Source organism: Protopterus annectens, chromosome 8.part0, assembly GCF_019279795.1.
Source record: "Protopterus annectens isolate FY-2018-M chromosome 8.part0, PAN1.0, whole genome shotgun sequence".
In the NCBI taxonomy this organism is placed as follows: Eukaryota; Metazoa; Chordata; order Ceratodontiformes; family Protopteridae; genus Protopterus; species Protopterus annectens.
The window spans coordinates 1996338270-1996482448 of record NC_056741.1 but is presented as its reverse complement, the minus strand read 5'-3'; positions in this window follow the sequence as shown (position 1 = coordinate 1996482448).

Genomic DNA, 144179 nt, shown 5'->3' with positions numbered 1-144179 from the left:
TTGAGCTGCTTTGAATAGATTGCAGCATGAATTTTGTAGGTGATGCACATGATCAGGTGATGGCCTCTGCACCAGTCAACATCTACTACTTGCTACCTGCATGCAGCCAGCTGTGTAGTACTTCAACTGTCATGGCAACCCATTACTATAACTTACTAAATCATGTGGGCGCTGTCCCTTTAACTTTCCTGTATGGAGGGCATCCTTCCTGTGTGTGGGCAGCAGTGGTACAGACAGCAGGTAGCAATACCTCTTACAACAGGACTTGCAGACACAGGACAGGTATATATTTGTATAAGGTTCCAGACCTACAGACAGTGTGAGTAGTGTTGTTGTATGCATTGGATACCACTAGTTTTACAGGGTTTGTGTGTACATACTTGTTTAGCATGGAAAGTAGTCTGTCTGCATAGCTCTCAACTGTGGGCCTATCCACATGATGGCCAGAGAATTGGCTATGTTTTGTCTGTTCACCATGCAGGTCTTGTCTCTGATATATCAGTGGCATTCTGTTAGCTGAGTGCTATCACTACATGGCTACATCTATTTGTGCTCCTGACTTCATATTCCTTAATAAAGGTATGTTGCAACCAATCCTCTATCACCATCAACTTTCTCAGTGTACAACAACAATATTGCAAATATGGCCCTGTGTTCCAGCCTCTGTCCTCCACCTATATACTAGGCGTTGCTCATATGTCATGCAGTAAGAGATTGTTAAGTAGTGGCCTATCATTATGTTTTCCTAGCATTCCTGCCATCATTCCAGTGATGTTGTGGACCCCCACACATATTGTGGGGTAGGTCCATATATATGTGGGCTACAGCTGGACAAAACATGTGTGTCCTTGTACAGTCCAGAGGCCAGTGTATGTAACACTGTTATATGCCCTTGTAAGTCATTCTATGAGGGAGGGGTATGCACCATATATAACCTAGGCTGTTACAACAGGTGAGGGGTATCAGTAGTAAGACACCTTAAGGTATATGGCTGTACATTTTCATATATTTCACCTTGGGAAGATTGGTGGGCAAGTGCTTACTGTCTTACAGACAGTTTTGGTTGTCTGTGTGATAGTGATTTTTTTTAAGTTAAGCATTATGTAACAGATACATCTTCATTGTGACAACTTAATTCTTTTCCCCCTACGGTTGAGTACAGAGTGCAATTGGAAGCTGCTGAACTACATCTGCCTTACTTAATGCAGATTGATTCTTATCTTCTGGGACAGTGTTTCTTCACTGTTGTACTATTTGAAGGCCTTGACCTGGACAACTATTTGAAGACCTTGGCCTGGACAACAGCATATGTTATGCTTTCAGATTACTGTATAAAATGTTGTTTTACTTGACAGTTGCATTACTCAGTTAGTATGTATTTCAAACACCTAACAGCTATATGAAATGGCATATACAAATGAAACAGTACACGGATAAGCATTTCTTATGTATGCAAACCTGTGTCTGGTGTCATATCCTTTGACTTCTTTGTGGGTATATGCTTCATGCAATAATTGTATTTCCTATGAGAGAATCAAAGTGGTGTGCAGGGTCCTGGATTCGAGACTTGCAAAGGCTGTGTATTTTGTTGCTGGGCAGAACAAGGGCTGTTGGATACAGAGTGATTAAGGCCCTTTTAAGCAGTTGTAAGCAGTTTTGCCTAGGTTTGCATGACGGTAAGCAATGCTAACTTCCGGTTAAATTTTCTTACACTCATTTAGCCTCTAAATTGCTCATCCTGTGTAGGCATTGCTTACCCCCACTCAAACAGAATTAAACCCACTTACTGCTGCTTAAAAGTGCTTACTCTTGCTTACCCCTATGCTAATTTCTTTAAAAGAAAAGAAAAAATGGGTGATAGGAAAGTGGTGAAAAATGGGCACATAGAGGGAAAGACAGTAAGGAAATTAGCTAAGGATGTGCAGGATGGGTGTAGGGAACGTCCATAGCTGTCCGTTTCTTCTACAGCAATAGCTGTGCATATACACTGATTTGGAGGTAAATTTGGACACTCAAACCCCTGAGAGAGGGGTGAGGACAACAATAATATGTTGTGAAGCCAATTAGACAACATTTATATCCAGTGGACATGTGTGCAAAATGGACAGCTATGTATGGGGCGAGATTTTTTTTTTTTGGGAACAGACTGCCCTTTTTTTCTTTTTTTTAAGATGAGAGTGGGATGTTGGGGAAGGATAGTAGGTATATTTGGGTATGTAGGTTGGGTAGGATGACAGACAAGACAGACATGACAGTATACAGGGGCAGTATATGACACATGTCAGGGGTAAACTCCTTGGATGGGGAGGGATGTTTGGAAGTCGGAAGCCCATGAGCTCCCAGATGGAAACAGTGGGACTGAGGTCCCTACCCATGGGCCGTCACCACTGCAGCTTCACGGCCCCAAATGTGGCTGTGCTGGGGGCTGGGTAGGAGGGGCAGGCTGACCCTCTAAATGCACCATACAGCCCTCAAGCTGGTGTAGCTGATCTCCAAACTCCCTCCAGAGCTTGCTATGCACCTGACCTCAGACTTTATGATGAGTGACAGTTTCTTGTCCATGCCTGCTCCTGGGGGGGGGCAAGCCCCATCCCCTGAGGTGGTTCCACCTGAAGGTGGTGCAGGACCAGCAGATAAGGAGGTCCTGGGGTGGGCTCCATATGTGCTGGTGCCCAGTGCCACGGCCAGATGAGGTGGGAGAGGTGGGTCTACTGGGACCGGCCTTCCCAAATGTGCTATGGTGTTGAAATTTTAAAACATATGTGGGTTAGTAATAGTCAACACATTCCAGGATAAGGTATAACAGCATGCATAGATATTCCCATTAACCCAATACACCAGATATGGAACAGTTGCATAGCAAAGAGAGCACATGCATATATGGAACCACAGTGGCCATTACAAGTGCATGCAGGTTACATTGATGACATCATGCCACCAATGTGGGAGTATTTCAACATGGCACATGCATAGAAACACATTTCAATATTTATCAAACAATAGGACATATGTCCCAACAGTAGATTTAATTGTACACATACCCACTGAGTTGTGTATTTAGATTATTGTTGCAAATATGCTGGGGGAGAGAGAGATATCATTTAATAACTTGTATATCCCTGTAGTTCTCACTACTTTCTTTCACTGCTGTAATCTGTACCTTACCGGTATTATTGCACTACCCTGTGGCCTTAGTTTGGACAGTGGTATGTTTGTAGACAACTATATACTTGAACTGTGTTTTACCTACAGTATACACCTCTTACCTGGAATGCCTGTGGAGGTATTGTTTGTTAACACTATCTGACTATTTCTACGCATATTCCCAGATTCCAGGTTGATGTTATGCACATACCTCTCAATATCTTATTGCACACACTCTGGTCAAGTCTTGACAACATGCAGGTGGAACTGGGACATATTTTGACAATTGCCCTCATAAACTTTTGGTGAGTTGCTACGACGAGTTTGTTTTCATATACATTTTCTGAATATTTACAGGTCTGATAGTCAGTTATATGTCATTAAAAGTTACCTAAGTTTCAGAGATCATCACACTGATTTGCCATTGGGACAGGGTAACAGGCAGCAGTCATGGGCCAGTTATCTGGACATTCTGATCAAATCTGTACAGTTGAGGGGTATGATTCTGCATACAGCTTACTACCACTCCCAGGATTTCAACCATGCCTGTGTCTGCTAAAAATAAAACAGTGCACATCACAGTTGAGTGTGCTATTTAGACATTGCTGCGTATCTCTTCACTGATTTCTGTCTATAAGTTTCCCATGGTTTTACAATATGACCTTGTACAGTCAGGGATTCCTAGACAGTTTTATTATGTAGCACAGTATGGGTGACAGTGATGAGTAATACATTATTAAGAGAAACTGCAACAGTAACAATGCCATACAATACCAGACTAAACAGTACCAGTCCAGGATTTCATCCTTTTGTTTCCAGGCACAGTTTTATTATCTGACTGTTAACATTACCTGAATGTTGCCACATATATTACCAGATTCCACATTATTATTATGCACATACGTCTGACTCTGTTACTGCACACACTCTAGTCATAGCTTCATAACATGGGGATACTTTGCATATTATTCTCATAACATTTTGGTGAGTTGCTAGAGTGACAGGTTTGTTCTTATAGATATATTTCTGACAGTTATGATGTCTGACAATCAGTTGTATGTCATTATTTGCTGCCTAAACTTCTGGGATAATCCCACTGATTTGTCAGGGGGACAGGGTGACAGGCAGAAAAATTAAGCCAATTATCTGAACTTTCTGACAAAATCTGTACAGTTGAGGGGTATGATTATGCACACAGCTGACTACCACTCCCAGGATTCAAACCATGGCTGTGTGTGCTAAAAATACAACAATTTACATCTCAATTGAGTGTGCTATTTGGATTATGTTGCATATCTTTTCACTGTTTTCTATCTAAGTCTCCCTCAGTTGTACAATATGACCTTGTGATTACAGCAGTTGTATACAGACATTCCTATACATTTTATTTATGTAGCACAGTGTGGGTAACAGTGCTTAATATAACAGTACTATTAAGACAATTCAACACTACATTACCATATGATACCAGAGTAAACACAAGCAGTTCAGGAGTTAGACCTTTATTGCCAGGCTGTTACCCTTTTATTTACATACAACCTATATGAGCCTCTTCCTGCCATACTGTCTGGTTTATTCAGTACATCTCATACACAATACAGGTTTTATACTGGCAATTAACTTTCTACTACTTTTAGATTTATTTCTTATGACAGTACATGCAAGATTATTACTAACCTGCCTCATGAAGCAGCCTTTGCAGCCTACACACATTGGCTTCCTGATTCACAGCCTGCTCCACTGCAGCTGTCAGAGACATAAGAGGAATATTTAGCCATGCCTATCCATAATATACATGAGCTAGACAATTATTAAACAGTTAGTAGAATGAGTACTTACTGCTGGGACATCACCCTGCCTAGCTTCTTGAATCCACTGATCCAAGAGCTCCCTCTTCCTCAGTTTCAGGTTAGCATAGTGTTGCCTGATCTGCTCACCAGTTTGAGGGATGCCAGTGGCACTGGTGAGGTCACGGGTGAGATGGTCCCAGTCTTCTGCTATATATTGGAAACCCTGGTACTGGCCCTGCAGCAGTCTCTTTTCATGGTCTTTTACCAGGAGTCCTGCCATGACCTTAGACTCCTGGATGCTCCAGCACTGTGCTCAGAAGAGCAATCCTTCCCTATCACCAACCATTGTGTCTACAGGAGGAAGCTGCAACCAGTTATGGGATGTATTCCAACCTGTGCTGTTTAAATAGGGCCAATTTCCTGCACTTTGCCATGACTGGACGGTTTTGAAAATGCCACGCTATGGACAAACCTGCTTACCTAAGATTGGTAGTGCTTAAAGGGGCATACCAATGGGCAAATCTATTTAGCTGGGCTATGCATTGCTTACACCTGGTGTGCAATGCTTAGCATTGCTTATTTTTAAATTGCACACTATTTACTGTTTGGCATTGATTTATCATTCATTACATGTTATATATTTGTTTAGTATCCCTGATTCATGTGTATGTTCACTGTATGGGGTACTTGTGTTTATCAGGGGATTTCACCACTTTATTACAAAGACACCTCACATCTAGACTTAATGTAGTACTCCAGTTCACAAATATATGTTATTTAGTAGGTTATACAACAAACAAATTGTTTATAAATTCCTTTCACATGTAAATTGTGATTTTGCTATAGTGAGGATCTGTTTGGGTATACCTCAGTTTTATGTACAGCTGTGATGGCTTACTGGTTAACTACTGTGGTTAGAGTGTACAGGGTCCTGGGTTCAAGACCTGCAAGGGCAGTTTAATTTTTTGCTGGGCAGAACAAGGGCTGTTGGATACAGAGTGATTAAGACACTTTTAAGCAATTGTAAGTGGGTTTGCATGGGTTTGCGCAACAGTAAGCAATGCTAACTTCCTGTTAAATTTTCTTACACTCAGCCTCTAAATTGCTTATCCTGTGTAGGCATTGCTTACCCCATGCAAATAGGATTAAACTCACTTACTACTGCTTAAAAGTGCTTACTCCCGCTTACCCCCAACACTAATTTAGAAAGAAAAGAACCATGGGTCTTGGGAAAGTAGTAGATTTTGACACTTTATACATTTTTTATACTATTTGCTATATGGCATGAATTTATCATTCATTACATATTATAACGTTGTTTAGTATCCCTAATCATGTGTATTTATACTCTATGGAACATGTGTGTTTACCTGTGGATTTTTCCACATTATTACAATGACACCTCACATCTGCAATTAATGCAGTACTCCAGTTCAAAAATATATGTTATTTAGTAGGTTATACAGCAAAACAAAATTGTTCATGAATTGCTTTCGCACAGAAAATGGAATTTACTGCAGTGAGGATCGAACCAGGGATGACTGCTAGCTAAGCTATGGGCAAACCCATGCAGCTATGGTTAAATTTAATCGGTTTGATAAAAAAATATTCCTAGTGTTATTTTCTCTAAGAAGGACAAGTTTCACTTATTGTTGTGGATTTCTGCATGCATCTGCACATTTGACAGAAATCCTAGCATGTTTTTTTGTGATTATTGTCGTAGCTCTCTACCAATCAGGGACAGATTTCAACAGAATCAGGGACAACTCCAGAATAAATTGGGGATGATCAGGAACACTTTTCAAATATTAGTTCTATTAACTTGAGAGATTACCAGAATTAGAGAATCAAAATGTAAATTAATATACATTTCTTGACATGAAACTAACTACTCAGCTTTTCATTATTGTCAAATTTATTTATTAAGTATAATTCACCGCCTTTTGTTCAAAAGGCATCAGTGTTACCAGGGATTCAGAGGGACAAAGCAGAACTTTGAGTCAATTTCAGGGACATCCCTGAGAAGCAGGGACAGTTGAGACTGTTGTACTATGAGTGTTCTCACTCATTTTGATTGCCGAACAGCAATTCTTAATTGCAGGGGCATGTATACTGTAAGAGCTCTGCTCTCAGATATGATGTGAATTGTCTTATGTTTATGGGTAAACCTTTGATTGGTTAATTACCCTTTATAATGATCTAATTGGTTCATTATATATTTTTGTACTGTCAGCAATATCACCAGTATATAAGCTTGTTTATTCCTTTGTTCTGGGAGTCTCCCTGGTACTTTCCATGAGGCTCCCGCACATGTGTCTCTGTAGTTAATAAAAACCACTGAAAGAGAAAAAATTGTATTTGTCTTCATTCTTAAAGTAATGTACGACTTAACACCTGAATACTCCATAAACAAAAATGTTATAGTAATCAGTGGCTCCATAGTGAAACATATTACTTCTCCACTCTCTGTGTTAACAAAAAGAAATGGTGACAATGAGTTGTATTTTGGGTGCCAGGACATCAGATGTATCTGAAGCCTTTTCAACAAACAAATATGACTACAACATGGTAGATGGACATATGGAGTAGAATGGGGGCACAGCATCCTGAGAGATATGAAGAGAGACATTTCAGTGCTGTCCATGCATATCACAAGAACAGACAAAACTCTGATCTTGAATGGAATCCTTCTATCTTCAATAATGATATCTAGGCAAAACTAAAAATAATGGGCTTCAGTGATTGGCTAAATATATGGTGTCATTCTAAGGAGATCCAATATGTATCAACAAGGATCAGGATACTTGACAGTCCTTTGCTTTGCAAAGGATAGTCTGCACCTGTCATTGAAAAGGCGTCCACATACTGGCTAGAGTCTTTGCTGCCCTCATAGTGCCTATTGTAGCAGAGTACATCTAATGAACATTCCAAAATAGCCAACACATCAAAACTTAGACAGAATTACATTAATGTGGCTCAGCTCAATGCCAAAAGTCTTAGTAACAGGCTGCCAGACATTGATCATCTCCTGCAATTGGAGTGAATCCATGTCTCTGTAATCAGTGAAACTTGGTTTACATTTATAAAATGTTCTCCCTCCATGTCTAGGTTTTGCATCTACCACATTTTAAGACCCAATGACAACTGTAATAATGTATCCATATTTGCTAGGGACCATATCATCTATAAACAAATCCTTGGAGACCCACAATCTGAACTTATTGAACTCTAAATCACACTAAACTGGACCAGCTATCAGTTTATTACGTGTTACAGAACACCATCCATATCCCCTGAAGTTCATGTAAAGTTCCTAAATGTAGCTGATGAACTCCTCTTAAGAACATCATCATTCTGGAATACTTTAATTACCCCACAATAAACTGGAATATCTATACCTCCAGTGTAAGATTTACTCAAAAGTTCTTTAATGTAATAAATTACTCCATGGATTAATCACCCCCGCATGCACTAGAGGACACGGCATTCTTGACCCAGTACTTATAAAACAGCAAAATTGTGCACAAATCCCCTGATTTCTCCTTCCCCTCTTAAGTCAGATTATGAGACAGTAAGATTCTCCCTCAAAATCTCTAAAACCACTGGAACCAATAGGCTCAAACCTAAAAATCTTTATTTAGTATTTTTTTCTTGAAATTAATTTATAGCAGCATCACCACATATATTGCCTGTGCAGGTAGCTTTACAAAAGACATGTATACCAACTTAGATAAAACTATAGAACTGACAGTCCCATCCAGATTTAAATATAATAGGGAGTTTAAAAGCAAACCGCTCTTGTAGTCCACCAACATAAATACAACCTACAATAAGAGAAAAACAGCTTATTAAAGTATATAACAAATCAAAAGATCCTCAGATCAAGGAAAATATCAAAACTTTTGCTAAATCTTTGACAAATTCTATTAGGTCTACTACAGCAGTCCATAAACTTAAATTAGAAGTTATGTACCTACCATAACGTTCCATGTTAGTTGTCTTCTCTCGCCTTCTTTCTTGCTGGATGGGTTCGGAGCCGATCCTCGGCTCCGACTCGGCACTTGCTTTAGCTCGAGAACTCCTTTTACCAGCTCGAGGCAACCCTATATCCCATGATGCAAGGCGGAACTACCTCAGATCTCGTTTGGCAGCTAACTGACCCTGCTAAAGACTATCCTAACATAATTAGGAACCATGGTTCCTAAAAGAAGTCCTCATAACAATGCTCCAGAGGAAGCAATCTAATAGGAACTCTCCAAGATCTGTCCAGGCCAGGGGGAAGGAGGGAGGGACACAAGAAAGAAGGCGAGAGAAGACAACTAACATGGAACGTTATGGTAGGTACATAACTTCTAAATGTTAAGTTGTCAATCTCGCCTTCATTCTTGCTGGATGGGACCGCATCCCAAGCACCTGTATCCCGGGTGGCTCAATGGAACAGACTCTTGAGAACTGTGGAACCAAAACTGGCCCTATCTCTGGAGGCCAAATCCAACTTGTAATGAGACACAAAGGTATGGGGCGTGGCCCAAGTAGCTGCTGCACAAATAGTGTCAATGGGAAGTCTATCCTGAAAGGCTATAGAAGTGGATAGACTCCTGGTCGAATGTGCTTTTGGCTTAGAAGATAGTTGTTTGCCCCTTAGAGAGTACACATAGGAAATGGTGGAAGTCAACCATCTAGATAAGGTCACTTTAGAAACTGGAAGACCTAACCTGTTTTCTGCATAGGAGACAAACAATTGGTCTGATTCTCTAATTTGTTTAGTCCTATGCAAGTAGTACCTGAGCTGACGATGAACATCCAAAAAATGCAGCTTCTGTTCAGCTCTGTCAGAATAGTTAGGAAAGAAAACTGGTAGATCAATAGATTGGTTAATATTGGTTTGAGATACAACCTTGGGAAGAAAGGAAGGGTTAGTTCTAAGCGAAACCCTATCCTTATGAAAAACCAGATAAGGAGAACGAATACAGAGGGCCTGAATCTCAGAAACTCTTCTTGCAGAAGTAATAGCCAGCAAAAATATAGTTTTCCACGTCAATAACTTTAAAGAACACGTAGCAGACGGTTCGAAAGGAGGTAGAATTAGGGATGCCAACATTAAGTTTAGATCCCATTGCGGAGGAGGATGTTTCACAGGCGGTTTTAGGAGAAAAACTCCTCTTAAAAAGGCCTTGCATAACCTATGAGACATGATGTTATTGTCATGCAAGCCAACATGATACTTGGAAATAGCAGCCAGTTGTACTTTGACTGTAGATGACGAAGAACCTGAATGAAAAACCTCCGCCAGGAAATCCAAAACAGAATGTACAGGAGCGGTAAAAGGATCAATATTTCTGGCGTTTGCCCAAAAAAGCCGCCACTTGCTAGCATAAATAGTTCTAGTGGACGACTTTAAAGAAGACACTAAAATGTCTCTGACTGAGTCAGAAATCATTGGTAGCCTGGCTAGGAAGGAAGTGGAGCAACCAAGCAGTGAGGTTGAGAGAATGAATGGCCCGGTGCTGCTGACCCGACTGGTGGATCAAAAGATCCGAACTGGGTCCAGATGCCAGGGCTGCACCAGAAGATAATGATGTAGAGACGGAAACCAAATTTGTCGAGGCCAATATGGAGCAATGAGGATCAACTTGGCTCTCAAAACGGTGGCTTTCTGAATGACTTGTGGAATCAATGGAAAGGGAGGAAAAGCATAAAGAAGTCCCTGAGGCCAATCCTGGGTTAGAGAGTCTCTCAAGGGTTGGCCTGGAAGGGGAAAAAGTGTGAAGTAATCTGGGCACTTGCTGTTTTGAGGGGTAGCGAAAAGATCGCAACAAGGGGTGCCCCACTTCAGAAAAATCTGATCCACTACAGATTGATTGAGAGACCACTCGTGAGGCATCAGAATAGATCTGCTTAGCCTGTCCGCCAATAGGTTGGACCTGCCGGGGATGTGCGTTGCTATCAGAAACCGCTGAGAAGAGATCGCCCATTGCCAAAGTCTGAGAGCTTCTCGACATAAGGGATAGGACCTGGTTCCGCCCTGTTTGTTGATGTACCAGACCACGGACATGTTGTCCGTCTGTACTGCAATAGTCCCCGTGGGAAGAAAGTCGTCGAGGGCTTGCAACGTTAAAAGCACTGCTCTCATCTCCAGGACATTTATGTGCAGGTGGTATTCTATGGGTTGCCACGTCCCGTGGACCATCCTGCCCTGATAATGCCCCCCCCACCCGATCAGAGAGGCATCCGTGGTGACTGTGGCAACTGGAGGAGGGGGAACAAAGGGTCGGCCCTGATGAAGAAGAGGGGAAGATATCCACCATCGTAGATGAGCCCTGCACGACTGTGTTACCAAGATTTCGTGTCTCATGGGCAGAACGCATGTGGAAGCGAGCCAGTGGAAGAAGAACAATGGCCGCAGCCATTAGGCCTAGAACTTTCAAGACAAACCTGGCTTTGATCTTGTTGCTTAGTAACAGAAGCTGAACAAATTTCTGGATGTCCAGAATCCTTTGATCTGTTAGCCTGGCTAACATTTTGATGGTATTTAACTCTGCGCCTATAAAGGTGATAGATTGGCAAGGCAGCAGAGAGGATTTTTCGAAATTTACCGAAATTCCTAGTCTCTTGCAAAGCTGTAGGGTGTAGTCTCTGGACCGAAGAAGCTGATGCTTGGAGGTGGCGGAGAGGAGCCAGTCGTCCAAATAAGGAAACACCTGGAATCCTCGACGTCTCAGGTGAGCTGTGACCACTGCCATGCATTTGGTGAACACTCTGGGGCTGAAGTGAGGCCAAAGGGCAGTGCCCTGAATTGGTAATGACTGGCTCCCAGCGAAAGCGGAGAAACCTTCTGGAGCGTCTGTGAATCTTTATGTGATAGTACGCATCCTGAAGGTCTATAGAGCACATCCAGTTGTCCTTGCCCAGAAAGGGCAGAATGGATTGCAGCGTGACCATCCGAATCTTGCCTTTTGACAGACTTGTTTAGTCTGCTTAGGTCTAGTATTGGTCTCCAATCTCCCGTCCTTTTGGGGACCAAAAGAATCTTGAGTAGAAACCGGATCCTACTTGGTCTGCCGGCACTGCCTGGATGGCTCTTTTTCCAGGAGTTTTGAAACTTCCTGTCTTGCCAAATCCCTTTGACCGGGTGAGATGTCTGGAAGGGATTGTAGAGGTACGGGAAACCTTTCGAAGGGGATTTTGTAACCCTCGGATATGATCGACTGTACCCACTTCTCTTGGGATAGGGATTGCCAGGCTACTGGGTACAGCGAAATTCTTCCCCCAACTGCCTCCAAGGGTGGACAGTCGGGCAACACCTCAGGGATGCTGAAAGGGCTTCTCAGGAAGAGACTCCCTGTTGCCCTGGTTCTGAGGACCCCCCCCTGCCTCTAGGGCAGCGTCTATTATTGTTACCCCCTCTGCCTCTGGGGGTAAACTGACCACGAGTGTCCGGTGTAGCTCCTTGGGCTTTACGGAACCACATCTTCCCCCCCTTCTGACCTTTGGGATATGGTCTAGAAGGAGTGGAAAACTGGACTCCAACGGCAGAAAGAGTTTTACCGTCCTGCTCACATCTGGTCAAAGTATCCTTCACCTGAGGTCCGAACAAAGCCAAACCGTCAAAGGGGGTGTTGGTGAAGGACGCCTTAAAGGGGTCCGCAAAATTACACAGCCGCATCCAGGCTTGGCGTCTAAGAGCAACCCCTGTGCCTGCGGCCCTGCTCGCTCCATCGGCCGCATAAGATATGAGCCGCATGGAGGAGTTAGATATGGAATTCAGGATAGCAAGCTGTGAGGCCATCTTTTCCTGAGCCCCAGCAGCAGAAGGATCCTGGACAACTTCTCCCAGTTCCTTGAGAATATCTCGTTGAAGCCTGGTGAAGTGACAAAGGTAATTCAGCGACGCATAGCAAAGGTCGCTGAAGAAAACATCCGCTTTCCATACCTGTCCATGGTCCTAGAATCCTTATTAGGAGGATGGACAGGCACTGAAGGATCCGCCAGTTCCTTCTTAGTGGCCGCCACCACCATAGCATCCACAGAGACACCTTTGGACAGGAACTGTTTATCCGAAGGGGCCGTGATGAACTTGGATGGTCTCCTGGGGACAGGTTCCACAGAATCTGGAGCCACGCCTTCCGAGCCACTACCTGCATGAGTGGGTCGAAAGGCGGAGACACCCAGGAGGTGGAGGGTCGGGATCCAAAAGCCTTCAGGTATACCGACTCATCCTCGGAGGGGTCAATGGAGGGCCAATTCCCCCTCTGTTTGAGGAGCTCAAGGATGTCTGAAAAGGAGACATCCTCAGAGGGGACGGTGGGAACCCTCCGACTCATCTAAGTCGGTATCAGATGTAGTAGACTCAGGGGAGTCTGTGTGTTTCCTCTTACCGTCCTCTTCCGAGGGGTTCCCCTGCAGGATCAGGAGAAACCTCGGAAGAGGAGGAAATTCCCAGTGGGGAAACCTGGGGCGATGGATCCCTGGGCCTGAGAGCAAGAGGCTGGCAAGAGGCATCTGCAGGCACTGATGAGGGAGGAGCTAGAGGGATAGACCGTTGACCAGGCTCAGAGGCCAGGACACTCCTCATCACCTCAAAGGCTCCTCTCCCCGGGAGACCGGAACACACCCGCTCGAAGAAACAGGAATGGTCGGCTCCAAGGAGAGAGAAGGCTCCGAGGCCGATGTCGGCGCCGAGCTTACCAAAGCCGAAGCCCCGAGAGGGAGAGCGGGGTCGGACAAGGGTCCGATGCCACTAGCCCCCTCGGAGCCGACAGTGGAAACCCGACGACCGGACCCCTCCAAGGAAGGTCTCAAGGAGGAGATCAGAGCCGAAGATGACGGAGCTGAAGGATGTATCGGCTCCGGCATCGAAACGGTCGCTGTCCCAAGAAGCTCCGGCTCCGAACTCTGGTGTGGAGTCGGAGGAGGAATCTCAAGAATCGGGGCTATAGCCGAAGTCTGTTGAGACGGGCTATGGAGCATTTGGGCCAGTGCCTGAGACTTCAACAGCCTGCTTACCACCCTCTCCAAATCATGGTCAGACAGCCTGGAAGATCTCGAAGATCGGCTCCGATGGCTCCACTCTGACAAAAGAGGAGACCCCGGAGCTGAGTGAATACTTAGTATCGAAGGGGACCGGGATCTCTTACGGGTCGAAGCCATCGGAGCCGAAGTCCCTTGAACCCCAGATGGAGCCGAGGATATCTCGGCTCCGATGCTGGATAAAGTGTCGGCTCCAGCCGGAGCCGACAAGGCCACAGTAGTCAGGGTATCGGAGCCGGTCGGCACCGAACCCACTACTCTAACAGAAGAAGTATCGACTCCAGCCGGAGCCGATATCGGCTCCGACGGAGCCGGAGCCACCGGAGGAGGCTTGGACACTGTAGCCTGAACCTTCTGTGGCTTAAGAGGTTTTCCTGCCCCTGACTTAGGAGGAGAACCTTCAGGTTTAAGTAAACCTCGGAGGATTAATTTGTTCCTCCTTTCCTGCAGGACTCTCTGGCTAAAAGCATGACACAACGCACAGGAGTCCTGCAGGTGCAAAGGCCCCAGGCAATAAACACAAGAAGTGTGACCGTCTGTCAGAGACATTTTCTGACAGCACTGGTCACACTTCTTGAAGCCTGAGACCTTGCCTTCTTTTGACATCCTAGAAGGGAAACACAAACAGTCCCAACAAACACACCAATTAATCCCTTACACAGACACACAGGAAGGGAATAACTTGGGGAACTAGGCCTGACTAAAACTTTAAACTGAAAACTATTATAAAAGTTTAAAAGGAAGGGAATAGGGTGGGCTGTAACTAAATACAGGCTAATCTAACACTAAAGGGAAAAAATAACCCCCTAACTGAACTTTTTCTTCTTTAACAAGAAAAAACTTACCTCAGCTGGCAAAGGAGACCTCTTTCGCTAAGCAGCAAACGAGATCTGAGGTAGTTCCGCCTTGCATCATGGGATATAGGGTTGCCTCGAGCTGGTAAAAGGAGTTCTCGAGCTAAAGCAAGTGCCGAGTCGGAGCCGAGGATCGGCTCCGAACCCATCCAGCAAGAATGAAGGCGAGATTGACAACTTAACATCTTAATTTAGCATCTAAAGCCAAGGGCAACTACAAGTCCTTTTTTACCTACGCTGGAAAACTAAGAAACAGCATCCAGCAATGCACCAAAATCAAACAAAATAGCACCACCTTCTCTGACCCAATGGAGATTGCCAATATACACGTGCATATTTTAATCCAGAGATGACTATCAAAAGTCCTCTTAAACTGAATCTCTCAAACATCCAATCATCTCAAAAGAATAGTTACAGAAAATACTGTTCTCCACAGCCAGGGAATTTTAGGTCTGTCAGTCTGATGAGTGTCATTTAAAGGCCATTGGGCATATTATAACTTAGCTGATGAACACTGACATCAAAAATCTCAACAGGCAATACCTGCTTTAGTTTTGCTTTGTAATGTGTTGAACATATCAACTGAATCTGGGGACTTTCTTTGAGATGGTAACAGAAGCTGTTGACAAAGTTCATACTGCCAACATGGCAAACCTTTATCTAGATAAAGCATCTGGCACCATCTCCCATGCTGTTATAGTTAGTAAACTAACTGCATTTCATATGGATTTCTGTGTGGTAAGATAGATAGCCAATTGGCTAAAGAAAGAACATACACAGGGCAGCATCATAGTGCTAAGTACAGGATCACAGAATATGACAGTAACAAGTGGTGTTCCACAGGGTTCAGTGCTGGGGCAGTTTTTATTTGTCATTTACTTTTCCAACCTACACACCAAGAACCAAGACCTCTGGCTAACTAAGGATGCAGATGATGGCAAACTGGAAGTCATTGTCAAACCTCACTGTGATGTGCAAGCTCCTTCACAAGACGTTCCACTCATAAACATAGCCAGCTTTTGGCTCCAGTAAACCTTGCAGCTGCTGTGGGCTCCCACCACACAAGCTACCTTTTCTGATATTTTGTAAAATGACTGTCAAACTATGAAAAGCTGGTATAGCAATTCCATGTACTTAATAAACTAGATAGGTAATAATAACTCTTATTTACATCTCCTTTAAAATTTAGAGATATCCCTGGTTATAGTAGCAATCTGTTTACAAATAACAGGCTTCACAATTCCATTAAATATCTTATCACTGACATTGTGGCCCTGGGCTAGTTAAATCCTTCTGGTGATCGATCCGAAAATCAGCAACATCTGGTGGACACTATCTCCACTAAAAGTAACAGCATAGCCAACTTTAAGAACCTACAATACCCATGGCTACAGCAAGGGCCCCCTTAATCATCCCTGACTCTGTGTGATAGCCCCCACACAAGCTGCTCCTAGTTGTGGATTAATAAGGTGAAAATGTTTATTAATTTTCTGATTACACATATAACCTGAACAGGACTGTGATATGACCCTGTTAGGCTAAAGCTGATAATGAACATGAGCATGGTAAACACTGGAGATCAACAGCCCAGAATGACTGATCTCAGTGCTTATCTTGGATTTTAAGAAGACCTAATGTTTCCGATCTTCAGGAATTGTTCTCTGTCAGCAGATTTTTAAATACTAGCAGAACACCAAATACTGTAACTCTCAACTTCCTTGCTAAAAAAAAACTGAGCAAAGCCAAAACTAGTAGCAGAACAAAGGCTCAAAATCAGGAGCATGTTTCAAATATTACTCTAATTCACTTAAAAAGTTAACAGAATAGCACATTTTGCATCAATATGCATTTTTTGCACAGTAAGACACATGAAACTCTGATGTCTGGATTTATTGACTGTCTGTAATCCTAAATGATTTACCAGCAAATCAAACTTTTTATAAGAGACAGAGCAAAATTATGAGGCAAAACCAGGGAAAGTCTGTGAAATCGGGAACAGTGACAGGTACGCATTACCCCTCAATGAGGTGAATAAAAGTGATTTTCCCCTGCTGCTGTTTGACAACTGTTACACAACAGTCACTGATTTGGTGTGGCAGTACCAGTATTGTACAATGTATCGCTATTAGTGTTGCTATGACTTATGCTTGTGTGTGTGTGCATGTGTGTGCATGTGTGTGTATGTGTGTGTGTATGTGTGTGTGTGTGTGTGTGTGTGTGTGTGTGTGTGTGTGTGTTTGTGTGTGTGTGAAAATATCACTAATTTTTATCTATGCACACATCCAATAATGCCAGAACACATACATTTTACTTCTGGGTAATAAAAAAAAAATGCAAATAACAAGTAATTATATCTCAAAACTAAGGCATAAAATACATCACAGAAGATCCAGACACTTAGATCTTCTAGGAGTCTGGTGCCCCTACACCCCAGACTGTATAAATAGATTTTGACATGGTTGCCTTTGCCCTCAACTACATTCATTCTAAAAACCACACACCTTGTTCAGATATGTGTGTGTGTATAGAAGGTTGTTGTTGGTTATGTGGGGGACTGGGGATTGTGTGGTCAATACTTCTTTTGTATTCATCACAGTCAAACCTTAGAGGTATGCACAGGTGGTCATTATATCTTATGGTTGTGCTGGAGACAGTGTAGTCATTGCTTCTTTTACTTTTCTCACAGACCTCAGAGGTGTACAAAGAAGGTTACTGTAGCTTGTGTAGGGGAAGTCCACTGGCTAGGAGCAACAAAGTGTAGTGTGTTACTGCAATTATTATTTTTTCACTTTCCACACAATCACACATCAGGCCAACATACAGTTGGCTGCCATTTGGGGGTTAGGGGTGAGGAAACTTAGTATGTGTATGCATGACAGCCATCACTTGAAATACATGACTGTGGCCATTAGAACCTCTGCTTTCATCCCATTTGAACACTCAGAGGGATGCACATATCTGTAGAACAAAAACTGCAAAATTAGTAATACAGAAGATGCACTTCCACAACAAAAACAATATAAATTTTGTCACTGTGACACTGTAACATCTTCTGATTAGTTCTGAATGCACTTTGCAATATGTTTTTAATACAGAAATAAAAAAAAATAGCTAAACATCTTATTATTTATTTATTAACATTTGTTTACCGGGAAAGTCCGACTTGGAATGAAGCCAATTGTCAGTGGCGGCCTGGGGAGAAATGCTCCAGATGTACATCTTTGTATTTTTGGTGATAAAGACAAACCCTGGACCAAAATAAGGTTTTTTCATGACTGGTGAAGTACTACGGCAGAAGCCTAGTTGCACATTTGCGCGCTGCTGTCATAACATTTTAAATCAGAAGCACAAAGACACTTATTTCAGTCCATTTACATTAAAGCTGACAGTTTGTAGCACTTTAAACAAATAAATAATGTGGCAGCTTATATCCTCACCCTCAAAAAATATCCTTATTTTATTACTGTGATAACTCGTGACTAGATTAGTGACAACTAGTTATTTGTTATTAACATTTTTAACTTATAAACATCAACAATATAACTTACACATACATGTTAGCCATAAACCACCCTGTTCACATGGTGAAACAAGCCACATTCGCCCACTACATTCATGGAAGCTACTCACACATTTAAGGTGTTTGGGCTTTTACAAAAAAAAAAAAAAAAAATCCCTCGCACATATGTTAACAAAATAACACACTCAAACTAATTTGGACTTGTGTATTCTTCACCTTCTAACAAAACATGGAATAAAATACCTGCCTACTTAAGAGAAGCAAGATCACATCCATAATGGACTACCATCTGTGCAAACAGGAAGAAGAGATCCCTTAACAGCTCATTACTTTCAGACACATCTTAACCCCTGAATCTGAATAATCCATAACATACATGTACTGTTCTACTAAACCAGTCGATGTCCCATAAAATCTCTTATATCACAGAAAACATTAAAGGTCAAGGCAATAATGGAGAAAACTGGACTGATCACAACTCATGTTAATTTTCATAGACACAAATTATGTTCAGTATGGTGTTCTCCATTATAACCAACATTACCACCTACGCCTGGAAACTGCTTCCACAGAATTCTTCAATATTCTCATGTTCTCTACTAATAAAACACAGAATTTCCCCTGAGCATATACCTATATAAAGGCTTACTAAACCAAGACCACACTCTTGTATAACACAATCATTACTGAATTAAATCAGAAATGATGTATTGCAAATGCAACTTCTAAATATTCACATAACCAAGCAATACAAATTTGACCAAATTTAATAAAATAAAAAGACCACAGGAAACTAAAATACTTAGCAGAGAAAGACTAAATCCTAAACTACATCCCCAGTATAGAATAGTGTACGCAACGCATGCAGACTGTACCAGTATTGTTCAGCCAATTTCCTGTCTCACATTACCATTTAAAAGCACTATAGGGAATTCAACAACAGTAGTACTGCAAATTAAAGAGATAACGTCTCAGCTGAAAAAACTGCTCAATAAAAATGTTACAGAAAGCAATCTGTAAACAAACCATTTTAATGCTATAGAGGTACAAATTCATTACCATGTGTAAAGAAAAGAAAAGAAAATAGATACAGTCAAAGAAATGACACTTATACTGCTTTATGTCTAACACAGGTTGTATCTTTTTAACCACATAATTCACAAATACTGAGAAAACAAATGCCCATCTCTTTTGAAAATATACCCACATAATCTGAGAGAGAAGTGATAGAGACAGTAGACTGTATACCTCACCCAAAACAGCATATGAATATAATCATCAGAAGAAAATGACATAAAAATTAGCTAAATCTTAAAAAAAAAAAAAAAAGAAATACAAACTGCAAAACAGAAACAAAGAAATTAATCAAATAATTAAAAAGATGAAAAAAAATGGTATTTTATGACTTTGTGCATCTCTGTATGTAATACACTGTGATCACTGGGTCTAGTAATGTCAATGATCAATGCTACTTTTGTCTTCTTTTCATGGGCTACTATATCTTGTTTTCTCGCATCTATTTTTTGAACTTTTGGTAGTGGGTGATCCCATGTGATATAAACTTCATCATTCTATATAATGCTTTGTGGCTCATGCTTCCAGTGCTTCTCAGCTACTTCAATATTGTAATGTTTGCACAATCCACAATGTAACAGTCTTGAAACTCCAGTATGCCTTTTAATATACAGGCCCTCTACTGTTAGTGTATCACACCCAGTAACAAGATGTGCAAACGTCTCCAGTTCTGTTTAACAAAACCTGCATTTGGCTGTTTCGCCCACATGTTAAATGGACTTTGTAAACCAATGTGTATGTAATCTACTCTGCTGGACTGCCAATATTAAACTTTCATCTTTTGGTTTAAATTCACTTCTCCTTAATCATTCCTGCATCAAATCCTGATTGACATGAGGTTATTCCAGGAGTTTTCTGTACTTGCTACTATATTTATGCCTTTTCCACATTTCTTGCCTTCTCATCTGATCCTTCTCCTTACATTCTTTCTTTTGTTTTTTAGCACATTCAGTTGCTGCCTGGCTTTCATCTACTTCTGGTTTGATTTCTATTCCCACTTTACACCAATACACTTCTGCTAAACTAAGCAAGGAAATTATCCTAGACTTCTTCTCCTTGTGTTTTAAAACTTTCACTATGTTTGGATCTGGTGAAGTCAACAAGTATGCAAACAGTGCCACAATTGCAGATCTATATGTAATCAGCTGGTAAGGCTCATATGTCCTTGGTAAACACTGACTTTTATATATCACTTGATAAGTGTAAAGCATTTGTCTTGTTTTCCTGTCCAGCTGATCCAATATTTTTTGAGTCCAATCAGTCACCCTAAAACTCTAAGAACAGGAAGAGCAAATTAGTTTATAGCTTGGACGTTGCTCCTAGATTTCAGCATTAGTTAAAATCTTCTAAAATATCCCTAACCGAGTTTTGTTCACATATGTTCATGTTTTATTGTTTAATCTTCATTTCCCAAATATTTACACATTCCCTCATGGTCAAGTTCCTTTTATCACATTCTTGTCCCAGACTGATATTTTCTTGGTTCTGCAGCTTTCCTGCTTTAAATGTTGCCTTTGCAAAATTTATCAAGACCAAATGACATTCTTATATCATCTGAGAAAGTTTAACCACTTGCAGTTGTGCTTTCGGTTCCTCATCTGATGAACTATACGGTTTTAAATCATCCACACATAGAAGATGACAAAACATTACACTTTGTTGTTTTCTGTGTGTCAGCTGGTAAGCATGATCTACTCTGATGAGTAGACAACTTAATGGGTTAAGGGCAAGACAAAAGAGCAGTGGTGACAAAGGCTCACCCTGGAATATCCCCCTTTGAATGTCTATCCCTGGGATAATAATTTGTTCTTTATCATGACTTAGCTGCAAAGTGGATAGCCACTATTTCATGGTCACTGTAATCTAATTGATTAATGTATGGTGTATCTTATACATCCGCAAGCTCTCCTTTATCCATGAATGTAGGCTGCTGTCAAATGCTTTTTTGTAACCTATCCATGCCATACTTAGATTCTTCCTATTTTTGCAATTCTCCATTATTACTTAATTTAGCAACAAATTATCCTTTGTTCTATATGCCTTTCTTTTGTTACCCTTTTGTTCTAAGACATGTTTTCTTATACATGACTATAAACAACATAAATTCCAATATATAGTTTGTACATTGTTGGAAAGCAGATTAGAATATAGTTGTTATGATAGCTTACAGATTCACTCTTAAGGATGAGTTTTATTCTTCTGTTCTGAACCAGGTTAGTGTCTGTTCAGGATGAACATATAAGCAGTTCTTATGCAGGGCTAAATCTTCATGTAAAGATGTTAGTAATTTTAGCCAAAAGTTAGATACTGTATCTGGGTTTTGGTTTTCAATACATTTGAACTTCTTAATGTTGCTTTTACTTCTTCGATCCATTTATTTTATTATTTATTTATTTATTTATTTTACATTTGTTGTCCGGGCTAGTCTAGCTGGATATATGTCCATTTTCAGTAGAGGCCCGGGGAGGAAAGCTCCACATAGAAAACTAACAGATACAGTACATTAAAACATTAATTACAAGAATATTATGAGACGATTACATGTGTTCCAAGGTAACAAAACATATAAAAAAAAACTTTTTTTTTTTTTTGCTATGAGAAGAGGGAGAAGGATTTAGAAGTAGGTGGAAGACACACAAAGCAAAGTGATGAGCAGGAATAAGAGAACAGAGTAGTTAAAATTGGGATTGGAAGAATTAGGTGTAGGGTAGTAAGTTGTTGATGAGACAGTAAGATGGCCAATTCAGTTGTTCCTGGTTACAGTAAGTCAGCCTAAATGGTAGTAGATTTAAAGTAACAGAAAGGTGGATTTAAAGTAACAGAAAGAGAGAGATGCAAAAAAAAAGATGTTGGGCAAGACTAACAGAGGGAGATGATTAGTCAGGGCTAGTACAGGGACATAGCCAGTGAGTTGTAAGATATTATTTAAGTTTCTTTTTAAATAGTGAAGTTGAAGAAAGAGATGTAAGTTCAACAGGAAGTAGGTTCCAGCTTTTGCCTACAGTGTTAGTGAAGAGGGATTCTCCTGCTTTGTTGTTAGATTTATGAGTAGAGATGAGTAATTTGTTTGCAGAGCATAGGTTTGTAAGATTTTTATATGGGCAGATTAGACTTTTGAGGATTGGTGTGTTGCTTGGATGATACAGGGTTTTGTGGGTAATAGTTAGCTGGTGAAGTAGAATATGGTTTTGTAGTTCCAGCCAACCCAGATGTTTCAGATTTTGGCAGTGGTGGGATCTAGCAGGAGAGCCTGTAGCAAATCTAGCAATGTTGTTGTAGACTATTGGCAGCTTGTTAAGGTTGCTTTTTGATAGGTTAGTATATATAGGAGATGCATAAAAGAGTGTTGAGATGAGATGGGTGTGGGCAATAGAAGTTCTTGCTATGGGAGTAAGGAAAGGTTTAATTCTATAGAGGGAGCCTAGTTTTTGGTTAACTGATTTTATTGTGGTGTTAATATGAGTATCAAAGTTAAGGCTGTGGTCAATTGTCACTCCCAAGAGCTTAGTGGAAGTGTCAGGGGATATAACTGTATTATTTTTATATTTAATAGTGAAGTAAAGTGGGGGTGACTTGAGTGTGGGAGTAAACAGTAGAAGTTTAGTCTTTTTAGGGTTAAGGAGGAGGCAACTCTGTAAAAAACAATCTTCGACAAATTCAAAGACCTTTTGGGTGAGTGACTGTAGTTCAGATGATTCAGTAGCTGAGGAAATTAAGGTAGAGTAATCTGCGTATTGAATGGATACAGCATGTAGGATGCTAGTAGACAGATCATTTATAAAGATAGAGAATAGAAGAGGGCCCAGAATAGAACCTTGGGGTACACCAAGAGAGACAGGAAGGTGGGAAGATAGAGTATTGTTCCAGAGTACTGCCTGTTGCCTATTGTGTAAGTAGGACTTGAACCACTGTATAGCTTGACTATCAAGTGAAAGGGACTTAAGTATATTCAGTAGAAGGTGATGGTTAACCATATCAAATGCTTTTGAAAGATCTACGAAGATAGCAGAGGACAGGGTGTTATGGTTACGGTTCTTGTTAATAAGGTCAGTGAATGATAGGAGGGCTGTAGTGGTGCTGTGGTAAGGTCGAAAGCCATGTTGCAAGTTAGCTAAAAGGTTATTTTGGAGGAGATGGTCTAGCAGTTGATGATGGATGCACTTTTCCAAGATTTTAGCTATGGGAGAGAGTAGGGCAATTGGACGGTAGTTAGAAAGTTCTGTTGAGTTACCACCTTTGTGTAGGGGAATTATATGTGAGATTTTCCAGATGGATGGGATGGTGCCTTCAGTGATGGTTTTATTAATTAGGATAGAGATAGGGTAAGCAATAGAGTTTGCTGCTATTTGAAGATACTTAGCAGGTAAGAGTTCGGCAGAGGGGGTAGAGGGTTTAAGCTTTTGAAGGAGAGTACAGATAAAGGATGTAGGCACAGGTTGGAGTTGGAAAGTGGGTGGTGGGTTCTTTAAGGTTGAAGAAAGATTAGAGGATACAGGAGGTAGAGAGTTAGCAAGTGACTGGATAGCTTCAGTGAAGAAGGTATTGAAGGAATCAGCAATTAGTTTTGGAGTATTGGTGCTGATTCCAGAGGCGGGTGGTGTTTTAGAGTTGTTGGGATGTAGTAATTTATTGATTCCTGACCAGAATTTTTGTGGACTTTGTTGGTTGAAGTGTTGAAGCTGAAAGAAGAAGTTTTTTTGTCCAGTAGAATAGATGTTTTAGTTAAGTTTCTAAGTTGTTTAAATTTTAGGTGATCTGCTGGGGTTTTAGAGGAACGCCATTTGGCCCAAAATTTGTTTCTTAGTAGAATCTTTTGCTTCGTTTCCTTTGTAAGCCAAGGTGCAGTTTTGGTAGTGCTCCTTCTAGTACGAAAGGGGGCATGGAAATCCAAGATTTCAAGGAACTTGGAGTTGAAGTGTGCCACTGCTTCATCTAGTTGCAGGTGTTTTAAAGATGACCAGTTGCATACACTCAGTTCATTCTGGAAGTGTTCTGGGTTAAAATGTTTATTACAATGCGATGTTTTAAATGTTGAGGGACTGTTAATATTGGTCTTATGTCGAATTATGTACATTAGTGAGTGATCACTAATGTCTGCTGGTAGGATACCTGTCATATATGATGTCGATAGAGTATTTATAAGAATCCAATCTAGGGTGGATTCTTTGTTATTAGGTTTATGGATATGAGTAGGTGAAGTGATAGTTTGGGAGAAGCCAAAAAGGTTTATATGGTTAGATGGGTTATTGGAATTACAGGTATTCCAGTCTATATTAAAGTCGCCTAGGAGAATGGTTTCTTGTGGGTAGTTAGTGGATATCCAGCTAAGGATATATTCAAGGGAGGTGATGTTATTACCTGGAGGTATATATGAGGATATAATGTAGATGACCTTACTAATATTAAGCTGAAGCTTAGTAATAAGAACTTCAGCATTGCCATCAAAAGGTGGGTGTGAATCAAGTGGTGTAACTTGGATGCCTGCTTTGTATAATATGGCTACTCCCCCACCCTTCTTGTTAGGGCGATCCATTCTTATAATGTTATACCCAGGAGGGGTGATTTCATAGTCCTGGGTTGTAGGTTTTAGCCAAGTTTCGGATAGGCAGAGAATGTCAAAGTTATATACATCTAGTAGGGCATGAAGGTGAGTCACTTTGGTATTCACACTTTGTATGTTTAGATGAGATATGAAGAGGGAGTTAGGAGGCTTTGTAGGGGTATGAAAGGGAGAGGAAGCGGGTTCCTCTGGGTTAGCTGGTGTAAAAGAGGATGGGCCAGGATTGAGATGAATGTCACCATCAAGTAGGAGGTGAAGGTGTAGTCTTGGTTTGTGAATTAGAGTAAGAGTCAATATGTTATTTTTTTTTTACTTGGTGTAGTTTATAACTAATGTGGATAACACTATGATACTTTGGGAGGAGGTAATTAGTTACAGAAGTAATGTTGATATGTTTAAGAGCAGGTGATGAGGATAATGGGTTAGTATCCTTTGTGTATAGCTGGAAGTTAGAGAAGTTAAGATGTTCATAGGCAGTTAGGATATAAGGAAGGAAAAGGAAAGGCAGAAGTAAGAGTAGTGATAGGGGTTTAAGGTGAGTTGATATAGGATAAGAAGGCATAGTGCTGAAGAAGTAAAAGGTGAAGAGGAAGTAGGCAAGAGTATGAAGGCAATTAGGAAGAGTATTATAAGATAGTAGATAATTAACGAAATGTGTGATGGGATTGGACCTTAGGGAGGTGGGAGAGGTTAGAGAGGTATAAGTCTAGATGCACTGGGGGTGGGTGGAATTTGGGGGTAGGGTAGGGGAGCGGAGTGAGCCCGCAGGGCGAACGGAGCGGGAAGAACCAGGCAAAGGATGAAAAACAGAGAATGCAGTGAAAACAATCAGTGAAATACTGACTACTGAGGTAAGTTAAGATAGAGGTGAGTAAAGGTGGGAGTATACTTATGTGGAAGTGTGAGGAGGAGGGTAGCTAAGTGAATTATGATGGTGAGTTAGAACGGGTAAAGTGGGGCTACAAAAAAGAAGTAAGGAAACACTATTCACTGAGAGTGTCTAATATGAAGCAGTAGGTGAATGTTCAAGGAAAGTAACCAGAGAAGGGTACCATCTAGTAGATAAAAACTATACTGCTACAGTAGCTCCTGGAGGGCGATAGGAGGGCAAGGAGTAAAGGCAGGAAATAGTGCAGTCAAGTACAGAGGCTACCAGAGGGAGGGAATGGAGGTACAAAAGTGGAGAGGAGTAGGCTGCTGGTATCCTGGCAGGGAACGGTACATATACTCCTATTATGTACAACAGATAGATTAGCAAACAGTAAATAACATACTTTCTTGTATCCTTGAGGGGAAGAGTTCAGGGAGAAGTTAGCCTCTATTCCTTTCTTAGGAAGAGACAGCAGGAGTTTTAATTTAGACTACTGTTTTGAGGTCTTCAGGTAGGGCAGGTTCCCAAACCCTAATTCAGGACAGGTAGGTTGATTTAGTTTCTTGTATCCTTGAGGGGAAGAGTTCAGGGAGAAGTTAGCCTCTATTCCTTTCTTAGGAAGAGACAGCAGGAGTTTTAATTTAAACTACTGTTTTGAGGTCTTCAGGTAGGGCAGGTTCCGAAACCCTAATTCGGGACAGGTAGGTTGACTTAGTTTCTAAGTATCCTTGAGGGGAAGAGTTCAGGGAGAAGTTAGCCTCTATTCCTTTCTTAGGAAGAGACAGCAGGAGTTTTAATTTAAACTACTGTTTTAAGGTCTTCAGGTAGGGCAAGTTCCCAAACCCTATTTCGGGACAGGTAGGTTGACTTAGTTTCTTGTAGCCTTGAGGGGAAGAGTTCAAGGAGAAGTTAGCCTCTAATCCTTTCTTAGGAAGAGACAGCAGGAGTTTTAATTTAAACTACTGTTTTGAGGTATTCAGGTAGGGCAGGTTCCCAAACCCTAATTCGGGACAGGTAGGTTGACTTAGTTTCTTGTATCCTTGAGGGGAAGAGTTCAGGGAGAAGTTAGCCTCTATTCCTTTCTTAGGAAGAGCCAGCAGGAGTTTTAATTTAAACTACAGTTTTGAGGTCTTCAGGTAGGGCAGGTTCCCAAACTCTAATTCGGGACAGGTAGGTTGACTTAGTTTCTTGTATCCTTGAGGGGAAGAGTTCAGGGAGAAGTTAGCCTCTATTCCTTTCTTAGGAAGAGACAGCAGGAGTTTTAATTTAAACTACTGTTTTGAGGTCTTCAGGTAGGGCAGGTTCCCAAACCCTAATTCGGGACAGGTAGGTTGTCTTAGTTTCTTGTATCCTTGAGGGAAGAGTTCAGGGAGAAGTTAGCCTCTATTCCTTTCTTAGGAAGAGCCAGCAGGAGTTTTAATTTAAACTACTGTTTTGATGTCTTCAGGTAGGGCAGGTTCCCAAACCCTAAATCGGGACAGGTAGGTTGACTTAGTTTCTTGTATCCTTGAGGGGAAGAGTTCAGGGAGAAGTTAGCCTCTATTCCTTTCTTAGGAAGAGACAGCAGGGGTTTTAATTTAAACTACTGTTTTGAGGTCTTCAGGTAGGGCAGGTTCCCAAACCCTAATTCGGGACAGGTAGGTTGACTTAGTTTCTTGTATCCTTGAGGGAAGAGTTCAGGGAGAAGTTAGCCTCTATTCCTTTCTTAGGAAGAGCCAGCAGGAGTTTTAATTTAAACTACTGTTTTGATGTCTTCAGGTAGGGAAGGTTCCCAAACCCTAATTCGGGACAGGTAGGTTGACTTAGTTTCTTGTATCCTTGAGGGGAAGAGTTCAAGGAGAAGTTAGCCTCTATTCCTTTCTTAGGAAGAGACAGCAGGAATTTTAATTTAAACTACTGTTTTGAGGTCTTCAGGTAGGGCAGGTTCCCAACCCTAATTCGGGACAGGTAGGTTGACTTAGTTTCTTGTATCCTTGAGGGGAAGAGTTCAGGGAGAAGTTAGCCTCTATTCCTTTCTTAGGAAGAGACAGCAGGAGTTTTAATTTAAACTACTGTTTTGAGGTCTTCAGGTAGGGCAGGTTCCCAAACCCTAATTCGGGACAGGTAGGTTGACTTAGTTTCTTGTATCCTTGAGGGGAAGAGTTCAGGGAGAAGTTAGCCTATATTCCTTTCTTAGGAAGAGACAGCAGGAGTTTTAATGTAAACTACTGTTTTGAGGTCTTCAGGTAGGGCAGGTTCCCAAACCCTAATTCAGAACAGGTAGGTTGACTTAGTTTCTTGTAGCCTTGAGGGGAAGAGTTCAGGGAGAAGTTAGCCTCTATTCCTGTCTTAGGAAGAGACAGCAGGAGTTTTAATTTAAACTACTGTTTTGAGGTCTTCATGTAGGGCAGGTTCCCAAACCCTAATTCGGGACAGATAGGTTGACTTAGTTTCTTGTATCCTTGAGGGGAAGAGTTCAGGGAGAAGTTAGCCTCTATTCCTTTCTTAGGAAAAGACAGCAGGAATTTTAATTTAAACTACTGTTTTGAGGTCTTCAGGTAGGGCAGGTTCCCAAACCCTAATTCGGGACAGGTAGGTTGACTTAGAGTATGTAAGAACACCGAGCTCAGAACACACAGTAGCCAAGAGCTCCAATTGAACTTTTGTGCTGGTTTCCTACTGAAGCCTCCAGTGCTGGATTTTCTAGATTAAATCCTTCACTTTTCAGGTAATCCGTATCTTCAGTTTCTGTTTCTTTACAGTATCTTTGTTATGTTCCACAGGGTCTTCATAGATATTTCTCCAAAATGTGTCAGTTTCTTTTTTTGGTGTTGTTTCTATTCCTTTTGCTTTGTTTCCCAATTCTCTATAAAACTTTTTTGGGTCATCAATGACTTTCTTATTTTGTACTTTTCCTTTATATTTATCTGCATATATCTTATGTTTTTCTACCTGTGCTGATATCTGTAGTGTATTATTTGCAAAATGTTATGATAGAGCCTGCTTTTTTTCTGGCACTGTGTGTTGCTTTTATCATGTCTATCCTTCTCAGTATTTTTGTGATCTGTTCCCTCTCTTTGGCTGCATCTTGTGACACCCATTGCTTTCCCATATGGAAACTCATTGGCCTATCACTATAAAACACTGACTGCATCAGAGTTGCCACTATTTCCTGCCCCTTCCCATGCTGTAAAACTCCAACTGAACTTTTGTGCTGGTTTCCTACTGAAGGCTCCAGAGCTGGATTTTCTAGATTAAATCCTTCACTTTTCAGGTAATCCATAACTTCAGTTTGTATTTCTTTAACTTCTCAATTATTAATCCTCTTATCAATTTTTCTCCTTTCTTTTCTTATTTTTTGTATTGTGAAATTTCCCATATCCAGATGCCTTTGCCTGTATCTCTCTACAAATATCTTTGGTGCTACTTTTTTGTGTTATTAAGTTTCACTTTCTCCTTTGCATAAATATTGCACCATATTAAATCTCTTTTCTTTCTGATGTCCATATTTCTTCTTCTGATGTCTCCTGCTCCAAAGTTTCTCCTTAATTTCAGGACTCTTTGTTCCATCATGCTGTGACATAACCTGCATTAGACCTTTTACACTAAATCCTTCACTTTGCAGGCATTCCATAACATCAGCTTCTATTTGTTTAACTTCTACATTATTAATATTTTGTTCTTCACCCCCCCCCCATAACCTAATTTTTTGTATTGTGAAATTTTCATATCTGTATGCCTTTGCCTGCTTTCTCCTCAAACATCTTTGGAGCTGTTTTTTTTTTTTTTTTTGTATTGATTAGTCAAGTTTTCTTCTTTACATAAATATTGCACCATATCAGACCTCTTTTTCTTACCTGTGCCCATGTTTTTTATAAGAAAAAATAAATAAAAAAATCTAGGTTTTATTGCTTATATTTTCTCACTTCGTCTGCTGCTTTTATTTCCCATGTGGCCCAAAGTTTGTGCATGTGATATTTTTCATGGATCTGTTGTATTAATCAGCAAACATTTGCATCTGAAGCTTTTGGCAGGTTTTTTGTGCAAGTATTTTTCTTTCCTGTAATTCCTGTAATTCCTCTCCTAATATTTTTGAATATGCTCTGTCTGGAAATTCGTGGCTAATTGAATGATATTAACAATACATAATTTCTTTATTATCGTCAATAGTCCACTATGTTGTCTTTCTGGCTATGTTTGGCCTGTCAGTTTTTGTGTTTTCTTTTTGTGGATTGCTACTTTCTTATATAACAGGAGGCCATTCTCCCCCTGAGCCTGGCCTAACCCCATTGTAGGAATGTTTCCGTATCTTGATGATTCTGCACTATCAATATTTTTAGTCCTGGCACCAGTGTGCATACCAGGATTAGGCACTTTATTCTGGGACTCATGCAACCACCTGTCTTTATTTATTTTTAACCAACTTCTCTTCATGTTATATGCTATGAAAAGTAAGTCTATATGTTGTATAGCATGAATTGTGTGAAAGAACTATTAAATGTGCTGATTTTGATATGTTGCACAATGAAACCTGTCAATTTATCAGGCGAGCAGCAGTGTAAAACTCACATGAATATGTTGTATAAAATGAATTGTTCAAAGAACTATGAATCTTGATAATTTACCGAGGAGGAGGACTCCTTGAAGGGTACGGCCGAGACGTTAGAGAGAAAGAGCTTATTTTATTAAAGTTTTTGGATTACTGACCAGTTGCATTTTATTATAATTTACAGTATCTGTCATTCTTGCAGACGTTTTGGCTCATGTCACACCATAAGCAGCACTTGCTACTACCCATTCTGGTGAGCCCTAATGTAAACAACAGAAGATTTCAGAACACATTTTATCCCATATATAACCCAACCCAACACAAAATGAAGATGTCACCAAATTGTATAATACTGAAGTGAAAGCCATGAAGCCCATATACACAAACATTCTGAGTGAAACACATCAGGACACAGCGAGAAACCAATCACTGTGAAGATTTTGCAAAAAAGGGACAAACTTCAGAAAGTAAACATTACAAGTGTGTATTCACACAACATTTGACACTGTGGTGTATACAACCTTCACAAAACTTGGGATGCACTTGTCCGACCAATAATGTGTAATGGTGGGTGGGTCCAAAGAAAACAAAGGATACGTTTTATAAGAAATCAGAGTGAAGTAACCAGCTTGTCTTCTATAACTGTGATGTTCTTAATGGTACAAGTAAAACATAAAGAGATCAGCAGAAACTGGGCATCACTGACTATTTATATAACTCACAGAAGCAGAAAAACTATAGAAAGTACTGGTGCAATACATATAAATGATCCCAGAAATGCAGAAATTCTGGGGTACCTTTCTTACCAGAACATGAAGTACATTGAATGAAATTGTCACTCACATGTGCATCTTTCTATACAGTCCTGATTCTGTCACCCCACAAATGCTGAAGTGTATAAATGACAACAGGTACTTTTAGCCCTCTGTGTGCCGAGTCTACATTTGTTATTGTGTATTCCCCTAATGCATGTCAGTAGTCCAGTATTCATGTAGAAAAATCATATGCTCAGAGGTAATTTCTTAGCACTCAGAGGTATACAATATTCTTACTTAAAAATTAATTATGTAAAGGTTTTCAAGCATATATTTACATAAAACATGGTCAGTCTGATATAGTATAAGGTAAATAATATGTACCGGTATGAAAGGTATAAGACTAAGTCTGTTAATATGCATAATTATGGATTCCATATCAAACGTGCTTGGAAATGAATGCCTTAGATAAGCCCTATGAAGTGTGACCAAGTCCACTATTGGTGTCCTGGTAAGGCTGCACGAAAATCATACATTTCTAAAGGAAAATCTCTAGTGTGATCTTTTATGGGGTGGTTACACTTTTTCTTGGACTCATTTGCTTGCCGTCCTACTGACAAACAGCATTCTTTTTTCCCTTTGTGCACCTTGTATTACTCTCCGCCACTGTGGGATGGGAATTATCCATAAGCAGGTTGAGAAGGCAGAATTGCGCAAGGCATCCATGTGCCTCATATATGCAATTCTACATGACAGGAGATTTTTCCTTTGTAAGCCTTGCCTGGATGATGGGACCAATGCCATATATATCACCTCATATGAGCCAATTAGCTCTAGCCCCCACATCCATGCCAATTTATTTAATGGCAATCTGCTACAAAATTATGGCAATTATTACATCACCAGATATGTTTCCGATTGCTAGAAAAGTCCCCTGTTACCTTATGGAAAAGGCAGTTCCTTCTGCACCCAAACTGGCATATGAACTTGGGTTGTTTGGACTTTATTCTACTAACCACAGGTGCAAGGTGGGCATATACTTTTGATTTAGATTTGCTGTGACAAGAACAGTGGTTGAAGGAATAGAGGTAGTTTTAAAATGATAACATAAGCAATATAATCTACACAAGAAGCAAAAGTTGCAGCCGCAGCAGCAGCAAACAACCCCAAATAGTTACAAAGCTAAAGCATTTCTACCCAGACTTTCCCAATAAACAAATGTTAAAATAAAAATAAAAAATAAATAAATAAATAAAATAGAATAGGCGTACTGTTATCCCATTCATCTGCCACATTGAGAAACAGTACCTGAGGAAGTCATTACATATTCTGTGGTCATGTAAGGTATTCTGGCATATTCTCCTTTTACCTTTCCAAGACAAAATTATGTTAAAGTAAAATGAAGTTGTAACAAGCCCATGAATAGTGCTACTGAATGCCAAATAAAAGCAGCTATTGGACGAGGTAAAAATTCATATTTTGTCCAAGACTTATAACTCTGTTTTTTTACCCCCAGGTGGTCATGACATGCTATAAATAAATCATTACTCCTTTTACAACAGTCTGCACATTTCAACAAAACAGTGTAAGCATTAATGGCTGTTATGTGCTTCAGGGTCCCATCTGTTTCATCCATCTGACCTGGAGATATCAGCCCCACTGTGAATAACACTGTAGTTCGTTAGACATATTTTATGGTGATAAAATATATTCAATGCACTTGCAATACACCGACAAACTATTTTTGGGTAAGCATTAACTTCTTTGTAATAGAATGATGTCTGGAAAAATGAAAAACAAAATAATTATTACCAAGATATATGCCTCTTCTCAGGCCATTTCAATTGGTAGATAAATAACCACAATGCTTGCATTTTATCTATGGAATTTCGCCTCCATAACAGATGGAATAAAAAAACATAGCTTAAACAAATTAATAGAAAATGCACATAAAATTTCTCCATGCCCCACAGAATATTAGCTGGGGTATTAATCGATGTGAGTGAGTTTTAAGATGTGTTCATTTGAAAACAATAGTATTTTATCTGCAATTCCCATATGAATAATGTCATGTACTGCTCTATGGTATGTCCCATTATGGAAAAAGGAAACATTGCTGGTAGTTGTTTTTTATTTGTTGAATTTGCATGCCAGATAGGCTAGTCTTCTGTTTACACAAATCTGAAATCATATAGCAGGCAATGTTTTTTATCTGGTGGATAGTGGCAAAGTGGTCAGTAAATGTTGTCTGTCTGTGCATCTGTGTTTATTTTTGAAGTTGCCTGTTACAGAGAATATACAGTTTGTACATGCGTGCAAGACTCATAAGTAAAATAACACTAAAGATAACCAGATAGTGAATAACATCAGAAAATATAGAAGGCAACCATGCAGAAAACTGAGATAGCAAAGTGCATACCAAAGAACAGCTATAATACAGTATAATGACTAAAACCTTATTTACATAAATTACTGAGTAGAAAACAGTGTCAATAAAGTTATATCAAGAATTTACAAGACAGATGGAATCTGACTAGATAGCTGTCAACTACTTTTTAATACTGCTATTTTTTTTTATTAACCAGACTTTGTTACATTCAAACCAAGCCATATAACAGATTTAGTGTCAAATCAGTTACTATGAATGCATAAAGGAAAACTCTAATCCCACTGTGTATCTATATACCTTTTTATTAATGGGCAGGTGATAACTAACACTCAAATCATATTAATTATCTATTTATTACTCATGATACAACTATTTTGACCTTTATTCATGAAATGGATTAATTTCACTTCACCCATTCATGCATACATTTCCATTACCTGCTTTATCACCTCAGACTCAAAGACTCAAAAAGCAATGAATTCCAAAATAACTACATAAACATAATAGAAAGCTCTAACAGTGGTTCCAAGTTAAAAAAAAAATCATCAGCAAACCATGACTGTAGCAACAGCACAGAAAAACAAACTAAAGAAAGTTCATAATGTACTTTTTGGGGGGTATATCCCCTGTCCCATTACTTTGATACAATGTCTCCATAGTCACATAGCCAATGGATAAGGGCAAACACCCTGAAAGGGAGAAAGTGCTACACAGTGGCTGCAGAGCTACACATTAACTAACATGAGCAATGATTTTCCAGTACCCGCTTTATCCTGTTCTGAGTTACAAAGAAACCAGATCCAGTCCAATAAGGGCAAAGGCATAAATGGCTTCCATTCAAATAATTACCACAATAAAAGTGGCATTTAAATGTAGTGCACATTATACTTAGTGCAGTTATATTATTAGCTGCGAAGTTGCAGTCCTTAAATAAATATTGCTATCCTCACAAAACAGTAGGATGTATGTAAACCAGTACATATAATTATTTGTAATGGGAGCTAGTCCATACATAAAAGGAAAAATTGTGAACAATTAAAGTTGATTGAAGCATGAGGTCTGGCAGGACTAACTCCAGATTTTTAAAACAAATTAAATAATAGAACTAATGTCACAGCTGATGATTCTGTTTTTTTTTTTAATTATCAGATATTGGGGTAGTATCTGAGAGTTGCAGAAAAGTAGGCATGCATATACATAGGGAGCTAGAAGCAATGCAGAAAAAGTTAAAGAGCAGTTTGTTTCATCTTAGTGTCTGAAAACCTGGTGGACCCATTTCTGAAGGAAATTATTATTGATTGCTTTGAGGCCAGAGGCATATAAGAACAAAGCAGTCTACATTCATTGCAGAACAACATGCCTGGAAAACGTAATAGATTTTTGAATTTCTTTGACAATAAGTAAAAAAGTATACTATGGGTGCTCCTAACAAGAATGGTCTATACAACTATATATGTGACTAAATTGATGTTTTTGGAATTTATAGGCACAAAACTTGCATGTCAAAAGGGGACACTGTCAAGGGAGATATTCCTGTACCCTCAGTGTGCTGAAATTATATGGTTACTTCTATTAGTAGCTGGTGTGATGAGGGCACAGTTTCCTGCATAGAAGAGGTGTGTGTGTGTGTGTGTGTGTGTGTGTGTGTGTGTGTGTGTGTGTGTGTGTTGCAGAGAGGTATTTCTCTTCACAAAAACAGTTCATTAATTTATCAAAATATATAGAATATTCTTTCAAATGTTTTTTTTTCTGCAGAATGCTCTAGATTAATCTAAATTTTGTTAAATTATCTATGTATGCATGCTTCCACCCATTTATGCATACATTTCCAGTACCTGCTTTATCACTTCAGACTCAAAGTATTTGCCAGTTCTACCAAAAAACAAGTATAAGGCATGAATAATTCCTCTGCAAGATACCAGTTCACTGCATCATACATGCACAATTGCTCATAGACACACATGGACAGATACATGCACGTACACGTGCGCACACACACACACACACACACACACACACACACACACACACACACACACACACACACACACACACACACTCACACACACACTCACGCACACACACACACACACACACACACACACACACACACACACACACACACAAGCTCTCTGTCACTTAAGAGCAATTTTTAATATTCATTTCATTCTTCCATGTGTTTCAGATGAAGGGATAAATCAGGGACCTCAGAAAACCCACAGAGCTACCATCTAGGAAAGGAACATTAGAGCTGAGTGTTGTAAAGAAATGGCACATCATTTGTCCATGTTCCTATAAAATAATATCTGCTATCTGCTCACTTCTGCAGTATTAAAAAATATAATCTAAGTAAAATGGAAACAGAAGAGTTAATCTAATAACCTATTAGAATATTAGCTCAGAGAAATCTATGACTTCATATTCAGTTCAGATAAGTCTTCCCTTACAGTTGATGATGTCAGTTATAAGAGGAGAGAACATTGTTACAATGGGTCTGATTTTTATTCCAAGTTGTTTTCTCTTATGATGAATTATATGTGAGAGGAAGTAGCAAGCTCTGAGTCTTTACAGATGACATAGCTGTGTATTTATCTTAATATACTGAACTTTGGATGATCGTTTTGCATGATTACAACTAGCTGGCCAGAGATACTTTTTTCCTGGCTATTTTTAAAGAATATCAAAAAACTGCCCATTTTCCCATAAGGTACCCTGCATTTGTGGTATAGGGTTACTGACCAGACCATTTTCTGTTTTACAGATATTTTTTAAGCCTGGTCAAGTTCTTGTTGGCCATCCTATACTATAAATTTTATGGATGTACTTCAAAACTTTGGCAACACTAAAGTTGAGGATATTGATTTATTAGTATCTGTAAATATACTTTTTTCTACATTAATGCTCCCCATGTGTGGTATGTAGCTTGTTTTTGAAGTCTTGTATTTTAAAAGTGCAGTACTAGTAACTATGTTCATATGCTAGCTATATTAATGGGCTTTCTAATTGTATTTGACATTTTCTTGTTTGACAGAAAATATTGACAACAGGTTAGTGGTAGAGTTATCCCAGCCACATGTCATCCAGTTATAGATGTTTCCACTTAAGTAACAATGCAAGCATATTTTAATATGTTAAGCCTTATCTGTGCTTAAATGTTAGAAATACATCAGCAATCCCCTGCAATGTTAACTGTCACAAGAGAGAAGTTTTGCAGTCTTAAAGAGACACAAGTCCATTCTGGATAACATCCTATCTTTTAAAATAGTGTATAGACATAGTTCATCTCAGACTGCATGACAAAACAGATTTATATTTCTAGTATTTACCACTGAGGTTACTTGCATTAAAGCCAAATTGTTGCTCATAGTTCATGCATATAGGGGATTTCCCAAGTAAAATGACTGATATAATGCCTAAGGTCTTTGCCTTGCAGTCCCAAGTTACAAGGTTTTAACCTGGCATCCAGTCACCATCTGTGTGGAGTTTGTATGTTCTAAACATGTCTATGCAAAGTTCCTTCCACCTCCCAAAAATATGCTGGGGATTTCCATCTCAAAGATGTAAGGTACTGGGTTCTAATCTAAATCTGAACTACGTGTACTAGCGTGGCCTTACACGTGTATACTGGACTGGGATCCTACAGTTAAAGGCTTCCCCTAACTATACCTGGCTTAACCCTCCCAATTGTTTGCATTAGCTACAGTTTCTACTGTGGTTGTGAACTTACTTAGCTTGAAGTAACCTTTATGCAGTCTTTCTACTGTTTATACTATGCCTAGTCGCTCTATTGTTGATGTAAATGATTTGCCTTGCCTAACTGTTAATGTGATTTATTGTGTTTATTACTAAGCTCCTTACCTGATAACCTGTCTATTTTTGCACTGTATTATAATGTTGTATTTTTACACTTTTAACGTTATCTAATCTTTTTCTTCTGCTTTTCCTCTTGCATAGCTATCCCTTGATTCACCCTGAGTTGTTTGTCTTGATTGGAAATCTCAACTACCCTTACTAGGATACTCTCTGACTGCTATCCCTGGAAAGTACAGGACAGTGCCTTTCTGTTATCCCACTACCGCAAGCTTCCACGAAAGTATGTCTACCAATACCATCATGTATAGCTTATAACCTAGTTACCCTGCTAAGCTTTATTGTTTGCCCCAGCTTGCCTGCCAGCAGCAGCTCTCCCCTTCCACTCCTTATTACCTTTCTCCCTCTCCCTTTACACTGCTACCTAGCCTGCACTCTCTCAGCCATTGTTCTGGTTCTACCTTGAAAGCCCCTGTGTATGCTCACTGCACTTTTGACTCTTACCCACTATATTCATTTTACCTGGATTCCTTTCTAACTACTTCCCCTATCGCACCTTACTTATTTCTATCCCTGTCCCCCTTTTGAGGTACTCTCCTATCCCCTCCTCCCAGGTTACTTTCTCTTACCCTGACTTACCTAGCTTTCTCTGATACTTTTTCCTTCTTCCTTGGACTACTCTGTGTATCCGCTCCGTTCGCCCTCTTGGCTCACTCCGCTCCCCTCCCTACCCCCAATTCCCACCCACCCCCAGGGGTCCTAACCTTATACTTCTCTAAACCCTCCCCTAGACCTACCATCCAATCTTTTGTCTTTACCACCACACTAATCTCCTCCCCTCCACACTCTCCATATCCTCCTCCCTCATTTCTCTTTTACATACTAGCCCTCCTTACACTACTCACACCTACTCTCTTCTACCACTATTACCTCTCTTTCTATATCTCCCCATTCATTTCACCCCTCTCTCTACCTCACATTTCATACCACTGCCATACCTCCTGTTACACTTGTATATATTCCTTCTTTGCATCATACACCCACACTTCCTCTAGACTACCCCTAATCTGTGACTTTTTCCCTACAACCTCCTCTAACTTACTTGCTCTCTAACATGAGTCTCAATCTATCCACACTGTTTTTACTCTTGATTCTACTCTTAACTACTCTTTACTCAACCTACCTCCTTACCTTTTTCGAGTATCCACTTCTCCTTCAGCCAACAAACTCACAGACACATACATCTTCCTTCTACACTTCTCTCAATTCTTTCTCCAATACCAATACCACCCCAAGCTACCTCCTACCCAAATACCATAGGTACTCCCATCTGTCCTACACCCTACACTCAAACAAAAAAATAAGACCTCTAACCCTTCTTAGTATCAAAATCACATCTAAACCTATCAATCCTACCTTACAAGACGGTGACATTCATCCCAACCCTGGCCCCATGCATCCTTCTACACAAGCACCCAAACATGGCACCTATAATACACTCCTCATAGGACACCTTAACATACGAAGCATAAACAACAAAGTACCCTACCTTCACACCCTCCTAGATATACACTGCTTTGACATTCTCTGTCTCTCTGAAACCTGGCTAAAGCCAGCCACTAAGGATACTGAGATTATACCACAAGGCTATAATATACTCAGGCTTGACCATAACAAACGAAAGGGTGGTGGTGTAGCAATACTGTTTAAGAACCATCTTAATATCTCTACCCTACCAGCCTGTCCAACCCAAGATAGTAAGGTGGAAGCCATCATCTCGAAACTTTAACTTAATGCTAAAAAAGCCCTTTACATCATCTGCATATACATACCTCCAGGAAACAATATACCAATTGTAGAAGACTTTCTCAATTGGGTTCCCAACTACTACCCCCAAGAAACTATCATTCTTGGCGACTTAAATATTGACTGGAATGCTATTAATACCGATAATCCCATCTCTCACATTAACCTAAATGGTTTCACCCAAGCCATTACATCTACAACAAGAGTTAATAAGTTAAACAGGAAACAGACTATATTAGACTGGATTCTTATAAACAAAATTAATATCACTTATAATGTTGGGACCCTGCCTGATGACCTCAGTGATCACTGTTTAACTTACATTGCAAGAGAGAAGACTGATTATCTTCACCCCCTTAATATAAGAAAAATACGTTCTACTAAACACTTTAAAACCGACCTATTTCAGAATGAACTCAGAACTTGCAACTGGAACCCATTAAAGACTCTTCCACTTAATGAAGCAGTATTATTCTTTAATTCTACTTTCCTTTCTATTCTAGACAAACATGCTCCTGAGCGCACTATTAGAATGAAATCTAATACAGCCCCTTGGCTCTCAAATGAAACTAAAAAACTAATTCTCTCCAAAAATAAGATCTGGAACAAATGGAGGTCCCATAGAATCAGCTCTGATTTTCATCACTTTCGCCAACTTAGAAATCTTACCAAAAAAGCCATCCTCACTGATAAAAGAAAGTTCTACTGCAACCTACAAGAAACTAACCTAAATAAACCCAAACAATTTTGGTCTTCTATCAATAGACTCCTTTCTCCAGGTACTGCTAAAACTCCCTCCCCACTAAATGCCAACCCTGACACCCCTCTTCAAACTGCAAATACTTTTAACTCATTCTTCTCTGATACTATTCAATTTCTCGCTAGATAATTAAATACTAATAACTTTTATCCTCCTAACAATCACTTAAACTCTACCTGTAGCTTCTCTTTACAACCCATCTCTACCTCTTCCATCTTCAAACTACTTCTCAAACTCAAACCTTGTACTCCCTCTGCTGACAAGCTCCCTTCCCTATTTTTACAAAAAGCAGCCAAAGAAATTGCTTACCCAATTACTTTACTCATAAATAGAACCATCCAAGAAGGAACCATCCCTCATATCTGGAAAATCTCTCATATTATCCCACTACATAAAGGCGGTAACTCTATTGACTATTCCAACTTCAGACCTATTGCTCTTCTCTCTCCATTAGCAAAAATTATGGAAAAATGTATACATCAGCAACTGGTACAGTACCTATCTCTTCACAATATTTTAGCTAACTGTCAACATGGCTTTAGACCTCACCATAATACCACCACTGCCCTCCTTTCCTTTGCAGATACCATTAACAGCAATCGCAACAAGAACCTACTCTCTTCTGCCCTATTCATTGACCTCTCTAAAGCTTTTGACATGGTCAACCACTCTTCTCTAATTAGCATTCTCAAATCCCTCTCATTTGATAGCCATGCCATCAAATGGTTTACATCATACCTCAGTAACAGACAACAAGCCGTTCTTTGGGAAAACCATATCTCCTCCTTACTACCCATTGCAATTGGTGTCCCTCAGGGCTCCATCCTTGGTCCTCTCCTCTTCTCCCTCTATATTAATGATCTCCACTCTGTAATTCCTCAAGCTACCTGCATTCAATATGCAGACGACTCTACTATCATTTGTTCAACATCCACCTCTTCTGATCTAACCACTCTAACTCAAACTACATTCAACACTGTAGAAACATGGTTTACTAGATGGTATCTACTTCTCAATGCCAAAAAAAACAAACTTCTCCTCTTCACCCCCACCACTCGTACCTCTCCACTTAACTTCTCTATCTACTCAAACAACAACACTATCATCTCTCCTGACTCCACAACAAAACTACTAGGAATTACCATCGATAACAATCTCTCTTTTGACCAACACATCAACAACACCATCAAAACTGTTAACAGAAAAATTGGATCATTATACCGTATAAAACCATTTCTTACCCCATCTACTAGAGCTACTATTGCTCACTCCCATCTTATATCTACTCTCTTCTATGCCTCTCCTATCTTCACCAACCTTAAAAAAACTAACCTAAACAAACTAGCAACTTGCTATAATAACATTGCCCGCTTCGCCACTGGTAACCCTTTTAGAACACATCACTGCCTCAATTTGAAACAGTTAGGCTGGCTGGAACTACAAAACTATCTTAATATTTCACAACTTACGATTGCCCACAAATTACTGTACCAACCTAGTAACACCCCTATACTTTCACAACTTCTACTCCATTATAACAATCTCACCTCTCTTCGTTCCTCCTGCAAACTTATGACCAAACCCATAAAGGCCCACAACTTAGCTGGTGACTCTCTTTTCACCAATACTGTAGGCAGAGTATGGAATTTTCTGCCTAAAGAGTTAACACTAATCTCATCCCTACCTCTCTTCAAACAACAAATCAAACTACATTTCCAAAACCACTGGCTCTGTTCTTGTAGTACTCCAGGCTAACTTCCCTCTCCCTACTCTCTCCTTACCTTTAACCCTTCATTTTGCCTGAAAACTAACTTCTACCCTGCTTCTTTTCCTTGCTGTCCTGTTATGCTCTGACCTACTTCTACTATCTCTCCCACCTCGTCTTGACTGTCTTTTTTCTTCTCCTCTCTTACTTACTGACTCTTGCCTTGTGCCATTATTTTCTTTCCTTCATACTCCTTCTACTTCTCTTCCCTTCCGAGCTTTAACTGTTATCTACATGGCTGATGCCTTACTGCATAACCGTATGCATTAGGTAAACTTGCTTTGAAATCGACAGAACATTGTGTATGAGTTTAAACTTTTGAGTTCCTTTAATGTATGCTGATTTTATTAACAAGTTGATTTAAATTTCTATTTTTATGTGTAAGTCTTTATTAACAATTTGTCTATCTGTCTTGATTATGTTATGTGTGGAGCTTTTCTCCCCGGGCCTCTACTGAAAATGGACATATATCCAGCTAGACTAGCCCGGTCAACAAATGTAAAAGAAAATAAAAATAAAATAAAATAAAATAAAAGGTGAGCAAAGTGGTAAAGTGAAGTGAAGCAAAAGCAGTCCAAATGTAAAAAAGCACACTTCACAACGTTGAATAATTTAATAAAAAGCAGATACAAAAACAAAGTTTTCAGACAATGGGTCTATCATCAGTGTTACAAGAACTAGAAAAAAAAAAACATCTTTTAAATAATTGCATTAATAAAGTAAAAAAAATACATCACATTACAAACTACTACTACTAGTATATTCTAACCAAATTATGTTCAAGCATAAAATCTTCTATTTTACTTCCTGCTGTTTAAGTTTTAATATTGGCTTCGGTGTTACTTTTTTGTTTAGACCAGGGTACATATCTGCCTGCATACGGATAATCCATTCATACTCCTTAGTGTCTAGTTTGTCAATAACATCACCATGTCTAATATTCAGAGTTAAAACATCCATAACCCTAAAGACAAATTGGTGAGAATCACCATAGTCCTGAACATGTTACGCTAAGGAATTGGTTTCTATTCCTCTACGTATATCAGACTTATGCTCTATTTTCCTGTCACGCAATCTTCTAGCTGACTTACCTACATAAAATCCTGAGCATTGTTGACAAGTAGCTAAATTTACAACAAAAGTGGTATTATAGGTTGCAGTACAATTAAAGGTAAATTTCTTCCTACTAACAGGATGTATAAACTCATTAGATTGACAAATATTTAAACAGCAGGAGCAATTATAACATGGTTCATAGATTAGTACTAAGCTAACTGCCCTTGCGAGACATTTTAAGCCTAGCCAATTATTTCCTGTGAGACTCAAACCCTGCACCTTGTGTTTGTAAGGCAAACACCTTAACCATTAGGCCACCCTCCCAACCTCCCTCTCTTATTATAACTAATAGGATTCTTTTTATTTAAAGCAAAATCTTTATAAAGCAAGCATTGTTTCAAACTCTCACAATTCCTATATGTAAATAATGGCTTATCAGTAAGCCATTTTTCATGACCAGGTATAGTTTTTAAAATGTCCCAATTGTTTCTAATAATCCCCCTACTGATTGCCTTGCTCTGCTATATGTCATTAAATATTTTAAAGGTTGAATGCCATCCTCCTGTTGCACTTTTTCATTATTATTTTCATGATTCGAGAAATATGGTTTAGCTTCCCCATCCCTCAAACTCATCACTTTATTCCTAGTTAAATCCAATTTTCTAGGGTTATAACCTCTTACTAAAAAATCCCTTGTCATTTCTTCCATCTGTTCTACACAAGTATCAGATCTAGTATTAAACCTACTAGCCCACAAATTGGCTCCTAGTAATACCCTTAAAATATGGTGAGCACACATACTGTTTTTATGTAGATATTTATTTACATATACATCTTTTTTGTGTATGCAAGTGTCCAAACTATTCTCATTCAATTGTAGTTTAACATCCAAGAAATGTATTTCATTCTCTGAGAAATTCATTTAAAATTTTAAGAACTCAGTGGTCTGATTCAAATATATAAAGAAATCATTTAACTCATCCTGGTCACCTTGCCAAATTAAAAAGATGTCCACAGAACATTTATAAAACAAAATTTTAGATGAATACATATTATCCTCACCATATACTCTTTTGGGTTGTGTCATGTGATTCATTTTAAATTATTTAAAAGATGTTTTTTTTTCTAGTTCTTGTAACACTGAGGAAGGACCTGTTGTCCAAAAGCTTTATTTTTTGCATGTGCTTTTTATTAAATTATTCAATGTTGTGAGGTGTGCTTTTTGACATTCTAATCTAACCTTCCAAGTTCCCAAATGATTATGAGATGTATGCAACAGAGTGCACACAAAAATTAAATGGAGTTGTGGGAAGCAGCACACACAGACTCTATGTGGTGCTGATCGGGGTAAGTGTTATGTAGGCCAACCACTTTAGGCATGAATAATCATGTTCAGTATCTCCTAAAGAGGAGAACATGGACTGCTTGTCATGTCAGGGCTAACTATTTGCTGGTGTAAAATTGACTATAGCTGATTTGAACCAAAAAAAGAAAAAAGAGCCAGCACAAATCCTGATGGAAAATAAGTGTATTAAAAATACACATGATATATACCATAATAACAGACTGCATATACATATGCAAAAAAAAAACAAATTCCACAGACCGGTTTCGGCTAAACAGACTTCCTCAATGTAACAAAAATAATAAAGACCATTGCATTCAGAAGCAGCCCATAAATATATAGGCGTACAATTAGGACAGAGACCAATGAAAACAATACACAAATTAGATAATCAAAACTGTTCATTTAAACCTGGAGGAAAAAGCCCACCCAGTTTAACAATCCACTTTTTTCTTTGATGTCTAAAACTTGATGTAAACCAGCTAGATCATTGTTTTTTATGCACAATACAATCAATAATAGTAAATTTAAACAAACCAGTCTGATGATTAGAAATATGCTTATATAGTGCACTAGTTTGCTTATGTATCCTAATATCACTCAAGTGTTCACTAATTCTAAGTCTGAAAGGCGTAGACGTTTGTCCCACATAAAAAGCTTGACAAGAGCAACTAGCCAAGTAACTAATCCAAGTTGAGCTGCAATTGCCAAACAAATCTATGTCATAAACCTTTGAAATGTTTTTACTAGAAAAACAAGTGGTTTTATATATGTGTGAACAACTTGAGCAATGACCACATGGATGACAACCTACTAACTTCTGCCCAGTGATGGTCTTTGTGTCATTGTTGATCTCGCCGAGCCCTTTTATAGTGGCTGAACAAAGACCCCAAGGATCTGCCCCTATGAAAAGAAAAAGCACATTTATCATCCAAAATGTCCATAAAAGGACCCCCCCCAAAATGTTCCAGTGTCTGGAAATAATATCCATAAAGGATTTGGTATTTTTGCCATAAGTAGTAACTAGCCTAGTCTGTAACCGCTGAGCAGAAACCCATTCCTTATATCTTAATAATTCAGATCTATCCTGTGATTCCACATACTGTCTAGCCACATGGATGTCACCAACCCTGTATCCTCAGGCTCTAAATGTGCCACAAAAATCCGATTTAAAGAGCTCATGAGTGGCAGTACTAGAATATATTCTTTTGACCCTGAGAAATTGAGACTTTGAGATATTCCTGATGACATGTTGGGGGTGGAAACTAGATGCATGTAGTAGAGTGTTATATTGAGGAAATTTGCAGAACACCTGTGTTTCTAAAGTATTAGAAGTAGTACGTGTGACAAAAACATCCAGAAATGTAATCTCTTGTTGATGCCAAGTTAATGTAGATTGGGTTGTCTCGTGTTTCATTTTAAATTATTTAAAATATGGTTGTTTTTTCTAGTTCTTGTAACACTGAGGAAGGACCTGTTGTCCAAAAGCTTTATTTTTTGCATGTGCTTTTTATTAAATTATTCAATGTTGTGAAGTGTGCTTTTTGACATTCTAATTTAACCTTCCAAGTTCCCAGATGATTATGAGATGTATGCAACAGAGTGCACACAAAAATTAAATGGAGTTGTGGGAAGCAGCACACACAGACTTTATGTGGTGCTGATCGGGGTAAGTGTTATGTAGGCCAACCACTTTAGGCATGAATAATCATGTTCAGTATCTCCTAAAGAGGAGAACATGGACTGCTTGTCATGTCAGGGCTAGCTACTCGCTGGTGTAAAATTGACTATAGGTGATTTGCTCAAGACAACAGTTTCTAGCATTTAGAAAGTTGCAGACCTTATTAGATAATATGGGAAAAATAAGTTGGTACTGATAATAGGAGACTTAAATGCGTATATTAGGACAAACAGAAGTTGATATGAGGACTACTTGGGTCCACAAAAGTGAAGCTACAGAAATGAAGATGGAGAGCCATTCTAGGTATTTTTGTGGCAAATGTCTTGATAGTAACTAGTACATAGCTCACAAAGAGAACATTCACAATGTGACGCACAAGAGAGGTCAACATGCAACTCAGGGAGACTTCCTCCTAGTGAGAAAAGGACACTGTTTTAGAATCACAATTTGCAGTCATTGTAACTTAAACAGTCTGCCCAAACATAAACTGCTGGTGGCCACAGTAAATTTCAGGCAGTGGTCAGAGATGGCACTAAAGTCAACAGTGACTAAGCTGAAGACATGAATGTCGACTGGAGTGAAAGTGCAGGAGTTCACAGAAATATTCAGGGCTCTAGCAACTGAGGAAGAAGAGGAACAAGGCAGAGTTGAAGAAGAATGGCAGCATCTTATCTGTCAAGACTATAGAACAAATATGCATCTGAGACACTTACGAACAAAGGCTCATAAGAAAAGATGGTAGTGGAGTGTAGATGTCCAAAAGGTTATAAAAATGAAGTGCAGGAAGAAGTTGGAGATAGAAAGGATGGACCAGACTAAAACCGAAAATTGGTTGGCTAACAAAGACTGTAAGAAAACCATCATAATGGCAAAGATAAAGGCATCAGAAAATCTCTACCAGTCTTTGATAAGTGACTCAACAAAGAGGAACAAATAAAATCTATCAGGCTGTAAGGCAAACTCAGGAAGATAATGCAAAAAGTGCTCCCTGTCCCCTGTACTTATGGACAGAGACAGCTCCTAAATGCTTTATCTCATGCATGGGTCCCCTCAAATTATTTATGGTATGATCCCATTTATTCTTTTTAGGGGTAATATATAATTATTGACCATGGGATGGGTAAGGCCAATCTCTAACCAAATGGGATAGGTTCATTTGAGCACAAAAGATAAACTGGCTAGGCTTAAAATGTCCCTCAGGGGCAGCTAGCCTAGTACTTACCTATGAGCGTATGATCCTATGAACCTATAAATTTGTCATCAGACTTTATTCACAAGGGATGCCTTCAGCAATTTGTTTACCATTTCAGAAGACATCAGAGATAGATGGAAGGAGTCCTTCTGAATGACTAAATCCCCACAGAAGTTGTATTGCCCCATACATAGCCTGTAATGCAAGAGGAAGAAAACACCTTAGAAAAAATAAAAACACTAGAAACACTAAAAACAGCACTAAGGAAAATGAAGTCAGGGAAAGTAGCAGGCTTAGAAGAAGTCAGAGAAAATATAATTAAGATGTTGGGTGAGTTAAGGGAGGAATGGCTTATTAGGGTATGGTGAGAAAGACATATCCTGGATGATTGATGAAGAAGCATTCTTAGTATCATTGTACAAAATCAATGGGTACTTTCACTACTGCGGGAGTAGAAAGATACCAAACTCCTTTCAAATTGTATGAAAGTGTCACCCATGGTGATGGATGAGTGCAACTGTAGAATAGTAAAATGTAAGATGGGTTATGAGCAGTTTAGATTTGGGTTATGATGTGACACAACTTACCTGATGTTTGCAATGAGAGAGAACATTGGAAAGGAGAGGAAGCTGAAGATGAAGAAAGAGTCCAATAGGGCATTCCTAGACATGGAAAAGCATAACACAAGGTCCCAAACATGCTAATTTGAGCAGTGCTGCAATGATCTGAAGTACCAGAAACACCAGTACAATTGGTACAGGATGTGTACAAAGACACAATGACACAAGTACAAATAATGTTCTAACAAACAAAGGGGTTCCCTTTGGGAGTGTGTGTATGTGTGTATATCAGGGTTCAGCCCTGAGCCTATTGCTGTTCATACTGGCAATAGCCTATGTTAATAAATAGGTTGGATAGGACTGATCAACATAGCTGCTGTATATAGACACTGTGGCCCTACAAGCATACACTGAACAAGAACCTCAGTAAAATGATCCACAACTCCGGTGTACAGCTTCCAAAATTCACTGAAACTTTAATAATCGATAAATATGGTTAAGTGCTTTCATTTACACCTGTAGACATTATCAGAACTGTTGTTAAAAGAAAAAAAAAGCATGTTAAAAACATTCAGGAAGTGACACACCTCCAAAGTGTTCCAATCGGCATTTCATGTTACAAAGGCTGGGAAGCCTTGTAAAATAACTTTAAAGGGCCATAAATGGCACTCAATATTGTCAAGTAAAACTGAAACACAGTTGAAGCATAAAATAAAATGAAAGAAAAATACAATGCAATCCATTTAGAAACAGAAGACAATAATTTATTAGCACGTCTTTTCAACTCACTGGTGATAGATATATTTTCATTAATACCGGGTGTGTTAGTGGCATCTAGTTTAAGTTGCCCAAATAATTCCCAGTTCAAAAGTTTATTTTTCCAGTCACCAGAGAGTGGAGAAGCCCTCACTTGCTCAGTCACTGAGAAGGTAAAGTGTTTGAAACCAGCACATAGCATGAAATGCTTGGCAAGGGCATTCTTGTTGTCAGCATGTTTATTTTTATTTTATTTTATATTTGTTTACTGGGAAAGTCTGACTGAACACAGGTCCATTTTCAATGGAAGCCCGGGGAGAAAATCTCCAGTTACAGACATATCAGTGTTTACAGACATTTCAACATTTGCAAAAGATAAAGTTACAATGATTACATAAAAACAAAGTAACAATGATTGCAGGAATAGCAAATAAACAATTAGTAACAAATATGATTGCTTGAGAATAGCAGTTAAGTAATAGTGGAGAGTAAAATTCTATCGAAGGAGAAGTTCAATGAGTAAATACACTCCGAGATGTGAACAAGCTAATTATATAGAGCTGATGATATCTGCTACTGTGAAATGGCATATTCCTATACAATGAATTGCAGTGTTTTTAGGGAGGTCCTTATCCAGGAGAATTGCAAGAACATAACCAGGTGTACATGAAGTGTGACGTAAGGAGCTTTTTAAATTGTGTGGTAGAGCATTTGTAGGTCATTGAGGTTGGTAGCTTATTCCATATTTTAGATATAGTATTAGAGAAGAGAGCGACTCCCCAGCATCATTATTAGCTTTGGTGTTATTTAGAATGTATTGATTACTGGAGTGTAGAGCTCTATTGGTGGCATATGGTCGTAGTAGATTTTGTAGATCAGAGATCTTCTTGGGGTGATGGAATATTTTGTGTGCAAAGGTTAGTTGATTAAGTTGTAGCAAATGAGAAAGTTTGAGCCAGTTCAACTCTTTTAGAGATGTACAGTGACGAGTCCTATATGCGGCCTCTGTCGTAAAGCTGGTAGTTTTATTGTAACAAGATTCCAGTTTGCTTAGTCTGACTTGAGGAGAGTGGTTAGAACTGGGAAGGTGTAGAGAAGGGTAGATAAGACGTATGTTCAAGCTGTAGTGGTTTTTTTGTGTTTTGTAAGAAATTGCTTGTTCCGATACATGAGACCTAGTTTTTTGTGAACCTTGTTGATGGTTTGGGCTATACAAATATCACATTTCAAGTTACTGTCAATTTTGACTCCAAGTGGTTTAGTGTGGATTGTTGGGATGATGATTGTTTTATTTTTGGGCAAGATATTAAAAGAATGGTACAGTGGGAAGACTCTTGGGCTGAAGAGAAGTAGGTTTGCTTTGTCTGGATTAAGAATGAGTTGGGAATTAGTGAACCATGTTTTGACAGATAGAAGGGAGTCTTGGGTTATGGTGTGGAGGTCTTTTAGTGTAGAAGCTGCACATATTAGGGTGGAGTCATCAGCATATTATACAACTGAGGTATTTGGTATGGAGGCAGAGAGCTGGTTAGTGAATAGAGGGAATAGGAATGCCCCAAGGATGGAGTCTTGAGGCGCCCCTAAGGCAACTATAAGAAAAGGAGAACATTGGTGTTGTCATTGGACTGCCTGCTGTTGACCCAATAGGTAGCGTTAGAACCATGTGACAGTGGAAGAACTAAAGTTCAGAGTGGAGAGAATTTTGATAAGTTTATTGTTGTTTACCATATCAAAGGCTTTGGATAAGTCCAAAAATATAGTAAATACAAATTGCCCACTGTTTCTGTAGTGGTTAACTGTGTTAGTAAAAGGCCATTAATGCTGTGGTGGTGCTGTGGAAGGGACAGAAACCATATTGGGTGTTTGATAGTAGTTTGTTTTTTAGAAGGTAGTCCATTAGTTGGGTACGGACAACTCTCTCTATGATTTTAGATAGGGGGAATAAGATGGCAACTGGGCAGTAATTAGTGCGTTCAGTGGAGTTGCCTCCCTTATGTAGTGGTAGAATATGGGTGATTTTCCAAATAACAGGTACCTTGCTTTCTGATATTGATCTGTTTATGAGTATGGCTACAGGATAGGCAATTGCTTCAGCTGCTAACTGTAGAAATTCTGAGGATAAGCATTCAGCAGCCAGGGTGGTTGGTTTGCGTTTTTGAAGAAGTTTTGAAATAGATTTGATAGATACTGGGTTTAAGGTAAAGTGCATGGTGTTATTTTGGTAGTTGATGGTATGTTGGGTTGCTGATGTGGTACAGTTGCTGACACTACTTTGGGAGTCTACAAGTACTTAAATCGATTCTGTGAAATATTTATTGAATTGGGTGGCAATATTATCAGAATTGCTTGCTGTTGTTGGTGAGAGGGTAGCTAATGTACCTGGCTGAAGAATGCTATTAAATGCAGCCCAGAATTTTTGAGGGTTTTTAGCATGTTTATTCCGGATATTATGATAGTAGTTTATTTTGTCTAATTTTACTAGTTTCTTAGCTTTGTTTTACAGTTCTAGGAATTTCTGCCTTGTGATTTGGGTTTTGCATTTGTGAAATTGTTCCCAAGCTTACACATTAATGTCTTATTAATATAGTAATAGTGCTGGTGAATTCTACAGTTTAAAGCATTTCCAACATAAAATGCCAAACACTGGGAGAATGTAGCCAGGTAAACCACTCTCTCAGAGGTGCAAGAAGATTTCCCACCCCTAGTACCTCTCTTAATTTTATCAAAAATTTCCCCTTCATATTTGGTTTCAATGTGGCAACACTGAGGACCGCAACCACATTTAACTATTAAGGGAAAGTCCCCATCTTCAGTATTTGATTCTGTTTCTAAAATACTTCTGTGTGGAGTCTGCATGTCCTCCCTGCGGTTGGGTGAGCGTTCAAAAGACATGCATAAATGGGCGTGCCTTCGTTGAAGGTTGAACGTCGAGCTGGCACCTCGGCGTTCATGAAAATCTACTGCCAATCATTAGCGGACCGGAGTTCCACTGTGGCGACCCCTAACTGGGAAAAGCCAAAAGACAACAACAACATGAAATAAAAGGTTGTGGTTCAATATTAATATCCATAAAGTTGTAAATTTTAAAGTCATAAAATGATGTAATAATCACTGTGTGACAAAGGGAAGTACTGCCAGCCCAACTAGCTGGAATTTTGCAAATACTTCTATGTCATTTGTGATTATTAATATGATTTATATAGAAGTGTGGCAAAAGGAGATACTGCCAGCCCAGCTATCTGGAATTTTGTAAGTGGTTATGTGTCATTTGTGAATGCCAACATGCTTCATGTAAGATGCTTGTGTGACAATTGAGTTAGAACTGTATGTTATGTACTGAGCTAAAATGTCATTACAACATGCCCTGCTGGTTTAGAACAGAAATGTATATAAACTATTGTAAATGTGTAAATGTATATGTTTTAACAGTGGGAATGAGAATGTAGAGGGTTAACTTGCAAAACTTCAAGAAAATAGTTGAAATTAAATTGTTTCATAATTGTGCTATAAAAGGTATCTTTCAGTTTCAGTCAACAGGAAACAGGATATTTATACTAGGGGACTCTGCGTTGTACTGCAAGTGTTTTATTGTTTTATGTCTTCTAGCAGTTGCAAACATCTGAAGACTATGTATTTCCACAGAGAGATGTTAAATGCTGATAGTTTCTGACAATGGGGGTTTAGCTTGGGAACTAAAGTCAGGTGACAAAAGATGATGTCATCCGAGCTAACCCAGCAGTAATATTTGATATTAATTTAAGAAATCTCTGAGACCGAGTGAGAGAGAGAGAGAGAGAGAGAAAGAGAGAAGGTATTTTGTATTTTGTCTTTGACCAACATCCGCTCATCACTTCTGCCTGCGTGTTGTTCTGTAAGTAAGTTTGCAGGGCATAGTAACTCTTTTAGATTCAGATAGGAATATAGTAAAGTAATTTTTATCAAGAGGGGAAGCCTTTGACGGAGAGAATAATAGTATTTTGGATTTATTGGCATTTAGTTAGAGGTGATTCTGAAGCATCCAATTTTCAGTGGTGGAGAAAGCAGCTTGGGTCAGTGTCTGAAGCTGTGGGAGGTTGGTGGCACTATAGATTAATGTGGAATTGTCTGCATATTGTAAAAGTTTGGTATTGGGTATGGCTTTGTGAAAATTGTTAATAAAGATGTTAAACAGCATTGGACCGAGTATGGATCCCTGAGGAACCCCAGTGGGAGTGGGAAGGAAGGTTGAGGTGCCTGTCCCCATTTTACAGCTTGAGATCTATTGGAGAGGTAGCTAGAGAACCAGGATAAGGTATTTTATGAGATATTAAGGTCAGAGAGATGGTTTAGGAGATGGGTGTGGGAGATAGCATTGAATGCCTTGGACAGATTCAGAAGAACAGTAGGAACTATTTTTTCAGAGTCCCGGGCAAGATTTATTGTCTCTAGGAAGGAAAGAAGTGCAGTTGTTGCACTATGGCCTGGATGGAAGCCGTGTTGGGTAGGAGTGATTAGTTGGTTATTGGCTAAGAAAGGCTTGAACTGAATGTGAATGCATTTTTCTAGTAGTTTGGAAATTGGGGAGAGGATAGCTATGGGGCAGAAGTTGGAGATGTTATTGTTTTTGCCTTCTTTATGAAGAGGTAGAATGAAGGCAGTGTACCATAGTTTGGGAACATAAGATTCTAGCATGGATCTATTGATCAGGATGCTAATGGGAAGAGTAATACCATCTGCGGCTATTTTTAGAAAGGAGGATGGGATATTGTCAGGGGCATTGGAGCAAGGTTTTAATTTGGAGAGTACTTTTTTATATAGAATGTTGAGATGGGTTTAAGGTTGAATATAGGTGAAGGGTTGGGGGCAGAGGGTGTTGTAGGTGGTGGTGACAAAAGGGTGGATTGAGGGGAGGGGTTATTGTTAGGGAAGGTTTTGGTCAGTTCAACTATGGAGTTAGTGAAGAAGGAGTTGAATAGAGAGACTATTTCATGGTCAGATTTGCTGGTGTCAGGGCAGGGGTTGCTTTTGGTACCTGGGTTGAGAAGAGAATTAATGGAGTTCCAGAATTGATTTGGGCTTTTAGATTGGTTAGATTGGAGTTTAATATAGTAGGACTTTTTGTATCTGATGATTTGTTTTTTATCAAGGTTGCAGAGTTGTTTATATTTAAGAAAAGTTTCAGGCTGCTTGTTTTGATGGTATGCTTTCCAGGACTTGTCTTTTTGTAGCATACATTTTTTGGTATCTTTGGTTAGCCAAGGGGCGGATTTGGTTTTTACTCTTTTTGCTCTTGGTGGCGCTAGGAAGTTGAGGATGTTTAAGAAGGAGGAGTTGAAACATTCTATGGTATTATCTAGTGGAAGGGTTTTTAGTGGGTTCCAATTTGTTTGTTTCAGGGAGTTAGAGAAGGTAGATGGGTCAAAGTTTGTGAGTTTACATGTGAGGATGACGTGGTGTAGGTGAAGAGAGGAGTGGGTAGCTAGGTAGATAAATGCTGGCAAGTGGTCTCTTATAGGGTCAGGTGTGATGTCAGAGTTTAAGATTTTATTGGGATGGGAAGCTAGGATCCAGTCTAGTGTGGTACCGGGGGGGGGGGTTAGTTTTATTGGGCCTGGTGATGGAGTTAGTGATTTGTGTATAGTTAAACAGATTGATGGATATGGTGGGATTGGGGTTATTAATTTTATTCCAATCGATGTTTATGTCTCTAAGTATATAGGTCTCCTGCTTAATACTGGTCGAGGTCCAGATGAGTATGTCCTCCAGAGTAGTGTTGTTGTTACCAGGGGGGATATAGAGAGCAATGATACAAATGCTTTTGTGGTTATTTACTTTTAGCAGGTGTGTTACTAGTTCTGCATTATTGAATGTGGGGACAGGATTAGGGTATGGAGTGATGGATAGTAGGTTAGAGTAGATTAAGGTTACCCTATCACCTCTTCTGTTTGAACGGTCGTGCCTGAGGGATTGGAATCCAGGAGGAAGGATTTCAGAGTCACTAATGTGGGGTTTTAGCCACGTTTCTGAAATGGCTAAAATGTCTGGTTGGTTGTAGTTCAACCAGGCATGGAATTAGGTTACTTTATTTCTTAAACTTTGTGCATTAACGGTGAAGAAATTTGAGGTATTTATGGTTAGCTTTATAGTTGGAGGTGGGGAGATTAGCAGTACAGGTTGTGTTTGGTCCAGGATTTGGATGTATGTCTCCAACTAAGCAGAGGCAGTTGAGGAAGGGTAGTAGTATTTTTGATTTGGTGTTTAGTAGTTGTGGGAAGTAAAGTATTAGCTTAGGAGTATAGTACATAGCTGAGGGAGGAAATAATTTTATTTTGAAGTAGCGGAGTGGGTTGGGTTGAAGTAGGGATGCGGATATGTTGTGGAAGTGTGTTTTTGAGTGATAAAAAAGGAGGCTGGGAGTGGAGGGATAGGATAGGAAGGGTGGGTGGAGTAGGTTGTGGGAGTAGGAGGTAGTGAGATATAAAGGAGCAAGACTAAAATGTAGATAGTTGGGATGAGAATGGTTTGAGGTAGGAGTCCAGGCATGGTGGATATGTATAAAGATATAGTAGTGGGAGACAATTAGGGAGTTAGGTGGGAGAGGAGGAGTGACTGAGATAGGCAGGTGGAGGAAAAGGGGAATCTTTGATTTCTTCTCTCTCTCTCTCTCTCGGATATCATCATGTTATGACTGTTTAATTCAGTCACTTTCACAACAAAAAAATGGTGATACGACTTCAGAAACTGAGTAAGCTCTAAGGAGAGAGAGAGTGTTAAAATAAACCCTAAGAAAACTCTTGGCTATTCATGAAGCTTTGTATAGAATTAATCACATGTGAAAGTGCTGCACAGAATACATGGGGAATATAAAAGAAATTCTCTTTCTCAATATTTTCTCTGGAGTTTCACTAGCTTTTAAAGACATACATGGAAAGTGTAAACTATTTGTAATTTTATTTTATTTTTATATTACTTTTTAAATGTATTATTTATTTATTTTATTTTTTGGCCTGGACACAAAGGATTTATCCTAACCAGTGTGCATGTTCGCACACATCACTCTGTCATAAAACTACATTTTATCAACTACAAGATCATTTGAGAACTTGTCACTTTTGTAGGATATGCTTTATATTGAATCCTGGTCATTGACCAATTATTCTGGTTTAATCGTGATGATCAAAACTATAATAAATCTTGAAAGCAGTCTTGTAGAAGACAACAATTAGACTGCCCTTCTCAAGTTAATACCTCAAGCATGCCATACATACATACATATATCTATCTATGTATCTATCTATTTATCTATCTATATATTGAAAACAAAAATTATCATTAACTCGGCCTCAGTATATTATAAATGCATGCAAAATTTAGAAGAGCCCAAAGGTTTCATGTCTCAGGAATAAGTAAGGAAACAGGTAGTTGTACATAGTACAGCAAATGGAAGAGGCTGTACAACACTTTAGTGCATACAGTCAAGGATTTTAGTAACTCAGTTGTATGGTCTACGACCTATATCATTGCTAATTATTTGGTGCACAAGTTCCTGAAACTCAATAATTACTACATAATTCTAACTGCAGCTCTCACTCAAATCAGTGTTCTATGTCACAAATAAGAGTGCTGGACAAAGAAAGGTAAACCAGTTTGGAATCTAACAGAAGCAGTGATTGTAGCAGAAGTGTTACTTGTGTGTTAAATCAGAACTTAACGTTATCAGTTCCAACAGAAATGAGCCTCCATCAATGAAGTGCTTCCAAAGCTTTATCCTTCTTCTTTCTTTCCCATCCCAGCCAAATTTCCAGTGTAATCATAGCATATTCCTCATTAATAATCATGATTGTGGTGTTTTACTAGCTGCAAGATATAATAATTTCACTGCATTTTTCTACACAGTTGATTTACAGAGAGGGGCCGATTGTGGGGAGCTTAAACAATGCCAGGGAAAAGAGGAATCAAGTATGCTAACTGCCTTGATTGAAAAAGCCATCAATAAATAAATCATTGATATTAGTATTAATTAATTCAAAGAAAAAAGTAACATTAGAGTTGGTTAATTCATATAGTAATGCAACTTCTGTTTTGCAAAACTAGATACCTTGGATTGTAGCTTAGAATCTGCTCAACTGTGTAAGTCTACAGCTTCATCTATTTTAACAAACTGCCTGGGATTTAGAATACACCCCTGCACACATTTAAACCGGCATAAAGGTGCATTCTCAAAAACATAGGAAATGTGGTTTAGAGACATGATTAGCTGCAATAAGGAAGTCCTCATTAATGGCTAATTTGCATGTCTCTGGATTGGGTGTACTTACTGCTAGTACTAAACAGGACTTTTCAGAAATAGGTTTACTACTGGTTGCTCATCCATCATGTTGGCACAGCACCCCCCCCATTCACTCTCTCACACAGACACACAGATGCAGATATTCACACAAGTACACACATACACAGTCATGCACACACAGATGCACATGGTCACAAACAGTTTGACACACACACGCACACACACACACACACACACACACACACACACACACACACACACACACACACACACACACACACACACACACACACACACACACACACACACACACACACACACACACACTCTCAACATCACATTCCCCCCCACACACACACATAATCGCAATCATGAGCAGAGTAATACATTCACCCATACACACACAAACTTGCTCGCTCGCTTACTCACTTACTCAAGAGCAATCATATCTCTGCAGACATACACAAACACTGCTATGTAAATATAAACATTCACATACCCCACCACCACCACCACCACAACTACATCTCTTCTGAACTTCATGATACTTACCTGTAACATTATTTCTCTCATTAGATGTAATGGGGAAATGCAGCATTTTGGCTATGCTGTCATGAAGGGGCAAGCTAATTTATGCATATGATCAATTCACTGAATCACTCCGTGGGTAAATCACTTCTTGCACATATTTCCATGTGTAGGTCTCATGGATAAATAGCATAGCCTGCTCCATCATAAGGACTCATTAGCATTATATGGCCAGGGAAACAGCCCACCATTGTGATTCTAGCAACAGTGTAGAACCACTGCAGCAGTCTGTCTACAAATCATGAATGGTGTTTGCCAGTAGTTTTTTACCCATGTTAATCTTTAGTCTTAGCGGCAGTCCTTTCTGAATCCCAGCCTTACATTCATGCAGACAAGACAAGACTAAATTGTGTTTTTTTTTTACACAGTTAAATTTTTCATGATAATGTTTCTGGTATTTTTGAGAAAGGTACAACATATGTTTCATGTCGCATACTGAAGGCTGATTTTTGCGAGATGGTGTAATTTCATAACTTAAATAATCTTTTGACTCAACTGCATAAACTTGTACACCACAACAAAACAATTAGAGTATATTTGTGTTAGTTTTCTTGCTTTATTGTTGTTTATAGATCTACTGATAAATGTACCTATCTATAGCATGACACTGAATATGTGTCCTCAATTAGATATTCTTAGTGGACCTAGTTGAAATATGTTTTTAAGCATTGTCTGTATGTCTTGTAAATTGTCTCTTTGGAGCTTTTCTCCCCTGGCCTCCACTGAAAATGGACATGTATCCAGATGGACTATCCCGGTTAACAAATGTAAAATAAAAAATAAATAAATAAATACAATGTTCATCATATTGATCATTGCCTGCAGTAGTCTTAGTTATATGGGTTATATCCTGACAAAGATATAACAGCCAGACAGCTTGCAAAGCCTCAGGGCACCTTCCATGTGCCCAGGCTGTTAGCTTAAATTGAGCTATCTATAAAGGCTTCCCTGCTATTGAACAGAGCACTCCTCTGCAACTTTTGAGGATCGAAGGTTGGCTTGTGTTGTTCCTTTACTGAACAAATAAGGCCCCCATTGGGGAAACACCTTCCACATTAAATGGTAGTTGCTTTATTGTACTTTCCTATTTAGGAAAGTTATTTTTAAGCTAGGAATTTGTGTTTTAATGGGCTATTATAAGACCTAACAATGCTTTTAAATAGGACCCCACTTTTTTCCTGTCAGTTTAAAACTCATTTAATTCAAAACCATTTTTTTCTGTGGCGAAACTGAGTTTATTTTATTTTTCAGCATGGCAAAGTGTTTTAATGTGGGCTTTTTGTGTGTGAAAAAGTGACTTTGAAATGCTTTAACATTTTCCAGCTTTTCTGCTTGTTTTCCCTAGTAAAGAGGCAATATTTTTGACTTGACCATGCAACAAACTACAGGTCCCATGGTGAGTCCTTCTTCCAGCCACAAAAAGAAAACATTAAGCAAACAGCCTTTGCCATCACAGCAGGCTAGCAATTTTCATCAGCTGCAGGTGACAGACTGTGCAACAGTCATAGCTTGTTCTTCAGACCACTCATCTTTTACCCTGGATCCCTCTGATGTAGCATCTACAGCCACTGTGGACTGGGGGTAGCCATTTCCTCTGTGGCAGTTGGGGTACCCTCAACCTGGGCAAAGGAGAGCTACTCTTGCTGGGATCAGGACAGGGAAAAGGAAGACTTCCCTGTTTGGTCAAAATGCTGTGCCCATCCCTAGGGAAGCTGCTGCTGCCATTAATAACATTGTTGGCCCCATTTTATCTGTCAAAAAGGAAAAAAAGACAAAAACAACTAAATGCATCTACTCTTCTTCAAATTTCCTTAGAGATAGGTGTAGTTTACTGTGTCTGGCTCAGGGTTTAATTCAAGCTATTTATTCTTCCTATAAGGTAGTTTTTGGTAAAAGAAATTGGGCTGCTTCTTTTCCTGATATAATTCAAGATCCTGAATCCAGACAGGAAGATGAATAGACAGATACAAGATTTTTACTTCAGTTTTCTGATTCAGACTTAGAGGGGGGTTCAGTTTCTGATTCTCTCTGTGAAGGTTTCTCTTCTTCTGAGACTATTTCGAGAATGAGACACTGTTTTCAGTTGGAGAACATTGAGGTTTTGCTGTCCTTCAGAAAATACAATGAGCTATTACAAAAGGAATTTGTAGAACCTTTACCCGTTCTTCCAGTTCTGTCAACTTTGGAGGATGTAGCCTACTGACCCTAAAAGGCCGCATAGAATACATAACATTCCTCAGTCTTTTAAGTTTTTATCTACTCTTTCCAAACCTGACCCATCTGTTAAAGCTTTAGTTAAGCCAACTCCTGCTAAACATGTAGTTAATTCAAATCTTGCTCTTACTGGCAATGATTAGGAAGATTATTGCTAAGTTTATAGTTCTGCAGCTTTGATTTTCAAAATTTTGAATTGTCAGGCTCATATGTTAAGGTTTATTCTAAATAATGGTTAAAGTACGAGGGCTGTTTTGTCTGCAGCGTCGTCTTGTGAGGAAAAATCTGATCTGAAGTAGGAGATTCATTTGTCTGCAACCTGTGGGTTATGGATCCGATATCGGATCCGAACTGGCATAGTTTTCCAGCTATGGATCCGAGCTCTCAGCTCCTCCCCTCACCCATAATGCCCTGCTCTCCCTACATGACCTCAGATCTAGTTTGCCGCGCTGGTGACCAGATTGGTTTTCTTGAGCTCTACAGCTAAGTGCTTTTATTGGGATTTTCTAGTGTTAAAATTTAACTTTTTTTTGACAGTTTTGTGTGAAAGTTTAGGTTCCCCTTTGTGTAGCTAAAGTTGTTTAATTTTACTTAACTTTTTTATATTTAGTTTCCCTCCCCTCGCTGGTAGCGTAGTGTGTGTTTGGGCCTGTGTTGTGTGACTAGTTTACTTTTACTTTTTTTGATTAGTTTAAGTAAAAGCTAGGCTCTTAGGATGTCTGAACAACCTAAGGCTATTTTTTCTAAGTGCTCCGAGTGTGGCCATAAGCTTTCCCCTGCTGATGGCCACACTCAGTGCATTTGATGCCTTGGGGTTGAACACCTCACTTCTGGATGTTCCATTTGTGCAGGGTTCAACCCCAGGGCATTGAAGGAGCGGAGGTCTAAGCTAGTCCTAGCGGGACTTTTGCCCCCGGACTCGGGTCCGGCTTCCGCTCCTTCGGGGGGTACCGTGTCTACAGTTCCCTCCTCTCTGGCTCCCCCTCCTCCTCCTGGGACTCAACCTCCCTGTAGTGGTTTGGAGGAGAGGGAAGCTAGAAAGAAGGACCGGAGGGAGAACCACCATAAGCGGCGGGCCGAGACCTCTGTTTCGGCCCCGCCTGCTAAGCGGGCTTCTCCTCCGGCCTCCTTGTCTGCTGGTTCTCCCCCTCCTCGCCTCCGGTCACCCATGTGCTTTTCACCGGAACCTGAGGAGGAGGAGACCCGATCTCCGTCGAGGCTATCCAGGAGGCACTCAAGGCCTACCTCGGTAGCCTCGTCGAGATCGACTTATAGTTTATCGGATGCTGATCTGGACCGGATGATGAGAAGGTTCATCCAGGCCCAGATGCAGATGGGAGTGCTCTTGCCTCCCCCCCTCTGGGGGGGAGCTCGACCCCTTTCTTTAAACCTATAGCTCCTTCTCTGACCCGCTACCCGGGTTCGGAGCAGTTGGAGCCGAGCAGCTTCGGAGCCGGGGGTGGGTCGGCGCCGATAGTACTCGGTACTTCGGATCTGACCCTGCCCTCGAGTGCTTCGGATCCGACCTCTCAGAGCCTGGATCCGAGCTTCGGATCCGGGGGGATCAGTGCTCCTTCGGCGCCATCTGTGTCGGAGCATACTGTCCCCTCGGATCCGAGCGCTTCGGCGCCGGCTCCGATCCACTTCTCGGACCCAGGGGGAGCTGATTATCGGATCCTTTGGTCGAGGTCAGCTCCCCCTCGGCTTTTGATGTAGTGGAGAGGGCCCTGTTGAGGGTTTCAGGACCCCCGGCACTTGCTTCGGCTCCGTCCCGCGCTCCATCTGCACTGGGCCAGGCTTCCACCATCCGGCCATTGGGACAGCCCGCTCCTTTGCCCCAAGTTGTTCCTTTGGAACAGGTCACAGTTTGCGAGTAGTCCTCTGACAGCCCCCCGCAAGCATACGTGCAAAAGGAGGCACATAGACTCCCCCGTGTCTCTCACTGAAGACACGGACTTGGAGGAAGGGGAAGGCTACCCAAGATCACCCCCTGAGGATGTCTCCTTTGGAGACATCATGGAAATGCTCCGCATAAGGGGGGGTGGTCTGCCCCCAAGTCTTCCTCGGACGAGTCCGTGTTCTTGTAGGCATATGAAGTGGGCCCGTCTACCTCTTGGGTGTCCCCTCCTGCCGACCCCCTGGTGGACCTGATTACCACCAGGGCGTGGAAGGAACCGGACACCGTGGAGCCAATCCCAAAAAGGCCCGACCGTATCCTTAGTCCCCCGGCTGACCGTGCCCATTGGAGTAAGGGGCCTCCGGTAGATGCCATGTTGACGGCGGCAGCCACCAAGAGGGAACTTGCTCAGGAGAATCCCTCAGTCCATCCCCTGAGCAAGGAGTCTCGGATGATGGACCGCTTGGGGAAGCGGATGTTTAGTTCAGCGACCTTCTCAGTAAGGGCGCTGAACTACCTGGCACATGTGATTAGGATGCAGCGTGATCTTATCAAGAAATACGCTGCACCCCCCCCAGAGTCCATGTCAGAGGAGGACAAAGTGTTGCACTCCACCCGTATGGCCACTCTCAGGTCCGTCACTAATACCTCTATGCGGTTACTATCCCATGCTATGGAGGGTGCCGCTAGAGCCGCAGGGGCAGGCCTAGTTACCAGACGTCAGGCCTGGCTCCATCATTGCGATTTCACGGAGCCCTTCAAGGCATCATTTGCGAACGCCCCCTTCGATGGTTCTGCCCTCTTTGGCAAAACTGTTCGTGATACCTTGACCCAGAGCGAAAAGGACGGGAAGACGCTGTCTGCCATCGGAATCCGCTTCTCTGTGCCCCAGAGGCCCTATTCTAGGAACCAAAAGGGCCAGAAGAAGATGTGGTTCCGGAAGTCGCAGCAATCCCAACCCGCTCCGGACAACCAGTCCTTCCGTGGCAGAGGAGGACAGGGAGGACGCCGCCCCAGGGGCAGAGGGGCTCCCAGGAACTTCGGGTCCAGAGAACCCTTCTCTGAATGGCCCGCGCAGCAGCCCTGAAGGGTTGCCCAGCTGCTCCACTCTGGAGGCAGTCGGGGGACATTTTTCAGAGCACCTAGCGACATGGGAGTCCATAACATCAGACCGCTGGGTCCTCCAAATCATATCCAGAGGATACCATATCCCATTTCGTCACATGCCAAAATTGAAGTCCCTCCCTGACGTTCCACCCGGTCAGTGGGAGGCCGCTTTGGCAGAAATTGGCCATCTGCTAAAGAAAAGAGCCATCCAGCCTGTCCCCCCAGACCAGATTGGATCAGGGTTCTACTCCAGGTTCTTTTTAGTGCCAAAAAAGACGGGGGATCTAAGACCAATTTTAGACCTTTCTCTCTTGAACCTGTCAGTTCCCAAGGAGAAGTTCCGAATGGTTACGTTGCAGTCTATTCTCCCCCTTCTGGGAGAAAATCACTGGATGTGCTCCATAGACCTCAAGGATGCGTACTACCACATACTAATGGACAGGCGCTCCAGGAGGTTTCTCCGCTTCCGTCTGGGAGCCAGTCACAACCAATTCCGGGTCCTTCCCTTTGGTCTCACCACAGCCCCCAGGGTGTTCACCAAAGTATTAGCAGTGGTAGCGGCCCACCTGAGGCTTCAGGGGGTGCAGGTCTTCCCTTACCTGGACGACTGGCTTCTCACCGCTCCAACAAGGCATCTACTATTATTGGCGCGAGACTCCTTTCTCCATCTAGCTCCCCGTCTGGGCATCACAATAAATACAGAAAAATCCAACCTCGCACCCACGCAGTTCATAGATTTTATAGGTGCCAGGTTAGACACGAGATGGTTAAGAGCCTTCCTCACTGCGGACAGAATTCAGAATCTGCAGCTCCAGGTGCGGGCCATTCTCCACTCCAGCTCAGTTCCGGCGGAGTTGGTCCTGAGGGCTCTAGGGTCCATGGCGGCAGCGATAGCTCTTCTTCCTCTCGCCAGGTTCAATATGCGCATCCTTCAATGGACACTCCTAGTTCAGTGGTCGTATCTTGCTCTTCCTATGAATCATCCCATTGCGATCAGCAAGGCTTGCAAGCGGTCCCTCCTGTGGTGGCTCCACTCTCCAGATCTCCACGGAGGCCGCCCCTTTTGTGCTTCTCCCCCTCTCGCCACGGTGACCACGGACACCTCCCGCCTCGGGTGGGGGGTGCATTTTGCAGGCCAGACGGTCCAAGGCACGTGGAACGATTCAGAGACCTTACTGCATATCAACGTTCTAGAGATGAGAGCAGTGCTCTTAGCATTGCTAGCACTTCAGGCCTTTCTTCCCTTGGGAACTATTGCGATTCAGTTGGACAACATGTCTGTCGTCTGGTATATCAACAAGCAAGGAGGAACCAGGTCTTACCCTCTTTGTCGAGAAGCCATGAGAGTGTGGGAATGGGCAATCTCCACCAACCGCTTTCTCATAGCAACGCATATTCCGGGTCGGTCCAACATCCTTGCGGACAAACTCAGTCGCACCATTCTCACCCCTTATGAGTGGTCTCTCAATGCTCAGGTAGTGAAATGCATCTTCGCATGGTGGGGAACTCCTTGTTGCGATCTTTTTGCGTCTCCCTCAAACACCAAGTGCGACAGTTTTTTTCGCTCTAATACCTCCTCCCGGAGATACCCCAAGAGACGCTCTGGTGCATGCTTGGCCACCCGGTCTTCTTTATGCTTACCCCCCCTTGCCTCTGCTGCTTCAACTCCTTCAGAAAGCCTCTCGGTTGGGGTGCAGAATGATTCTCATTGCCCCATTTTGGCCTCGACAGATCTGGTTCCCTTTCCTAAGGTCTCACTCAGTGAATCCTCCTTGGATTCTAGATCCCATTCCGGATCTGATATCTCATCCATCCCGCTTATCAGCCCCGAATCTGGACAACCTGAAGCTGACTGCTTCGCTGCTCCAGTTCCAGTCCTGATCAGGACTCCCGGTATTTCGTCTCCTGTTAAGGCCATCCTGGTGGCGGCTCATAAACCATCCACCAGGAAAGTTTACCGCAGCAAGTGGAAACGGTTCTCCATGTGGGCGGAGCGGCAAGGTCTAAACCCTTTCACAGTTCCCCTTCCTCTGGTGCTTGACTTCTTAACCACTCTTTTTAATGATGGTGCCAGCAGTTCCACGGTCAAAGTGCAACTTGCGGCAATTTCTCATTATCATATTGGCCACGACTCCAGTCCATTGATGTCTGCCAAATTGTGTAAGATTTTCCTAGAAGGTACTTTTCTTCTCAGGCCCCCTGTAAAGCAAGTGGTTCCTCCTTGGGACCTTTCATTGGTCCTTCAGGCCTTGACCGCTCCCCCTTCGAACCTGCGGCTATGGTAGATCTAAAATTTTTATCTTTCAAGATGGCCTTTTTAGTAGCCATTACCTCGGCCAAGAGAGTTTCAGAACTTCAAGCCTTATCAGCCAAGTCTCCTTACTTGGTCTTTCATCCGGACCGTGTATACCTCAGGACCAACCCGTCCTTTCTTCCTAAGGTAGCTTCTGAAGCAAATATTAATCAATCCATTAACCTCCCTGTTTTCTTCCCTAAATATCAAAACAGGGGTGAATACAAGCTTCATTCCTTAGATGTTCACAGGCAACTTAGATTTTATCTAAACAGGACAGCTGGTCATAGGCAATCCGACCAGTTGTTTATTTCCTTTGCTAAATTTAATTTGGGCAAGCCAATTTCCAAAGTCTCATTATCACGCTGGATTTCGCAGTGCATCTTATTGGCTTATCAACTTCTGGAAGGCCCGCACCGGAGGGAGTACATGCCCATTCAACCCGGTCAGTTTCTACCTCAGCGGCCTTTAAGGCTAGGATTCCTCTGGATGATATTTCTTCAGCAGCCACTTGGGCTTCATCTCATACCTTTATTTCCCACTACAAGTTGGATATTACATCTAGGGGTAGAGCATCCTTTGGCTCCGCGGTGCTCCGGAATATCCTTCCATGATGGCCGCCCAAGATTCAGGTAGCTGGGGACTCTGTCCCACAGGTTGCAGACAAATGAATCTCCTACTTCAGATTTAGAAGTTATGTACTCACCATAACGTTCCATCTGAGTAGGTGTATTCATTTGTCTGCAACCATCCCGCCCTCCTATCCCCCTGACCTTTTTCAGTTTCCTGCATATTATGTGTTACCCTTTTCAGGGTATTTTTATTGTTGGCAAACTCGATCTGAGGTCATGTAGGGAGAGCAGGGCATTATGGGTGAGGGGAGGAGCTGAGAGCTTGGATCCATAGCTGGAAAACCATGCCGGTTCGGATCCGATATCGGATCCATAACCCACAGGTTGCAGACAAATGAATACACCTACTCAGATGGAACGTTATGGTGAGTACATAACTTCTAATTTTAAATAATTTAGTTCCTTCCATTGTACAAGTCACAACTCATTGTTTATAGTATGTATGTGATTCATTCTTAGAACCTCCCAGATGATATAAAAAAATAGATTTTAAATTCTAAACTAAATTCTCCTTTGGATAGAGGTTTAGTTTTTGGTTCCTCTGCCGCAGTGATTATCAAAAAAATATGATGAAAGGGTTAAGCTGATACAGGGAATCTCAAAGATTTTTCAGCCCTCTTTTTCCAAATTTTCTAAGGGATTTTCTAACTCCTCATCCAATTTAGGGAAAAAAAACAAAATAAACAATCTCAACAAAATGCATGCAAATAAATGTTAAGAAGAAATGGTGGTGAAGTCCAAAAAGAATCCCAAAAACCAAGGACAGTCAAAGTCAGAATGATTATTTAAATGACATTTTCTCTCCCAACCACCCTGGCACCCTCTTTTCCCTTCCAGAGTGTCTGACTCTCCAGTTTTCTTTTTGGTAACAGAGTCTCAGACAAATAAGTTCTGAAGATCATTCATTAAGGTTACAGATAGCAGTCAGAAGAAAGCCCTTGTTTCCAGGAGTAATTCCTCATCAACCAGACCAGACTCCTTTATTCCCCCGTCCTCCAATATGTGCTGTCCCAAGGAGTGAAAACACTATTTCTTCCTTTCCAGATGAGAAAGAGACCATTTCTGGAGCTTTCTTTCCTAAACCTGTTTGTAATAGTGCCCAAGTCCAAAATGCTGTCACTTCACAACCTGTTACCTGTTATTCCTTATTTAAGTTTCCCGGTAACACTAGATTTAAAAGATGCTTATCATCACATCCCTATTCATCCAGAATTCAGACATTTCTTAAGGTTTTGTGTATCACATTATCTGTTCTCTGCCTTACTCTGTAGAGTTTCCACTGCACCAAGAGTATTCACAAAGTGCCTGTCTGTAGTTATAGCTCATTGCAGGCTACAGGATAGCTACATTTTTCCATATTTAGTTGACTTGAAATCTGTCACTTGGATGAGAGATATCTTACAAAAGCTGTGATTCCTACCAACATTCAAAAGTCTTTTTTGACTCCTTCACATAGGACTGTGTTTTGGGGGTGTCCGCAAGGCACCACAGTTCAAAGAGCTTTTCTTTCTCATGAAAAATAGAGCTATAGCTACATCTATTTCAAAAATTTTCTACTCAGGCTTCTGTCACTGTGACGGAATACCTCAGGATTTTGTGTCTCATGACATCTATGATTATCATTATACCCCTTTTAAGACTCCATATCTAAAGTCTCATTGATCGCAGCAACAACATCCTTTATCTTTTCAAATCCCATTGCTGGGGTTTGTCAGAAGAGAAATCATTTATTGGAGACAGCAAATTTCCCTAAATCCCCATTTCTCACCCTGGTCCAAAACAGTCAGTCACCACAGATACCCCAGACATTGCTTGGAGAGCAGTTTCAGGAGGGATAAAAGTGCAAGGTATGTTGAATACCAAGGACAGATGCTTGCACTGATCAAGGCACTTAACACTGAGAATCATCTTTGGTCCCCTGGACTTCTTTAAGAGTTTATAGACAATATCACAGTCAAACAAGCTGGAACCAGGTTGTACCTCCTTTTCAGACTACCATGTTTGCTTGGGATATAGCTTCACAGCACAATTTCACTCTAAAGGTTTCCTGCATTCGGATGGAGCAAAACTGTGTGGCAGACAAGCTGAGCTGGATAATGGCAGACCATTTCAAATGAAGACTAAATCGGGGGGGGGGGTTCAAGATTTGATCCATCTGTGGGGTGTTTGAGTAAACTTTTTTGCTTTCACTCTGAACAAGCAGCTGACAACATTCTGCTCTAGGACTCAGTGCAAGAAGGCCTGAAAGACAGATGTCTTTTCCTTTCTTTGGACAGGAATGCTCCTGTATGCTTTTCTACCCTTTCCGCTGATAACAAGGAATCCCCCAAAATCATTGTGGTGACTCCCTTCTGGCCCCAGCAACAGTGATTCTCTGGACCAGGAACAATTCCCACAAGCTTCCTCACAGAATGCATCTACTCATACAAGAGCAGGGGTGTTTGATACACCCCAGCTGTAACTAACAGTCTGGATGATAGGCTCTTAATTCCCTTTATGCACCTGTTTACTTAATATGTGCAGCAGGTACTAATGGAGACAAAAAAACTGTTATTAAAAACAAATTTATTAGTAAATGGAAAAGTTGTTTTAGTTGGTGTCAAAAACATAACCAGCACCCATTCATAGCTAGTTTTTTTCTGGTTTCACAATATTTGTGTGAGTGACTATCCTATGGCCTTTCTTATTCCTATATTAATGTGTATTAATTAATTATTTATCAGTGATTTCAGCATGTCTGTCAATGTATCCTCCTTTTTCTGTGCATTCTCATGTTTAAATAGTTTTGAAAGGTGCTTTGCATAACAGGCCTTCAAGAAAAATGATGGCCTCCTCTTTGGGATGTTAATTTTGTGTTAGAGAAGCTAACCCTTGCTCTATTTGAACAGCTAATCTTGCTGACCTGAAGTTCTAAACATGGAAAACTGTTTTACTGATTGAAACACGGACTAGTACAGCACAGCACGGACTGTTTAATGAATGTAAGCGCTTTCGGCTAAGATATTCCTCAGCCTTCTTCAGACAAAAACAAGTTACAAATCACAGCAGTACTTTATATAAAAAATATATACTGATTATAACAATTAAAATACAAATTAATTAACCACTTAACTAACTGAAAGCTTGTATCTTAAAGGGCTAATAACTATTAATACAGGCAAACATTTGCTTTACCACTCATTGCACGTTATAATACAAGACATGTCAAAATTACTTGTATTTTCTATTTTCTAAATAATCAATAAACTATAAACAAATAAATTGCACATTTATGAAGTTTTTAAAAACTTGTCAAGTGTATCCAGTATATGACCTAATATTAAATCAAACACAAGAAATTACAATACTCTAGACTAGCATACACTAAGCTAGAAGACGCTAAGCCAAGATAAAATAAAAGCCAAGCTAAAATACAGAACTCCCGGGAAAGTATAACTATGTAAAATATGTAAATAATAGTGAAAATGAAAATGAATATGTATATATTAGATAAATATAAATAAACAAGTAAATATGAATAAATAAATAAATAAATATAAATGCACATATTACCTACTTAGTTTAGCCAGTGAATAAATCACTTTGAAAGTGATAACCTTTATATAAATATAGGCAAAACCAATGATTATTATTGTTATACTGCCCATTGTTATATCTATACACATAAAAGGTACATATACATGTGTGTATATATATTTTCCTTTCAGATATTATGAGTAGATTAACCTAAGTAAAAATTGTGGTTTGGGAACTCATCTCCTCAATGCTTTTAGTTTGAGGATGCTCTTTATAGAGACATACTCGTTTAACCCTGGGGGTACCTGTGCATAAGTTCTAATTTGCCAAAAGACCTCTTCTGCTTCCAAGGTTAGTTGCCATGGACCACCCCTAATGTGGGATTTAACTTAATGGACAACAGAGAACAGAAAGGAATGTTCCGGATGTTCGCAAATATGTCTTGCCAATGCATTGGTCAAATCATTTCTACCTATGGCATACAGGTGTTCGTAGATTCTTTTCTTTAATGACCTCTCCGTTTTACCAATGTAAAATGAGGGACATTTCTTACACAGGGCTACATATACTGCTCCTTTGGTTTCACAGTTGTACTTTTGGTTAATAAAGTAAGTTCTGCCATTAATCTTAATTTTATTGCCAGGTTGAACATATTTGCACTGAGGGCACCTACCACATTTGACCATGCCCATGTTGTTCCCTTTAATTTTATTTGTATTCCTTTCAACGAGGTTCTTTAAATTAACCCCTCGTCTGTATGTGAATGTTGGACAATGTCCCACTACTTTAACCAGTGCCTGGTCCTCCACTAAAATGCTCCAATTCTTATGAATGATGTTCCTAATTATGTGGAATTCTGAACAATATGTGAAAAGAAAGTTGATAGGGAACATGTTCCCAATATTGGTCTTTTGTTTTGCTTGTAATATTCCCCCTGCCAAAAGTGTTTTAAAGTACCCTATTTCTCTTTTATTCTGTACTTCCAACATAATGTCTTTTATTAAAGAGTCTGGATAACCTTTCATGCAGAACATTTTACATAAGTTTTCACATTCACTAATAAAATCATGTTTCTCCGAAACCATTCTTGCCGCTCTACCAAATTGCCCCTTCACCACACTTCTCTTTTGGTGAAAGGGATGGCTACTAGAAAAATGGAGGTAGGAGTTTGAATAAGTGGGCTTTCTGTAAATCATGGATTTGAATTTATTATTATTCTTATCCTTATTTAATTTGACATCCAAGAAATTAATCTCATCTACCCCAACACTGTATGTAAATTGAAGAAAGTTAGACATTTTCGAAATGCTGTTAATAAATTCAAGTATCTCTTCTGGTTGCCCCTTCCAAAAGAAACACATGTCATCTTGATATCGAATGTACCAAGTGACATGTTGTTGATACATCTCATTTTGAAACAGTCATTCTCTTTCCCAGTATGCCAAAACGCTATTTGCAAAGCTACACCCGCAGGGGGACCCCATGGCTATTCCCGTTTTTTGGAGAAAAAACTGGTCTTTAAAAACCAAAAAATTGTTTGATAACAGCAAGTCCAAAAGGGTTTCTACCAGATACATTTGATCATTAGTTGCCTTTTTAAGCAACATAAAGTTTTTTGTCCACTCAATTCCCAACTGGTGAGGAATTACCGTATACAAGTCCTTAATATCCACAACCAGAAAAATAAGGTCTGGTTCATATTCAATCTTGTTAACATGTTCCAAAAAACCCCAAGAATCCTTACATATTTGTGATTCCTCTTTTAATAGAGGTTTAAGAATATCATCCACAAATTTGGCACACGCATAAGTGATGGATCCCCTTCCATCCACAATTGGTCGGAAAGGGGGTTCAATCAAATCCTTATGAATTTTTGGATTGCCAAACAAGGTTGGGATTCTAGGGGCTGGCATGGTCAAATAATGTAAGATGTCACAATCAATACTCCCTTCTAGAAACAAGTCATCTAGTACACCTCTGATTTTTCTATAAGCTACATGTACTTCATTAAGACTCGATTTAAGATAGGTTCCTGATTCTAGATGTTCAAACATCTTTCTTTCATAAACATATTCATCCATGAAAACAAGACCCCCTCCCCTATCGGGCATCATGACTCTTATTTTACATTCGTTAAGGAGATGAATGAAATCTAACTCATTCTTGGAAACATTGTTTTTCGTTGTTTTGGAACGCACATTTGAATTGACCATTGACCTTAAATCTATCTCACACAACTTTTCAAACATATTCAAAACTCCATATAGTGGGGGGTTAAAAACGCTTGATACTTTATAGGTGTTAAGTAATGTGGGTGTATTAACTAAACTAAAGGCAAGATTTAAATTGCGCACAAATAGCTTCAAATCTATGATGGTGTTAACAAGCTTACATTTTTTGTCAGGGACAAAAGAAAGTCCTTTAGAAAAAAACTCTATCAATGCTTGTTCGACATTTAACACCGTATAATTGTAGATTTTAAAGTCCCCTTGTTTGCTTGTGAGGACATTGGGTCCCCCTGTTAAGGTGGGAATCATCTCCTGCGTTGATTCCCTCTCTTCCTCCTCTGTGTTCTCCCCCTGTTGTTGGACATGGTATTGTTGTTCGACGTTGCATTTGACATATTTCTGGCCCTGGAAAAACCCTGGTTATTTTCAACTTCACTTAAGGACTGGTCCATTTGATTTTGGTTGTTAAAATGTACATTATTGCCACTTGTGTTGTTAGCATGGCTCCTTATTCGTTCACTCCTCCACACAGGCACCCTCTCTTGGTTTAAGGCATCGTCTTGAACCTCCGGTAAAAAGTTGTTAACAGAAGCATCATTATTGTTCCCCCAAGATCCAGTTTGTCCTGGGGGAGGAGGGGGATAGGCCTTTTTGTTGCCATAATCCTTGATGTCCCTATCAATTTTACGTTTCTTATTCAACAATAACTTTGAAATAGATGCTTCTATACTGGACAAAATCCTTAAATAGTCATACTTGTATCTACAAAAATCAGAATGTTGTTGCAAGAAAGACTCAAGTTGTATCAAGTCTTCCTGTAAACTGTTTATCTCAGCACTATAGAAATTTACCAAAGATGCTAAAAATTCAAAGCCCTGTTTATCAAATAGGGCCAACAACTCTTGGTGAAAAACTGAATTGTTGATTAACCCAGCAGGATATCGCCATTGGCGCAAGCCCTTAGGAATTATTTTCTTGCCAATGCATTCTTGAAGGTATGAAACCTCCAACTGCAATTTCCTGCATCGAAATAGTTTAAAGTCAAAGGTATTAAGTTTATCAGAAAAAGTACTCACCAAGTTCTCCTGGTCACTTGGAGCATCAATTGAATTATTTGCAGTGGCAAAAAAGTCTTTTTTTTTTTGAAGGAAAGTTAACCATAGTAGGAATAGACACTGTTTCTCTTTCCCCATTAGGGTGCACATTATCACCATTTAAAATTCCTGTTGTATTTCGGCTTTCTTCGGGCTGCCTTGACATCCCCTGTGGTTCAATTACATCCTGCGACTGTTGTGTATTCCCTGTTTGTGTTCCTGGAATAGTCACAGCAATATATAAAGTACTGCTGTGATTTGTAACTTGTTTTTGTCTGAAGAAGGCTGAGGAATATCTTAGCCGAAAGCGCTTACATTCATTAAACAGTCCGTGCTGTGCTGTACTAGTCCGTGTTTCACTTTTTGGAGGTTTTGTCGTTTATACATTTTTCAGTGTTTTTCGCATGTTTTACTGATTGCTTTGACCTCTGCAAGAAGGGTATGTAAGTTGCAAGCTTTTATAGTGAGTCAACCTTATGAGCTGCAAGTTCTTGTGGTGAGTCAACCTTCTCTCATTTTCCACAGACAGAGTTACTTTGAGAACTATTCCTTCTTTTATGTCTAAAGTGGTATCCAAGTTTACTTTAAGCCAATCTATCCATTTCCTCATTTTCTTTCCTGAACCTAAAAACGAGGGAGAAAGGATGCTCTATACATTGGAATGTCCTCGGATAACTCAGGTACTATCTTGACAAAACTATACATTTCAGATCTTCACATCAATTGTTCATGTCACATGAAGGTAAGAAGGCATAAAAGCTCTGAAGAGCTTGATCTGACTTAATGATTTGGGTGCTTCGGAGGTGCCCAGATGTTTTAGAAGCTAGGGGCTGTTATATGTTTGGCAGGATAGAACCCGTATAGCTAAGGCTATGACAGCAGGGGTCATTTGAATATCTAAGGTTATGGTAAGTTTACTTACACAGCTGTACTTTCTCACATTCTTGTGTACATTTTCCTATTCCAATCACTTTTCTATTTGAATTTGTCGGCATTATTATTATTATTATTATTATTATTATTGATATTTTTATTATTATTAAAAAGTCACAAATGATGCAAAAGAGAAACTACTTTCTTTTAACGTGATGGAATTTTTGGGTTTTGCAGCTTCATCTTTATTTTAAATGGAAATTAAACTACTGCATAACAGTCAGACAAATTTTGGATAGTCCCCGATATAACAGAAATGTCTTTTCTGCTTTTGAGAATATTAATACTTGTGATTATTAGGTATTACTTGAGTAAAATTCACTTGATTTACCAATACATATATATGATGAGTATTAATTGTATGAGCTTAAAATGTTTTTGGCACATCTGTCTGCTTGAACATGTGTGCAGTTTCCATAATGCCTAGAAAAGGTGCTAGCCTTACTGGTTTTCCACACCATTTACATATATTGAAAGGTAAATAACCTGCTCATTTCTGCGAACATCTAGCTTTGCTCGGTATAAGGTATCACAGCAAATATCCCCCCCCGATATGATTAATTTAAATCTGATTTTGCTATATTATCTTTAGTAAAGCTACAATGTTCTTTTGGCATGACTAGTGAAACTTTGAAGGCAGTAAACTGTTAAGCTGACTCACTAAACCTAAGATTTAGCAAGTTTATGTTTTTAATTAGTAAAGTCATAAGAAAAATATCTAGATAGTTAATTTTATTGGTGAAATAAAAGATTTTTATGGACTGCTGAATTATAAGTAACATTTTCCACAGCTGTGCTACATTATTTTTTTCAGTATTGAATGGAGATTGTTAGGTAGTTGAGATTGTTTTAACATATACCAAATTGCTAAGGACTACATCACTAACTATTTATGTTGCAGTCAGCTTGATAAATATGATAATTGAGGCTCATAGTGTGCTGTATTCAGAAATGTGGTTGACATAACGTAGTAGTTGTGCATTGTTAAATTTAGTGGGAAAGCCTAAGCTGACGTATATTGTAAGGAGAATTTAACACTATTGTTTCAGAAGCAATACGATACAGTCTAATGTCCCAGCATGGCCGCTAGTATAAATACATATGCAAATGAGCAGTAAACATGAATAAAAGAACTACTGTGATTCAAACAAAGAGCAATATGGATATAATGAAGCTGTCTAAAGAACATTGAAACAAGGCTTCATGGACATAAATGGAGTGACAATATAGTATTCCTATCAAGGCACAGCTAGCAATACTATTGGTGATATTTAACAATGTAGCATCTGTGAGGCCCAAGATAAACAGACATGCACACACAAATGTACAATTGCACACTCACGCATGCACATGCACACATACGCACTCATGCATGCATGCACTCACAAACACAAACAGACACTGTGCATGATTGCACTTTTTTTACCTAAATACATTAAACACAAAGGGACACTGTGTTGCCACCAGTACAAGCTAACAGATGCCCACATTCTAGGAGTCCATGCAAAATCCTCCATGGTAGAGTAAGGAATTTACATGTTAAGTATGACAACAACCCATGCCAGTATACAGGCTTAAGTCACAAATGTCTAGTGTAGTGAGGTTTTGATAAACGTATTATCAATGATCCCAGTTTTATTCTCTTCCTTCCTTAAATGTGGTCAATTATTGTTAAGCTGCTAGTAGAATTAAAGCTGTAATTTCTTTTTAACATTCTACTGCATGGAGCAGTGCTAACAGGATTTTCATAAATCTGTTTTAAAGAGTTATAGGGCTACTAGCATAGTTCATAGCAAACGTTTATAGTAGTCACTTGTAGACCTTTATACTGTATGACTGCAGGCAGTGTTGTGGTAAGGGAGTCGGGCACTGGCAATATCCTCATGATTTCCATAAGTGAATGCAATATTAATCATATAATTACAGTCTGTAAACTGTCATACATTGTTTTAGGTGGCAAAACGTTTTTAAATTAGTACATTATAAAACGCATGTATTTTCCATGCTGTCATTGAGCTTGTCAGTACAGAGAGTATATGTGTACATGTTTATTATATAGCAACCTAATAAGTCCTGTCTACTATTGAAAGAAGTGTACAATTTAACAGTTAACAAGCTGCCATTAACCACTCACAATCACAATTTTTTAATGAAAGAATGTATACTGTCAAATTGTTTTTTAAGTTCCATATGCACTCTCTGCAAGTTGACAGCTGGGAGAGCTTCCCCCTCTAACTCACCCTTCCTACTGCTTTGGCTACAGGAGTAGTCATGGAGGTTCACTGTGAATTCGAAGAATCACAAAACAACTTGTTTCAGGAAATCAAAATACACTACAAGCTTTCTATGGTTAAAACATACTGGTCAGTGTGACATTGATTTTAGCCCAAACAGAAGCTGGATTTTGCCATCTATCAATCCACAATTCCTTTTTCATATTTTTGCATATGCAATCAGTGTGTCACTTCAACAGTGGAAATCATCTAGAGCTAAGTTTCTTACCATTGAGTGGCTTGCCATGCAGCTGTTGTCCTTCCATACCACACACAAATATTATCAATTTAGAGAGACTAATTCACCTTCTGCATGTCTTTGGAGTGTGAGAGGAAACCCACAGAAACACAGGGAGGATGTGCAGATTCTGTAGAAAAAGCACCCCAGCTAGGAATCGAACATGAGAACTTTTTGCTGTGAGCCAACAATGCTATCCATTATGCCACTGTGCAGTAATTACAACTCCCATTTCATGATCAGATGTCTCACCACTTCTGCAGTCTTCGCACTTCTTGACATGGTTTACTTTGCAGTTGTACAGCCTCAGTTCAAGCTTTGTGTTCATAATGGCCCACTTAGTTTAGTGTGATTTCCTTTAGGAATGCTAAACCTGTGGTTAATAAGGGGTCAGAGCTGGACAATTCCATATGTATCTTTATAGCATACTTTTTATCTGACATTCTTTTTTTTATTTCTCTGTCAAGTAACAATATGTTGCCGAGACACAGGAACCTGCAGAACTCAAATTAAATCCATAATATTTGCAAATCATTCCTTATTTACAAGAACTTCCTGATTTTTGCATCACACATCCTAGCAAAAGAAAAAGAAAAAAGAAACAGGCCAATCACAAGCCCCACTTATCAAAGGTATTAGAACTTGTCAGAGATTTAGACTGCATGGCTAGGCTTAAAAAGGCCCTTTGGTCATTATTTTAATAAACATCTATAAAATATGAACCTATGATAATGAATGAATGCATTCATAACATCCCATTCAGTGGCTTCAATAGAAGTCTGTAAAATATGGTTTACTATTAAAATTTCGAAACGAACTCTGTCGACTGTACTATTGTCGAACACGGAAGTTCGAAAACAGTAATACTGATGACAAAAAAACAAACTAGGAACAGGTTTTAACATGGGTTGAGATAGGGGAGATGTTTGTAGTTCAGAATAATAGTGAACACCTTTCTCGACCCATGTTAAAACCCGTTCCTAGGTTGTTTTTTTTTATATCGATATTACCGCTTTTGAACTTCTGTGTTCGACAATAGTACAGCCGATGGAGTTCTTCTCAAAATTTTAATAGTAAACCGTAAAATACTATGGAAATAAAATGTTTGCAATTAATGGAATGAATATCTGTATTATGCAATGACATGAAAAAGGAGTTTCAAGAAAAAATTATAAACCACACACACATCGTCTTCTTCTTTCGGCTGCTCCTATTAGGGGTCACCACAGTGGATCATCTGTTTCCATTTCTTCCTGTCCTCTGCATCTTGCTCTGTCACACCAGCCGCCTGCATGTCCTCTCTCACCACATCCATAAACCTTATCTTAAGCCTTCCTCTTTACCTGTTACCAGGCAGTTTCCTCCTTAGCATCTTTTACCCAATATACTCTGCATCTCTTCTCAGCACATGTCCAAACCAACGTAATCTTGCCTCTCTGGCTTTGTCTTCAAACCTTCCAACCTGGGCTGACCCTCTAATATATGTATTCCTAATCCTGTCCACCCTCATCACATCCAGTGCAAATCTTAACATCTTTAACTCTGCCACGTCCAGCTCTGACTCCTGCCTTTTTGTCAGTACCACTGTCTCCAATGCATATAACATATCTGGTCTCACTACCCTCTTGTAGACCTTCCCCTTCACTCTTACTGGTACTCGTCTGTCAGAAATCACTCCTGACACTCTTCTCCACCCACTCCATCCTGCCTGTACTCTCTTCTTCACCTCTCTTCCACACTCACCATGACTCTGAACTGTTGATCCAAAGTATTTAAACTCATCCACCTTTGCCACCTTTACTCACTGCATCTTCACCATTCTTCTATCCTCCCTCTCATTCACAAACATATATTCTGTCTTAGTCCTGCTGGCCTTAATTCCTCTTCCCTCTAGATCATGTCTCCACCTCTGCAGGGTCTCCCTACTCTCACTACAGATCACAATGTCATCTGTCATCATAAACCACACACACATACATATACTTTTATGTAACCACAGGCTATTGTGATATTGATTTTACTTTTCTGGTGAAATATTAGTAACAGTCCAAAGATGAGCCACAGTAAAATTATAGTCAAGTTGCATTGGAAACATGTCTTTTTCTTTAGCATTAAATGTATTATTATATGTACTGTAAAACAGATACTTAGTAGTGGACAATATTTAAAAAGAGTATGAGAGCTAATCAAAGAAAGGCACACAAAATCTTGTTTCATTGAAACAGATCTTTGAACATGCTATTTATAACAGAAACCGTAGTTTATAGGGATATGCCAAAGTGCGTCATGTGCTCAAAGTGCGTCATGTGCTCTCTTTGATGGCATAACCTCTCATACTTTGCACATTTTATAAACAGGTCCAAGAGTGCCATTTCTCAAACAGACAAAAACAATATTGTTATTTTTTTGTTGATTTTAAAGTGTTCAGGTCAGGCCTAAAACAGTAAAAAAATGCACGATCAAGTTAGAACTCAATGAAATTACCAAGGTATAGCAATTTGAGTTTTTTCACTGATTTTGTATGGTGGCAAACACCCGTGTACCTCAACACCCCTCAATCTCTTTTTCTATATGAGATTGCAAAACAATAGGAAAAGGAAGCATTCCTAATCCTCATTCTACTGTCATCCCAGTCTGAAAAACACATGCACTTTGAGATTTGCTGTGCATACAAATTTTCAGAACGTAGCTTTGCCAACTTGATCAGCTGTGCTTTCAGTCAAGTACATGTAACCTACCAATTGTGTACGTTTATATCTATCTATATGTATGTATATATATATATATATATATATATATCTATATATATATATATATATATATATATATATATATATATATATATATATATATATATATATATATATATATATATATATATATATTTATATAAATATATATTTATATATATATATATATATATATATATATATATATATATATATATATATATATATAGTTATATATATATATATATATATATATATATATATATATATATATATATATTTATATATACAAACAGATATATGGGTGGACTTACAATAGTCTGACAGCAAAAATATCTAAACTCAAACATATCTAAACATGAAATCTTAACAAAATCAGAGGTATACTAGGGAAGAGTTTATGCCCTTTCCCCAGTGCTGTTTGTCCTCAGAGTTGGCAGATATATATAGATATATATATATATATATATATATATATATATATATATATATATATATATATATATATATCAGACTATGTGCACACAGGCTTACACTCTGCAAAAACATTAGTTTTGGATGTGGATAGATTTTGCCAATATTTTGTGTTTAGATATTTTTGCTGTCCATATGCTGCTAGATTATTTTAATTGTTGGGGTTGGCCTAGAGGGTTGGGGGTTGTCATAGATCTTACTGACACAAAGTAAAGGGTTTGATTATCACCTTGAGAATTATGGCCAGGATTAAAAAAGCCATCTGAGGTCATTAGCCTAGTAATCACCTATGTACACCTATATTATATATATCTGTATATAAATATCTAGATTTATATATATATATATATATATATATATATATATATATATATATATATATATATATATATATATATATATATATATATATATATGGGTCTACTTCATATGATCGACAGTTCATTTGATGGGCACTCATTTGACCGAGACCAAGACACCTAAATTTCAAAACACCTAAAACCAATTTGATCAAAACTCATAACACTGATACATGAAATTAAAAGCATTATGCCCTTTTCCCCACTGTAGCGTGATTCTGGAGTTAGTATATATGGTTGGGGGGGCATAACCCCCGACATAGTTTAGATAAATATTGTTTTCTGCACAGAGTTAGTCATTTGAGTTATAAGTATCCATGTGTATGTTTGAAATGTATGAAGTATGTGGGGGGCTACGCCCCCCACACCCCCCTTGTGGGGACTGTGCCCCACACCCCCCCAACTATATATACTAACTCCAGAATCATGCTACAGTGGGGAAAATGGCATAATGCTTTTAATTTCATGTGTCAGTGTTAAGTTTTGATCAAATGGGTTTTAGGTTTTTTGGTCTCGGTCAAATGAATGTCGATCAAATGAACTGTCGATCATATGAAGTAGACCCATATCTATATCTATATATATATATATATCTATATATATCTATCTATCTATATATATATATATATATATATATATATATATATATATATATATAGATACCCCCGGATTCATGAAGCTCGGCGCAAGGCCGGTGTAAGGCCTGTGCCGGCCGTGCGGCGTATATATGGTGTAGTAGCGCCATATGCATATTAATGAATGTGCACTGCCACCACATCCACATGCATAGGACACGTGCGCGAGTGCATGGGGCATTACTAAGCTGCGCCTGGAGGCGTGTCAATGTCGGCTGTCGATGAGCAACCTATACTGCTGAATATTATACTCTGCCTGCAATAGTAATCGCACCTATCAGTGTCCGTGGATAATGAAACATTTGCAAAGCATGCAAGACAGTTCCCGCCCACACAAAATTTAGAAACAAACAGAAATGCACGCAACACAATATGAGTTTCCATCCATGGAACAAATGATATTTAAAATCGTGTGTCCGTAATGTACTGCACTGTAAGTAGTTATACCCAGTGGAAGTGAAGCGCATCATGTCAGCGCGCCACCAATACACACGTCTAGCCCCATGGGCAGGGTCACCAGCAGTCCCACAGTGGTAGTGATAGTACACAGCTGGGCAGTTGTGGCCATATAACAACCATAAAGAAACCTGACAGTCCATATTGTATACCAAACTCACACAAACATATGAATATTAAAATGTGCTATACACATGAACAGGAACGTAACTGGCACATACACATAGGATGCTATATGCGGAACCGGGACATCCAAATGCAGAACCCATGCATGCAAATGCAATATGCAACATCCCCTGTATAGCACATAACCCGCTCCCATGTCCGAATGTCCACCAAATCCAGCTACCAGCCTTGTGCAGCCGTACACCTACACATAGCGAGTATTCCCCATATGTAGTAGGAAGTATCGTCCTAGGCAGTGTCAGGATTGCAGATATGTATCCCACATTTGTAAACATCCCATCACAGTTATGTAAATCCAAATGCCCGCGTGTTCATGTTTTGGCAAAATGTGTGTACATCCCGCGTGGGATAAGTAACCTGTTGAAACATCAGACTTGTTTACACACCACGGTGTCTAGTACTGTACACATCTGGACAAAACATGTATGTGTAGTCACGGTACCATTCAGTTTCTAGACAGACATGCAAAACATACTATGCAGGATGGAACACCTGTCCACCATGCAGGTCTCCCCACTAGGGTTGCCACCTGTTCAGATGCCCAAGGTGGGACATCTTTTGTAGAAATGTAAGAATTTGCAGGATAAAACATACCCCCGGCCAGTGCAAAGGACAGAATTACACTTGTTTGCCAAGATAAAAGCTTATTTCATAGCATTTGAATTGCTTATGCTATCCCAAATAATAGTTTTGTGTTTCAGATACAAAATACCTGTATCATGCAACTATTGAAGAAAATAAGAAATATACTTTTGTCTTAAAATCACAGGACATCTGCCATGTCTTAGGTTTCGTCGCAGAACACAACTGTCCAAAGTGGGACTTCCCCTCGCAAAGAGGAACAGGTGGTAACCCTACTCCCCACTGAATTATCGACAGTATATATTCAACTCAATCACATACCGACACTACCTCTCAACCTATTAGAGCAACAAAATCTGGACAAAGCCTAAAATGACGGGTGGACAAATAGGGACAGATGTAAATACTGCTCTCACAAACTTCGAAAGTTCACAGAATAATAGTATGTACATTAGCATGAAATGTTGTGAAGGATGTGGGGTAGTCCCCGAGTATTACAGAGGTCCGTACATTTTTACTGTAACAAACCTTTACATATGTGTACTACTGCATACCTGTAGTTAATTCATAGTTAATTCATGTCCAAAATAATAATCCTCGTATGAATGAATACAGGAAATAGTCAAATGTGAATGGGAACACCACTCACCGTGGATTATGTAGTGTAACCACCCCCACCTATATTATGTATTGCCAACATTATAAGCTGCTGACAGATGCCCAAACACCTGTGTCTGTAAACACAGATAAAATGTTTAAAATGGACAAACTCTGTCCATGTGCTTTGTCTGACATTTGAACATGGTCAGGGCAGTTCCGTTCACCAGGCGGACAAGCCTAAACCCAGATCACCACATGAACACCCTGACAATTAAAGACTTGTATGTGTCAGGACTATAAGCCTTGGGGTTCTGAATATCCCTGCAGTGATTAAATATGCAGCTTGGGTCCAGAGCAGTAGGGAATAGGGAATGTGTAACATTTAGTACCGCATTTTTCCCAGCAGGAGAATGGATGCCTGTGTCGTAAGTGAAGCGGTGAGGCATATGTTAATGTAGCTATGTACTATGGGTATGCATATAAATGAGTCAGAACACCAAAAGTATAGTGGTTACAGCATCCGGCCAATGTGAATGCAGTCCCAGTTCAACTACGACTACAGCACATATAATGTTAAAGTGTAATGAATGTGTCTGTGCTGTACAGACGTTTAAATATGTAAAGGTGAACGTGTGTTTCGCATATGTCTGTTAACCGGATTACAGATATTTTACTGGTACTGTCTCAAGTAATAAAGCCCACGTAAGCACAAAGACTTAGTAAACATATGTAACCCACAATAAGGATATGCATGTGCGCCTGAGCGTAACCCACAATGAGGAAATGCAAGTGCGCATGTGCGTGTGTGATCCGCTCACAGCATAGTAAATGAATGCTGTTTCCCCCACGTTAGATATACATGGCTCAAACCTGTTAACCCTGTAAAGTATGAAACCGGACAAAGGCATGCAAACTACCGGTACAAATAGGGACAAACCCCAGGTATGTGCCAGAACAAACATAGAAAGTGGATAGAATAACGGGTGTGTCAGTAGCATGGATTCTCTGAAGGGTATGCAGTCATAACCTGAACTGCTTGCCAGTATTTCCCAACGTAAGTCTTAAATGAAATGCCACTACATTGCCAGATAAACACAAGTTTATGAAAAACACACCGAAGATAAAGAGGCAACCAGCTGTACACTCTGCGACAATCTGTACAGTGGAAAGGTATGGTATGGATATAGACATATGTGTATACACAAAATCCACAGGCGTAAACCAAAGCAAATTATGAAATGAGGACTGTACATGTATATATGTATACACAACAAACATATGTCCCATAGATATGACATATGTACATAAATAGGCCACGGCATAGCTAATATGGGTAGACAAACAGACATGCAGGAAAGGTGAATAAACCGCTGCCTTCCAAACCATTGGCCAGAAAGTGACAGTCCAGCAAGTTCTACACTTTAAACATGCATAGAGGTGTCCATTGCAGGGTTCCAAAAATTGATCCATACATAGTGTCAACCATCATTGATGCAAAATAAGTGACCTCAGCAAATACGATATAGCTGTACATGCAACAGTAGCAGGTGCAAGGGTAATGACACATGTGTCGATAGAATGTATGACGTACGAACTGATATCTGGAGAGTGGGGAGTGCATATAAGTGTCTCCACACTTCAGTACCGCTCACATTAAACATGCGTAATGGGTACTGTGGAGGGGTGTCAGGTATGGGAATCATGGGTATGCAGAAATAGGCCTAGGTGTTGTTTGGCAGAGATTAAGTAGGCCCGCCCTGTGGGAGTGATGTGGGTATAGCACATGCCTTTATTCTCAGTAATGGGGCAAACCATCCACTGTATATTGCGTAAACCATTATGGGAATATGTAGGGCCCTATATCAGTATCATGTAGGTGATTATCATGGATGGACATGCGTACGACCAAGATGGTAACCATAACTGGCAAACTGTCAGAATAAGACAGCTGCACTAAGGCATAGTACATGAAATACAAATAGGGACTATATTAGATATACCGCAGACAAAGTCAGAACATTGATAGAATACTGGCGTAGCCAGGAATATGAATGTTATGAGTGTTACTAATCATGTAATAGAAATAGCAGTCACTATTATCTAACCGCACAGTTCGTAATGCCTTGCCAGCAATTTACCAGAAAGGCACATTACTATGACAAATGTAAGAAGGGCAAAGGTCAAATGTCAGTGCGTCTACCCATAATGTGTACAGGTTAGGGGTATGAAGGTAACCTGTCCAAAATACATGTACAGAACTAGTGATACTAGGTGGACAGGTGAGAAGAAAGACATCAGGACAAATGACAAAACATGTACAAGTCATACGCATGTACTCCGACAAATGTGAATGACAATGTATGCCCTGTGAAAGTCAATGTGGAAGGTTAATAGACTCAAAAGAAATGTGTCCCTCAGGGTGTCATGCAGTGTCACCGTTACAATGTCCAGTCCCCCATACTCGTACGTGAGCTCTGCCACTGACGGAAAGCGCAAATACCGGCATACACATACGGTACATGATAGACTAATTAGTGTGGATAACCAGCTGTTGGCCTGTGTGGGGAATACAACCCTCTGGGTGGGTGTGTCCTGCAATATAAATGTAATGGCATGTGGCCTGTGATGCCGCCATACAGTGTGTGTATTGGTGTCAGAAAGTTGATATCTTGTATCAGACACATACTCCGCAACTGTACAGATTTACGCAGAATGTGCACAGTTCTGCCTCATATGTTTGGTGTGTTCCACGTAACATCAGTACCATTCTGGCACATTCCTGATAACTGAAGTCATGAAATAATAACAAACATGTGAGTTTAAGACACCAAATCCGTCAGAAAAGTCATACTAATGCAAAACCTATTATTGTGTCAACTATCTACGTTTGTAAGAGCAACATGTCAATACTGCCCCTATGTGTCCCACTATCAGTTAAGGCTTTGTCCAGATGTTTGCTCTAGGAGGTGGAGTGGTATGATCAGAAACAGATACATGTGTGAGGAAACAGCATTATCGACTGCAAGATAATGCAGAAGGTATGAAAAGTGCTGCAGTAGGACGTTCAGTACTGTCCGCAGGTATGTGCTGACATGTCAAATGACACAGCAGTCTACATGAAGTACCTATAGGGCTGTCACCTTTACAAATGATGATAGTGGGACATACCCACAGCCATGCACACAGCACAAATAGACATACACACAGCAAAACTAGGCCATGATACATGAAGCCTCCGGCGTGTACGAGTACAGTGAGAGTACAGCAAGGATAGATGTCTGCCAAGAGATACAGCAAACACCTGTAAGGGCATGTAACACCGCCCATAACACGGACGTTGCATGGACAATGTTGGGATTTGCAACATACCCCATTGGTATGTGAAAGCTATGCAAATATGCGATACATGAAACAGTCAGCTGTCCATGCAAGAGCAGAGTTATGGGCAGAAAAAAAATATATATATATATATATATATATATATATATATATATATATATATATATATATATATATATATATATATACACATAGAGAGAGAGAGAAATACAGACATACACACACAGACACACACACACACACACACACACACACACACACACACACACACACACGTGGCAGGGTTGTGAGCAGAACACGAAAGTAACCACTGTACCACACAACAGCATTACGCAGTGACAGAACGTGCAACCGTGAGTAGTAGAACACGGAAATCACACAGGCATACGTCTAGCCTGTAGACAGCGGCATCAAAGGCAAAGACGCCACACAGATGTTATTGTGAGTGAATACTGTAAAAGCAATATACTGTTGTCATGCAGCTGGAAACACACACACACACACACACTTGGCAGGGCTGGTAATCGAACTTACACATAACTACCCTATCACACTACAGCATGACGCATTTACAGAACATGCTACCGAGATTACTAAACACAGCAGACCCACAGGCATTCTTCTAGTTGCGTGTCAACATCCGCAAAGGCAAAGACGTCAGCAGGATATATCTGTGGTGCAAAGCATCTAAAAGTATAACATGAGTCCCCAGGCGGACGGGAGCATGCACACACACATACACACACACACACACACACACACACTTGGCAGGCCTGGGAATCGAACTTACACCTAACTACCCTATCACACTACAGCATGATGCATTTACAGAACACGCTACCGAGATTACTAAACACAGCAGACACACAGGCATTCTTCTAGGTGCTTGTCAACATCCGCAAAGGCAAAGATGTCAGCAGGATATATCTGTGGTGCGAAGCGTCTAAGAGCATAACCTGAGTCCCCTGGTGGACGGGAGCATGCACACGCACACACACACACACACACACACTTGGCAGGGCTGGGAATCGAACTTACACCTAACTACCCTATCACACTACAGCATGACGCATTTACAGAACGCGCTACCGAGATTACTACACACAGCAGACACACAGGCATTCTTCTAGGTGCATGTCAACATCCGCAAAGGCAAAGTCATCAGCAGGATATATCTGTGGTGCGAAACGTCTAAAAGCATAACCTGAGTCCCCAGGCAGACGGGAGCATGCACACACACACACACACACACACACACACACACACACACACACACACACACACACACTTGGCAGGGCCGGGAGTTGAACATACACCTAACTACCTTATCACACTACAGCATGACGCATTTACAGAACGCGCTACCGAGATTACTGAACACAGCACTCCCAGAGGCATACTTCTAGGTGGGTGACATCATCCGCAAAGGCAAAGACGCCGATAGGGAATGTATGTGTTGTGAGGCATCTAAAAGCATTACTGTGTCCCCAGGAAGCTGAAAACACACACACACACACACACACACACACACACACACACACACACACACACACACACACACACACACACACACACACACACACACACACACACACACACTTGGCAGGACTGGGAGTTGAACATACACCTAACTCCCTTTTCACACTACAGCATTACGCATTTACAGAACGCACTACCGAGATTATTGAACACAGCACTCCCAGAGGCATACTTCTAGGTGGGTGACATCATCTGCAAAGGCAAAGACGCCGATAGGGAATGTATGTGTTGTGAGGCATCTAAAAGCATTACTGTGTCCCCAGGCAGCTGGAAACACACACACACACACACACACACACACACACACACACTTGGCAGGACTGGGAGTTGAACATACACCTAACTACCTTATCACACTACAGCATTACACATTTACAGAACGCGCTACCGAGATTACTGAACACAGCACTCCGAGGGGCATACGTCTAGGTGGGTGACATCATCCGCAAAGGCAAAGACGCCGATAGGGAATGTATGTGTTGTGAGGCATCTAAAAGCATTACTGTGTCCCCATGCAGCTGGAAACACACACACACACACACACACACACACTTGGCAGGGCCGGGAGTTCAACATATACCTAACTACCTTATCACACTACAGCATTACGCATTTACAGAATGCTCTACCGAGATTACTGAACACAGCACTCCCAGAGGCATACTTGTAGGTGGGTGACATCATCTGCAAAGGCAAAGATGCCGATAGGGAATGTTTAGAGAGTGAGCAGTCTGAAAGAATATTACTGTCCCAAGGTAGACGTAGACAAACACATGGCAGTGCTGTCATCGGGGCAACTAAATATCTACGGAGCACTACAACACTAAATAGATACAGGATGTGCCACAGACAGTACACCCTTCAAGACAGCAACCAGTGTGTTCAATGTAGGCATCCATCGTGACATTGAAAATGGACATCTGTTGCCTGGATGACCACCATGGCTATACAGGGTGTCAGTGGCCATGCCCACATGCTTAGTATCACATGTCTGTTTGGAATGTACTGTGTGTCCATCTACACAATGGCGTACTGGGCATGCTCACACACTTAGCAGTTGCAAAGGGCCATCTTGCATGCACACGGAGTCTAATCATGGAAGGGCGCAGTGTGGAATGTACTGTGTGTCCATCTACACAACAGCGTACTGGGAATGCTTACACACTTAGCATTTGCAAAGGGCCATCTTGCATGCACACGGAGTCTAATCACGGAAGGGCGCAGTGTGGAATGTACTGTGTGTCCATCTACACAACGGTGTACTGGGCATGCTCACACACTTAGCAGTTGCAAAGGGCCATCTTGCATGCACACGGAGTCTAATCATGGAAGGGAGCAGTGTGGAATGTACCGTGTGTCCATCTACACAACTGCGTACATGGACTGTACTGTGTGTCCATCTACACAACAGCATACTGGGCATGCTCACACACTTAGCTGTTGCAAAGGGCCGTCTTGCATGCAGATGGAGTGTAAACACAGAAGGTCTCAGATTGGACTGTACCATGTGTCCATCTACACAACTGTGTACATGGACTGTACTGTGTGTCCATCTACACAACAGCATACTGGGCATGCTCACACACTTAGCTGTTGCAAAGGCCTGTCGTGCATGCAGATGGAGTGTACACACAGAAGGGCACAGTACAGAAGGGCACAGTAAGGTATAACTGTCCTCACGCACAGGGCGGTCACACATGCAGTGACCTGTACACACACAGCTGCCATCACAGCTGTCACAGGTGCAGGTCACACATGTACACACTGCAGTGTACACTGTAGCTGTCAAGTCAGCACCATGTCATCGATGCAGCACTACACAGCCTTACAGTACCACAACACCATGTGACACATGACCACTGGGCTGTACAGAGTACACATGTACCAACAGGGATCCAACAGGTGTTATGCATTGCACTGATACCAGTATACATGAACAGGTCGGCTCAAGACACACCACAGCCCTTACACAGCTGTGACACCTGACTGTTGCTGTACACCAATGAACACACATCTGGATATGTCATACATGTGATTGTGTGGATGTGTGCATGGACTGCACACACAACACATACATACATAGCCTTTGATGTACCTCATGCATAACAGTGGCCTAATCAATGCTACACACGCGAATGGAAGGTGGGCCCATGTCTGTTGTATGCTCACACTACAGGGGGTAGCAATGTTGACTGGGACACATACCCTTGTTCTGGTCGCCTGTGACACCCATGATATCATACCACAGTCCATGTGTTATGTATGTCAACACACATGTCCAACAATAGCAATGCATAAAAACATGACAACAGGAGACACATGTGACATCTGTACTGTGCATGCAGAAACCATGCATGTGCAGTGGCCGATGTCCGTAACATAGTTGCACCTACCTACGACATGCAGTCACAATGCAGACATCATTGACACCTGTATACGGTGACATACAAACAGCACGTATGGAGGGATGTGTGTACATAACATGGTGAGCCACCTGTGTAGATGTATGTGTGTAGGGGGTGGCTCATAGTTGTGTCACACACCATCCTATCATGCCATGTGCAAACAGTACGCTATGTCGCTGTTACGTGATGGTGCTGACATAATGCATACACAGCGGTCAGGTGTTACCAACTATATGTCACATGGCACCTGTAACACCTACAACCTCCCGTGTGCATATAGCAGCACATTTGCCAGATATAGCATTGGTACACATAATGCAATCAATACCACTGCATGTTTATCAAACGTGTCATCATATGGCAGGTGTATCATTCCCAGCACTGCCATGTTTGACCGAATGTGTGACCAGAGATGCCACATATCGCGGGGAATATGTCGCAGTTGTTACACATCCCTGTACACCATTGCAGAGATCTGTACATATGTCAGTGTGGGAAGCATGATGTCAGCCGGTGTGGTTCATCACACACGTCGGCTGTCCATATACACATGTGTGGTCACCACAGTGTGTGTGTGTGTGTGTGTGTGTGTGTGTGTCTGTATGTATGTCTGGTGCTTGGTGTGAGGGTGTATGCTAATATACGGTGAGAAATGATCACTAACCCCACGTGGTGACTAACCCGTAATGGTGATGCAGTGCACTACCCTGTTGATGCCATAGGTCCCAGCCATACTAGCTACCTGTGCATGTTCCTTTTCTGTGACACATCATGTGGGTGCATAGTACTGTGAGGGTGATGACCACATAGGCAAGGGTCCCCACCTGCACACTATGGGGTGTGTGTTATAGTGGTGTACACCCCGTGAATGTGGCCATGTTCCCGTACTGTTACAGGGTCCTACTGCTGCACAGTGTGGCCTCCAGCTAACAAGTGACACCTCACATCATCATTGGCCAGACCACTGTGTACAACCCCTGCACCATGTCACCATACCTGTAATGTGTCCTGCTATGTATGTCACGTCTCTGTCCAGTGTAGCCTGTGGCACTGACCACATGCATCAGGTGCAGTATATGTGCGGGCATCTGTGTCATGTTGGTGTTTCCAACAGTCAGGTTGAGGGTACATGTAGCATGCTGATATTGCCAGACGTGCCTGTGAGTAATCCACAGTTACAAGTGGGGGAATGCAAACACTGCTACCTGTAGGCACATGCAAGTACACCATAGGAGGGAACCAGGGTATCACAACCAACATGGTGCTACAGATGTAACCGAGACACATACCATGAACACATCACAATGCATGCTGCACCTGCACTACATGGTATGACCGGTGCATGTTGACAGTACACAACCTATGTCACATACACATCTCTCAGTATTCACACACAACCACTGCAACATACACATCCCTTACTATGAATACACAGGTAATATTACATACACCTCTCACTATTCTGTTCACCCTGTGCATCAGAATATTTATGCATAACCCTGCACTGATGGTGTGGATGACAGGGATGCGGCACAGGCTTCATCATATGCACAGGGTGATATGTTTGCCAGGGGCATAGGCTGCACCAATGGATAACATCATGTGTGTGTATGTGTAAGGGCCGGTGAGTTGATTGGACATGTCTGTTCAGAATGCATGTGGATGTTGTGGAGCCCTACCGTTGTGCTTGCTGTGTGCGTGTATGTGTGTACACAGTTCTGCCATGTGTGAGGCCTACACGGGGTATAATTGACAGCCCCAGATTGTACAGAGCAGGTTGTACAGCTCACTGTGTCCGTCCACAGCCACGTGACCTGTGCTTGCCTGGGGTTGCACGGGCACTACCAGGTGGAGGTACAGAGTGGCTACTGTCCGACGACACATGTCCGCTGGAACCGTGTCCCTGCTGAAAAAGTCCAGGGCCACGTCCACATGGCCTGCTGTGTCCTGGTGTTGACAGCGCAGCACAAACTGCACTGCTACTGCTACCAGCACTATGGGAGCGGGCATGTGAGGTGGCACGCTCACGTCGACCTACACTAGGTGGTGTTGCTGGCCTACATCTATGTGGCCTATGCCTCACTCCTACCAGATGTTCCAGCACAGACAGCTCCCGCTCGCGGATTGCCATGCCTCAGTCAAGGATTCTGACCATTTCACCTAATCGCCTATCCAGAACATCAGCAATCTGCTGTTGAGCATTTGCCAATGCCTGGATGTTGTCATTTAGGGTATGGATAGCAGCCCTCTGCAGCCTCTGCCCTTCTCTGTTCTGCCGTTCAGAACGTGCCTATGCCGCCATTACAGTGTGGAACATGCGTCTGGTGATACCAGCTGCTGCGCTCTGTCCTGCAGGTGCATGTCTGCCAGAGGTCCTCCTACGAGCAGCACTGGCCACATGCCTGTGTGACACATCTGCAGTCATCACACTGACACCATTGTGTGTAGACACACCTTCTGTAGCCACCACACGTTCCTGTTCCACGCTAACAGACGCTGACTGTCCTTCCTTTATGGCCACTGGTGATGCGGTATGTGTTGGCAGCAGAACTGTGTGCTGGGAAGAGGGGGACATAGCTGGGACGGTAACCATTGGCACAGATTCAGCCCCTGACAACCGTGCCTGTACCTCATGCATATGTTCATCACTGCTAGTATCTGTGGGGACACTAACATCAGATGGACCGTAGGAAGGTAACGCACCTACATCACCTGTGAATGCAAAGAAATACTGTAAAGTACAATAGAAACAGACACACACACACACACACACACACACACACACACACACACACACACACACACACACAGACACAGACACACACACACACACACACACACACACACACACACACACAGACACACACACACACACACACACACACACACACACACACACACACACACACACACAAACACAGACACACACACACACACACACACACACAAACACAGACACACACACAAACACAGACATACACACGAACACAGACACACACACAAACATAGACACACACACACAAACACAGACACACATACACACAAACACAGACACACACACACAAACACAGACACACACACACACAAACACAGACACACACAGACACACCATGCATGTGATTTGTCAGATGGCATGCAGCATGCCTGCGATACAGCAGAGGGCATGCAGCTCAGACATTAATAGTGTTAGTAAGCATACCTCCCTGGGGTGCACACTACAGCAAGCATATGTCATATCAGTAGCCATGCAGTTCACACAATCATGGTAGTATGCATGCATCCCCATGATACACCATGTGGCCCAGAACAGACATGTAATCTGCTGACATGTGCATTAACATGCATACATATCTGACACAATGGTGTCCTGACACATGTACAGCATCATAATGGGCTTCACATTGCAGTGTTGTGTGTATGCCCCTACAGATAGAATGCATGTTTAGCAAATGTGCATGAGCATGGGAGGGTAGTGTGAGCCGTCTACATTGCTATACAGTGTGAAGTACAGACACTGTGCCATTGCATGGCATCATAAGGCATCTAGGTTGCTGTAGAATGCATAATATGTACACATTGCATAGCCATAACTGCAACACAGTCGTGATGTTCAACAGATCGTATATGGAAGACTTCAGTGACACCTCCAGTAGCTGTGCACAGGCTTTTAGGTTGTCCAGTGTACCACGTCAACTGTATAATCGGTCAACTAAGGCTATAATTGGACCATGTGTGGACAATGTGCAACAGGGTGTATACACATCCCATGTACTGTGTGGCTACATGTCTCTGGCCATCCCCCATGGCCATGTGTGCACATGTGTTGGCCAATTGTGTGTGATGGCCATCTATCTCACATGTCTGTGTTGTCCCATATGACATACACCCATAGATGTCAGATATGTCACAATCCACAGGGCTATGCAGACAACGGGTTGTATGTTTAGTATGTGGGGTATAGGTCATGCAATAGTGTGACAATATTGCAGACAGAACACTACATGTCTGGGACATGTCAGGTGGCACATCACAATGTGTGCACCCAATGCAGGGGCATATGACACAATGGTGACACCTGTGGGCTGCCCATATCACAGCTCACTGTGTGGTACTGTGTGCGTACCACACATGTTGTTCCAATGCATACTACATATGCCTCCATTGTAGAACACCTCCACCGTTGTATGCACAGCTGACCGCACATGTTGCAATGACAAGTACAGTGGTTTCAAGTCGGTGTATCATTACGTTTGTATATATTGCACATGGGTGACCTGTGTGAATGATGGGTGATGCGACCTGCATATCATGACTGGAACAAACATCAGGTGTGCAAGTGTTAACTGGCCACATGGCAAATAGATCTACACTGTAACATGCCTGATACTGATGACAGTCTCACCTGCAACAGACTCATGTCTGTGGGGCACACCAGAGGTACCTGTATAGGGGTGACACACCAGTATGAACATTATCCATGACTGTATGACAGCCACAGGTTGCACTGTGCATGTGAACACATTCACCTGTGTAATAGCATATAGTATGCACATGTGTGCATACACAACGTAGCATACTGTAGTATGCAGCATGTGTGTCCACATAACTTGCATATGTTGTTACTTTACATAATGTACAGTGACACATGCAACTACATGTGATATAATAGCCATATGTGCAGTACTGACTTATCAGGCAACTCCAGGCTCATTGGTTGGGAGACACCCACCTCCACGATGGCAGCTAGTGTTTCTGGATGCTGTTCCCTGGGTGTCCCCAGACTGGCCAGTAGCTCCTCGGTGTGTGTGAGTGGGGGCTGGGTTGGTGGCCCACCACCTGTTCCACCTTGTTCCCTGGCGATTGCAGTGGCACGCTGTTTTGCATGTCGTATCAAGTCCATGCAGTGTCTGCGCACCTGCTGGTAGGTGCGGTTATGGCCACCCACATCGTTCACCCTCCTGCATAGATCCTGCCACAGGTCATCCCGCTGCTGGGCATGCTGTGGCACATGGCTGAACAACAAGTCATAGTTGTCATGGAGCTGTGGGATGAGGACATCATCCTCCTGGTGGCTGTATGCTGGGAGGCGTGTACGGGGCATTATCTGTAAGACATAATGATGGTGATAGGTCACAGTTTCAGAGATGTAGAGAGATACTGCTGCACATATATTTCTATGACATCTACTACATCTGCACAGGTTATCTTTGCAAAGCATCATGACACTGACACGACTGACGTGTTTGTGTCATACACGTCACACCCATCATGCATTGGATATCATCACCATATATGTGTTTCACCTCATTACAGTGTTCATACTCCATGTAAATGCTGTCTTGCTGTGGGCATGTCTATTTGCCTGCGCTTGTGTTCTTACCTATCTGCACATGCCTGGATGTCTCCACGGTACTACTGTTGACCTGGATGCTGTGTGTCACATATCAACACAAACACAGCCGTAATGGACTTGAGCAGTGACAATGCACACATAAGCATGGACACCTGTACATGCATGTGTTTTGCCATATACATCTACACAGCACTGTACAACTGTTCAACATCCTGCCATGGATCGCCTGTATTGCATATGTGATAGACATGGGACAATGGCTAGTCAGACGACATTCGCAGGGATGGTTATCAACCATAGCATGTGCGGGCACGGTTTCCAAACTGTAACAGACAGCCATTATGCCACCGCAAGGTGCATCAGTGCCACATTACTGATCCAGTCAGTTGATAGTACATCTACCATGCGGCCATCACACCATGTATGACTGGGATGACATGTGCAGCTTTGATGGACAGGGTTGCATGGTATGGCAGGAGTATGTCACATATATGGCACAGGGATCTGTCCAGTTTGTGGCGATCCTAGTATTAGGATGGTGGCTGTCCATGACATATGTCTTATAGATCAGGATATGGACATGTAGCATGTCCATCATCATGGTGTAGCAAATGTCTTTCTGCAAGGTAGACAGCATGCTGCATAGTGGAGGTGAGGATTGTGAAGGCTGGTATCGCACATCCATGCATAGCCATTACCCCTTAAAGGTGGTATGTGATCCAATATTGGTCACCACAGTGCTGTATATGCCTGCCCAGTGATCTCTGTGCTCATGGATGGCACCCTGACATGACATGGGTACCTCATATGACTACCTAAGGGGCCTGAAGACGTCACCAAGTTGGGGGGTGCACTGCACAGCACCATCCCTTACACAGTGTCCATAATGTTGACCACAGCCTAGGTAGTAGTTTATGGGTACAGGGATGTTCACCTAGCGGTGACAATGCTGGTATCATCCATCAGACTGTGCAGATATGTCACATACCTCACCCACACAGCCCATTCTGTATGTTGTTCATAACACTGACATAGCTATACTGATAGGTCATGGCCGGCCATTCACAGCCTTACATACACAGATACCTAACATTTGTCTGTGTGGTGTGGGCTACAATGAGGGTGGGGTACAACACATTAACCCTGTTCTACTGTAGCTGGCACAGGTGTGATGTGCACATGTCACTCTTGCACCTTTTGTAGTTGTGAGTCTGTCAACAGGCCACTGGTGGAACACTCCTGTGACATACAAAGGTGTTTGTAATCAAATATTCGTGCTGTCTTGTACATCTGTACTGCTAACATCTACAGTGATAATGGTTCATGGACATGCACACCATACTCAGCAGGGTTATAGTGCGGTGCCACCCAAAAATGACTGGCATCACCACTTGTGGGTTGATATTATCCAACACCCTATCTGTATTGTATGGTCATGCTAGGCACTTGTTCAGAACTTGTGAGCATGTCATGAGCTACTGTTTACTATAGCACCCATTCCACACCATTTCCCACAGGTACACTGGCTGTCCTTCACTTCCCAGCTTGCTTATGGTACAACAGCTGTTGTACACACGTAACGCACATATCCTGCGGGACATGGTTGTATATACAGGCATGTCCAACTGTCACGTACCAGTGCTACTGCCTGTCTATATGAGGGATATGTCGTACATGTGGCAATAGAGCAATTGTCTCATGTACACATTCAATGCTCACCTCCCAATATACGACACTACAGCCTGTGGGGGATGCACTTCTGCAGCCGTGCTGGGGGCATAGCTCTCAAGTGTACCTCATTACGGGGAATGCACCTCATTTGGGGTTCTAAAAGATGCATGTTCCTCAAGGTTCCACATTGAAAGGGTCTGTCACACATTCATTGTTGGAAATTGTTTACCAACTAGCATGGCTAAATAGATGGGAATCATATTAATTCATTAGAATATCTTTTTTATATGTAAAACCAGCCTATTTTAGCCATCATATGCCCTTCCTAGTTGAAGCTGTGAGTAAGCCAGTTGTGAGTGTTCCACGTTTTGCCCATTTGTCACACAGTATGAGGGCTAATGTTCCTCATTTTGGGGACAGGAGGTTGACAGCTATGGCTGGGGGTAATGCTGTCACCAACCCTGACTGCACCTGTAACATTTGCAACACACCCCACCCATCACATAGTCTCACATGATCTACACCACTGGCCACACCTACAAGGACAACTTGTGCAGTACGTCTCCATACTCAGTGTAGGCACCAGAGGTAGCCCCCATCATGGAAGACAACATCACCAGCTTATAGCCCACAGACTCATGTGCGCCCATCACATACAGCCAATAGGGAGTTATAACATTCACAACACACCAGTCATAGATGACTCAGTAGGGAGTCACACTGCAGTTCCACACAGCAGGCTACACAAGGCGATAGTCGCTTACATCTTGCTGTCGGGTAACTGCTTCTGCAACATAACCTATGCACCCATGCCACACCTCACCAGGTACGATGTGACTGTCATTCTCCATGTTAGTGTGACTGCCCTGTGATGCCACTTCACAGACTACGTGTGCAGGGACATGCAATAGCTCACCAGTCTTATAGCCCTGAGGGTGTGGGCCAAGCCCTGGGGAGCATTTTGCATTCATCCGGACACGATACCACTGTACAATGACCGACTGTGTCACTTCAACAGTTGCCTATGCTCCTATTGTCATTCCACAGGCATCTGGTATCTGTCCGCTTTGACTGACCTGGTCAAACACAATGCTGTGGCACAGATGACTTGCACCTGTCAGCCCTGGGAGTACAGCTCACATGTACGGCTCTTGCTGCTTCTATACTGCCTGTCTTGCACAGTTTCCAATAACTGTCACCGGCAGGACGGGAACTGGCAGGCACGACATGGGGTCATGTGACACAATGCTTGCATCTTCCTCTGTGACGCACGCAGGCAAGGCACACCTTATAATGCACCACTCAAACATCTCTGCAGTGACTGGGACCTGCCTCTAGGCTCTGCAGAGCACACCTGCAATGACAGGTTATAGACAGACTATACCTTTCAGGCACATACCTGGACCGGCACACCCACAGCTGAGGGGTTCCCATATCCCACTATGTTTTGCACACACCCTGGCATGTTACTTAGCACAATGCATCAGAGGTGCTCCACGTGCAACTAACTGTGTCCAGGACTGCTATACACATTGTAACAAGCTACAGAGTCAACATCATACCCCACGGTTAACATACCTTCTTTGTTGGTATATTGGACAGTGGGCCTCAGACAGCTACTACTGATGTGTGACTGACACTACCCCACACTTAACTGTGATAGCCACTCATGTACCGACAGATCCATGAGTCATAACCTCTGCTCTGCTGGATCAACCCATACACACCACCTCCAAGACCTACATTAACCTTGGCATGAACACTACCACCATGTGACTGGTGTTACACATCTGGGGTTATCCCTTCATTGGTGGATTCCGAACATATGCTAATCAACCTTGTTAGCCACATCCCGGCACCACACCCATCACAGCATATACAGTACATGAGTAGTACAACACCTACTACAGACGTCTGCTGACAGCGGTTGTTAATGTCATGACACCCGTGCAGATGGACAATGCACATACAAATGCTGACACATACCCCAGTGCACTTTATTAGCATGTACACAACTGCATGGATCATGCTATTCCACACAGAGCCATGAAGGTACACACCAGATAACAGACGCCACTCTGGTGAGCATGTTCCATGGACATATGATGTACAACAACATGTGTAGGCTGTTGCACAGTGGTGTACATTCCCATGTGTGAGGTGGCTCACTGGTCAGCCGTGGTGGGGCCACAGGGTCCGTCATCACATACTCCTAGACTAGCTACGTAAACATGACTGCCACACATTCTGGGGTATGCCACCAGGCATTATGGTGGTATGTCAGTAGTCGATGGCAACACCCACATCTGCTGTCACATACAAAAGTCACTCAGGAACATTACAGACCCAGGTGATGTTGGCAACATGCTGGAGGATGGATTCAATGCTAACATTACACCCTCTCACTCACTACAGGGCCACAATCCATACATGAACATTGTGGTGTCCCTGTGGTCACACCTACACAGTACTGACCTACACTCTATATGTCCTGGGATACTGGCCCCATGTCACCTTCCAACGTCCCAGGCTGTGATGTCCACCAACCTCTGAATGACATGTCTCCCCACTAGGCCACCATATTCAGTAATAGCCTTGTTTCAGACATTGTAGCCCCTGAATGGCACACAGCAGCATTTATCACACTACACACAGGTGGCACCACAATGCACAAGTGGGACTATAGTCCGACACACCTGACTGGACTGTTCTGCATGGCTATGGGGCACATCATCAAGCACGTCATTCACAGAGACATTGTTGGGCTCCCGTCCTTTGCTGCCACCCGGGTTGGGCTTGTTAGGGCCAGAGCATGGCCCCTACACATGGTGGACTCCTTTCATACAGTTACCAGGGCAGTTGCTGATGGTACGGGAGTCCACACATCCTACATTGTCCTCTCATTGCCTTTCAGCACCATTCCCCATTCTGGTATTGACAACATACACATCCACCTGCACATCGTACCCTGTGTCTCAGGATGTTATGCAATGTGGCTCATGGACAGGACACACACAGTGAGGCCAGCATACCATAGTACCTACATGTCAGGTACATTTGGCATACCACAGTCCTCAGTCATAGGGCCCCTCATGTTCAGTATATGCTTTCCTGCAGAACAGGCTAGCACAGGGGACTTTCCCTGCCTAGCTTTCAAACCCCTGCATACAAAGCGCCATGATTGCTCCACCAGCTGATACTGACTCCATCCATATGGGTGTCACTGTGACAGATACATGATATGACTATCATGGCATCAAGCTGCATGACACAAGGTGCATGCACATCACCTTTGCATTACAACATTCACCCACTGACTATCACATGGGTGGTAGTCCCCTACATACATATCACATTGTACATGTTTGCAGTACACACATATGTCGCACCCACTCCTGTGGTTACTGTATTGTCACTGTGGCGTGGATATCCTTCTATGTGGCCACACCTATCTGTACTGGGTGTGTAGCTGGTACATAGGCACCCATTGTACCTCTGAACTCAAGACATCTACACGCATTCAAGGGTACGCCACCCCATTTAGGGTGTACCTTACACAACAGCTACAGCTTTACATACCACAACATTAACACGCCATGACGTTTACTGAGCACCGACAGTTTAAATATGCGGCTGCACTATGGACACCACATCTGTACACATTTGCATACTACATACTCATGGGTGACCTCTGCTGATCAGACAGGGCCCATGTCCACAACATTATTAATGGATATACTCCTCATACGCAACATAAGCAAAAGCCACTGTGAGCAACATGCTCATGGATATGTGCACACATGCCACAATGAGTGGGATGTGCTTGAGGGTTACATTCCCAAACAGGACACTCAACATGATTTGGAACATAAGTCCTATGTACATCACGCAGGGACACTCAGTAGCACTGTTCATGTGATACCTCCCTTGGTGGTTGGGAGACACATGTAGGCCTGGGATTACTGCAGTGGCTGTACTGTGCAAAGGTGCAGGTAACACATGGCTCTGCTGTTCACAGGACACTACCCTAGAGAGGTGCCACTAGTGTGAACACTGTAGTTGTGCTTACACATGGATTTGCCAGACTGTATAGTACCCCACTATGCACCTGTGAAGCTATTACATGTCCTTTGTGCATGGTTACATGGTAGCCCTTCCATTTAGATTAGCTATCATGCTATTACAATGTCCCATGCCTACAAGCCATATGTATCCTTTTATTGTACATGCCAATAGACGATACCTGTGGCATGCATGATATGCCTGTTATGCTGTGTAGAATGTCTGTCATATCTACCTACAATACTATACATTATGCCTGTTATGCTGTGTAGAATGTCTGTCATATCTACCTACAATACTATACATTACACATATTTCACATAGTATCCCATAATACAAAGCATACTTGCACAGTGGGACCACCTTAGATATGTCATTAACGTTATATGCCCATACACATGCGTGCTGTGATAGTATATCAACATATACTATCCCCTGCTATGGCACGTCCTTGTTGGACATACCCTACCACTGACAGCGGGTTGTATGGAATTGTTCTGTTTAACACCCTCATGTAGCATCCCTTGTGGTGTCTGTGCTGTGTACCTTGTGTCCCACTGCTGGACGCACAGTTTCTACAAGTGTTAGTATGCTCAGCAGGACATCACTACATAAATACCTTTCCCCACTTTATGCATTGCAGACACGTTTAAATAATGCAAACCAGGCTATAAATACATTAAAACTAATTAATACAGATCATGCTATACCTAACCTTACATATCGGGTGTTCTACATACCTTGTTATCATTAAGGCATTTTGTTTCTTTCTCTCTCACAGTGTTTCAACTGGTATTCGGTATGAGCATACGGTTTGAATGTCTGCCAAGTCATCCTTATATAAGTCGATACCTGTAACATGTGGATTCATCCCACCAATTGGTGTTCCTGAGTGACTAATTACTTGCATATCAGCTGTGCAGCTACTCCATCCGCCAATTACGCGGCAACAGTGGGGTATAATTGAATTCACCACTTGGGCGTTGCCTATTTGCCCTACCTTCGTGGAGACGGTCTGTATTGTGTTTTGTTATGTGTAATTGCAACTGCTATGCATGGAGACAAGTATACTTTGGATTCATGTCCCCCGTGGATTGTGTGTGACAGGTAGAGTATTTGGTTCAACATGTGGGTGTACCTGTCATCCCAATGTCTGATAACAGAGTATTGCACACAAAACCTGTAACATGGCTGTTTGTTCCGTTATACAACGCCTGCAGTTTTGCATGACGCCTTTAATTGTGTCTCTCACACGGTATGTTGAGGGTTCTGCTGTTGTAATTGACTGACTGGATGCTTGTGCTGCTATTACAGTCTGTATTGCTTTAGTTTCTAGTGTGGGGGATGTCGGTGGGTGTACGTAGCATATACAGGTTTGTGGGCCTTGCATTTCTACATAATCCGTATATATGTGTGTGGGCTCCGTCCCTAATTAGAGAGCTAACAGTTAGTAGACTTATGTTACAGGATTGCATGTTGGGCTGTTGTTAATTGGTTTCTATATCATCTGAAGGTGAGCTTGCTACTTGTATACCTCCTTAATTGCAGTAACATATCAAGGGATATGTGTAAGTGACAGCTATCCCTTGTATTTCTGTCCCAGATATTTGCAGTCATTGTGGTTGTGTTGGTAAAAGAGCCTGTTTGCCATGGGTTGCCACCTTTTCATATGGTCATTGTTGGACACCTGCGGGACACACAGCGGTGTTTATAGGCCAACACATAGCCACGGTCAGTACACAGGTAAGAACATACTTTTATCCTCAATACATACCTATTGTTGTGTGACTTTGGCTACTTATCATATCGCATGTAACATTTACGTTTCTTACATACAGGCATAACTATTAAATACGACTATTACATTATATATGGGACATATTTATGTCCTACCATCTCGGACATTTGCCCTTTGTACTGATTTATGTCAGGACACACATGCCCAGGGTGGGGCTGTCCCTCCTACTGTGGGACAGGTAGTAACCGTATGCCTACGGCTAGCTATACCCACACCTACCGTACTGATCTGCCTCTGACTTGGCATTAACAAACACATGTTGCGGACACACACACACATTACAGTCACACAGAGATGCACACGGCACCCTCAACACACACTTACACAGACTACGGCACTCACAAACACAGTTGAACACAGTACCTACGTGGACCGCAACACCGGCAGCAGTGACTAAATGTCCCTTCATATCATCATACTATTACTCGCGGCTATACTGTTCCGGTACTGTGTTCTATCGGTCTTTCAGCCTTGTGGTTATGCATGTCGGTATGTTACACATTCCATGGTTGGTGGTATCCAATTTATTTGTACCTCCAAGGTGTTATGAATGTCATTGAACTATCTATTATATTTGCAGATATCGCTGAATCCATCTATATCACCATATATCACTCTATTGTCCTTTCTATCTGTATTATATATATGCATATGTGTACATATATATATATATATATATATATATATATATATATATATATATATATATATATATATATATATATATATATATATATATATATATATATATATATATATATATATATATATATATATATATATATATATATATATATATATATATATATATATATATATATATATATATATGGCGGGAACGTGACAGGCACACAGCACCACCATATGCTGTAAGGCTCATGTACTGTTCAGGTGTTGGCATTCCGTGTTCCACTAGCTGTTGTGTTTACAATGTTTGAGGGCTGCCTATGTAGGAGTCACACATTGGGCCACCTATACATTACAGTTCACAGGTGGTCATGTTTGTGTGCCATCCATTTTACTGTGTGTGCAAGTGGGGAGGTGTCAGTCCGTGGGGCCTACACTGTCAGAGTATGTGCTATACGTTCCCTCTTTGCCAAGGCGTAGGCATATTGGGCACACCTCCGTCTGTCTACTGGGGCTGGCACAGTGCGTTCATGATCTGAATCCCTCTGTGCCTGTAATGGCCTTGGCAATTGCGGTGGGCTATGAGGGCCTTCACCATTTTGTCCCTGCTGCAGCTGCTTCTGCAGGATCATATTATGTAGCATGGCACATACTATGACGATGTGGGCACACGTGCCTGGAGAGTACTGCAAGGCTCCACCAGATGTATCCAAGCACCGGAACCATGATTTCAGCATCCTGAACACACGCTCTATGATGATTCTGGTTTGTGCGTGTGCCTCATTATGGTGTTCTTGCATGGGTGTGTGTGCATTTCTGATGGGAGTCATCATCCACGGCTCCAGTGCATAGCCAGCATTCCCCACAAGATGGCCATGTGGGATGTCCCCCCTGACAAATACCTGATACAGCTGTGAGGCATGCCAGATATGGGAGTCATGGTAGCTTCCAGGGCTGCCAGCACACACATCCATGATAATGCCCTGGGCATTGCACACGACCTGGCAGTTGATGGAGTGGAATCCTTTGCGGTTTATGTAGCGCCTACCATGCTCACCGGGTGGTGACTTGATTTGTACCTCCGGGTAGTGTGCCACACGGTGGAAGTGGTGCATATTGCTGGCCAACTCCTCCTGAGTTTGGGGGAAGTATATCTGCTCATTGGCATATGGTAACATGGCATCCAGGAACTGGTGTAGTACCCTGGATGCTGATGCCTGTGAGATACTCATTATATCTCCAGTTGGCCTTTGAAAGGTACCTGTGGCCAGTATTCGCAGGCTTACACATACCTTCGTGTCCACTGGGATGGGTTCCCCTCTGTTGTTTCTGGTTCTCAGGCATGGCCGGCACAGCTCCACTATTTGCTGTAACATGTCCCTGTCCACCCTGTAATGCTCTACTATCTCCAGGTCATGTAGCCCCTGGTAGGTTACCCTTGGTCTGAACACTCTCCTTCTCCTCCAAGGCCTGCGGTGGTTGTCGGCATCATCCTCCACAACACCGTCAGTCTCTAACACAAGCTGATGAATCACAGCTATGGCAGCTCCTAACATGTACATTTTAAAAGTTCCCCATGTGTTTACACCTATGGTGCAGTGTTTGGGAATACACAGGTGTGTGTTGGGTGCTTTCACACTTTATACTATTGTGCTGTGAACACCGATGATGTCATAGGGTGTGTATGTATGATTGTACCTACAGGGTATCTTATGTGTTTTACTGCCGGAACTACTGTTGTGGTGCCTTTGGTGTTGAATTACATCTGCCTGCCGTGGATTACCTCTTGACCTTCCCTTTACATTTCTGCATGTTGCACCTACCATTTTCTGGCGTGCATCCTGCAGCCTACTTTCATTTGTACTTTCCTGGACCTGGCGTATCTTGCGTTATGTGTGCTACTGCCGGTCTGCTGTCAGTTTGCTTTGCTCTGCTTTGTCAGGTCTCCTATCTTTGCAATCCAATACCTCCCCTCCTTTCTTTGCATTCCAATGCCTCCCCTATCCTGTTTTGCAGGTTTTTGCAAGCAGACTTGTCAGCTGCCATCGATTGGCCATCGTGGGTTGATTGGTGTTGATTGCTCATTAGTACTCCAATTACCCTACTTCCGCATTTCCTTCTTTTCTTCCCATGACCTTCCTGTTTGTGCTATTGTTTGTGGCGCGTGTGTCCGATTACTGGGTTTCGGGCACATTTTCATCCCCGTACACATGCACTTTTGGGCAGCATGTGTGCTCTCAGCTAAACGATTCTACACCTTCCTCCCCACCCCTGTCCTGCAGCTTTGCTTAGCAATGAACAGGCCAGATTTGCATTGCTCCAATGTGCTTACTGCTATGGTGGCACACCCCTCTGCTGATGTCATGTATCTCCTCTGAGCCACTCCTCGGTGTTATACCGCTGCGCCGTATGGTACAACCTTCATCCGGTGGGACATTTGCAATTTAGTATTATCTGCCTCATTTGCACGGCATTGACTACTGATGCATAGTTACCGCGCCGAACACTATCACAGGCCCTTAGCAACCCTTGCACCTTGGTTGTGGTGTTCCATGCCTACCATTGTGTATTATGCTGTAAACCTGATTTCTATTACGTTACGATTTTATGACATTTTTATATTATTTCTTTATGTTACAGCTTCCGCACACATGCCCTGCGGTTGTGCTGTGCGTTACTGTGGACATGACATTAAATGTTGCATGTTGTGCATCTTTTCTTATGCCATTGGCTGTGTATTTCGCCATTGGCATATGCTAACGTTGTGATACCTGGGTCTGGCCCTCTTCCATAGGTCCGATGTTCTCTTTGGGAAAATGTAAACCGTGTTTTTTGGTTTACATTTCCGTGGGCTTACGCTACGCCTGCACCACTTCATGAATCGCTATATGCCTTCATTTGCATGGTGCGACATTGCACATGGGGTGATTAGCATACCTAAGCCGGGGGCTGCGCAGTTCTGGCATACGCCGGTAGTGCACGTGGAATTGGATTGTACCTGAATCGCTCGACGGCCATATTTGGCGTTATACCACCTACACCTGGCGCAAGCTTCATGAATCCCTGGGATAGATAGATATATTAATTGAAAATGTGTTTGTTAATGTGCCTTTAAGCATATTATTTGTAAGTAGCAAATATTTACAATCCCAAAAATCTGAGGGTTGTACATGTTTTCTGTGCTGATTTTGTTTTGCAGTTTGATGAACATATATCATTTTGCAAAATGTTTTTAATGCACCTTGTTTGGCTTATGACATTCATTAAACAAGATTTAGAAATAAAACAAATTATTTTCTAGCAAGGTTGCACCATAATTTGCTCTGATGACATTATTCTCAGTGTTCAGTCCTGTACTTTATTTTAGTATGTGTAATGGTCATGTGACTTGTAGTAATGAATATGCCAAATTTAATTAGAGAAAGAGCTACTGGCCTACTGGCCTACTGTTTATTCTACTGAAATATCAACCCCCCCCCCCCAGATTCTGCGTGCCTTGTACGTTGTGCAGGATTAGTGCAGGAGCTCTAGCAGGCAATATGTCTGCTGTGCGATCCAGGAACAGCCTGCAGGGGCGTGCACGAGCGCTCCTGCAATAGTCCTGCATGGACTATACCCCTGTATGTAAATCACCCCATTTGCAAGAGAAATCCATGCAAATGAGGTGAATTTGTGATCCAGGAAGCTTGAAACCGGCCGTGCAGGACTAGTGCAATCTGCAGAAATATACTCGGTTAGTAACCGAGTACATTTTTGCAAAATCTAAAACGGAGCTGTGACAACTCCAAATAAAGGCTGCATATCAGTCAGGAAGCATGCCAGTGGCAAGTATAAGGCCACTGGCATTGCTAACAGCCTAAAAAATTAAAAAAACAATTTTTTTTGACGATCTCGGCTGTCTAAGCGTAGGGCAGCGGTGCACAAATGGGATCGGGGGGAAAATAATAAAATAAACCTAAAATAAGCATTCTAACTAAAATCACTATTCGGCCATGAAAGTTAATGGCAGGCAGAAGACAATATGGCCAGTCAGTAGTAGTTGCTCAGGGAGGACGCTCAGTGTGAGACATGTAACTATGCATTAGCAGGCAATCCTATGCAAATGAGGGGACTGATAGTGAATCCCAGTTTTCCCCAGCATGCTAGTTAGGTCCCAACAGTATAAGAGTAGGAATAGCTTGGTGCAAGCCTAGGAGTTAGCTGACATCATGGGGGGTGTGTGTCAGGCTTACTTTAAGTCGATTGGAGCCTTGTTGCTCAGGTTTGCTCCTAACTTAGCACAGCTAAGCTAGGGGTGTGTCTGAATCTGCCTAGCACTCTTTACATTGGCTAAGACGGTGTGCGCACAGCAGACCGAGTTATAAAGGAAGAAAAAAAAGATAAACCAGGAAATAGCAGCACTGTGCACATTTGAGCACTCTGTGTGGGGCGCCCCGGGCTTAAACAGGAAGGCAAAGTGAAGGGAAAACAGCAGTAGGAAGGTAATCAAGGAGAACTAGCATAGCTGGCAGGTGAAATGTATCAGAATCAGACAATTACGCAGGCAGCAGACCAGTCCAGCCCAGAACAGTACTATAAACTATGCAAACACATTCCCCTCTGGTTTTTCCCTACACTCTTTACCACCAGTGTATACAAGCGGGGAACTCTTAACAAACAAAACTACAAAATGAGAGGGGCTGCAGCAGGCAACATAGAACAACATGTGCAAGAGGCTGAGTTTGGTGAGGATGTGAATGCTGCTGATCAACCCACAGTGAGGAGATGGAGAAGAGTGTACAGAACCAGGGTAACCTACCAGGGGCTACATGAGCTGGAGATAGTAGAGCACTATAGGGTGGACATAGACCTTCTACAGGAAATAGTTGAGCTGTGCCGGCCACGACTGACACACCGAACTGACCGAGGTGAACCCATCCCAGTGGATACCAAGGTATGTGTAGGCCTAGGAATACTAGCCACAGGTACCTACCAAAGCTCAGTTGGGGATATAATGGGGATCTCACAGGCATCAGCATCCAGAGTATTCCACCAGTTCCTGGATGCCATGTCAGCAGATGCCAGTTAGCACATATATTTCCTCAACACCCGTGTGGTGTTGGCCAGCAATATGCGTCTCTTCCACCAAATAGCAGAATACCCTGAGATAGTGGGTGCTATAGACTGCATGCACATACACATCAAAGCATCACCCAGTGATCAGAGTAGGGCCTAAATCAACCGCAGGGGCTCCCCTCCATCAACTGTCAGGTAATGTGTGATGCGCAGGGCATTATAATGAATATGTGTGCTGGCTGCCCTGAAAGCTATCACGATTCCTAAATTTGGCATCTGACACAGCTGTACCAGAGATTTGCCAATGGGGACATCCCCTATGGTCACCTAGTGGGGGGTGCTGGTTACACACTGGAGCCATGGCTGATGACACCCATCAGAAATGCACACACACCTGAGCAAGAATGCCATAATGAGGCACATGCACAGACCAAACTTATAATAGAGCGTGTGTTTGGGATGCTCAAATCATGGTTCCATTGGCTGGACACATCCAGTGGAGCCTTGCAGTACTCACCAGCTACATGTACCCAAATTGTTATGGTATGTGCCATGCTACACAATATGATCCTGTGAAAACAGCTGCAGCCAGAACAGCACGGAACAAGGCCACACAGCCCTCCACCAATGCCAAGGCCTGCACAGGCACAGAGTGAATCAGAGGAGGAACAACCTGAGCCTGCCCCAGTAGGCAGATGGAGGCATGTCCAGTATGCCCTGGCCCTGGCAAAGAGACAATGCATAGCGCATACACTGACACAGTAGGGGCCCACAGAATGACACCTCTCTCTGACTCACACAAACAGTAAAAGGGATGCCAAACACGACACTACCTGTGCTCAACCATGTATAGGGAGTGTACTATGTGCATCCGACATAGGCAGTCCTCCAGCACCATCATCAGACCTGGCACACCCACAAGGTAAGTCAATCAACCTACCAATTGCCAAATGGAGCATAATGTGCCGTTACCTGTATCTATGGTATGGATGTGAGCATGCAAGGGAATTGGGTGGCTGAATGTTATAGTAGACACCCATAGTGGCACCATGACATCTGTAACATATACTGGAGTCACCATAGTAGCCAGTACTACACAGGGTGACAAAACCCACTACAGGAAATGTGCTGGGTGACATGTGTGTCCATAAGACTCACACATGCCAGTCATGGGGGTCCACATACCCAACAACAGTCTCAGCCAGCAGGACAGGTGTAGACAAACCCAAACAGAGCCTGTGCTATGGCCTCTGAATGAAGCCTATGGGTAACTTCCCCCCTCAGGCCTACACAGACAGCCTACAGCAGGTCAGGCAGTGGAATGTTAGTTCTGAAGGGTAGGAAGTCAGACACTAATATGTAGGGCAACCAAAGCTAAGACCTGTAGTTCACTGATATGCCTCTAGTCAGTATGATAGGTTAGAATACAGAATGAAATGGAGTACCTGACATACCAGTACAGTCATAGAAATGTGTGCATGTGCCAAGTGTGTCCCCCATCCTATGTAGATATGTAGAAACAGTAAGGTGTGCCCCCCCCAATCATGTGTAGAAATGTAGAAATAGTCAGGTGTGGGTCCCCACAACCCTATGTAGAAATGTAGTAGCAGTCAGGTGTGCACCCTCACTCCCATGTAGACATGTAGAAACAGTCAGGTGTGTACCCCAACCCAATCCTGTGTAGAAATGTAGTAACAGTCAGTGTGCCCCCCAATCTTGTATAGACACGTAAAAACAGCCAGATGTCTCCCCCCACAATTCTATGTAGAAATGTAGTAACAGTTAGGAGTCCCCCCATGCCTATGTAGACATGTGGAAACAGACAGGTCTGCCCCTTTCCTCACTCCAGTGTAGAAATGTAGTGACACTCAGGTGTGCTTCCCCCCAATCCTGTGTAGAAATTTAGTAACATGTATGAGTAGGTATAATACGTGTGGAGCACAGATGGCCAGAGGTGGCCAAGGTAGCAGGATAGGTTGCGGCATTTGCACAATATGCAGGTCTGTGTGTGTTAGGATGGTGTGTGATTCATAATGTGTGAGAGTGGTCATTATGTATGCATGTTGAGGTAAGACCTGGTGTCCATTGCCCACTACTGCTGATAACAGGGACAAGCACTTATGACTGCAGTACCAATGACAATCCCCACCAGTATAACACATGCTAGCAGTAAGCCATTGTAAATGCATGGTGGTAATATGTGTCACCATCTGAAAGCCTGACATGGCATGGCTGTTGGGTTAGATATACAAGCAGTGCACAGGGAAAAGAACCCCAGACATACAGTATATATTGTGTCACTGTGAAATGGTGACACCCTTGGATTTGTAGATATAAGTATGCATCACAGTAACAGGAGAGATGCAAGTAGTGTCCATAACACACATGCACCCAACCACGCAAACACCACCCACAGACACATCTCTAGCAATATACCTGCTGTTGGGAATGGATACAGTATGACCCCACCTGTATATGGTAATAGCGGAAGACTGCAACATGCAGTGCAGGTGTCCCATGCAGGTGTGTCTCTAGCTGTAGGTAGCACCCTGCTAGCATCCACACCACCTGATCAAGACTGATAGAAGGTATTGGCGTGAACAACTATCACATCTACCCTGTCACCCCAGGGGAATATACTGTATGGTGGTCTGGGAATGTAGGACTGACAGAATGCAACAGCCTGCCACATCTGGCCTGCATCAACACCTAATGCCTCACACCCGCGTCTCACATGTACTACCAATGCATGCTATGTCATGGACACCCAAATAACAACATAACACACTCCATGTAAGCCATATGCAAGGCCATGTGGACAAACCACAGTAACATGTCCACCATATCCCACTGCATGAACTGTGGGCCAACACTAACACACACCTGTGATGTGGTGATACCCTTAGGGAAAATATCAGTGAATATATGCATAATGTATGGAAGAGGTTAGAATAACAGAGGGGGGTGTAGGAGCATGGGCAGCATGGAATGTGCAGGGTCCGACACCAAGCTCTGTACATACTATCCCTGGCTACACACACATAAATAGGTGGCTACACACCTGCCCGTACACCACAATACGGTAAATGTTCTGAGCTATGGCCCCTGCCTCTGTCTATCATGCAAATCTGTACAGCTGTAAGGCATTGCCACAGCAAGATAAGGCCATGCTGCCATGTTGATGGGCGGACAAGTATGGAATCCTCTGCCAGCACTGTACCAAGGTGCTGAACTGGATACACAAACCCAGCACCAAGTGTCTGCAGCTCCCCCTCCAGATTGGCATAACTTAACATGAATATGTAGATGTCTGCCCACAATACCAGACACAGCTGCAGTCACTCTTGTACTCCAAGTAATCACTGTGAGCAAGAATGCCCACCTGACAGTACATGAGGACAGAAAACATCACTGTGTATAAAAGTACACATGTCTGAATATCTCTGTTAACAGCAGTAGCATGCAGCTGAAGTAGCACAGACACAATCACCTACAGTACACACTATCCCCTGTACAGTTTGCCTCCATATTGCCAAATCATTGACGGATACCCTGCAAAAACAGTATGCTACCTGTAGGTGTACAACACAAAGGCCTGCACTGCAGTACAAACTACCTGGAATCGATTCACACATTCAATACAGAAGGGCATACTGGGCATTCTCACACACTTAGAGAAATGAAGGCAATGTCAGTCAACTACATACCGAAAGAGAAATGAAGGCAATGTCAGCCAACTACATACCGAAAGGTCATACTGGGCATGATCACACAAACAAATGAAGGCAATATCTGAAAACAACAGTGGACCAGACAAATCTGGCATTTGCAGATGTTAGTGCAGACACTCCTCAGTATGCAGCACTCATGCTTTGCACACACACTGAATAGGAATACAGACATATATCCAAGGACAACATACTATAATAAACCAAACATAGACATACACAGATGTGTGGAAGAGACTGACTGTCACAAAGGACCATCCATTATGAGGGTTGTTCCACCCAGCACACAGCCAAATGGCTACAACCACATAATGTTTGGATGTCACTCACTGTAGAAATTAGCCATTGGTATCTGTCAGCATGACGGACTATGTGGTGTAAGTGCTGGCTGTGCAACATGACTGTACAAGGAAGTAGTCATTTAGCAGCTGTATACATGTACCTGTGGAATATAACCCTGCATGTGCCTGCATGTGGTGTGTCATCCTCTATTTGAATGGGTTATAGCCCATGCAATACACACTGCCCTCCGTATAGCTGTACTATGACAAGCCTGCTGAGGTCATCCACTTTGAAATACACCCTTGTGAAAGGTGTAGGCCAGTAATCTCAGTGGTGCTTCCTATAACTGTGTACTGCTGTAGTGGGATAAACTAGTTTGGTAGGAATTCTAATTCCAGACATGGCAACTGTGTGTTTGTGTGTGTGTGTGTGTGTGTGTGTGTGTGTGTGTGTGTGTGTGTGTGTGTGTGTGTGTGTCTGTGTGTGTGTGCGTGTGTGTGCATGTGTGTGTGTGTGTGTGTCATCCTCTGTGTAAAGAGCAATGCTTTTTAGGCTAGTCACACACAATACACTTCAAATGCCCTACTTTGTCAAGGCTGCTGATGTCATACTTTGTGAAATACACCTTTTGGAAAGCTGCAGCCCAGTAATCTCTGTGGCGCATCCTATACTTGCATACTGCTGTAGTGTAATAATCTAGTTAGGTAGGAGTTCAAATCCCAGACATGGCAATTGTCTGTGTGTATCACTGTCTGTGTAGAGATCAAGCTAGTCACACTATTTACAATCCAAATGCCCTACTTTGGCAAGGCTGCTGATGCCATACACTGTGAAATAGACATTTCAGAAAGCTGTAGCCCAGTAATCACTGTGATGCATCCTATAACTGGGTAGTACTGTAGTGTGATAAACTAGTTAGGTAGGAGGTCTAATCCCAGACATGACAACTGTGAGTGTGTGTGTGTGTGTGTGTGTGTGTGTGTGTGTGTGTGTGTGTGTGTGTGTGTGTGTGTGTGTGTGTGTGTCACTGTCTGTGCAGAAAGCAATGCTTTTTAGGCTAGTCACACTCACTACAATTCAATTGCCCTACATTTATCAAGGTTGCTGATATCAAACACTGTGAAATACACCTTTAGGAAAGCTGTAGCCCAGTAATCTCTGTGGCAAGTCCTATAACTGCGTACTGCTGTAGTGTGATTAACTAGTTTGCAAGTGTGTGTGTGTGTGTGTGTGTGTGTGTGTGTGTGTGTGTGTGTGTGTGTGTGTGTGTGTGTGTTGCAATGTCAGTATAGGGAGCAATGCATTTTAGCCTATCCACACTCACTACAATTCAAATGCCCTACTTTGGCAATCATGCTGATGTCATTCATTGTGAAATACACCTTTGGGGAAGGAGTACTCCAGTAATTCCTGTGGTGCATCCTATAACAGCTTCATGCTGTAGTGTGATATAGAACTCTGGTAGGGGTTCTATTCCCTCACATGTTGGTTGTGGATGTTTTGTGTATGTTTCAATGTCTGTGTAGGGAGGAATGCATTTTAGCCTAGCCACACACACTACAATTTGAATGCCTTACTTTAGCAATCCTGCTGATGTCATCCAATGTGAAATACACCTTTGGGGAAGGAGTAGCCCAGTAATCTCCATGGTGTGTCATATAACTGCTTACTGCTGTAGTGTAATGAACTAGTTAGGTAGGAGTTCTAATCCCAGACATGGCAGGTGTGTGTGTGTGTGTGTGTGTGTGTGTGTGTGTGTGTGTGTGTGTGTGTGTGTGTGTGTGTGTGTGTGTGTGTGTGTGTGTGTGTGTGTGTGTGTGTGTGTGTGTGTTTGTAGCTCATATCCTGTGTGGAGGTTGTTGTGAGTGTGTAACAACTGGGATCAATGTGGAGCGGGTTTTGTACATTTCTTATATGGTGGCTCTAGTATGTATCACAATGTCCACAGTACAGGGATAACAGATGTGACATAGCTGAGAGGCTGGGGTGCAAATCCATACCCATACATTTGACATCAAGGCCAGGCAAACAAAGTTAGCAACTGTAGCATTACCCAGTGAACACTCTCAACCCATATCTCACACACACACACACACACACACACACACACACACACACACTTGCCTAGGCAACAGCCACTGCATTGGTAGTACCCTGCATATTGCCCACTGATAGTAACTATGGTGTGATTGCAGTGGGCTACAGTGGGCATGGCACCCTGCCCATCTGTCCAATAGGCATGTACATGCCAATAGTGCACCTTCCCCTTGTTCCCCACTGGATACCTGCAACACCTGTGGTGCCATCAAATGTGACCCACAAAGGACATACCATGCCTGAAAACATGCCCTGTATGGACAGATGCCACTGAAACCAGGGGATTCTCGTATCATGCTATCAATGTAGGTGCAGGGTAAACCTGTGGTCCATTACCAGTTCCCACCACATGAGGCCAAAACTGGCACATCTGATGATAATCTGTGTACACAACATGGGCCAGACATCTCAGGTACAGTTCCACATGTCACTGTACGTGCATGTGGGAGATGTGCACATAACAGACACTGTCCATGTCATGGACTAAGGAAAACATACATGGCAAGTAATGCACAGCATTGGCCACACAAAAAACTCACCCAGGTGAATGGATGGTGAACACAATACCCACCTTTTTGGGCAAATCCAGAAAATACACCCCTGAGCCACAATGCAGACAATTGTCATGTTGGCTGATGTCAGGGTATACACATCACTTAGCCTTGCATAGCTGTCTGGCACAGTCGACCACTACACACCCATGAAGCAATGCACCCATGCATGTCAGTACTGGCACCGTGTATGTCTGTGTGTGTTGTATGATCACATTCACACTCACTACAATCCCCACTGGCATACTGATGCATGCTGTCTAATGTCAGACAGCTCCACATACCCTTTGCCCATATAACCTCTGTATGACCCCTGTGGTGCATGTGATACCTGCACAGTAATGTGTTGTGGCAATCTCACGAGTGATGAGTTGTATTCTTGTCCATTCCATGTCTGTCAATATGGGTGCTTCCCTGTGTGAGTGTGTTGATACTGGCACCTGTTCATGTGGAGAGGCATGTGTACTACACCTACCATATAGCTACCATATCCCTGTTTCAGATGCCACCCACCATCACATATATGTTGTGAGGGCTCCTCAACATGTAACCTATGTGGCACATCCAATAACTGCATAGAAATGTGGTAGCAATACATAGTCGGCAGGGGTTTGATACCCTGTGCTGGTAGATGTGTGACACAAACATGCTTAATTTTTACTCTCCCTCCACTCCTTGAGTTTACTTTGCCTCTGTCTGCCTCTCTCACTCCCTCTCTGGCGGATGTGGAGACCTACACCTGCTTTGTTTAGGCAGCAGCATGTGCATTGTAAGTGATGTTCGTGATCATCTGATGGCCTGTGCACGAATTGCAGCCCTCCTCTAGCTGATTGCATGTGGAACAGCTGTGGTAACATTCCCATAGCCAATTGCATGGAAACACAATCCAATATCTAGGAACATCATGTTGGTGTTGGGCCTTTTCATGCACTGTGAGCAGGAACTAGATCTGTTGTTTGGCAAACAGCATCACTGATGGATTGAGGATTTACCTCTAACAACATACACTGTGGAAACAGGCCAACACACAGGAGGGGGGTGTACCTGACTTGACTGCAGACTATAAGTGCTGCTATACTGCAATTGGAGTAATGTTGGTTTAACAGAGTGTGTGTGGCTATGGCTGTCCTACATGTTTTAATACCTGTCATGTCATTGCTATGTTTATGAGGAAACCCCCATCTTTAGTGTCATCTGCAGACTGGGCAGTGTGTGGTGCTGTTTGTTTCTTGTGTTACCCACAGAGCACCTATCTGTGAACTGCAGAAGGTAGTGTGAGGATTGCAGTCTGTAGACGGTGACAGCCATGAGAGTTACTGACTTCATGTTCCTCATAGGACATATGATTTAACAATCCCTGTTACAACAGTAAATGTATGAGGTTATCACAGCAGCATGTCAATATTGGATCTGTGTTTGTGCCTCCAGCCACAGCTCTGTCAACCTTTGTACATGTGTCATGCAGTAAGAGGTACATATGTGCTGTACACCATATTTATTGACATCATATCTGATAACAAGCCAGTGAGATATCAGACTGCTACACATGTTATGTATAATAGGGGTCATATTTGATGACATAGCCTGGACATTCTGTGGTTGTCTGTACAGTACTGAAGTCTGTGCACTTATGGTGATTGTCGGCAGTGTGTGTATTGTTAATATGTACCTTGGCCTGTGTACAGACTGTGGTAGATGTCATTGCTCTTGGTCCTGTTCTGTCTGATGTTACATGCTGCTCCACTTTATGTTACCCTATCAGCTTACATGTTTATAGGGCCAAACACACACATGTCCCATACCACAGACTGGCATCGGACCACACTGTGTAGCAGCCCAGTATATGTAGGGGTAGTGTGTGAGTGGCACATATGAGGATGGCGTTGAACAGATAGTCCATATACTGTAATATTACACTAGCTTACCATATGTGACTGTGGTTGTGTTCACATTAGTTGTGGTTATGCACTTTCACACAGGTGTCTGTTACTCTTTGCTGTGACATGCCTGTAGAGCCTGCTATATATGCAGGTACATGTATATTCCCCCATAGGAAATGTAGGCCAGTGTTGAGACAGTCTGCCTGGAGCCTGCACAGTGCTTTGTTATATGCCTATCAGCTTAGTGTACTTATCCAGTGAGATGTCATGTCCAGATACTTGCCAGATGTACTGCTGCCAGGTCATCATAAGAGTCATGTATGTCAGACAAAGCAGTGGGATGCTGTACAGATGTATGTCAATAACTAGTGGGTAGTTTGTGGCTATGGCACCTCTGTACCAGGAGTTATGTGTCAGGACCTACAGGGGGTGTGAATGCATAAACTATGGGGGCAAATGTATGCCAATAGTTACGTATTATACCAATCTACATGGCTGTTAACATCCAGATTGTCAGGCTTGGTCCACATGTCTTACACTAAGGGTTCTGTGAATACCTCAGGACTGTCCAGAGTGTGTCAGACGGTCTACATATATTGGCCATATCTCTGCTGTAGTCCACAGGAGCATTACTATGCTAGCAGTGGTACTGTACTGTGATGTCCATAGGATGTCTGACTGTAACCAATGGTGCACATATGAAAAGCAGATGCGATCTCCCACACACACCATGTCTGTGAAGACAATCACTATTATAGTAGCAATACTCTACAAATATACCTGCAATACATACCTAACATCCCCTTGCACTACAAAGTTGAGACTATTGTGGCTGACGTAGGGCTCCACTCCATGTTCAGGACATATGGTGAACATATATGTATATCTACTTATCCATTTATCTATATAGATATACACACATATCCATATTGACATACATAGATGTATATGTATATGTACATATATATATATATATATATATATATATATATATATATATATATACATATAACCACTCAGATATATACATATACAGAGCAATATATGTATATACATATACAGATAGAGATACATATGCACATATACGTATGGATATCTACATATATATTGACAGTAGTAGGTATATCAGAAGAGATATGTATGCACATATAGTTGTACATATCGACATATATACCAACATAGCTAGGCATAACTGTACACATAGGATGTGCATACATATATAGCTATATATACATATATGTATATCAATGTATATAAACATATATATATATATATATATATATATATATATATATATATATACACACACACACACACACATATATCTATATATACATACATGTATATATATATATATATATATATATATATATTGTGTACATAGGAAGAAATATATGTGTGCATAGATGTATAATATACACATATATATATATATATATATATATATATATATATATATATATATATATATATGTGTATATATATATATATATATATATATATATATATATATATATATATACACACACATATATATATATATATATATATATATATATATATATGTTGCACTATACAGATGTGTATACAGACATATGTATGAGTATACATGTGTATTTACATGTAGACATATATAGACCTATTATATGTATATAACCATATTACTGTCATGTGTAAACCTCACGGTTGTGTATACCCTCCCATATGTTTCACACCATATGTACCTGCTATGTGTACATTATGATAAAACAACATATGTGATGCAACAGTCATATTAATAACAAGGACTACACAATTTAGGAAGTAAAGGCAATTGTTCAGTACTACTCAGTATGTGTATTGACAGCTATATTGGTAAAACAGCAGCTGTCTTCACAGTTGTCATGGCGTAGTGGGTAAGTTTTGTGACTTTAGTGTACTGGGTCCTGGGTTCAAGACCTGCAAGGGCTGTTCATTTTTTTGCTGGGCAGAACAAGGGCTGTCGGATACAGAGTGGTTAAGGCAGTTCTGAGCAGCTTTAAGCCCGTTCACACAGGTTTGCACAAAGCTAAGCAATGCTAAGCTATGGGTAAACGTACAGGCACTTACACAGTGTAGGCTTCGCTTACTGGTGTGCAAATCATCTCAGCTGTTATATTGCTGCAATTTTGAGACTTGCTAAGCATGGCTTAGCCCTGGTAACCAGATCACACCACCCAGTCTGATAATATAGCAGGGTAATGGCATCTGTAATATGTGTATGTAATGCCATGTACAATACATGTGCCTATGTGCTGTCATTACGGTCGCAAGGGGTGTGAGTGTCATGTGTGGGACATAGAAGTATATGAGACCTGTACAGCACTGTTATCCATGTGAATCTGTTACATACTGGGGTAGTAGCCCAGGGTACGTGCTATCACACTGACATGCAGTGTATCATGGTGGTACTACTGTTGAAAGTGCTTACCCAGGCAAGGGCAGAGTGCTAACTGTAGTACTGACAATAGGCACACCTGCAGGCATAGCTGGACACTGAGGCCTCCCTGTTGTATCCCTGGTGTGTGAGCTGTGTCACAGTATATACCCCTTTCCGGGTAATGATCCGACGTGGAATATAACTGTAGACTACTGTCTGTACAGCACATGTTAGTGAGGGCTTCTGACATGTAATTATGGCATACATATTGTTGTCAAACATCTATCTGTCACCACACTCATTCTGCAGTCCAGCAGTTAGACCTTCATTGTCAGGCTATTACACTTTTATTGACATACAAACAATATTAGACTCTAACTGCCATATTCTCTAGTGTATGCATTACTTGCCTTGAACAATACATGCTTCATACAGGCAATTAATTTACTACTACTTTTAGTTTTATTTCATTTGACAGTAAATGCATCACTATTACTGACATGCCTTGCATCACAACCTCGCCATGTGACTGACGTGGGTCTCCTGGTTCATGACCCGCTCCATTGCAGCTTTGGGGGAAATAAGAGGAATATTTAGCCATACCTATCCATGGTACACCTGAGCTGGCAATTATTACACACATAGTGGGATGATACATACACACAACTGGAACATCCTCCGCCACTTTAGCCTCTTGGATCCACTCCTCCAAGAGGTCCCCCTTATGCAGCTTCAGGTCGGAGTAGTGATGCTTGACCTGCTCACCAGTTCGGGGTATGTCTGTGACACTGGTGAGGTCACAGGCAAGACGGTCCCAGGCCTCCATCTTATATTGGGAGCCCTGGTACTGGTCCTGCAGCAGTCTCTGATCATGGTCTTTGACAAGGAGTCTTGCCATGACTTTGTACTCCTGGATGCACCAGCACTGCACCCAAAAGCATACACCTTCTCTCCTTCCTGCCATTGTACCTGCCAGGGCAAACTACAACCAGTTATGAGTTGTATTCCCACCTCTTGGGTTTAAGTAGGGCTGATTTCCCGCACTTTTCCATGATTGGTCAGTTTTGAAAAGGCTAGGTTATGGGCAAACCTGCTTACCTAGGGTTGGCATTGTTTAAAGGGGTATAACACTGGGCACATTGAGTTAGCTGGCCTACACATTGCTTACACCTCCTAAGCTGGCCTGTTTAATGCTTAGCATTGCTTACATTACACTTTCCATTATAATTCCTTTTTGGTATTGAGTTGTTATTCATTACACCTTATATATATGCCTGATATCCATGATTCATGTGTATGTACACTGTATGAGGTCCTTGTGTTTTATTGGGAACTTCAACACTCTTTTACAATTACACCTGACTTCTGGCCTTACTGCTGTACTCCGGTTCATGTATTTATATTATGTAGTTGGTTAAGACACATATGTCTGTATAGTGATTCCTTTCACAGGTTCAGTTTGGTTTTACTGTGGTCAAGATTTGTTTGCTGATACCTCATTTTTCTGTACTTCTTTGTTGCCTTAGTGATTAACTACTGTGAGTATGGTGTTTACTGTCCTGAGTTTGAGACCTGCCATGGCTGTTTATTTTGTTGCTGGGCAGAACAAGGGCCATTGGATACAGTGTGATTAAGGCACTTTTGAGCAGTTGTAAGTGGGTTTGCATGGGTTTGCGCGAAGGTAAGCAATGCTAACCTCCAGTTACATATGCTTGCAGAGAATTAGCTTGAAAATTGCTTAACTTGTGTGAGCATTGCTTACCCCCACACAAACGGGGTTAAACTTGCTTACTGGTGTTTAAATATGCTTACTACTGCTTATTGGTGCTTAAACCTGCTTACTAGTGCTTTATTCATTATGGGACTGACACCTCACATGTGCATTTACTGCAGTACTCCAGTTCATAAATATATGTTATTTAGTGGGTTATGCAACATAAATATTAGTCATAATGTACTTTGCCATGGAAAATGGAATGTGCTGCAGTAGGACTCGAACCGGGAATGCCTGCTCATAAGGAAAATGCTCTTCCCACCACACTATTGCTATACTGCTTCATTTACATATATCTTCCTTGTTATCCTCTTCAGCCATTTAAGCTGCATTAACCGCAGCTAAGCGATGGGCACACCCGCACACCTACGGTTAGCTTTAATCAGATTTAAAATTAAAAAATAAAGGGTTTGTTCATTTTATTGGTGATTACTTGCTGTTGTACATGAGGGGGAATGTTGGTGGGGATATGCGGACACCTGTGAGCGATCTCACTCTTTTCTTACCCCTTTCTGCTGTTCTTCATTGCAGGGGAGTGTATATTCTGAGAGCTCTGCTCTCAGACACACCCCCTGCACTCTAGCACACTCTGTATAAAATTAAGAGCTCAGGCAGAGCACCACCATACTATGCATGGTGCGCTGCAGTCCTGCTCCTAAACGGTCGCCTCCATGCAGGACTAAGCTAGTCCTGCATGGAGGAATAGTATATTTGGGGGAACATTAGAGGTTCAGCATTAAAAAAGAGGAAAAGAGAGCTTTAATGCTCTGTATGTGATAATAGGGCAGCTGTTAATTTGGTCTTCCTTAATACAATCCATTTGTCATGTCAGACTATACAGGTAATGAATAAAGTCAGACAAAAATTTAACTGAAGAGAGATTTACTTCAGAATTACTTTACCAAGTCCTCACAGAAAACTACACCTTTCAGAAAGACTGTATTAAGCAGCACTAATTTTCTTTTTAAATGGAAAGCATTCTAAATAACATTAGATTTGTGTTTTCCCTCAATAAAACAGCTAACAACTATGAGAAAATGAGTTATATGCACATACATGGACAACAATCCCAACCAGCTAAAAATGCATTCAAACACAATTACATTTAACAGCTTTTTAGGTGCAATATCAACAATTATTTATAACTATATGAAGCAATTTTATTAGAAGCACTTGCTAAACAAACAATAAAACAATAGTAGTTTTGAGTCTAGAATTCAAGTTGCTGAATATCTCAGAACATTTTTCATAAATACCTATTAGGTGGCTTGATGATTTTAACATATTATCGATCTCTGGCAGGAGTTGTGTCTGGTGTTATCACTGCCATTGTGGATAAACTGCTGTTTTTCTCAGGTAGGTGTCTTTATAACTGGGCCCAATGTTTGGGGAGTATAACTGCCAGGCCATTCAGCGAACTTGGAATGGGACCTCTGAATAGATTATTTTTGTGATGTTGTCTCTGTAAGAGTTCCTTTATTTTGTTCTCAAAATTCTTCTACCCCCTCTTTATATGAATGGCATCAGTTCCATATAAATAAAATCTTGAGATGTCTCAATAATGTTTAAATGTGCTGTTCATAGTACAGTGACTTCCAGATGCCTGCTATTTTTGTCCAATGTGTCAGGTGTCCTTACAATATCTCCTGTTTGGACAATTGTTTATTTTTGTACGTCCTTATCATAGTTACATTTTGGATGCAATGGGCAAGTTTCCATTCTTCCTTGAGGCACAGTATTTGTTGTCTCTGTATCAGCATAGATAAGGTAGAGAGTTAGGATCTTTGTCCATTTCCTATCAGCTTGCAAGCAAGAAGTATATTCCAAAATTTTAGCGGTACAAGGTGGCAATTTATCTTACCGTCTGAGATACATTTTCATTTTATTTTTTTTTAATTTTTTTCCTTTTTATTAAGAAAAATAAAGAAAAGAAAAAGAAAGAAAACATCAGATATTATGATTAACTGGAAAATCATATGCTTATTTATTTATTATTTATTTGTCTTTTGCTTGCTGGGTAAGTCCAACTGGGTTGAGGTCTTTTTTCAGTGGGGACCTGAGGAGAAAAGCTCCACACAGAGAACAAATGACAGAGATTACATAAGCAGTAAAGTCATTATGGATACACCACTACATACATACAAGTCACCAATGATAAATGAATATAAAGCAACACATATTCATGCAAATAATGGAAAATTAACAAAGCATAAAGATTCTGCAAAAATGCTAGATAAAAATTACTATAGGCAAAACAAAGTATAAAAATTCTGCAAAATATTAGTTAAAAGTTACATGAGGTAGAAGCCTGTTTTAATAAAAAATAAATTGGTTTACAGTAATAATCACATGAAAAAAAGCCCTATAATATCTTTAATGACTGCATCAAATTGGAAAAATGGAGAAGGATAATTGAAATAGAGGTGTAAGAGTAGAGGGGTGGAAGGTAAAGTTAAGGAGAGTATAGTAATGAAAAATAAAAATAGTACATGTAAATATAATAAAATATACCTATAAACTCCACACACACAAAATGATAACCCATAAACCAAATATGACAGTTGTAGTTACTGACAAAACTCAATCAGCTACTAATCAAAAATTAAAAACAAAAGGAGTCATCTCTAATAGGAACAACCCGATTAAGGTATTTTCAGTCCACAGGAAAACCTTATCCTCCTTGACTTCTTGCCCACCTCCATTTTCTTTTGCCTACTATCCTGTGCACACTGCACTCTGTGGTAGACCCTGATAATCCTCTTTCCTAGTTCTGCTCTTTCTCCTCTACCCTGTCGTTCAATCCTAACTTGATAACCCTTTACCCATTCTTATATTATTAATATAATGCTATTTTCTGACTCTTTCCATCCTTTATCTTCACCCCAAAACCAAATAGACAATGTCAAACTGTTTGGGACTTGCTTATCAAAATGTTATGCCACTCAAAAAACATCTTGTCAGCATTGTTGCAGCATCCTCGATTCTCAAAACTTATTCAGGCTTCTTGCTGCTGCCTGACAACACCTCTAACATTTCCCTTCTCTAAATTCATACTACTCAAATAAGTGCTTCAGAGAACTGAACCATCAGTGAATCTAGTGAATCTAATGGTCCCAAATACCTTGTAAATCATTGAATTTACTCTCCCAACTAAAAACAAACCTCCCATTGCTCCTTTTACAATTTAATCCCTTCTCTGTTCTACCATCTTACTTTTACTTTGTTTCCCTACCATACGTATGTCTCACTAACACACACAATTTTTCTATCCAAAGTAGTGTGAGTCAAAACTATTGTCCCTCTATTATACTTCACTATGTTATCATCTAAATCACTCATCCCAGTCATCCTCAGACATAGCTTAACTACCTGGGTCAATTGCTCAAACTGCAACCAAGTACTAGTAGGTAAATGAAACTTCTCCTGTAAAGAGTACCAGTCTACAAATCTGGGGTCCCACTTTCTTTCCATCTAATCAGGTCCTCTACCCTTCTCACTCTCTTCCCATCCTATGTCTTCCAATAGAACAATTTCCATTTATAGAAATGTTTAAGTTATTCCATAGTCTCACTTGTAATACACCAAAAGATCAGTCCTGGTAGTCATTACTCTCTTTTATGAACCTGTCCAGCACTGTCTTCACCACTGTATCATACTTTACTTCACTGAGTCTTATTCCTCTCCCACAATCTTGGATAACTGTGACTGCAGTGATTGAAGCCAGATTATACAACCTCAGGTTGGGCATTTCCTTAACAACTTAATCATCCCTTAGCAATCACACTGCCCTTTCCACACAAATTTATCAAAAAGTGTTTGTATCTTCACTAACCAGTTCACCTCTGTCTACCTCTGTCATTTGGCATCAAATTTTAAAAAGAAACATTGGGAGTCCTCATTAGGCCCAAATAAGATTCCAGTTTCCATGCCATCATACAGCTGTCTGTAAACATTCTAAAAAACTCTCACTCTCAAATGATAATATTCATAAATAAAATGCACTTGTTGACCCAGAGTTTCTACTGCCAGGATAAAAAGGACTGGGGATAATGGGCAGACTGAAAGTGCCCCTCACCTGATATCAACTGCCCTTGATATCTGAACATTTATCATCAAATGGACTTTTAAATTCTTATACAGTTTAGACATCCAACTCATAAACTTATTTCAGACCCCCATCCCTCATTACTGCAAAAAAGCAAATCCCATTCTAATGAGTCAAAGTCTTTCTAAATGTCAAAATATTACACCTGCATTCTCCTACTCCTTCTCATTTGCTTGTTTCACAAAAGCATTTAGTAGCCATGTTTGATCCTCCCCAATTAAATTATGTGAAACTGTTGTGACCTCTTGGCAAAAATCATTGCCAAAATCTTTGCTTCTGCATTAATCACTGATATAGTTTGGTAATTTTCTGTACATCTTATATCCTGCATTCTTTTAGGTAGCAACACCACCAATGCCCTAGCAAAGGAACCTAGCAAATCCCACCTCTTAAATGTGCGCAAACACACACACACACACACACACACACACACACACACACACACACACACACACACACACACACACACACACACACACACAAACACACTATTGAAAACCATTACCATTAGATCAGCCAGAATATCCCCTAAACATTTTATAAAATTCAGCTGTAAGTCCGTCATTCCCTGGGGATTTGCCCCTTTTAAAACTTATCAGTCACCTCACTTTCCACCTCCTCCACTGCACTTCTTTCTCCAGTTCCTCTCTAACTTCCACACTCAGTACCTGTCCCTTTTAACTAAATACATCATTTTCTTCTTCCTTTTCTCCCAGGCTACATCTTTAGATGTGTATATGTGTATATTGCTAAAATTTCCTCAAAACTTTCATAATTAGTAAAGTGCCCTGTACTATCCTATCATTTTTACCCTTCACATCTCTAATGCAAAAATATGATTGTCTAGACTTGACCCTGACAGCTAGCTACTTATGGATCTTTCACATCTACACCACCAAAATCCTATTTATACAGGAAGCTGCTCTCTCTTCTCCACCATAAAAGTAGGGACCTCACCTAGCCATGTCTATGATCTGCACATATGATTGACCCTGTCTGATTTACATACGCTGCAGTATTCCCAGCTCTATCTGCACTACCCTCTGCTTTTTTCCTACTTGTTTTTAAGTTTCTTTTCCCCTTACTACTTCAATTCCCTTGAAACTCATTATGTGCCCCTTGAAATCCCATTTAACAGCTTCCCACCACACACTTAATGGGATATCCCTGAAGCTGTCTCCATTGTTCCATTCACTTGCTCCTTGTCTCCTAAATGTATCCATCCACTGCCACACCTCTCATTTCCATCTTTCCCTTCTCACTAAAACATTTAGGAATTTAATTGAAAACATAACATGCACATGGTCGGATATCCATCTTTCCTCAATCTCAGTCTTCATTACTTTTCCTAAACTTTTTCTTATTAGTCATTTTTATTAAGAAAACTGAAGAAAGAAAAAAAAAACCTTCAGATACTATGACTAAATGGAAAATGGGCAAGTTTCCATTCTTATTTTAGCCAACTTGCTTGAGTAGTAATGCACCCGAAGAACATATGTTCTATATCAGGATGTTCTCACCTCCAAGTATTGATCCAAGCTTTTTCCTTTAACCATTGACCCACCTCCTGTACAACCTTAATATTCTTTTCCCTATGACCACTTTTTTATTCTAAGTTACAATTCACAGCCGGATTAAAGTCCCCTCCTATAACTTCCGTCTCACATACTGGCAAAAACTCTGCCATTTGGCATAAAAATATTAAAAGAAACTTGGGGAGTCCTCACAGGCCCATATAAGGTTCCAATTTTCCATTACTGACCTTCAATATCAACTCATGCCATAATCCATTTCTATTCCTGGTTTTATCTCACATCTATCACTTTGATAGCAGTTCTCTTACTTACTGAGATCACCACTCCTCTCCCGCTCCACTCTTTACTGTGCTACAACCTATCACATTCATATCTCTCCCATCTAGCTTCAGGGCTTCCTTCCACTTTAATTGAACCTCTTGCAACATAACAATGTCAGTTTTTATTTTTTTTAGTTCACTTCTTATTTTTCTTCTCTTGCTTGGATGAACTGTTCCTCCCACATTCCATATAACCACATTAATATGCAGAATCCTGCTTCTTCCAGGTTTGTTTTTTCATTGAGTCACTTCATCTTCCATCTTCCTAGGTCAGCTTGGATCCTCACACATTTATGCCTGTTTTTTTTTTTTTTTTTTTTTTTAATAAGCCAGGGAAGTACTTGAGGTGGCCACAAGGACAATCACTGGGATTAGACCTGGAGTGCTCTTTTGCCCTCATTAGTAAACAAGCATCATATGGCTGAAACTTTTCTAAACAAAACATAATGACATCCAAGTAATGTAAATAGTTATTACATTCTGCAAATCAGGATGAAATATTCACATCCCTTTTGATATATTATTCCCCCATTAGATAAAGAGAACCATGACATTTACCACTTACAACATGTTTCCAACACCAATAAACAATAACTCTAACTTATAACATCAAATAGTATTAACTCACAAAGCAGCAATACGTGTTAAAAAAGAAAAAAAGTCTGCAATAAAAAACAGAGAGGGAGCACAAACAAGTCTTGTATATGGTCACCATATTAAAGCCATAAAAAAATCAGTAGGGGGAAAAGTGACTCCCCCCCCCCAAATCCATAATAATATCACAGATAAGCTTCCTGAGCACTGATCTTATTAAATAAGGAAAGTCAGTGACAGGAAATGAGGTGCCCACTGAATTCCATGGCATTTAATCAACAATGTTTATAAGCAATTGTAGTACCATAATGGAGCCACTATGCCAATAATGCAATCTAAAAAAACATCTTCACATAACAAGCCACCATTTCAAAGTTTTCCCTCATCTTTTTAGATATGGCTTCATTACCTTTGTCTAGTGACAGCACTGAATCTCCATGCCCCTCTTCTATCTGGTCCTGCACTCTAATAAACCCTTAACTCACAGCAGAATTAACATCATCCTTTGCAACCATACATTCTGAGGCCCTGCTCTTCTGTACTGAAATGTCTGATTTCTTTCTTGCAAATCCAACTCACTCAGTGAGCTGAATCCAATGCCATCTAAAACAGTCAAGACTGACATTCTTGCTGGTCTTTTCTCTGCAGCTCCCAACTGCTCTCAACCACATTTTGGTACCACATATCACTGATGACTTGCGGAAATCTCTTCCCTGTGAGAGTTCATCAGCTAATCCATTTGCTGAGGAAATGCCATCATTCTTTCTGAAACCCACAACAGCATCTATTTCTGCTCCTTTCTGACCACTCTGTAGGGTATCTTTAGATTTATTTCCCAAGGCTGTCCATCCAACAAGAAAATTACATGCTTCTCTCACAGATAAAAACACCCATTTCTACAAACCAGCCATCAGAATAAGTTTAGCTTGGGTAAATTAACTAAGAAATTATGGTAAAAAAATATAGTTCCCATCTGTTTTTTGCAAATACAGCTCTTTTAAGGAACAGAGTCCCTTGGGAAATCTTGAAACACTCTCACGGTCACATTGTCAACACAAATATCATGGGGCAAACCGATATTATTCAACATCCATTCCTTCACCACGTATAAATGACGTTTCATGATAACCTGCCTTGGATACCAACTCCCTTTTCATGAGAAGGATTGTGGCTATTTTGAGCTTGTAGCATTGAAACAAACTTCCTTTTCAAGACAAATCTATATAATTCTAAGTTCTTAATTGCAGACCACTTTTAGATATATTAGTTTCTGATAGTCCATGTCTGACTAACATTCCTCTCATAATATAAACTACAGTCTTGGCTGTTATCTTTCTCAGTTTGGGTAGCTCTGTGTATTTTGAATTTCATTCAGTGCATATATTGTACCTGTTATTTCTGGAACAGGTTTACTGCAACTTTACCCAAAGACAATATGGTAGTTCACGTAGAATAATTTCCTGTCAAGGCACACTATTTTATTACATATGGAATAGGACCATATTATTTCTTTGATTTGAGTAACCATTGAGAGCCAGACCACAATGTCACTTGCTCACACTTTGCACTTTACAATATCCACATGTGCCTCACGATTCATGGCAAGCCTGTGATTTCTAACATGTGGCAGGATGGCCACTATATTACCACTAAACATTAGTCCAGCTATATAATTTAGTTAATTATGGAAAATATAAGATATGGCTGCAGTTCTACAGGGAGTTTTCTTCAAGCCAGCCTTTTACAGGATTGTTCTTTTTAACTACTTCTCAGTAGCGATTCAAACCTGTTCTTTTTTTTTTAACTCACAGCATTTTTCATCTAATTCAGGCAAATACAAGACTACTGTTATCACATCACTTTTATTATTTAATGATCAGGCTCTCATTTAAGTATCATTAGCTCAGTGCAGCAGCACTGTGTGTTTTTATTCTATTTCACATTTATACTTCACAGTAATATTGGATTCTTAGGGCTCAGCAGTATTTTATGTACTTTAAATGGTGTGTGATTGTCGATCTCACACAAATGTTATTCACCTGTTTCTGTCAACAAAAACTACCAAACCAGTGTGCGTGCATGCGTGTGTGTGTGTGTGTGTGTGTGTGTGTGTGTGTGTGTGTGTGTGTGTGTGTGTGTGTGTGTGTGTGTCTGTCTGTGCGTGTGTGTGTGTGTGTGTGTGTGTGTGTGTGTGTGTGTGTGTGTGTGTGTGCGTGTGTATGTATGCTCACAGACACACACACATAGATACATTAAAAAATCTTCATAATTTTTTTTCACAGCTATACACAATGGGTAAGACCTTTCTTTTTTCTCTTGTGCATACTGTGTTGGTTCGTTTGAAAATGTGTTAACTGGAGATGAATGTGCTTTGAGTAGTTAATTCTGCAGCAGAAACAGAGTTAGGGCAGGGCAAAGGAGGCAGCCTCCCTGGGCACAAGATGTCAAGTGTGCAAATCAGAGGTGACCAATCTAGAGGCAGTGGAATGCTGGCATTCAAAAATAAATGCCAAAATTGCATTTGTTGTCATTGCTGAGGCACTTTAAGCACTCCATTTGTGGTATTTAAAGTGGAACATGGCACTTGTTACATTTGTAGCAAGCAACTTGTTACAGTTTAAAGTAAAGAATCTTTCTTTTGCTTTTGAAGGATTCAAGGAATGTAAAAAGGGACCTGGCTTGCTGGTTGAGGGGACATTGATCTAGGAATGGACTTTTTATTTTGCTCAACTCTTAGATTTGAAGGGTACCACTATGAGTCAACTAATGGTCTCTCCTGAAAAGTACAGTACCTTGGCTAGAATAGTCCTGCAGTAATAAAGACCGTCCACTGGACTAGTCCTGCAGTAATACAGTCCTTTGGCTGGAATAGTCATGCAGTAATACATCCTCTAGGCTGGAATAGTTGGCATACACTTGGGAGACTACTGGCTTATTGATGCACTAATATCTCAAGGTATGAGCTTCTGTGATCAACTCCTTCAAGATTTTAAAGCTGCTTTTTTGTTTAATTTCCAAACAACATTCAACATTGTAAACAGAGTCTGCATTAACCTCTGTACTTTGTATATAAATTATACACGAAACTTGCAAGACATTGAACTATTCCCAAGAACATTTGCAAAGAAACTTGTCTTTGGGATGACTCATGTGCCCTACAGTCTGCTTTTTTTTTTTTTAAGGAAAGAAATTGACTGTATTTTGTCATTCGTGAGCACATGTCCCATTACTTTACAGAATTCAGATTACCTGGCACTTCATATGCTTCAGAGTGTACATTACAGTATTTTCAATAACTTTGCCAATCTAAGCCCTATTCCAATATGTCATTTATGATATTCATCATTCTGTCAGAACTTTCATACTATTAGTAATAGCCTTTTGGAAGATGCCTGTGGATGATAAGCTTCCAAATGGCATCTGTGGGAACAAATACAGTCTTGAGCATGTGTTAAATGCACACAGTTTCAAATTTTCTTCATCCAACTTTTCTTGTCAAAACCTAAGCTTTGCATTCATCACTATAAAGTATTTGCCTCTCTGTGTCATTAATACAACTTCCTATACAGTCTTAAGGGGATAGTGCTTCCTTTTAATAGTGTTATTCAAGTCCTGGGAGTTAGTACAAATACGGATCTTTTTTGGCTTCACTGCTGTTACTACAAATTTAAACCACTCAGTTGTGTTTAGATTGTCTGATATAACTCCTTAATTATTCTAGCATTTTATTGTCTTCTTATTTCTTTGTCTCACAGTCACTAGCATTCATTTCAGGGTACACACTATAGGGGGGAATATCAGGATTAAGTTTAACAGTGTAATACTCTGGTAGACAGCTAACATTTGAAAAAGCATAATTATATTTTTCTGCCAGAATTTTGGTTCACTCAGACATCATTTGTAGCTATTACACAGTTTTATTGGCAGGATTCAGTTTATTTTCTTTTAAAATATGTACAGTACAGCAATCACACAGACACAAGTTGTGATATTCATATATATATATATATATATATATATATATATATATATATACACATATATATATATATATATATATATATATATATATATATATATATAGATAGATAGATATAACACATGTATAAATATGTCACAATCTCTGAGCCTCTAAATATTCCTTGTCTAGTCACACATATCCATTTGACGTCATTGCTATACATCTCACCAGCAACACAGCCATGAATTTTGATTAGACACTATAATTTTTTTTTTTCATCTCCAACTTTTCACATCCTGCTCTGGCTAAGATGTCAGCTTGATGCAATATTCCCACTTGATACAACACTTCATGTGATTTACTATTGTTCCACTTGTACTTTAGGGAAGAATTTATGGCCTGAATGTGACAAAAACTGTGAAACTGCCCAGCTTATCATTCATTCAAAGCTCTTAAAATACCTTCATTTAAAATAGTTCACTCACTGGCAGAATGCAGAACTCTTTCCTTTACAGAACAGCTTTTCTGGCCAGTGGTTTCCAGTTTTTTTTGTTTTGTTTTGCAGCAAGTGTTCTCTTTCTGCCTTATAGTAGACTTTATTAGATGCACATCAATCGTGTCAGCAAACTTTTCAGATTCAGAGATTGTACCATTTTCACAAGACATTTGTATTTATGTATATTGATTTGTTTAAAATTTATTTTATTTTAAAGTTATTTACTAAGGCAGTGTACTGATTTAAGTGAAACAATTACAGGTACAACCTGGGTGCAAGGCAAGAAGAAATTATATACAAATGTTTTACAAATGTGATACATGTTAGAGCATCCAGTGATGTTCATACGTAGCTACTAGTCTAGTTGCTGTTGCAGGCTAACTTAAGCTTGCCAATTTCCCTTCAAAACTGAGAATCAAACCCTGTGCCTTATGTCAGTGACATAAACACCTTTAACCATTATGTCAACCTCCCAGTATTGTCTTCAAAATTAAATTAATACCATTTTGACTCCTGAAGATTCTAATATGAGAGAAGAGAGGAACACCCCCCCCCCCAAAAAAAGAGGGGCTTCATAGTGTTTTTCAGCATATTCATCTTCTATTTGCAAAACTTTACATTTGCTACAAGCAGTTCTATGGTTAAACCTATAAGTTTTAACCAAATAGCAGCATTTCCAAAGATTTTGCAGGTGCCCTTGTAAGCTGTTCAAGCTTACACTTTTGGCTGATACTGTATTCATTTCAGTTTTACCTGCGTCATCACAACATGCTGCCGTACATCTTTACATCTTTGTCTTGCTCAGCCTACTTTATATTGTATACACGCTGCTCTCATTCTTCTTCACATTCATTCTGGTGCACACATTTACCTTTTCACTCAGCTCTTTAAATTGCATGGTCGTGAGGTCTTTTGCTCTGCAAATATGCTTTGCCTTTTACAGTGTCACTGCTTTTTCCATCAACAATATGCTTCTCACATGCTTAACCTGTATACCACACAGTATTATCTCATATCACTGAATCACGTATTTGTTTGTTAGCTATGTGATAACCAGTTAAGTGATTAAATCTGAAAACTGCAACTTAGGCTATATTGCATAAACAGGATGGCAAGCAACAAAGTATGTAAAAAAAATATATCCTTAACATCATAATTACATTAAAACAAATCCTAAAATGATTAGTGGCATATATTGGTAACAAGATGAATATAGTTACAATACCCCAGCTAATGTGCAAAGTTCATATATTTTGAAGCACTTAAAACTGAAACTATGAGCCATGTCAGAATGTTAAAGATAGTTGTGCAAAACCAATCAGTCTGGTATTGTGTACATCTAAGACTAGAATGTCAACTGCTCAGTGCTCTATTCGTATGCACCAGATAGACTGATAGAAAGCTACAACTAACCAACAATAGAAACTAAGGAACCAACCAGTGTAATCACATGCTATCAACTGTCTGAGCAATACAGAATCAGATGATGTTCAACATACACTGTAGCCTTATGGAATATTTAAAGGCGCAGTGCACTAGATGTTACATCCCTCCTCTTATCCTAAATGTCTGCCGTTATACAGCTTCACATACATAGTGGCCTTCTGTATTGTATGTTATCCTATATAGACTAGGAACATCACATAACGTGCATATTGCATATTCATAGATAAATATATGACTGAATGTAAATCACAGTGTAAATAAGACATACAGTTTTAAAAAAATAGTAATTCAACAGCAGATATAATTCAGTCTTTAGTATCTTAAATAATATAGCTTATTTAGGTTTATGGTTTTCTAATTAGACTACCAAATCTATATATCTTACGATCATTCCAATATGATGACATATGATGGTATCAGACAGGATTATTGGGTCAATCGCATAAGGTGGTTAACAGCAGGCAAATCATCACAGTCAAGTCTTACAGCTGATGAACTGACACAGTCAGAATACATCTGTGATATATATACACTCAGGAGCAATCTCTCTGCATTAGGTAATTGTGAACCATATGGCAGAAATTGTCCCTTATTGACAATGTATCAGCCAAATCAATGTTTTGAAAAGAGAACTACCCAGTCCTATATAAAAGCTTCTTGTTCAACCTTCTTCTCTTAACAATGTAAGACCTCAGTATATTTGAAAGATTGGTGACAGTAGCTCTTTATTGCTTCAATTCTTTGTTAACTGGATTTTAAATTCTAACAGTCACTCCATTCATATGTCTCAACCTCTAAGCACAAGAAATCTGGACAAAGCAAAACAAAATACCTGTAGACAGCAGACTCTGAAAAATTACTAAAAACCAAATACACAACTGGATCCAAAATAATTCGTAAGCAGAAGGGCACCAATAAAAAAGCCAAAATCTCCAACACCAAGTATAAAAACAAATGAAAGTATTTAATAAACTTTAGTTTAGCACTTCTGTCCCATACAAGTAGGACTCTATCAGAATTAAAGTTACAGTGTTTAACAGACCACATTTAAATTACAAGACAACCAATTACAATAGAATAATTAATCACATGATACCTTAAAAAACATTGCTACAAAATATAAACCGTTACTAAAACATATAGCCAAAAAGCTAATCATAATTTTGCTGAATATAATTTTAAAACATTCAAAACAGAAATATGATCATTTAACCCTGGCTCTTCCCTGGAATTTATTCCAAATTGCCAGGTTCCCTTCCTAAATTCCAATCTTGACTCCCAGGCTCCACCTCTAACATCTTTAGTAATCTTTTCTAATACAGTGAATTTGAATTTCTCCATGTTTGTTTCATCACTAGATGATTTAAGGGTATGCCTATAAACAGCATTATTCGTATTTACACTTTCTAATATCGTAGATATGTATATGCATTATTTTTCTAAAACACGTTCTGTTTCACTTACATAACAACATTTACAATTCGTGTAAAAAGCAATGCAAACCACTCCCAGGTTTCTGCATGTGGCTGTTGTATTTAAAATTAAAACTTGATCTTTATAAATAATTGGTACCATAGGTTCTTCCCAAACATAACAACATTGATTGCACATACCACTTTTTTAGAATGTGTGGTTATTTGGTTGATATTTCCAATGCTTTCTTACATATTAGATTTTTCCAAAATATTCCTGAGGTTGATATGTCGCGGTGGTACAGCGGTTAGTTTTGTCACCTCACAGCAAGAGGTTATCTGGTTTGATTCTTGGCTAGGGTGCCTTCTGTGCAGAGTCTGCAGGTCCTTCCTGTGGTCATGTGGGTTTCCACTGAAAGCTCCAGTTTCCTCCCACATTTGAAAAACATGCAATAGGTAGATTGGACACTCTAAATTGGCAATAGTTGTGAGCGTGCATGTGAATGAGTAATACGGATGAGCTACCACAGCAGGGCTAGCTATCCAGCACTGTAAACTTTGGCTTGAGATGATTGCCACTGTTGAAGTGAAACCCCGACCCCATGTGCAAAATAGGAAAAAGGGGTTGCGGATGGATGGATTCCTGAAGTTATTGGACCTTTTATATACAAACTTGGGCTTCTTACCCAGTATTTTAAATAATGCCAAATTGGTTTTAAAAATGGCCCATTTTTTCTCAATAATCCTCCTAAAATCTAAGGAATTGCTACAATATTGAGGTATCATTGCCCTCTCATAAATTGGGGGCTCTGGGGAAGCTCACTGGTATGGGTGATGCCTGTGCACTGGCCCTGCCATCAAGGAGCCTCAATCCTCACCACTAACACCAGTGAGGGGTGTCCGTATAGTGAAAGGATAATAAATACACACACAGTAAAGTACAATTTCCCTTACGAGCACACAGAGATCACAGTCAGCCTGGGGCTGGTTTCTCCCTTTATCTCCAGGTCTCCAATAAGACTCCCCATTGGCACAGTTCTAGGGCCAAATCTTAGCCTAGTGGGCAAGCTAAAACCTCCAGCATCCTCTCTGTCCAACCAGTGCTTCATGTCCCTGCCCAAGTAGCTGACATACACACACACACACACACACACACACACACACACACACACACACACACACACACACACACAAACACACACACACACACACACACACACACACACACAAACACACTTTGAGATAAGAGTTATATACAACCACACAGACACTCTTGGTGAAGGCTGTCATGGGTTCACCAGCTGTGCCCCTTTTCTGCCCAGTCTAAAAGGTAGTAACAGCTGCCACCACCCACTAATATCAGCTAGTCAAAGGCCCTTCTGAAAAGGTCTCTAATTATTACTGTCCAATATTATTATCCAAATGGTAAGTGTGACTGAACAGTCAAGGCTTATCCGAGTGACTTGGTACAGTATCACTATATACATGCAATGTACTCTAGAGCTTAAATTAACCCTACATAAAACAGCCACAGTTGAAAGGTTTAAAATATTTAATAATAAATAATAAAAACACAAGACAATATTTCTTACTACACAGTACTAGTCAAGAGTTTAGAGACCACAGAGAAATACTTTAAATAATACGGTAGAACAGTTCTGACATCACAGAAAACAAGCTAGTCTAATCTTCCTATTTCATAGCTATATCTAAGAGAAAACACAGTTCTAAATAACTTACATCTAGATCAAGACAGTGCTGGTGATGTTGGATGTTCTCAAGACAAAAATGATCTGAGCTCTCTGATTCTCTCTCTTTAAATTGACAACACAGAGCTGATTCATATGACATCATTCTTCACACTTCTCTGGTGTTCCCAGGCTAACAGAAAGGAAATTTACATTCTTTACACTTGGTCAGAAAGTAGAGCAATAAAGGACATTTATACATGCAAATTCTACCCATTAACTCAGGTCTTAAAACAATAGGCAGGATGCCGCCCTCTAGACATATCGGCTCTGAATTTTGATATCAAAGACAGTCATAAAATGCATGACTAAGCTTTCTTACAGCAGACTGCAATGTTGTTATATTTTTGCAGTTCAATATCCAATGCAGTCTTTTCACATTTAAGAGAACAAGCCTGTGGCTTAAATTAATATTTAGAAATGACAGAATTATCTACAAAATTCTATCTGGCTAGGCTGGCAGCCTTCACCTATCTTCACAATGGCAATGGGGTTTTATCCTAAGAGTGGTTTGAACCTTTCATTCCTTGCCTTCTTGTCCCAAATGATTTTTTGGATAACCCCTTTGAATAAGCATACAACAAATCTACACAAAGCCAAAAATAAAGTGGGGTGGGAGACAAAAGACCAAAATCAGAGACATGTTTTAAATATTGCTTTTATAAACTTAGAAAGTTGCTAAAGTAACAGATTTTGCTTTAGCATGCATTTTCTGAAGGATATGATGTCTGAAATTCATACATACATCTATATAGGTTTACTATCAAAATCGCAAATGACAGAATTAATTCTGTTCATTCGCATGAATCGCAACACAGAAAACTGCAGAGGAAGAAAGTCAGTATATTGAATTTAATGCCATATATTCAAATTCAGCATTATTTGACATACTAATTCCCCTGCACCTTTGAGAACAGCAATGGAAGTTATACTTTTCAGCAGTATGTATGTACTGCACAACACTAAATTGCACATTTTTGCAGGGGGGCAAGACTCCTTGCAACCTCACACCTCCTGCAAATTATATACTCCAACTCCAAGATCACACTACAGTGGAGAAAAGGGTAAATTTCCCGATCAGCAATGTACTACAATCTCTAGTCCTAAGGTCGACCACATATGTGTGAATGCACAGTGCAGTCATTGAACCAGAGGCTCGACAATATGTAGGTTCAGCAACATGGGAGTCAGCCAACTGTTATTCAACATTCCGTGTTCATCAAACCTACAAACCTACACTTGTTATTTTGATAGTAAACTATATATATATATATATATATATATATATATATATATATATATATATATATATATAAATATAAATATATATATATTAACATTGGATGATCGAAATGCCAAAATGTTGACATTCATATGGCTAAGACCATATGATCGACATTTGGAATTTCGAACATCCAAAAAAAAAAAAAAAAAACAGTACAAATTTCTAACACATTGCTAGCAGGGGGCAAGTCCCCCTGCACCCCCTGTGGGGAGCTCTGCCCCCACACCCCACGTAACTTAAATATACCAACTCCAAGATCACACTACAGTGCAGGATTGGAAATCTTTACATTCCACACTGTACTGGATGTCGGTTCCACATTGTCGACATTGCAAATGTCGATCATATGGTCTCAGCCATATGAATGTCGGCATTTTGCAGTGCCGACAACGTGAAGGGGACCCATATATATATATATATATATATATATATATATATATATACATACACATACATACACACACACACACTCATATGTATATATATATATATATATATATATATATATATATATATATATATATATATATATATATGTGTGTGTGTGTGTGTGTGTGTGTGTGTGTGTGTGTGTATTATTATTTAGTGACTTCAATCCTTGGTGATTTACCAGAAAACCTCAGATTTTATAAGGAACAGATGAAAATTATGATCTAAAAATTTTGACATGCTGTAAAAATCTGGAGAGTTAAGTGATATGCTCCAGGTCTTATTGTAGGCAATGTCTAAGGTGGTCTGTCCTAGAAATGGCTTACAGTATTATTGTTGCATTTCCTGCCAGTCTAATTGCACAATGGTACCCACTAAAAATACATTCAAAGTAGCCACTACATAAACCTTTTCTGTTTTCATCTTTATTCCTTTAAGACATCATAAAAAATACAAAAAATACTGATGAACCCATTGTATGTAGCTACAGAAAAAAGAGGATTCACCCTTTCAACCACTCAGTCCTAAAGAAAACCTAAACATTAATAAATGAATAAACATCTGCTTAATCAATAATTCACCTTCTATTTAGATCACATTTTATATTCAAATGACCATTTAACCCTAGAAATTGACTTGTACTTAATTCCATTATTTCCAGTAAAGTATTAATATCTCCTCCACTGGAGTAAGGGGCAGCCTAGTACATACAAAAAAAACGCATTTATTTTTTAAATGAATACATCCAGCACTATGCCTAAACAATATCTTAGAACAACTATCATTAGTTGTTAAAAGTTGCGCATATATCATTGCTGATAAATTCTAGTAGTTTTACCTACATAAAATCCTTCTGAAACTGAACACTTGGCCAGATAATGCACATTTTCAGATTTACTAGCACCAGTTATACCGGTAATCTTCAGGGTCCCTAAAATTCATAAAAATCTAGGGAATCCACCTATCTATCCCATTGTGGATGGATGAAACTTCATTACCTCTGCTTGTGCTGAATTCCTTGATGGGGAACTAAAGAAGATGTTGGGGGAAGAGAAGCAAATTTGCAAGGCATAGTGGAGTTTTTTTTTGATTTAGTAAATAATTTGGAATTTGAAGTTAACAATATCCTTCTATCCATTGATGTCAAGGCTGTCTATATGGTTATCCCCCGGGAAAAGGGTATTCATTGGGTGATTGAATTTTTGCAAGTGAAGGGGGTCCCGCAGGAAAGATTAAATTTGTTTGAAGAATTATTGGAAATATTGTTGGTAATAATTATATACTTTTTGAGGGAAAATATTATTTACAAAAAAGTGGCGTAGCTATGGTGTCCTCGGTGGGGCAAGAATTTCCCAATATGGTAATGGCATATTGGGAAGATAAATATGTATTGTATAGAAGTTTTAATGAACAGCTGTGTTTTTATGTTCAGTTTTTGGACAACATATGCATTATTTTAAAGGGGTGGATGGATAGTCTGGGAGAATTTATTAATTATTTAGGTAGTACTACCGAATTTTTGAAATGTACCTATCAAAGTGATTTTGATAAAATAGCCTATCTGGATTTTATTTAATGAAGGACAGAATAAATAATAGATATATTTCTCAGATATATAGAAAGGACACATATTCAGACACTTTCCTTAATTTTACTAGTTCTCATTTATTCCATCAAAAGAGATCAGTTGATAAAGGTCAGCTTGTGAGGGCACCCAGAATGGTATCCCTCGATAGCCATTTCAAATAAGAATGTAAAGTAATGAAGGAAATGTTTAGAAACAGGGTTATCTAATGGATCTTTTGGATGAACTGGATGAGGAGGTGCAAAATAAAAGAAATAATGGGTATTTTAAACTAATTTTGTGTAATAAATACAGGAATGATAATGCTAGCAATGATGTTTCAATTACCAAAGTGAACCTTAAACAATGTATCGTAAACCAAGGCAGAGTTTGATTACGTTTCATTACTACATATAATTATGACCATGGTGCCTTGAAGTAGATTTTGAATAAAAACTGGCCGATTCTAGGGATGATATTTCTGTTAGGAATAAAGTAGGTAACCAACCAGTGGTAGTGTTCTGAAGGTGGACTAATTTGAAGACCCTTCTAGAGAGAGGAAAAATAAGAAATGGCACCACTTCCCAGAAATAAAAACGTGGGTTTTGTGACTTTTGTAAACACATTTTTATAGGTAACTCTTTTAGAGTGAGAGGCACTGAATACAAACTTCACAACTGATTTAATTGTGAATCCAAGGGGGTGTTTATATTGCCTTATGTAGTGACTGCCTATGTTTTGCATGAGAAAGGCAGAACTAGGTTGAGAGAGCGCATTTATGAACATAAATACAATATTAGGAAAATTAACTTGAATAATATAATGACTAAGCATATCCATGATTTTCCAGTGCATCAATTTAAATATATGCCAACGGACAAGATAATTGACAACTTCCGTGGTGGACCATGGGCATTGTATATAGAGAGAAAAGAACAGACATGACAGATTTTATTGAATGCATTAATGATGTTTGCTCGATTAATTGCCTTCTCAAATTAAAAAGCATGGGCCAGATAATGTATCCTGTTCCTATAAAGTTCATGAGGGAGGGAAGCATGAATACAGGTTTTAAATATTTCACATAGCTTGAATATCATTTCTGTATTTATTGTGTGTGTGTGTGTGTGTGTGTGTGTGTGTGTGTGTGTGTGTGTGTGTGTGTGTGTGTGTGTGTGTGTGCGTGCACGCGCGCGTATATGTATATATATATATATATATTATATATATATATATATATATATATATATATATATATATATATATATATATGAAACAGAGTGCTTAGAAAGCAAATGGATTATTAGATTAAGAGAAGATACAGGGTCAGGACTTAATTATAAAGTACCATTGAAACCAATGTTGAAAGCACGTCCTCTTTTTAAATAAGAAGGGAGTTTTAACAAACCCTCTTTTAACCCCCCATCTTTTATACACATTCACTCTTTTTATACATGTTTACTATTAGTATTGTATATATTTAAAATGTTATTTCTTTAAGAGTTTTATTACGATGCCATGTGATTTTTTTCACATTGTTATTTAATGGGCATTGAATTAATTAGATTTTATGCATCTGATGAAGCAGTTGTAATACTGCAAAAGCGCTTATGCCTTTGCCTGTGCCTCTTTCCTGAATAAACTGTTGCTGATTTTATGAGAGCCTGGTGTTGCTTCATCTTACTTATGCTTGTTGGATTTATTTTTTGGTTCTGGAAGCATTCATTCAGCACACATTGGTATTATTGGACTTTTGCATAATTATTAAATATGTTTTAATTATTTATTTGTCTTTCAGAAGTAGATGATTAGTACTAACATTCAGTCCGTGTTTATATGGAAAGATAGTTGTTTTTAACACTGCATTTTTTATATATGTGTGGACTTGCAAATTGCCTTATAATTTGTTTTCTAATTTGGATTTTATTTTGTTTTATTGTTTATTATTTATTCTTTCTTTTTACCTATTTGGAGGGCTTTAATTTAGGATGTTTGTTGTATATGATGGATTGAAAATGTTTTATATAGATTAAACATGTAGTTGTTGGGTTGACTTAACTTAAAGAAAAAAAATGGGAGTTGTCTAAAGGAACCAATTATGACTAAGGAGATGCTATTTAAATGAAAGCCTGATTAACAATTGTTATCTCAAGAAGTTCACAATTTAGGTGGATGAAAGCACTTATCATTTTTAATTTGTCTACATTTTTTTTAATATTCAGTATATCTGAGGTGGAATTATTAAGCTTTGGCACCATAAAGTTATTTTCTTGTTGGTTTGTCAGTCTATTTTGTGCACTAGTTGATTAAGTGACTGGTCTGGCGCCTTGACCCTGACAGATGTTCCAGAACAGACATTGCATGGTCCAATGTGTCATTCATCCTATCCTATGAGACACACACACACACACACACACACACACACACACACACACACACACACACACACACACACACACACACACACGATTCATACTGTTCACTAAGTCAGCAGGCACTGTCTGGGTAACATACACAACCTTTATTGAGGCCCTAATGGAACTCCCGTGGGCCTCCACAATGGCACTGCACATATGTTGGGGACAGCTACTGATACACAAACCTCAATGGAAGGGCAGTAACCATTCATCCTCTGAAAATTTGTACCAATGCCCCTCTGTGGTACCTCTTGCCCTTGATCTTTAGGGGCATGTTCTAAGATGTCTGTACCTGGGGCAACCACACTTCCCTGATATACATTGTCCCCATCAACCTGTCCATTCACAAATCATAATGTGTCATGGGTATGTACTGGCATAGAGATTGTGTCTATAGTCTGATGAGGGGGTGTAGGAGATATGAACCCTGTGTCTGACTTACATTCCGTAGCCCCATCCTGTACCTGCTCATTCCCACTATCTTCATTATCAACATAATCAGACAGGGTAGATCCACAGTGCTGGTTTCAGACAATGATCCATCTGTAAACACACCAAAACAGAACAAACTAAGTGTAAGTATGCCTAAGCAGCACAACTACACATACAAGAAATGTCATTGCAACTGTAAAGAAAGACAACTATGTGCAATCATGGTCATACCTTATGCAGATGGTAGGTGCACCACAATGCCTGATGTGCTCATGCAAGTATTATAATCAGCAATGTGACTAACAGATGAAAATGAGGAGACAAAGTAAAGGTATTATTACATACCTGGGGCATTACCTGTTACAATCCACTGGGACCTATCCATCCCTACCCTAATATCTAGCACAGCATTGTGGAACTCTGCAGATGTGGTACTGCTTTTGAGTAAGGCCAGGAGGTCCTCCGTCTCCCGAAGTGTTGGTACAGTAGATGGTCCACCACCTGTAGACCTCTGCTACTGTGCAAAGACTTCCATTCCATTGGTGGAACTGTGAATCATGTTGCTGCTCGTCTGCCGTATCATAGAATAGCTGCACGTCTGGCCACCCACAGCATTCACATTGTGAACAGCTTTTCACCAGACACTGTCACAGTATGGCTTGTCGGCACTTAGCAAAGTGATGAGCCATCTATCTCCCATGGAGACATAAGGTTTGCATCACCACCTCATTCTCAGCCTTAGTAAATTGAAGATTAGGGCTGGACCTGCTTGGAATTGACTATGTTTTAGGCATATTCCTGTTAATATGGAAACACTGAAATTAGCAGCCAAGGTCCCACATGTGAGTACTTACTGTAATATTATGAAAATTTTACTAATAGGTACATACGTCTTGGGTCTCCTAGGCCTGAAAATCAGAAAAAGCATACCTCCAAAAACACCAAAACCCTAGCCATTTCTATTATTCAGTCTCCCTGTGCACCCAGCAAAAGAATAACAGGTGAATGACTGTTATCAGGAACACAACCAGATAAGCAAAATACCTATAATATACACACTCACTCAAAAAAACATTGTACTAATTATCCAGTATACCCATGTTTGAAGGTCACCAACATTACATAGGCCCATGGTAAACTAAGTTCACAACAAGCAACAAAGATGGCATACTACAATGGCCATCACAAACATGGTTTTATACAAATTCAACTACAATAAAGAAATTGTGAAACAGACATTCATCTCCTACAAGTACATCACACAAATAAATGCTAACATATTAGCCAAACAAGGTGTAACAAGTAACATACCTAATTTTTGTCAGACTTCTGGTGTAAAGGAACAATTATTCTGCAATACTTTTTTCTTACAAAAGTATACTCTTATTCAATAACACAAAGATGATTTCTGTTCCATTTCATGCTTATATTGTGTAGATTATCCCATTTGGCCACATGTATGCTAATTAGTTATTAACTCATTAGTGTTTCTAAATTGCTCAAAGCTCTCCGATAAGCAAACCAAGTGGATGCATGTCAATCCTTTGACAGCACTATCACTGAGTGTTGGCTAATCAGAAAAAAAGGATTTAACAAGTTATACTGAACCTCAGACATAAGTATTTTTGCAGGGGGGAAGCTCTGCTGCACTCCCAGTGTGAGGGCCACTCACCCACACACAAACACCAATCTTAAATATGCCTATTCTGAGGTCACTTAACAGTAGAGCAAAAAGAAAACTCTGTCAGTGAAACTTGTTCCACTGTTTTTCCTTCAATCAGACAGCACTCGATGATAGTGCTGTCGATGGATCGACAGGATCCCAATCAGGTAAACATCCTGTTAAATTCTACAGGATGCTGTGCATAAGCCTGGGCACTTGCAGTGAGGTCTGCATACATGTGGATGCCCAGACAGCTGAGAGTGTGCCAGGCTTATAAACTGCAAGCGTGCTTCATTAACTATAATGTTTCGCAAATTAGATCTTAAAAAGCCCTGTTCCTAAAATGTATGCAGTGAACAGATCTGACAAACATTTAAGTGTTACTAATATGTTTAAATAAAAGCCATGGAAAATTCTAGTGGTTGTTATTACTTCAGTGAAATAACACGGAAGAACAGTATAGTGTCACAGTATCATTACTCCTGATAGTCAACCTTTATATAGGTAATGTCTACGGAGTTGTCCATATAGTGACCATGTGTTCTGTACAAGTGTGTAAGGTGAGGTGGGTGCTCTACAATATATATCTGGAAAGTAAACGGCAATGGTAATGTTACATATACCGATCTAACACTAGCATTGCGGTTGAGCATATATGCTCAGT